Genomic DNA, 144,179 nt, shown 5'->3' with positions numbered 1-144,179 from the left:
ATTGTTCCTATTCTTTTAGAGATTGTTTGGTGGATAAGTGATCTTCTCATGTCTGGATTTCACTGTAGTTAAATCTTTTCTAGTTTTTATAATAATTATTCTCTGCAAATTTGAATGTAGTTGTTGATTTTATCTTAGGGTGGAAGTTATCTAAGTTAAGCTTACACTATAAAAATAAATTTTGTAATCTTTCTTAGGGTTGGACCTTCTTTGTTTCTCTAGTATTTCCCTAGCATACTACTATAAATTTCCTCTTTTGCCTTTGAATTATATGACATCTTGTCTTATCTCCTTCAGCCATTGATGTACTATGAAATCTTTCTTGCCTATCTTTGATGTATTATGGATATCTATAACCTACATTTTTGTATCTCTTTTGGGCTATGAATGATAAGAAGTGCAATTATTTTCCTTGTGTCATTCATTTTGGTTGTCTGATCTAGATGTGACTAATTGATTAAAGAAAGTCTAAATTCATATATCTTTGGATTATCATGATAGTTGTATTGTACATATATGGGTAGAGATTGGTCTAACCACCCTATTTTGGTACATCACCTCCTTAGAATAGATTAGGTAGTTCCTTTCATGTATTCCTTCTCCCTTTTCTCTTCAAGAATACTTTAAGTGCATCTTGATAGTAGACGAAGTCGACCTTCTCTGGAGACTAAACCTCATAGTTCAAGTCCCACAACTTGGAGGTTCTTTTCATGTTTCATAAGGTTGTCCTTAGGTAAAAAATTTGGACAAGGGTGCAAGCTTTTCTGACAATAGTTTTTTGCATGCCCAATGAGACCTCATATTAAAAATTTAAAGTTCACTGGCATTAAAGAGAGATTGCATGTTCATGCTAAGGAGATAGTACTACCTTCAGTATTAAAGCCTTCAAGAGGCTCATTTGTTCAAAGTACTTGGTGACTCCAACCTTTAAACACAATATGGTTTCCAGACCAAAGTTATTGTGATTCATGGCCAAGACACACACAAGGGCATCTTCTAAAGGTAATTTCCAATACCAGGAGATTTCTCTTTCTAATCCAAGAAGAAAGGATAGGGTATCTCTATCACCAACTAGGAGTGTAGTAGTAACACATACCCCTATAAGATCCATCTCCACTCCTCCTATTATTAGATCTTAGCCTAGAATGACATCTATTCATATCAATAGATCACTTTCTTACATGGCTAAATCTCATGCTTACACCACCTTTAATGGTGGAAGTCCCCTCTTATCATCCCAAAGGCATGACATACCAGTATTATCTCTTAAAAGTATACATGATTTTATTGGTGAAACCTTTATTTTCCCTATCGAGCATATTCAAGAGGTGTCTAATGTCTACAATATTCATAGCATCATCAAAGATGATCTAGCAATTAGGCTTCTAGCCTCATCCTTAAAATGGAAAGTATCATATAATGGTATAGAGGCTTGCCTCATAACTCTATTGTTGATTGGGATGGGTTAGGAGCAGCCCTATGCAAGCATTCTGAGGGCAAAAGTGATCACCTATCACTTTTAGAACAGCTGATGACTATCAAGATGGCACCCCATGAATGTATGACGAATTTGAATTTTAGATTTGAGAAGTCATGGGATAAAATATCTAATGAAGTGAAGCCCTCCCCTAGTAATGCATTCTTGTATTACCTCAAAGCCTTCAACAGTGACATTGCTACCACTCTGCAATCCATGGGAGGCAACACTCTACCAAATGCTTATGAGGTTGTCATAAGAGCATAAAATATCTTAATACATGGAGGGAAGCTAGTTCCAAGGCCCCCAATGCCTTTCTTCCCTAACATTCCCAATAATCAATCTGTTGTATCCCATATTCATACTTCCTCTACAAGTCATCCTCCTAGTGTGGTTGCAATAGCCTCCAGATCCTCTAATAGAGTTGATAGGATTGAGGCCATGATGCAAAAATTGATGTAGAATGTGGATAGAAGGATGCAAGATCAAGAAAAGAAGATGGAGGATAATAGTACAATAGTGTAAAAAATTGGCAATGAGTTGGTGACAATGAAGAGGCAACAAGCTCAAAATAATAGGCCTCTCCAACTTTAGATTCAAGGTCCCATTCATGGTATACCCCCAAACTAGAGTCATGTCCACTATAATCAAACTAGACCTATCAACCACCCCCAGACTACAAATACCAACATAAATAGGGCTTTAGTCCCTCAGAACAATCTTGCCCAATATCAAAAATTTTGCCCTTCTTGTAACTACTCCTATGGATATTGCATGTGTTAGAAGGCAGAATCTTACTTGGCATTAATTGTACTAGATCAAGAAATTTTCCAACAACACAACTAATCAACCTGATGACACTTTTTAGAAGGATGTTTTTTCTTTCATGAACAATTAAGTGAAAGAGCATTGTAATGTTAACCAAGATTCCTATGCTTACAATACTATGAGCAAGAGAAGATTTGTTGAAGATGTTACTCCTCCTCCTAGTTAGGCTTCAACATCAAGTGTAGTGCCTCATGTACAAGCAGTGCATCAACAACACAATGCTAAGCAGCTTGCTAATACTCCTCAGTAGCAAAGGCAAAACAATAATAGAGGAGATGTGAATGACCCTCAAACTATTCAATCTTAACCTTCTACACATATAACTCCTAAAGTTTCTAATAAAGCATCTAATGCATCTTTTAGTGTGGTAGATCAAATGAGGAATACCAATGTAATCATTTATATGTGAGATATTGTGGCTACCATTCCATCACAAAAGAGGTTATTGTAGTAGGAGTTGGAAAGCATTAAACTCGGAGATCAGCCACCTAGCATGGAGAATGTCATGAGTTTGGTACAACCATCAAAAGGGGTAGAAATAGGTAAAAAGGTTAGACCTCCTCCATTTTATGTTTCTCTGATTATAGGAGATAATCTAGTCCATAACTGCATGATCAATTCAGGGGCTAGTAGTTCAGTAATGCCCAAATATGTTGTTGATATCTTAGAAGTGAAATATAAACCCATTGTTAAGGATGTATTACAGTTAGATGGTAGTATTTTCAAGACTATGGGAATCCTTAGGAATGTTGAAATGGCCCTAAACACATGCCCTGGTTGTACTGTAGTTCAAGATACATCAATTGCTAAGCTTAAACCACACTTTGTCATTTGTCTTTCAAGAGATTTCACCACCCAAATAGGCAGTTACATATCCTCTGATTAATCATATATGTTTTTTAGAACAATGTATGGAACCAAAGCTTGGATCAGAGTACAACCATTATCCCTCCATCATATTGAGCCCTACACTCCTAATCTCATCAATATGAATTGCACCATCCTAGAGATAGATGAGACTGACAAAGCAAATGAGTTTACCACTTCTCTGGAAAAGATACCTAATTTCCTCTTGGATGAATGGTCTAATGCATATCAAATTGGTCCTATGTCAGAAACCTTGGAGACGATCCTTGACGCTTATTATATATCATAAAAGGATGCTCTTGTTCCCAACTTAATGAAAATCAAAGAAGACATTGGTGGGACATGGAGCATGTACTTTGATAGATCTAGAAATAAGAATGGATCAAGGGCTAGTGTGATGTTGGTTTCTCCTACACTAGAAAGGTACTACTTCTCATTTAGGCTTTAATTTAGTTGTACCAATAATATGGCCGAGTATGAGGCATTGATTCAAGGTCTTCTACTTGCTCAAAAAAAAGTAATTGAACAATTAAGTGTATATTGAGTGAGTTGGTGGTAAATCAAGTGAGAAATCATAATATCACCAAGAATGGTTTGCTCAAGTCTTATAAACATAGAGTATGGGATTTGCTTGAAAGTTTCAATTCCTTTAATTTTCAAAGAGTTCCTAGGAAAGGAAATGGACATGTTAATAGACTTGCAGTAGTGGGTGCATCTTATGATGTCCTAAGGAACATTGAAGATGAGAACAGATAGAAGATTAAAGTGGTGGTTAGACCAGCTATCCCTAATAACAACACCAATCGGCAAGTCTTTGAATCTAACATACAGATTGTAAGTTTCTTTTAGAATGAAGCAAAGTTCTTAGATAGAAATCAGTTCAGACTAAATGACTAGTATGGTGATCAAATCATCAACCTCAACTCCAATAAGTTTCCTAAGGGTTTGATTACCTTAGAGAGTGTCTTCAATCTTAATGATGAAGCAAGGGATAGAGGCATGAACCTTGTTGCAAACAAAGATGATCATATGCTAGTTGTAGTTACTGATGGAAGGATGCTAAACATGGGGAAGGTAAGTTCTAAAACTAAGAAAGAAATTTTTTTAACTATGTCAAGAATTTAATGATGTATTTCCTTGGACATATGATGATTTAAAGGGTTTTGATCCCAATCTATTTCAACATACCATAGATTTAGTTGATAATGTCAAACCTATTAGGAAAAAGAAGAGGCTATTGAATCCCAAGATTGAGCTATTAATGATAAAAGAGATATCCAAATTGATTGAGTCTAATATCATTTTCCCTATTAAGTATTCCTCTTGGGTGGTAAACCTTGTCCCTATTAAGAAGAAGAGTGGAGAAATTACACTATGTGTAGATTTTAGGGATCTTAACCAAGACTCCCTTAAAGGTCATCATCCTCTCCCTTCCATGGAGAAAATTATGTCTAAGGTTAGTGGTTCAAAGAGATTCTCTTTCTTGGATGTATTCTTGGGTTATAACCAAGTGTTAGTCAAAGAGGTTGATAGATATAAGACTGCTTTCACCACCAAATGGGGCACCTATGCCTATAGTAAAATGCCTTTTGGACTAACAAATGTAGGTGCCACATTTCAAAATGTGATGGAGATGGCCCTCAAAAACATGATTGAAAGGTTTGTGTTGGTCTACCTTGATGATATCACAATGTATTCAAAGAATGTAGTAGATAATTTTGGTCATCTCATATAAGTGTTTATAAGATGTAGAGAGTATGGATTATCTTTGAATCCAATCAAGTGTGTCTTTTCCAATAATCAAGGGAAATTATTAGGACACATTATATCTAAGGATAGTCTTACCATTGATCAAGAAAGAACAAAGGCAATACTTGTTATTTCCCTTCCTAGTCACAAGAAAGTTGTGCAAAGTTTTCTTGGTAGAATAAATTTTGTGAGGAGATTTATTCCTAACTTAGATACTATGGTGAAACCTCTTACAGCTATACTTAAAAAGAATATGGTATTTTCATGGACCAAGGAAGGGAAAGAAAGTTTTGAAGAGATCAAAGTATCCATAGCCTTATCCCCTACTCTCATCAATATGAATTTTGATAAGGATTTCATTCTTTACACCTTACAAGGTGAGTCAAGTATTTCTACTATTTTGACTCAATTGAATGATTAGAATGAAGAATAGCCTATTGCTTTGTTTAGTAAAGGACTAAAGGAGTATGAAGAAAAATATAGCTATGTGGAGAGGCAAGCCCTTGTAGTCATAAGATCTTTGAAGAAATTCAGACATCTTCTATCCCATAATAAGATCCACTTATTTCTCTCTCATGCTAGTGTTAAATATTTCTTGTTAAGTAGAGATATTAGTGAGAAAAGAGAAAGTTGGATCACTAAGGTAATGGAGTATGATGTGGACATCCAAATCGCTAGGTTTTAAGAGGGAATGGACTGTGCAACCATATGATCTCATCTCAAGAAGCAATAGATGAAGAAGTTGCCTTGGTGTTGATAGAACAGAAAGAGGTGAGAGATGACAATCCAAGGAGTTGGATAGATGATATGATGACCTTCTTATCAGGAAATGGATATCCTCAGGTATTGGATAGGGAAAAATGAAGATAGTTCATATTGCAATCCTTTCCTTATGCCATATTTGATGGTATTCTATTTAGGAAGGACTACAATGGAGCCTTGTTAAGATGTATTGGTGCAGATCAAGAAGAGAGAATGATTAAAGAGCTTCATGATGGTCCTAATGGTGGCTACTTTTCAGCAAGAAACACTGCAATGAAGATCATGAGAGCTGGTCACTATTTTCCATCCTTGTTCCATGACTGCCACAGACATGTAAGGAAGTGTGAAAAGTGTGCTTTATTCTCAGGTAAATAGAGACTTACAACCCTTCCACTTCATCCCATCCAGGTTGATTAGCCCTTTTCTTAGTGGGGATTAGATTTCATAGGTCCCATTAATCCACCTTCTAGCTCTGGAAACAGGTGGATTTTGGTTGCAACAAATTACTTAACAACATGGACAGACGCAGTAGCCTTGAAAGATTCTACAGAGACTTCAGTAGTGGAATTCCTTAATGGAATTGTTATCAGATTTAGTGCTCCTTCCACCATAATATCAGATAATACCAAGTCATTTATAGGAACTTAGATATGTGCATGGGTAGTAGATCATGGTATGAACTTGAGCACATCTTCCAATTACTACACTCAAGGTAATGGTTTGGTTGGGTCCTCCAAAAAAAATTGATTAGAATCATTAAGAGGACCATTTAGGATAATCAGAGGTGTTGGTAGCAAAAATTAAGGACAGACCTATGGGCTGATAGAATAATGCCTAAGAGGGCTATTGGAAATTCTCCATTCATGTTCGTGTAGGTCAAGGAAGTTAGACTTCCTATTTCATTGGAGTTTCCATCCCACGAGCTAGCTCATCAATTGGAACTAATTGAAATTGATGTTATGTCTATAAGAATGGTATATTTGATGAAGCTAGAGGAGAAAAGAAATCAAGTTGTGCAAACCTTGGAGACACATCAACAATAGATGAAGAATAATTTTTATAAGAAAGCTAAGGTAAGAATTTTTAAAGAAGGTGATCTTGTTCTCAAATGGGATGCAAACAGAGAAAAAGCAAGAAGACACTCAAAATTTGATGCCTTATGGAGTGTTCCCCATGTGATTATCAGTTGTAAACAAGCCAATGCTTTCCAGTTAAGAAAACCTAATGGTGAAATTTTGTTTATTCCAGTAAATGGAATATATCTTAAACCTTGTTTCTAAGAAAAGATGATGTTTCCTATACATAGGTAGAGTAGTTTCTTTTTGTTTGTTCCTATTTTCCAAGAAGTGCCAAGCATATATTTTGTTGCAGAGTGATCTATAAACTAGGATTTAAAAGTTTTATAAATTTAATTCAAATATAGATTTAATCCCTGATCTGGGTAGTAATTGTGTGGTATGTATTCTAAACCAGTGAAATTACAAGAAAATTTATGCTTTAAACACAACTAATCAACTATGTGTTTAATAACAATAAAAACTTAAAGAATTGAGAGAATAAGAAAGATAATAAAGAGACACAAGGAATTTGATATGGAGTTCATCTAGGTAGGACTATGTCTCTGAGTTCACTTCTCAATTAGGGGACTGCTCTCCTAATTCTACAAGCAAAACACTTTGTTATACAATCCAAGCTTTGAACATTCACAATCTCTTATATGCACTTGAAGGCACTAGAAAACACCTTTGTGCTTACAAATTCTCTCACAAGGAAAAATTATTCCTTCCTTTACAAAAACTCTCTTTGCAAAATTTCTCCAAGACTTTTTTTCTCAAGGACTAATTTCCCTCTCAAGAATTACAAAATTTCTCCTCAAGAATTTACACAAATTCTCTAATACTCATTGTCCTTACAAGAAATAAATAACCCCCTTTTATACAAGCTTATTTTCCGATTATGTTTAAAACCATAATATTTGACAAATCTACCATTTGTACATAACAATCCCTCCATTATAACAAATTCTTACAAAATAATATAGTTCCCAAAAATGAATGATCTATAATTTTAATATTATTTGGCTCTCCTTATAAATAGTGTTAGCATTTGCATCCTTAATTATAGGAAAGATACATTTTGAGAGATCTTTCTATTTAATAGGAGTTTATTCATAGGCCTTTAGTAACCGACATATGTTTTGATCTTTGTTTTTTTAACAATTTTGTGGCCATTTTGTTAGAAAACATAAACCTACAAAAATTGGGGTGCTTGAAAATAGGGAGCTCCTTTTTCTAAGGTAAAAGTAATTTTGCAATATCTTCCACATTTTATGTCAGATTTTGATGAAATAAACACCATTAGAAAGCTCTTAAAAAACTCTTTGCAATGATACCAATATTGACCCTTTTTCATCTCTTTTTTTTTTTACCTTTTTCTAAGCCCTCTAATTTGTCGATTTCACCAAACCTTTGACTGAGCATAACTTCTGCATGTGAGATCCTTTTAACCCCGTCCAAGTTATGTCAAGTCTAATTTTTTTAGATCTTTGGAATGATGTTGAATTTGAGAGATTTTGAGACTATGAAAATTTTAGTCTTTCTAGATCTACCTACATCACAAAGAGTTTTTTGTTCCAATTTTGCAAAGTTATAAAGGTAGAAGGGCATGTTTTATGGCTCAAAATGTGGCAAGAGTGATGAATTTCATGATTTTTTGTGGTTTTAGAGGCTCCATAGCCCAATGTATTTTAATGGTCATTGATCATATTCCAAGCAGGCTTGCATCCCCCTCAAGTCACTAGAAATGTTGGCCAAAGGTGCCCTCCCACCAAGGATTGAATTTAAAAATATTTAATCCCACCCAATGGTCACAAGATTCAATTTTATATTATATTTCAAGTCCCAGAGCCATGACAAAATGATATGGTCCCAATCTTATGATAGCTCATGTATCAGAAGATCGTTGGGTGAATCAAGAAGTGATAAGATGTTATAAGGCTCTTGTTGATCAAGTGGTTGAGTTGTCATGACATCACAGATAGTTGAGGGATCATAAGCCAAAGAAAGGTCTTGCCCAATGTTATGACAATAAATGATCATGAGATCGTAGGTGGTGCAAGGATGTCTTCCAAGGACATGAAGTAGAGGATTGGTGTAGTGTCAAGTTGTCATGATATCAGAGACTTTGTAGGATCACAAGCCAAAAGGATATGTATTCTGACGCCACAAAAGTCAATGATCATAGGATTGGAGGGTTGACTTCCCAAGTTGCTAAGGGTACAAAGGGGAAGGTTGGCCATATGATCTTATAGTCATAAGGCTGCAAGCACAATAAGGGATTCCTCCCAAGGTCATGACATAATATAGTTAAACTTCGTTCATAGGATCATAGGGGTTATTACCACAGCTACCGATATCATGATGGCCTGCAATCATAAGATCATGAAGGTCAAATCAACTGTGTCTATGACATCACAAGGAGAGAATAATTGTACTGCAACCTCATGCCAGGGGGTTGTTGTGCCATCATTCTATCATGAGATCATAGATCTTGTTGTTGTCAAAGGATCATAAAATCAATGAAGGATGGGCTCAATGCTATGAGGTATAGGTGATCATAAGATCATAGAAGTTAGGGTTATGAATAAAAGGTGACATGAATGGTTTTGACCACAGTTGACACTCGTAGGATTGTGAGTTTCATTGTCAACAAAATATATAAGGAGCTTGACCAACCAAGTGAAGAACTCCTGACCAATTACATAGCAAGGTATAGGGCAATAGTTGAATATAGTTGACCTATGCTTTTCTATCTAATTTGGTAAGTTGATACATAAGAAGCATCTCTTTGATGATATATTTGATCTCCTCCAATCACTTTCATCATTCCCTAGGCCTAATAAATGCAAAAGAACACTCCATTTCCACCTGTTGATCCATCTACTCAGTAAGAAGATTAATGGTTATCATTCTTGTCCTCTCAGAGATTGTTTGGTGGGTAAGTGATCTTCTCACGTCTTGATTTGCATTGTGATCAAATCTTTTCCAATTTTTGCAATAAGTATTCTTTGCAAATTTGAATGTGGTTGTTGAGTTTTATATTAGGGTGGAAGCTATCGAAGTTATGCTTACACTATAAAAGTAGATTTTGTAATCTTTCTTAATTTTTGACCTTCTCCATATCTTTGATATTTCCCTGGAATACTACTATAAATTTCCTCTTTTGCCTTTAAATTATATGACATCTTTTCTTGTCTCCTTTAGCCACCAATGTACTATGCAATCTTGTCTACCTCTCTTTGATGTACTATGGATATATATAACCTAAATTTATGTATCTCTTTTGGCCTATGAATGATAAGAAGTGAATTTATTTTTCTTTTATCACTCATTTGGTTGTCTTATATGTATGTGGCTAATAGATTAAAGTAAGTCTAATTCTATATATCTTTGGATTGTCATGATAGTTGTACTATGCATATATGGGCAAAGATTGATTTGACCACCCTATTTTGGTACATCACCTCCTTAGAATAGAATAGATGGTTAATTTCATGTATTCCTTCTCCCTTTTCTCTTCAAGAATAGTTTAAATGCATCATGATAGCAAAGGAAGGCGGCCTTCTCTAGAGACTCAACCTCAATTCAAGTCTCACAACTTGGAGGTTATTTCCATGCTTCACAAGTTTGTCCTTAAGTAAAAAAGTTGGACAAGGGTGCAATCTTTTGTGACAACAATTATGTAAACTAGGATTAATGTTCTTACAATACTAGGAGCAAGAGAAGAGTTGTTGAAGATGTTACTCCTCCTCTTCCCAATTAGGCTTCAACATCAAGCGCGACACCTCATGTACAAGTAGTGGATTAGAAACACAATGCTATACAACCTACTAATGCTCCCCAATAGCAAAGGAAAAATTATAGTAGAGGATATGTGAATGACCCTCAAGTTTTTCCATCTTAACTCCCTACACATGCAACTACCAATGTTTTTACCAAAGCAACTAATGCATCATTCAATGTGGTAGATCAAATGAAGAATAAAAATGTGAAATTTCCATGTGGGAAATTTTTGCTACTATACCATCATAGAAGAAGCTACTGCAACAAGAATTGGAGAGCATTGAATGAAAGGATCAACCACCTAGCACAGAGAGTGCCACAAGTTTTGTATAGTCACCGAAGGAGGTAGAAACAAGTAAAAAGGTTAGATCTCCTCCATTTGATGTTTCTCTAGTTATAGGAGATAAGCTAGTCCACAATTGCATGATTGATTCAGGGGCTAGTAGTTTAGTAATGCCCAAGTGTGTTATTGATATCTTAGAAATGAAATATGAACCCATTTTTAGGAATGTTTTGTAGTTATATGGTAGTACTATCAAAACTATAGGAATCCTTAGGAATGTTGAAATGGACCTACATGCACGCCCTGCTTGTATTTTAGTTCAAGATATATCAGTTATTGAGGTTAAACCACACTTTTCCATTTACCTCTCAAGAGATTTCACTACCCAAATGGGTGGTTACATATCCTCTAATTGGTTGTACATGTTTTTTAGAACAAGATATGGGACAATAGCTTCAATCAAAGCAAAGCCCTTAGCCTTCCATCATATTGAGCCTTACACTCCTAATCTCATCAATATGAACTGCACCATCCTAGAGATAGATAAAAATGACATAACAAATGAGCCTACCACTTATGTAATAGAGATACCTAATTTTCTCTTAGATGAATGGACTAATGCATACCAATTTGATCTTATATTAGAAACCCTAGAGACAAGCTTTTGTAGTTATTGTATATCAAAAAAGGATTCTCTTGTCCCTAACCTAATGAAGAACAAAGAGGACCTAAGTGGAGTATGGAGCATGTACTTTAATGGATCAAGAAATAAAAATGGATCGAGGGCTGGTGTGATGTTGGTTTCTCCTACACTAGAAAGGTATTAATTATCCTTTAGGCTCCAATTCAATTGTATCAATAATGTATCCAAGTATGAGGCACTAATCCAAGGTCTCCTACTTGCTCAAAAAAGATGAATTCAAGCCTTAAGTGTATATGGAGATAGTGAGTTGATTTTCAATCAGGTGAGAAATCAGAATGTCACTAAGAATGGCTTGCTCAAGTCTTATAAACATAGAGTATGGGATTTGCTTGAAAATCTCAAAGCATTTAATATTTAAAGCATCCCTAGAAAAGAAAATAAAAGTGTTGAAATACTTAAGGCAATGGGTGCATATTATGATGTGCCAAGGATCTTTGAAGATCAAAAGAAATAGAAGATTAGAGTGGTGGTTAGGCCTAATGTTCTTGATAATAATACCAATTGGCAAGTCTTTGAATCTGATGCACAAATTGTAAGTTTCTTGTAGAATGAAGCAGAATTCTTAGATAGAAATCAGTCAAGATTACATGACCAATATGGTGATCAAATCATCAACCTCAGCTCCAATAAGTTTCATAAGGATCTCATTACCTTAGATAACTTATTCAATCCTGATGACCAAGAAAGAGATAGAGGCATGAACCTTGCCACAAATAAAGATTATCATGTACCAATCGCAGTTGCTGATGGAAGGACGCTAAACATGGGGAAGGTATGCTTTGAAACTAAGAAAGAAATTTTTTTTTATCTATGTCAAGAATTTGATGATATAATTTCTTGGACATATGATGATTTAAAGTGTTTTAACCCAAGTTTTTTTCAACATACCATAGATTTAGTTGATAATGTCAAACCTATTAGGCAAAAGAAAAGGTCATTGAATCCCAAGATTGAGCCATTAATGAGAAAAGAGCTATCCAAATTGATCGAGGCCAATATCATTTTCCCTATTGAGAATTCCTCTTAGGAAGTAAACCTTGTCCTTGTTACAAAGAAGAGTGGAGAAATCAGACTATGTGCAAACTTCAGGGATCTTAACCAAGCCTCTCTTAAGGATCATCATCCCCTCCTTTCCATGGAAGAAATATTGTCTAAGGTTAGTGGTTCAGAGAGATTCTCTTTCCTTGACAGATTCTCTGGTTACAATCAAGTGTTAGTCAAAGAGGCTGAAAGATATAAGACTGCTTTCACCACCAAATGGGGCACCTATTCCTATAGTAAAATGCCTTTTGGACTAACAAATTTAGGTGCCACATTTCAAAAAGCAATGGACATGGCCTTCAAGAACATGATTGAAAGGTTTGTGTTGCTCTACCTTGATGATATTATAGTACTATGAATGTAGCAGATCATTTTGGCCATCTTAGAGAAGTATTCATAAGATGTAGAGAGTATGGAGTATCTTTGAATCCAAGAAAGTGTGTCTTTACCACTAATCAAGGGAAATTTTTAGGACACATTGTATCCAAGGATAGTCTAACTATTGATCCAAAAATAACCAAAGCCATTCTCTCTCTCTCTCTCTCTCTCTCTCTCTCTCTCTCTCTCTCTCTCTCTCTCTCTCTCTTCCTAACCACAAGAAAGGTCTAGAAAAGTTTTCTTGGTAGAATAAATTTTGTGAGGAGATTTATTCCTAATTTAGCTACCATGGTGAAACCTCTTATAGATATGCTTAAAAATAATATGGTTTTCTCAAGGATCAAGGAAGGGAAAGAAAGTTTTGAAGAGATCAAAGTAGCCATAGCCTCAGCTCCTACTCTCATCAATCCAAAGTTTGAGAGAGATTTATCCTTTGCACCTTGGGTGGTTAGTCAAGTAGTACTACTATTATGACTCAATTAAATGATAAGAATGAAGAACAGCATATTGCCTTCTTTAGTGAAGGGTTGAAGGAGTATGAAGATAAGTATAGTTATGTGGAGAGACAAACCCTTTCAGTTATTAGATCTATGAAGAAGTCCAGACATCTTCTATCCCACAATAAGATCCACTTATTGGTCCCTCATGCAAGTGTTAAAGATTTCATTTTGAGCAAGGATATTAATGAGAAAAGAGTAGGTTGGATCACCAAAGTGATGGAGTATGATATGGACATTCGGATCACCAAGTTGGCAAGAGGGAAAGGATTGTGCAAGTAGATGATCTCATCTCATGAATCAAATGAAGAAGTCACCTTGGTGTTGACAAAATAGTAGGAGGCAAGAGATGGTAACCCAAAGAATTGGATAGGTGACATGAAGACCTTCTTGTTAGGTAATGGATATCCTTAGGGATTGGATAGGGAAAAAAGAAGATAGTTCAAACTGCAATCTATTCCCTATGCCATTGTTGATAGTGTTCTTTTTAGGAAGGACTTCAATGGAGCTTTGCTAAGGTGTATTGACGTAGATCAAGTATAGAGAATGATTAAGGAGCTTCATGATGGTCCTAATGGTGGTCACTTCTTAGCAAGAATGACTACCGGGAAGATAATGAGAGCTAGTTACTATTGGCCATCCTTGTTCCATGATTGTCACAAATATGTAAGCAAGTGTGAAAAATGCACCTTCTTTCCAGGTAAGCAAAGACTTGCAGCCCTTCCACTCCATCTCATTCTAATGGATCAACCCTTTACTTAATGGGGATTAGATTTTATTGTCCCTATCAATCAGCCTTCCATCTCTGGTCACAAATGGATTCTAGCTACTACAAATTACTTTACTAGGTGGACAAAGGCAATTGCATTAAAAGATACTACCGAGAATTTAGTTGTTCAATTCTTAGATGGGCTTGTTACAAGGTTTGGCGCCCCTTCCACCATAATTTTAGACAATGAAATATCATTTGTAGGAGCTCAAATTTGTGTATGGGCAATTGATCATGGCATATACATGAGCACTTCATCCAATTACTACGCCCAAGGTAATGGCTTGGCTGAGTCCTCCAATAAGAATTTGATACGAATCATCAAGAGGACTATTGAAGATAATCAAAGTTGTTGGCACCAAAAATTGAGAAAAGCTCTATTGGCTGATAGAATAACACATAAGAGGCATAGGAAATTATCCTTTTATATTGGTTAATGGAAGAGAAGCTAGGATTCCTATTTCATTGGAGTTTCCTACTCTTGAATTGGCTCATCAACTTGAGTTAACTAAGAATGTTGTTATGTTTATAAGAATAGAAGAGTTAATGGAGCTAGAGGAAAAAAGAAATAAGGTCATGCAAACCTTGGAAGCACACCAATAGCAAATGAAGAAGTTTTTTGATAAGAAGGCTAAGTTCAGAATTTTCAAAGAGGGCAATCTTGTGTTAAAGTGGGATGTAGATAGAGAAAAACTAGGAAGGCACTCAAAATTTGATGTGCTATGGGGTGGTCCTTATGTGATTATTAGTTGCAAGTAGGATAATGTTGGAAGATTTTTTTCATTATGATATGTTACATTCATGACTGAGTTTGTCATTGAAGTCAACATAGCATGTTTGATGTCTTTTGTGGTATCTAACAGAAGAACAACAGAAAGATCAAGTTGATATAGATGGCTAATTGAGCATGATAACCACCCAAGGTTATGGGAGATACATCTAAGTATCTGGCATATATAGTTAACATTGGAAGCAGAAAGGATAAGTCTAGAAGAAGTTATGTAAGTTTTGGTGATAATTATTCTAAGATAAAGTTTACAGAGGCATGTTCTCGTAAACTTGTTATATCTGTTAGCAGAAATGATTTCTTGAGGATCGAGGTTGAGGACATGGAGAAGACATGTTGAGTATGATGTGGATAAGCTCACTCATCATAATATTATGTGTACAGAAATTTATTCAAATTGCAAGGTGGAAGATTTGTGTTATCACTAAGTGTAACATGTTCTTAATGTGGTCCTACAATAATTGATTGAGAATGACAAATAGCCAACTCAAGGAATTTTTTAATGGACTTGATATAAAGGAAGGATATTTTCCTTTATCATGGCATGGATATATGTGAAGTGTGAATGTTCATAATGCAAAAGAGAGTGTGGAATGTGAAGTTAAGAAAAATAGTATAGAAGTGAAGGAAACTTCATTGCCGAGGCTTTGCTGATTAATTCGAGGTCTAGTATTTGGATCCAAGGTTTGGTATTTGGATCCAAGGTTTATGACCTAGTCTAAAAGGTCTAATAGTGATTGGTCTAGTTGACAGGACAAGGGAAAGAACAAGGAAAAAAGGAAATAATAGTAAATTACTTGTTTGAGTAGTGAGCTCTTCTTGTAGTTGAAATTGCATGTTTGGGCAGTGGGCTCTTCTTCCATACATTGTACCACAACTCTTAATAGGTTGGAATCTCCAAACATGGATTCAAAGTCTCTTGACAGGGACTCATTGTACTAAATTTTGTAATAGACTCCTAACAAGGTCCATCCTCTAACAAGGAATACTTATATTAGTACATCATCTTGTGGGCATCATTTCCACCAAGGTTTTCCCTCTAATCAAGGGTTTCCCTAGTCAACATATATGGTGTAATAGTTTATGTGCATCTTTTTATGGTTGCTATTTACTTTGGTTGAATGGTTAAGTTTGTTTGAAGAAGATAAATGGTTTAATTGTTGGATAACTAATTCAACCACCCCCCTCCCCCCCACTCTCAATTATCTTGGTGGACTATTGTTTCTAATAGATAATGTTTTCCAATTGAGCAAGCCTAATGGTGAAATATTTCTTATTCCAGTCAATGGAATATACCTCAAGCCCTATTTTTGATAGAAATAAATGTTTCATGTATATATTTAGTTAGTTTTCTTCTTATTCTTTCATGTTTTCCAAGAAGTGCACGAGCACATGTTTTGTTGCAGAGAATTTGGTTCCTATTTTGCAGTTGTATAGAGCAGTCTTAAGGTTTTACTAGGCATATTTCTTGTGGTTTCTATGACTCTATTTCCCAATTATTGTGCAAGCTACTGGTCCATGCATAGCTAGCTTGCATCCCCTCTAAGTCTCCAAATTGTTAGCCATATTTGTCTGCCCACCAAAATTTGAGTTTTCCTGCCAAACATGTCCAATGGTCATACATTTTTGAATATTCAAATGATCAAATGTTACATAATTATTTATTTAAACCTTAGCTATATCTTTTATCCCAAGTTCGACAGCTTATTTCATGTTATGCCTTTGAAACATTTTAAGTTGTGATCGTGTGATCACCCTTTGATTTGCACGATTATGGTAGAGAAAATGCTAACTAGAGTTTAAGTGGCGAAGGCACGATTGCATTGTGTTCACATCATCATAGAGTTAGTTGGCTTAACCAAGGTTAGGGTCCCAACAGGGTGACTACATTATTTTCACTTAATCGCAAGTTTAGTTTGACAAACCATGGTTTAAGTTGTGATAATGCAGCAAGGAAAAAACCTTCAGTGTTTTAGAGATGCATTTCGCACCATTAGATCTTTCAAGTCTATGGCCAGTTCACTATCGCAACATGTTAAGAAGGAACTACAGTTAGAGCTGTGATCAAGTGATTTCCATTTTTTTATTAAGTCACAAGGTTAAGAGGTTGAATCAAGTTAAGATGACAACGGCATGAATGCGCAGCAGTTAATGAGAGGTGGAAAGGGTAGGCTACAAACTAGTGATAGATAGTTGGTCATGTTTTCACAAGCAATGACTATTAATAAAGAAAGGTGGTGGCAAATCTACAAGCATGAGAGGTCAAATGAGAAACATAAAGTTGAATGGTAGCAAAGTGGCAGAATGATAAAGAATGATTGGTCTACATGGTAAGGCCTGAAGGTTGACTCTAGTTGACTGATTATACTATTGATTTGGCATACTTACAATAGAGGAAGCAGCTCTTTGATGATTGATCCAATCTTTTTGATCTCCTACAACCTCTTTAATTTTTCTCTAGGTCTGGTAAATGCAAAAGAACACTCCATCACCACCTATTGATCCATCTCCTCAGCCAGAAGTTAATGGCCACCATTCTTGACCTTTCAGAGCTACATATGGTGGATAAGTGATTTTCTAGCATCCAGTTTTGTATGATATTAGATATTTTTTAGATTTTCCATAGTGGTTGGATGTAGTGGTTGTGAAGTAACTCTCTGTCAAAAATATCTTAGTTATGCTTAAGCTATAAAAGCACATTTGGTAACCCTTCTAGTTCTATCTATTCTTCTCCATTTTCCTTGGCATGTTTTGCATGCACATTGTAAATTCTCTTTGTCTCTTAGCTATTCATGATATTCTACCTTATCTCTTTCAGTCATTGATGTAATGTGCAAGATCTATTTGCCTCTCTTCAATGTATTATGGATATCTATAGTTTACATGATTGTATCTCTTTTCCCTATGAATGATATATAGTGAAACTCTTTTCCTTGTGTCACTCATTTGATTGTCTGATCTGCATGTGATTGATAGGTTAATCAAGTCTAAATTTGTATATCTTTTGGTGTCATAATAGTTAACTGTGCATGTATGGGTAAAGGTAGGATTGAACACTCTATTTCAGTATATCACCTCCTTGGAATAGATTAGGTAGTTTCTTTTATGCATCCTTCTCCCTTTTCCTCTCCAAGTGTAGTTTTGGTCCATCTTGATAGCAAAGGAAGTCAACCTTCTCTAGAGACTCAACCTCATAATTCAAGTCGCACAGCTTGGAGGTTATTTCCATGTTTCACAAGGTTGTCCTTAGGTAAAAAATTTGGACAAGGGTACAAGCTTTTGTGACAATAAGCACCAATAGCATATATTATTGTATGCAAATAATGGTCTGGAATACATGTTACATTCCTAAATTTATAAGAAATTATCTCCTCAATTTGTGTTGAGAGTGAGAGATCTCTTAATGCAAACATATGCTTCTAAACTAATCAAAAAAATCTAATTATATACAAACTAACTCTCCTAATAGAGTTAAGTAGGACTCCACCTTTGTCTATATCAATTAATCAGTGCATGAGCCTTTATATGACTTAAAAATAATGACAAAGGAAGTAGATAAGAAGAAGGAATCTATAAGAGGATCTGAGAGTACTAGAAGCTCTAAAAATGAAATCTTGGCCTTCTCTACATGTCTCTAGGAGTTGAACTGTTGTCAAAATGTGTTTCTAGTGTATGGAAAGCTCTAAATTAGTAATTGACAATTACCTATTGATGCACTTTCACTTCTTCAAAATTGTCGATGCACCTTTGGACTAGAACATTTTGTGCACCTTGCGCAACTTAGTGGCAGGTTCAGAAAATCCAAAATTTTCCCCAAGTGTCAAAACTAAAATTCTAGCTTTTGGGTTTTCTTCCCCTTTGTGCCAAAGCTATGTCTTGATGTTTTCTCTTGAATTTCTCTATAATCTCTATCACTTGGATAGCATCTAAAAAACCTAAAGCCTCATATTTATGCTTGACTATTTGCCAATAATTACTGACATCCATTCAAATCTCTACAAAATTGTCAAGTCTAGTGTCCAGTTCTAACAATACCTCTTCAATCTTAAATTCTTGCCTAATATCTTCACCAGATGAAGCATCCTTGGAAGTTCTTCAAAAAAAATTGACCACTGATTGCACAAACTTGAGCTTTATTTTTAACTCATCTTCAAAATTCTCAAGGGCAATAGCATCATAATACCTCTCTACTTCCAAAATTGTCTCTTGAGTCTGGTCTTTTAACTTTTAAATATCTTCATGAAGTCCTTCCATGACCTTATTTCTTGCATCTATCTTCTCAATCCAATCTTCCAATTTATCCCACGCTTTTATTGTATATACATCTATGAGAGTGCGATATCTTTGACCCTTTTTTGTTGTCAAAACTTTGAGGTCCTTAGCCCAAGTTTGCACTTCATCCATCAAACCAAAATCCTAGTACACTATACATACTAGCTTCTCCACACTAGACTAAATGTAATGTAACAGGTTCAAATTACCATGTATTATATGTACACCTTTTTTATCAAAACTATCACACTATTGCTGACATGCTCCTAAAAATGAATCAACTTATACATTCATTTTATCTTTCTTCTCCAAGGCTGCAAAGAGAGTAAGTTCTAGGTGATCTTGGTCCAAAGGGCCTACAATTTCATGTAGATAGCCTCTTAGAAGCTCATTTTGTTTGCATAGCATCACCAAATTAGACTCATTTCCATCTAACTACCTAAACACATCCTTGACGCCCGTAGTGATCATTACTTTTGTTGTGTATACCATGGGCTTTCCTAATTTGACTTCTTTAATCTGATAGTAATTAGGAGTCAAATATTTGGTATCAACATGTGGAGAAGGGATGGCTATATGGGCAAGTGAGTCCTGGTCTTTATCCAAAGGCCAATTGTTGTGGTTCACCTATAGGTGGCTCAGGCTTCTTGATTACTTTTACTAGCTCATCCATACTCTCCTCAAGAATCATACCCAATTGCCACTTTTTCCAAATCATAACCTCCCTCTTTAGCCATATTGGTGTAGTGCCCATGGGAGACATGTATTTGTTTGAAGAGGAGGTTTGAATTGTTGGCCCTTTACCCTTATCACCCCTTTCCAGAGTCTTCTCCTTCTAAGAGAGATCTTCATTGGGAGTCCCTATATCTGTTGTATCCAAAGTCCTTGCCTCTATATGCTGAGAAGTTTACTGAGGTTCTTCAAGTATCTAGCCCTCCTCTGATGCTTCATCAGTTGGCCTTTGTTCTGGCTCTTCTTGATGTACTGCTTATTCTTGTTCTTGAATGATAGGAGCAAGTGGAGTGACTAAACCTTTATCCAAGAAAGAAAAGTCTTGAAATGATGGTGGTGATGTACCCAAAGATCCTTGTGGTAGAGGTGGCACTTGGTTCCAATCCTCTCCCAAAGGTTGGTTCATGAGTATATCTCATATTTTGTCACCCACCATTTCAGTTCCCATGGGCATAAATTTGAAATTAGAAATGTTAAAAATATTTGTCTCTTGCCCTTCCTGAGCATCAATCCACTACAGTTACTCATCTTCAAAATTGGTAACCTAAATAGGTTCCTTAGGAATGGATAGTGGTATTATGGTTGAGCTTCTTCTTCTTTCTTCTAGAGTAGCCCTGGCTAAATGAGTCCTCTAAATCAAGGGGAGATTATCTTCTTCATCTTCTTCATCGTCTGCCTTAGGGATAGATTCAGAAACTGAAGGAATAGGAATAAATTTCTTTTGTAATCTCCCCATTCATGTTCTTTCCATAGTAGGCCCAACCTTAGTCTTCTTAGTAGCTGAAGGAGTAGCCTCTTCCTCTTGTGTAGGTGGTGAAACCTCTTGTGCTTCCTACTACTGTTCATGTTCCTGCGGGGGCACTTGTGCAGTATCTTGGGCTTGAGCCACCTTTTCATCTTGATGCTCTTCAACTTCGGGCTTAGCTTGCTTTGGGGAATATTTTTTCCTCTTATTCTTTCCTTTATATGTCTAAAGTATCCAACATCCATGTCATGTTGATATATGGTTTTCGGCCTAATTGTAGATTAAGCAGGGAATGTTGGTACTATAATTTTTGTACCTTTACCTTTAACTAGGCATGTTGTGGCTTTAAAGGTAATAGTTTTTGGAGCAGGGTCAAAGTTAAAAGGCTTCTTGATCCATTCCTTTGTCAACTAAATTATCTGCTTACCCCTATGGTTAATATTTGCATTCTCATCCCTATCAATCTCTATATCGATAATCGGCCTATCATATATCTTTCCTTTGTTATAAAAGGGATCCAAGACATCTTGAGTGTCTTTTTAAATAGCCTTGAGAAGGAACTTTATCTTTAAAGAACTTCCTGCCAGATATAGAGTCATTCTACAAGAATCCCTTATTCGGATATCGTAGTCATCTATTGCGTTTATCCAATGATCTTCAATGGCATCTTCATGCACAAATTGCTTCCCTACCAAATGTTGAACTCTACCAATATTATAAAAATAAGGGCGGGGGATTTGTAATCTTCCAAGGGATATTGATCCCACTCCAAGTCAAAGGTCATAATATCTTGCTTCTACTTTACCTCAAATGCACCTATAGTAATAGACCATACCCATGTCTTCTTATGTTATTTTCTCACTTTATCATATGCAGATGTGAGTTGTCTTGCAATCTCCAATAAGATGATCTTATACAATAGATATGTTGGGAGTTTCTTAGGATTCATAGTCTTACTAGCTACCCTTAGGTAAGTGAATGTTTTAAACTGGATGTAATAGGCGTCAATCTCTCTGATCCTTGTTGTTTCCTATGTTGACATCCTCTTAGCATAATCATCCTCTATGAATTGAATGATTGCAAATATGAAATAATCATTCACTATTTGGTATTCCTTACTCTGATATGAGAGCTTTTTCTTCACCACTTGGGGATATATGGCATAGGGCCAAGCATTGTCATCTTGTATGTTTCCTTTCTTGTATAGTCCTAGATAGTCAATTGTCCTTGCTACCAATAAGTATACCAAATATTATGTCATGTAGAAATTGGGATCGGCTTTAACTCCTACTAGTTTTTCATCTAAGTTTTAACTTAGTATTGTGGCCCAATCAATTGGCATTTTGGTTGTTCTGATGGTCTCTATGAAATGAACCATCCAGATGTGAAGATGCCCAGCTACCAATAGACCCATAATTCTTGCAAGGTCCCTTCCCTAGTACCCTATTATAAATCTTAATTAAAAAAATATGATTAGGGCTAGGAAGAGTATGGAGATAAGATGTCATGTTTATGTCTCTTTTGTATAGAATGTGAATTATATAATGTTACCATACACCTTATGATAGAATGATGGTAAGAAGGTTTTAGGATCTTAATATGTCATGATTGGTGTTTCCTTATAAATAATAAACCTAAGATCTTATTGAGAATGATATATATTTTAGTTATGGTTGTACCAAGTATCCTATTCAAAATTAGATTAGGTTGATAAGCTAAGACCCTATGGAATAAAGGTTTGATATTTCATAACTTAGAAACTATGCCGATGGGTTCATGGTATGTTATGATTTATTAGGATAATTGACTTAGGTGGCCATTTTGAAAAGATAATCAATACCCACTCTGGTGAGTACTACTAATAATTATAGACAAAAATTGTTATCAATTTGGATAAGGGCTTACTTGGTAGAACTTTCTATGATATAAATATAATAAGCCAATTATTGTGCAAGTAGTATTAGGTGGATATGTTACAATGGATGATAATTAGGATAAGGATATAATATATTCACTAACAAGCTATAATGTATTTATCTAATAACTGGTTTTGAGCCTATGTAGACAAGATTATGAAAGCATCCCGATTACCTAACATCAGTGATTTAAAGACATATATGCCTTATGATGTGTTATCTCATGATGATATCAGGATACTGTTAGAAATCTCATCATGCTTCATTGAAAGAAAGATACTAGTTGGGATGTTTACATTTGAGTGGATTTTACTTATGATACGTACTATGACCTAATTCATAGGCATGGTGATTTAAAAGCTATGGATTCAATACTTCATCACCATGATAGAAAATGGATTATGATGTGATTTAGGATATAAATTTGATCATGTTAGGGAAAGTTTAATGTTGATATGCAGACTTTGATATCTTCATGTTTTGAATTCTATTAATATGAAAATGAATAGAAAAAGAAAATTAATTATTTTAAAAAAATTGAATATGTTAATTTATGTGAATCATTCTATATTAAAATTGTCATGCACCTATATACTTGTATTTTTATATAATCTTCATTGGACTATTGATGCTCGAGTTTAGTGTGCAGGCAATTGAACCATGGAATTTAATTAGGGAAACAAGGTCTAAACTTATGTGGACACAGTTTAGCCAAGGCATATCTTTGCAAAATTCAAAAGCCTCATTGTGATGTGTTTATTTTGTAAATGTAATCTTGAATGTGCTTGGTAAATTTAATCTCATAAATACATTAGGGACATGTCATGGTGATGTGTAATGTGTTTTAAATGTGTCACTTGACACTTGCAATTCTTTGTGTGTTAATGACATGTCACCAAGGGTTGTTGGTCATGGTAGCACTTAACCTTAAACTAATTTCCTTTAAAAAGATTAAGTAAATCCACTTGGAGAAAGGATAGGATGGCTCACCCTCAAGGGAAATTCGAATTCAAACTTGACAAGGATTTTAGAGGGTCAATACGTGGTCCTAAAGAGTCATTTTTGTGAAAATAAGCCACCCATATGTTAGCGTAACATGTTAAGGGCCTAAATTTGACCATTTTAGTGCTTAACTGGCCTAGGGGACCCCTTAACCAGTGCATTCTTCCACCAATTTGAAATTTTGGGTTTTCCCATGAGTGTACCCTCACACTTCCACTTGGTCAAAGTTTCTTTTTATAAGGGACAACAATGTAAGAAATAGTGGGTTGGATGTTTCTACCAAAAATGGGATAGTAGAAAGTCTTTTTGGAGGATTGGTGGCAAACTAGTAGGGTGTTCACCCACTCTCTAAGTTTAGAGACAACTAAGGTTTTCGAAAGAGAAAGACTAAGGAGAAGGGAGCTCTTCATCAGCTATCCTTTTCCTTTAGCTTGAATCAAGGTTGGTACCCTTGTCATGGCCTTCATTGAACTTTCTTAATGGTGTTGAATTCTTGTTCATATAATGGTGGAAACATGTAATGTGTGTGGTGTTGAGTGCATTGTTATGTGTTATTGTTGTGATGGAATTATTTTGAATTTTTTCTTTGTTTTTGTATGTATGAAAGTTAATGAGTGTGAAAGCTCCACTCACCCTTGGGAGGGAAAAGAACATTGGGTAAAGGGGTTAGTTGGGCTCAACATTGAAGTTGAGAGATTTTCCTCTTGGAGAAGGTTTTGTCGTTCATGGAGTATGGGCTCCATTGAAACCATATGTCTTGTTTGTTAGTATGTGAGGTATAAGTGTATTGATGTGATGAGGAGGATGTATTTTGATAGCCTTGAAGAGGCATTTGTATTATGGGAGGTATAAGTGTATTTATGTGATGCGAAGGATGTATTTTGATAGCACTGAAGAGGCATTATGCAATTTCAAATGTATATGTGTATATGGATATGGAATTCTCCTCTTTGGAGAGCCCACCTTCACCCATTATTTCATGATTCCAATGGTGAATCATTGTGTTAAACCTAGGAGGGATTGTAAATGTACTGTGATATTGTGATTTCTTGCATTGTGACATGTTTGAGTGTAACCTCATTTGGGCCATTTTTCCCCAACTCGGTGGGTGGCTTCTTAGAAGCCTAGGATGGGAGGTGAGACTCCATGGTTCTTGTGCAGATTTCATGCTCTTCGATCCATGAAAAAGTTAGGGATTTTTCCTTGCATCGGTGGAGAAAAAGATGTAACAATATGTTGTGTTTTTGGAAGGAGCATTCTTCCTTCAAGCCATTATGTATTGAGTTGTGATAACCAAGCCCCGGTTGTTGTTTTGTGTATTGTATTTTGAAAGAAAGATCATCATGTCATGTACATTATTGCAAATAAAGATTTATGAAATATTTGGTTATTATCATTAGCATGGTAGGATTTAATGTTTTGTATTTGGATGCATAAATATGGGAAATAGATCTATCATAGTGGATTGTAAATGAGGTAAAAAGAGTTTCATGAAAAGGATTAACTATTATTATGAACTCCATAAAGAAGTTATTTAAATGAGTCATTTCTTCTTATGTTGACCTATAAATCAAACAGTAGAAATATTTCATTGTTGCTTGTGTGGAAGATTTTTATTGCAATAGCTGACTTGATTCAAAACTTAAATGATAGCATAGTAAGATTACATGTTATATTTTAATAGTTCATATGTATGCACGGAGATTGGTTTAATATGTTTCAAGAAATAAGCAATCCCATAGGTGAGACTAATATATATATATATATATATATGAGATCTTGTGCAATGTTAATTATTGTATTAAACCTTGAATTTTCAAGTACCAATAGATCCTTAGATGAGATAGATGCAATAATAATATCAACTTGCAATTAAAAGAAATAGGGAAGTCAAATTAGACCACTGGCAACCCATAGTCATGACCTCCTAACATGCAAAGGGAGAGAAATGCATAAAACTCATACTGAAAAACCCTCCTCTAGATACACTTTTACTCTCTGAATTGGTATGGGAGAGAGAATTAAGTCTCCTCCCAATTATAGTCCAATATAATAATCATAAAGGTATATTCTTTAGCATGTAAATCTACTAAATAAGTCCACAAAATAATAATAGTCCTATCACCTATTAACAATAACATTGCTAAGTCCAAAAAAAAGGAAGAAGAAAGCCACTTCATAAATGCCCCATAATCAAGACTTGAGTAGATGTCACTTTTAGACCTAAATAATAATAATAATAACAAGAGACACAATGCGTCAAAGTTCCTGCCAATAATTGGAAAATAAGGAAAATAGAGATTTATAGATAGAAAGGAATGATGTGAAGGAAGGATATGAAGAGAGAGCTAAAAGAGAGAGTGATATGTTATTATAAGGACAAGTAAAGGTAGAATGATAGAGAGAGTTGAAGGAAATTTTTAAAATATTAATAATTATATTATTTTAAGAAATATATAAATAGCAATAAAAATTATATTAATTAAAAGTTGAAATATTTAATTTTAAAATTTTGATTACTTAATTCAAACTATCAAAAGATCTAGTAAGTTTGAGGGGTAGTATTAGTTTTACAATTTGTAAAATGGTATAAAAAAACTAGAGCAAGATTGTTAAATGGTATAAAAAAAACTACAGCAAGATTGTAAAATAGTAGCTAGTAAAATATAGTGTAAACTTAAAGAAATAGCATTTTATAATTGTTAAAAATAAACATCAATGTAAAACTTATAAATATATTTAAAATAAGAAATATAAAATATTTAACTCTATATTTGAAGTTGGTAAGAAGAATAGATTGTGATAATATTGATTAGACATTATTTTTGTCCAACAAGTGGAAGATAAAAATATTACCTTTTTGAAAAATCTAATCAACTTGTCACAAATATGGAAAAGATAAAGTTGTAATAATGTATTCTTTAATGCATGATAGAGTTGTTAGAAAATATTTATCTTTTTTTTGAAGAAAATTGAATTTTCTCCCTACCAAAAATAGTATGGTCCAATAGAATGAATGAAAAATGTGATTTATTAAATAATGAAAAATTACAAAAAGATAAAAACATTTGATGTTTCTTTTAATCTTTTGAATTCTATGAGTTGATTGGTCTATTGAATTGAAAAATTAAATTTAATGAAAGCAATAGTATCCTGCCTTTGGTAGGAACTAATAATAATATGGTACCTCAAATAAAACTTTTACACTAAACCTATACTATTGATGCCATAACTTTGGAAAAGGAAACTTTGTGTGTGTGTGTGTGCGCGCGCCTAGCGAGGAGGCGATCCCTTGGGATGGTGACCACTCTCCTGTACCCGAGGTCATGACTCCCAACCACATCACATGCCATGTAAAACCACCACCCATGTCCTTTGGAAAGGTCGCCACCACTAAGGACGATGTACTTAGGGGTTTAGTGGTGGGTAGGTAAGGGTTAGAAATGTTAGGAATAGTGCATGAGCTTTAGCGCTAAGAAGTCTAGGGAAGGCTACATGGGGATGGGCCTTAGTGGGGTTGGCTATGAGGTGGAGTAGAGACAAATGGAACAAGTGAGTAGGGTTAGGATAATGTATGTATTGGGAGTCCATGGGATTTGTAAGAAGTTAAGGATCATGTGGGGAGTTAGGAGATTACAATAGGTAAATTAGTATAAATAGAATTAGTTAATAGGATTTCATTAGTAATATTAATTAATTAATTAAATTTAGAATAAAGGATAGTTAGTGATTAGAATTTAGGTTAGTTTACTATTTTCTTATGGATTAGAATTACAGATGGTATATAGTTTTTAGGATAGGTTAGTATAAAATAATTGAATAAAAAAATTATGGTTGGTAACAAGTTGATCGATTACTCGTGAGTAATAAATAGGTTTAAGGAGAGAAAAATAGTTGGTTATTAATAGAATTTTTTTAACTTGTAATCATTGTCAGTTTGTAAATTTTAGAATTAGTAGTTTGTGTAATTGGCATAACTATGGGTTAGTAATTATTTGTATTAACACAATTATAATGTGTTGTTATTATATAAATATATTATGAAATACATATTAACTCTATGCAATTTAATCATTCTATAATTTATGGTAAAGCATAGAATGAAACAAACATTATTATAGGAATGAAATAAAGAAAATATATATATTAAATGAGTACCCTATAAACATAATATTATTATATAATGCTAGTGATCTATTGTTAATAGTGACATAGTTTATGATAGTAAAGTTATTAGTCGATGATGGTAATTAGATTGAGAATTTTAGTTAGTATAGTTTTAATTTAGATTTTTATTACATATAGGTATATATATATTAGTTGTTGATTTATAAATGGGTAATTATTAGCTATAACTTGTAGTATGTTAACTAGATATCATTCAACATACTACTTTAACTAGAAACAAGTGGTTCTAGAATGGGTTTGATGAATAAGATAAGACCTTAGTATTGTAAGTAGGCACAACATCTTGGAAGTTAGAAATGTTAGTAACTACATCAACTACTTCATAACTTGAGGGAAGGTAAGCTACTCAAGATCATTATCTTGGTTCGGTGAATTAATTACGTCACTCATGGTGTATAGTATGGCTACCTACACACTTATGACAAGGATATAATCCATGGTAACCCTACCCTAGGTGTAGAATTCTAGTTCATGCCGAGTCAAATGCCCTGACATGACATTTATTAATCCCTAACATATAAATTAACATTGAAAAACTTGCAAGAATTGAGTTCTTCTTGTGGTTTTATCCACTAATCCCTAGTCAATTGGAGTAGAATCTTTCACTAACCTATTTAAGATCTTTTCGGTTAAGGTTTAAAAGAATGTTGCAAACCTCATAAGCTTAGTTAGGTATTCTGAACTCCTAATCATTTGATGACCTAGTTGATAATGTATACTTCCTTATGGAAATTTCTAAGCTATATCTTCAAAAAAAAAAATTGTTAGTTGTGTTTTACCCTAGAATCTTGGGCATGACAATTTTGCTCAAAAGTACAATGGCATATCTGATGTCATCCTTCATATATCCCCTAGTCATGTCTACCTTTACAGCTCTGTGTCTCATTCGTGTTCTATCAATCAAAAATGATGATTGTATGATCTTTGTGCCCTTCTTATCATTCTCTCTATACCATCTTTCTACTTGATGATAAGTTATTTTCACATACTGATCAGCTCTAGGGAGATGGAATACTTTCTCAATATTCCTAGGTCTAAGGTCCAGGACTATCTCCCCTATGACACTTTTGACAACTCTTTCTTTGGACACATAGTTCTCAACCAGAGTCATAATGAGCTCAAAAGACTACACGGATGTGGGATGTGATGCAGCATTCACCAACCCTAATCTAATAAGTGTCGACACCATTGGGGACCTCTCTTTAGGATTATTGCAAAGTATAAGGAATGTTTTCCAGTCTATGTGTCCCAACTCAGTATCTCTGATCTCCAAATGATTATCCTAAAAACGTGATTTCTTTGGTGCACCTTGAAACTTGAAGACAACAAGTTTCGGAGCAATATTTTCAAAAACTAAGGATGATGAGGAAGTCATTTTATCTGCACAAAACAAAATATCATTAGTTCGAAGAAGTGAAAATTAAACCCTAAACAAACCCTAATTGCCAAAAAAAATTAAACCCAAAACACCAAAACGGTAGAAAACCAACTCAATCCCCCTTTAAACCCTAAAATATAATTTAGCACACCTTCAACACCTTGAAAGGTGTGCTAGGTGCACTTTATGACCACTTATAGTCATTTTGTGCCCAGTTGCACACCTGCACCAGTGTGCACCCTGATGTGGTGCGTACATGCACATGTGCGCTACTGCGCACAAACATTTGCTTGTGCAATATGGGGTGGTGCTTTTCTTATTTTTCCTTATATTGTGCTAATGGTGTGCACATGCGCAACTTGATGGGGTGCACATGTGAGCACCCTTAATGTTTTGCTTAGGATACAAAAATGGTGCACAAATGGGCACCTTGACAAGGTGTGCATTTGCACACCATTATCTTTGTGTTCATTGTTTGTGTAGCAAGGTGTGCACCTTCCTAGGGTTGCATTAGGTTATTTTTAGGTTTTTTAGGTTTTAGGTGTGAGCAAAGGTGTGCACATGTGCACCTTGAATAGGTGTTCATGTGCGTACCTTTAATGACTTATGTCTTTTGTGTTGTATGCAGGTTTGGAGCACACCTCAATAAGTCTGGATGTGTGGTTCTAGAGGCGTTGAGGAAAATAATGAGAAAAGGGGAGGGGGGTCTCGAGCTTTTATAAGCCTGGGGCAATGCACACCCTTTGGAGGTGTGCAGGTGCGTATCTCCAAAGGGAGATAGATGTGCACCTATGGAGGTGTGCACATACGCTAGGTACACTAATGCACACTTAGCACAAAATTCACCTTTTCTTCTCAAATTCCCTAGTTCTAACACCTAGGTTTTCTCAATCTGAGCACAAGGGTTGGACCCTGACTCAAAGTGGAGTTCCAAAATGAATCAGGCCTCGAACTAGGGGTCTGGGAAAACAAAAAAATACTAGGGGGTCCCCATTTCTCTTTTGTGAAACCATAACACAACACAAGAAGAGCAACTTTTTAAAAGAGTAACCTTGTAATTCATCACATAACCTAAAGGATGAGTACGAAACTTTTAGAGACTAGATGTTGCCACTACTTCCCTTACCACCTTTAGATTTGAATCATGTATGGCAACTTCACTAGGCTTGATAAATCTTGTAGTCCAAGTATGATAACATCACAAAGAGGGAAAGACATATCCTCTAGTGATCATAGTCTGAAAAATGACACAAGGATTTGTGGATTGTCAATAAAATTTTACATATACTTAGTCTTCATTGGTGGTGACCTGAGTAATAATTTGTATATATGCCAACAATTAAAATGTGAAGAATATGTTAATCAAAAAGAAGGAAACAACAAATAGTCAAACACAACGTGAGTTCATAATGTTTTTGTGCATATAAAACACCACAAATTGAGCTTGTGATATGTTGATTACTATCAATGTTGGCTATATCTCCTCATGGGTTCAATTTAAGGAAGTCGCTCTAATAATCAAATAATTTGAATCAATAGGCGTGCAATCTAAAGGAGAGCAATAAACCATTGGTCAATAGCCAATTTAATTAAAGAGAATATCCTGATCAGTTGATCTATGTTTCTAAATCAAAGAAAGGGAAACAATTAAGAAAGATGAGCAGGGGATATGACATGAAGGTTATGAATTAGATATGGTGTATTATATTGTAACTACCCATCACATATCAAATACTCATTTTTGGAAGTTGGTGGCAGATAAATTAATGAATGGTATCGACTTACATTGTCGTTTGTAGTCAAATATATAGAATCTCTAAATACATGGCAGTCAGATCAATGAACCATGGTGAAAGGAATATGTAAAGAGTAGTGATTTTGAAAAGCCTCCCATGTAAATAAGGATCAATGGATATTGTGTACAGTACACCCCAAATTAAAGTATGCAATGTCGTAAAACTAGCATTAAGTATGACTGGGATAAAACTTAATTCCCTTTCAAACATAAGTGTACGCGATGGTAGATGTAGAGGGAATGACCCCACCTTTTATTAAATGCAACGTGATGGAATATCATCACTTGTAACCAATATAGTGCAGATCCATTGGAACGCAAATCCTTGAAAAGTAAATTGCACCTTTGAAATATTACAAACATAATTCTTGTAGGATAAGGTAAGTATACTGTACATATTCATTATTTTATTTTTATAATTTTATTTCAATATAAATGAAATATTATGTTTTGCATTTCTAGAGATACTACTCTAAAGGATATTAAGTATAACTTATAAGGAGATAATGATAAGTTATATTGAAAGTAATAATGTCATTACTAATTTCTATCGTGAACCTCTAGTTTGAAATTCTATACAAACAATAAGAATTATGTGCCTTGATCTTCTTCTTTGAGAATGTTATATTAGGGAAAGGAAGATTGAGATTCAAAGGGAGCCTAACATGTTATTAAAGGAAACCTTGAAAGAGAGGGAGTGAGATAGAGGATTTGATTCAGTCAACCTTCATTGATCTTGATCATATTGATACAAAGAGAGTAAACCACATTGTGATGGATTCTCATGTGATCAATAAGTTATAGGAGTCAAGAGGACTGTGATTCATGAATATACCTTATGACTATGTGATTTTGATGGGCCTACCCCTGTGTATATCATGAGGAAGTGACAACTTCCAAATGATCATCACTTGTATTTGGATAAGTTGTTGTAAGGTGATGATCTTACAATAACTTGTATTATGAGATCAAACAATGAGTATATGGTGAATGTCTTGCATCTCAACATTTTGGAAGGCCATTACTCAAAAAGTACTTGCTGAATATCTTTGATATTATGGGAGGCCAATACTCTTGATATCATATCTGATATCAAACCTTAGTTTGAGTAATTGGTGAACATCATATGATGTTCTGGGAGACCAATACTTCTGATGTCAAATGTGATATCACACCTTATTTGAGCACTTGGTGAATATCGGATGTTGATATTCTGGGAGGCCAATACTCTTCATATCAGATGTGATATCAAAACCTTTTGAGTACTTGGTGAATATCGTTGATATTTTGAGAGGCCAATACTCGTGATATGAAATGTGATATCTAAATGTTGGATATCTTCTTATCAAAGATATTCTTAATATATGTCTTGTGTTTATCCTCCCTAGCTAAGAGGAAGTGTTAATGTTTGGTATCTTCAGTTGGATAAATTTCTAGACTAAAATATATATATATATATATATATATATATATATATATATATATATATATATATATATATATATATATATATATATATATATGTTGTTACCAATTTTAATGAATAGACATGTCCCACAAAGAGACAGTCTCTTGTTTTATTATCAATATAAACAAGAGATTGTTGCAAAGTGGAAAACACATACTAGAAATAAAATGGCGGTGCTTTTTACATTTGCAGCAATCTAGAAAACTAACAACTTCTCTCTGAATCCTCACCATAGATCGCTTAACAAACTCAATTTGTGCATTAAATATGCTAGCTCATCAATCCTTATCTTTCACTCATTTTGACCAATTCAAGAATTCAACTATATCGGCCTCAAATCTTGATTCTTTCACAAATTTTTATTTTGTTGACACTTAGTCGTCACTATGTTCTTCTGGTTGGTCATTACTAGGTAGCTCAATCTCTAGTGTTCTATCTCACTTGGCTTACACTAGCTTGCTCAGTCTTTGCTAACACTCGGTCTTCACTAACACTCAGTCAGTACTACATTTCCTTCATCTTGCTCATCCATAACTATCACTCATTTGATATTATTTTTCTCAACTATCTTTTAAGTTCCTTAATCTTCTACTTCATGTCCTTCATTGACCTAGTAAAAGTGGTACTCAGTCAAGCTTAGTGTTTTATTCAACTTCTTGTCTTTCATCAAACATCTCTTCCACACTTCAACTCAACTGACTTCTTACTTCATATAATGATTAAACAACACATTATCTTGTCAAATACTAACTAATCAAATGCTCATTGTAATTCCAACAAACTTACTCCTCTTTATTCAACAATTTTACTAGTTCATCTAGTTATCTCTAGTTTCAAATCCTCTTCATCAATCAATTGATATGGCACTTTGCACTATTAGCAAACATCTTACCAATAAGTTTTGACATCAAGCCAACATAACAATTGTTCCAATTATAGTTTCCAATAGTGGGAGTCTTTCCACTTTCCCAATTATCTTCTTTGTCTTCTTGGGTGCATCACCCTTATCAATAGGGTTGCTAATAGGTTCATCATGTTTTGGCTATAAAGGCTCTAGTTGAATATTATCCTTCTCTGCCCCATGAATTGTGATCAAGGAAAGCTTTCCTTCATTTATCACCTCTCTTATCTAAACTTCTATCATAACATCATCTTTTTCTCACTTCTTCTCTTTCCCTTGCTCTACTTCTTCTTCATCCTCAACCATATATTGGGCCTCAAGTATAATCTCTCATATTTCTTCATTGGAAATGAAATTTCCCATGACAATACCCTTTTCCTAGTCATCATTGGATGGTTCTAAGGTAATTGGTACACTAGTAACAAAGAAATCAAGTTGTTGCATTGTACTAAGAAATTAGTTCACATCAGCAGTGTCATCCTTACTCTACTCTATAGAAGTCACAATTTGTTCTCTGATTGTAATTCCTTATGGCTTTGGTATGGATGCAAGTACACCCTTATAATCAATATCCATTAACATTTTAGATATTGCTCTTTCAATTTACCCACCAATATCATCATACATAGCTCCCATTAACTTTATCATTCTCATCTTGGATATCATTTAATCTTGTTCATTATTCAATATCCTATGCATCTCATCACATGTAATTAGAGCGCAAAGATCATGTAGAGTCCCATCTCTTATCCCTAGATCTTCTTCTAAAGCTCTATGTCTCCTTAAATCTAACATCTCAAAGAGATCATCACAAGTGCTTCCTTGAATCTATATAAGGTTTCTCTTGAAATTTAACAAGAGATAACAAAATATTCTAATAACTTTTGACCCTTGAGCTCATACATGTCATAGTACTTGTTTAGCTAATTGATAAGACATTATTTCTCTACTCTTTATGTGATCTTCATAAAGGTCTCCCATATTTTACTTATCTAACCTTCCTTCTCTTGAGTCTGCAATTTTTTTTTAGCTTGCTTCTACTTCTCGATCACCTTGTCTTCTTATGACTAAGTCCCTTAGCCTTAGCCTTGGGTCTAGGATTCCTAGAAGGCCTCACTGATGTATTTTTTACTTCCTCTACCTGAGCAGGTAGAGTTGTTCTTGTAGATTTCCTCATAGCTTGCTGAGGTGCAAGGGTTATTTTAGACTTTGTGACCACTTCCAATGGTGAATCTAACACCTCAAGTAGTTGCACATCAACTTGATCTTCTTCCTCTGGCCTTGTGGGGGTAGAGGGTTCAATCTTAGCCTATTTTTCTACTTTGCTCTCTTTTCTCAGAGTTTTCATTTGTTCATTTGTGATTCCTTCCTTTTCTAGAATCTTCTCAACCAACTTCTCTATTTTCCTCTTTCTTGTTTTTCTAGTGAATTCGTCTCTCACCTTACTATACTTCTCTTCATATGTTCCACATCACTCTGCATTGTGGTCTTTCTCATATGCAAGGACAACATCAACATGTTGAACAACTATAAAAGGATCTGCTTCATATCCCATAGTTTAGATCCAATGAGCTCTTGGTTCTACTACTTCCATCCAATTACTATCAACATCCCCCATGAAGAACATGGTCTCTACATACTTTTCAATGATTTCTTTAAGTATTTGTACCATGTGTTTCATCTACCTTTAAAATCCCTTGAATAGTCCAAATATAATCACTAACTATTTGGGTTTTATCTTGAATTCAATAAATACTTTATGATTTAAAGGGTAGTAGGAACACCTTTCTTCCATGCACTAGGATGCATTCTAGGGAATCTATAAATGATGATAAGCGATCCAAACCTAAATACTTGTGATCGATCATACTTGATTCTTTTGATGTTTCTCAATAGTTGTCACAGGCATCAAAATGCTTATGCTGCACAACCATTTTATAATTTGTGTGAATAATACTTGGCCATTATCTTAGAGATTAACCTCACATCCTTTTGTCTAGTATCTATGAGGGTCATGGATTTCTTATCACATTTAGATCCATTGTTCTTTTCAACTTCCTTCTTAATTAACTTCATTGTAGTGGGTATCATATACCTGTATCACCAAAACCAGTCACTAGATGAATGAGTTATTTCCTTATCTTGATAGGTTGATATCTCAACTAGAAGAATTGGTCATGAATCTTGTTGAGAACAATCTTTATCCATTCCAATTCCTGAAACTCCTCAAAATCCATAATCTGAACTATGTTTAATAGTTTTGAGTTGTTTGAATTCGAGCTCAAAGGTTCTATCCTCATATAAAGCATCCTTAAGATCACTCTAAATGCCAGCACTGCCTAGTGTTTCATACATGTAGTGTACATATGCTTTTATATCCTCAACATGCAATACTTTGTTAGGAGTTTGAGAAGATGCACCCTTAGGATCATCCTTCATGAACTTAAAGGGGTGTTTCTAAAGTGATACATATTCCTCTCTTCAATACCATAAAGCAATACCAACTAAAAAATAAAGCTCGTGAGACAAGATCAAATACCTTTTTGTCATTGAATTAGGGTTTGGTAAGTATGAGATATTTCCATAGCAAGTCAAGTTGTGAAATTGTTATCAAGATTCGATTGTGTAGTTTTTGAGTCAAATGCATCAACCCATGTTTCATGAGTAGTGGTTCACATGAATCCATCTCTCATGAGAATAAATAGAACACTTAGCACTCATTAGAGGTGAAGCATGTGACTTCCCCAAAGGTCACTTGTCCCAATACTACTCCATCTTGAGCGTGCTTAACTACAGAGTTTCCTTCATTGTTAAACTCACTCTACTTGCAACCCCATTTGCAAAACCTTCACCAAATGTTGTGCCTTATGAACCATTCATAAGAAATCCGTTAACCTCATCAATTAATCAGTAGGGGATATTTCCACAAGTCAAACTTTGATTTTTCTATTAGGATTCAATTGTGTAGTTTTTTAATCAAACTCATTGACCCATGTTTCATGAGTAGTGATTCACACGAATCCATCTCTCATGAGAATAAATGGAACACTTAGCATTCATTGGATCTAGGTGATGCTCATAGAGGTAAAGAAGTGGGACTTCCTAGAGTTCACAAATAAGGGTTTGTTTAAAATCTTTGAAAACCTTTGCTCAAATGCTTCAATTGTCTTTATTGCACTTTACTCGGGCTATAGATTCACAAATGGTGACAAATGATTCAAACTTAGCCAAAAAATCATCCAAATTTGTTCTGCAATTAATGTGTTTAGATCGCATTCTAGAAAAGTTGCTATAGAGATAGAAGACATGAAAATACATAGTGATGTCTCACATCAATTCATCAAGGGTTACGAGCAAAGACATCATGTCTTCCAACCTTGACAGATCTTTATCCATGCTCGCATCTCCTAACTCTGCTAATTTAGGACCAAGATATTTCCTGCATAATTGCCCCCCTAAGGCCACACTTGATCAGCTCAAGTTGATGTAGAAGGTTTAGTGCTTAGCCTAGAAGAGTGATATTGAAAGGCTCCTCTTTACCACATGAATAATCATGGTTCGCATGTATTATTCTTATAATTTGTCTAGTTAGATCCATTCCTTCTTCAATTGTAATTAGTCCTCCTAAAATTAGGTAGGTTCTCTTCTATTGTTCACAAAACCATTAAATTTACAATATCTAGTTGTAAGCCCTAGATTATTGCATTTGTAATATGCAACAACTAAACTTCCATGCCTTGGTCCTCCTTGATTCACTTGCAACCTGCAATCTCTTGCAATATGTCCAAACTTGTTGCACTTATAACATGCAACTCCAAAAGATATGATGTTATTACTGCCAATAGCTCTTCTAGCGTTAGATAGAGGATTGCATCTCTCATTCGTCTTTTGATTTCAGTTAGCTTTGTATTCATGTGACTTATGCCCATAAAGCCAACAATTGAAATAATAACTAGTAAAAATCTTAGTACCAATATCACCTTTGCAATCTTTCTTCATGTGTCCATACTTTTTGCATGCATAGCATCCACCTTTAGCCTTCTTGATTTGCTCTTTAAGCTCATCACTCTGAATAGGTGTATAAACAAGATCCTGCATTGGTCTTTCCTCGACTACCTTAGAACTTTTAGCATTGCAATAACCAAGTCAAGTCACATCGCCCTTAAGTTTCTACTTTGCAATTACTCATCAAGCTTGTCACAACTTGAATAGTGTTTCTCAAGATGTAACTTTGCTTCCACAAGTTTTCCCTTAACAATGTTAGCATGCTTTTCAAGCCTAATAAATGGATCTTGAATCTTCAAGCTCCAATTTCACTTGTCCGCGTTGAGTAGTTAAATAACAACATTCATTTTGCTTTCCACTTTAGATTTACTTCAAGTCTTTCCTTCTGCTTGTTTCCATCTTTAATTTGTTTTGTAATATGAAGAGTAGTAATCTCAAATCCATGTTGAAGTGCTTCTTCCTCCTCAAATTTCCCAATCAAATTTGATTCTATCTCATCTTGCGCTCATTAATTTTCTCAACCAACCCTTGAAATATATATCTATTCATATGAGATTGTTGATGTAATCTTGTGTATCTTTGAGCTTCAACTTCAACCTTTCCTTATATGCATTTGTTTTATCCAAATCCTCAACTGCTACATAAACCACGATGCATATAAGTAAAGCATACATCAAAGAAGTACTCATAACGCCGTGATTTGTTCTCGAGGAAACCATGGCCAAGGGTAAGCCTTAGTGGGAATTGAACCCACAAGATTATGGACTAATTGGAAAGTGTCTTTATTAACAGATTTGACCCTATTAGGAGTCATTACATAGCATTTAGCACAATAGCTCGTGTCAAAAGACAAGACCTTGTTAGAGGCCTACAACCCTATTAGGAGTTTAGAACAAAAGAAAGAGTGCCAACTCGAGAATGAAGGTTACATCCACCTACTTAAGTCATTGTCCAAATAGAAAGAAAGTATTGTATAAAAATGAACTATACATGATATCACAATGTTTGATTAGTTCCATTGTAGCTCGCATCTGTTCTGATGCAACATCAAGGCTCCCACATAGCATCATATAGCTCATACATATCTTCACATACCAAAAGATCTTTCCTTCATACCCTTATCAATTAATTTAGTCAGCTATACTGTCCCTTCACAAAATGTGTCTATTCAAATATCAAAATACAAAATTTGACCACGTTATCCAAGAGCAAGTCCCTGGATGTCATCCCTTTGTTTCTAATCAATTGAATTGACTAAACAGTTCAATTAGTTAAGCCAAATTACCCAAACTCATAAATTGTCCTAAAACTATGCCATATTGAACCTATTTTGCTTCGCATCACTAAAATACATGTTATTCGTCATATTAACACAAGCGACCATATCAATGGCTCATTTACACTACATATACAATGTTTCCAAAATTGTAACCACATCTAATAAACTCTACTAACATCTTTGACCAAAACTATCCAATTATATGATGTGTATACTTCCTAGACTTGGCATTTTTCACATACTCGTTACAAAAAAACTAATTAACCCAACGATCATGCAAAAGAGGTATGTCGTCATCAATGACACCATCTGACTACTCGCTTAACATTGACTACTCACATAACACTTGCCAACAGGGTACCCAAGGTAACTCAAGATTGTGAGATAAAGTGAAAGCTTCCTTCAAAACCGGATTGATATACAAAATTGTTGAATCTTCAAACATCTTTAGGGGAGGCAACTCTCACATTCAAGTAAATAATGTCAAAGAATATAATTATGGCCTATCAAACCAAGTAGCTCACTTTATATAGACACGCTCAAAACAAACTCGCAAGTCATCAAAACAACAAATCTCATTTATCTTGTTGGCAAATCCACTACAACAGCATGTACTATCCTATGACTTGGCACAAGGTTGTAACATAATAATAAAATGATCTTATTCAGAATCAAAAGATAACATATTTCTTGGATGTGATGATAGTTAGGGAGGACTCAATGTGTGCATTCATTCGCAAAGAGGCATTAAAAATACATGTTCAAATCTCCATTAAATGGAAATTTGGATATTCTTTGGAACACATTAGAATGGCTAACTCAATTATAAGCATTAGTGTTACGAAGTTATGTTTGAAAGTAAAATTGTATGTTTGAGTTTGAAATCAAGCTTAATATTCTACAATAAAGATCACCCCAAATGACACTAAAGTAGACAAATACAACTTCTCGTAACCATGCTAAAAGAAGTTTTTAAGGCACACTTAGAAATACCAAACAAGAGAGCTCAAACAAAGCTTCAACAGATACACAAATTCCAAAGAAAAAAAATCTCAATGCAATATTGCTGTGGCAATAAGAGTTCATTTGGTGGTTTGACTTAGGATCCTCCCTCCTTGAAATTTCACTCTACATCCTCCTACCTCCAACCATTGTGACCTTGCTTGCCATCCCTCCACTACCACTTCTCAACTTTATAATCAATTGACTACAATTTTAACTAGCAAACAATTGTCTAAAAACCCACTCAATATCTTGTCTTGAACGACAATAATCCTCCTCATATTGGACAAGGTCTGCTCAATTTTAATTTGTATATTTTATGGTTTTATTCTTGCATGTAATGGACCCTTTGCTGACTTGGCTTGTTTTCCGCCATTTAATCTCGGTGCTGCAATATCCTTCAGGGTTCGTAATAAGAATATCTCCAAAAAAAGATAAATTGGAAGTATTTCATTCCCTTTCAAGGTTCAAAAGGCCAAGAAAATATAATATGGCAAAATGTTTAAAAAAATATCTAACCAAAAGAGAATAGTACTGTAGCATTTATAAGATGAAAAGTTCCCTAGTCGATGTTTTAGGAGCAGTGTCTTTGAGAGAGAGATCATATATTTAGCTCAGATATGTTAGCATGTGTTTTATCGATCATACATTCTATTGAATGGGCATGAACAAAATTAACATGCCCAGACAACAAATTTTTTTCCAATTTCACCCTGCTGTCATCATTTTCCCAACACAATAACATAAGTGAATTCCCCACTCCTCAATACTATACCAAGCATGCAATTTCAACAAAAGAAATCTGAATTTTTCCTTCGGATGGGCAAACTGCTCAATTATTAAATTTATGATGCAATAACATGGCCAGCTATGTCTTTGTCATTTATCTTCCATTTGATTGAAGGTACAAACATTTAATGTCAAAAATATTACTAGTTCCAACATGCAAAGAGAAAAAATTGGTCTTCCTTCAAATTTTAAATATGAATGTCCTTCATCCGAGAAATGGTACACTCTTAACCCATTAATGATACAGCAAATCAATTAATTTGCAGTTTTGAACTGCAAATCTTATGGTTACCAAAAAGGGAATAAATATACTAAAACCGAAAGATTAATACAAACTTCAAAGGACAGATAAGAAATAAACCTAACAATTATGTGCCGTTAAAAATGGACCGACAAATACATGAAAAAGCCAGTGCAAAAGATGGCTTTTTGACCTAAAACAAAGATCCATAATCTGAGCTCTCTACCCCTATGAAACGTTGCAGAAAAATAACAAGAATCTTCTATGCAACTGAGAAAGGTAAGTAGCGGGGACAAGAAATATCATGCTGCCTTTGGCTTACGTGAAGGAGGACGACGAAAAATACTGATCAGATCATCCAAACCCTGTTTCAGGAATCCAAGATAATAGGAAAATTTAGCAATCCATCAACAGGTGTAAGCTTCACAAAAGACATGATTAGCCAGATGAAAAAGTCAAATTTCAAAACTTACCCTTGTTGTAACAACCAGGAAAATGAAAAGAACACTCAAATATGATGCCACCGCCAGCAAAATAAATAGGTCAAAGGTTACACTAGCTACCTGCAATCAAATAGATCTCAAAAATGTCAACTAATTACTATAGCACTTATTCAGATACTGACCACAAAAAGAGCTACTCTTCAGACTTCTTTGATTGAAGCATGGTTAGAAAGTTCAGTGAATTCTTGCTTAACTGAGACAAACTCGCAAGTTATTCTTGTAAGTACAGGCTAACAGGTTCAGCCTACAGACACATTATTTAGACCGCAGACTCACAAAAGTTCCTACACATAGACACACAAATTTTGAATCCAGTCTCAGCAGTGTGAAAAAGACGGGGTTTTAAAACCCAATTTATTTATGTTTTCCTTATTTTTGCGAAACCTCAGCAGGGCTAAGTGAGTATTGAGTGATCCAGTTCGAATATTGAACCAATAAATTGAGTGTACTCACAAGGTATTTACTTTTTCAAATTCTTCTATATAAAAGTTTTCCATGCTAATATGCTGCTAAAACACTCTAATTTTTTACCAACCACTGTTATGTTTGATTTTTGTGATTTTTCTAATGTTATTTTCTGTTCTTTTCTTTTCTTAAATTTGTTGTCCTATGAAGGAAAACCCTGCTGAAATTTATATTTTCTTAATGTCCATAAAATCAACAAGTGGAATGAAAGAGAATCATGGGAAGGACATGCATGTTAGTATGCCATACCAGGTGAGGCCAAAGACATAGTGACCTACATATTTTGTGGGCTGAGTGAGAGAGAAGTTAAGAATAGATTAAACCATCACCTCACTCAAATTGCTGGCTGGGATTTCAATTTGACTTTCAGTGCCGGAAAAAAAAGGTGAAAAATCAATGCCCTATTTTCCAGTTAGGACTAAAAGAAAACTGAGATGACAAGGAAAAGCAGTGCCATCAACGATGAATTCCATGACCAACCCTGAATAATCTGGGAATTATTTTTACTCATTCTCCATCTACATTCTTTGTCCATTTTTTTAGGGCATAAAATTTGCTTGAAGCTACTGCTTTGAACCATGAGGTTGCAATGGCAGGGTCAAATATTTTTGGTATTACCATAATACACCATTTAAAGTGGCTAACACTCCATACTGTGAAAGGTTGGTAAATGGATTTATCCAACTTCCAAGTATTTCATTGTGGCACAAATATGGCTGCAATATTTTTTCAAATGGCAAGAATACGACACCTGTAAAAACTTTAATGGTCTTGAATGACACATTGGTGTTCTTGAAGGTTGTACGTGCGTCACACGAAGTCCAGAATGCTAAGACTTGTGCATTGAGTTGGTGCAGATGATCCAAGAGGTTGGTGTGGAGAAATTTATCCAAATTTGTAATGTCCCCTATTGGGACTTAAGTCAAATATTTCACATTAAGTTACTTGCAGACCTAATTCATAAATTCTTCGTATTTCTGAATTTCTGAATCATGAACTCTCAATGTTAAAACTCTGTATATATAGTTTTTATTAATAGTAATGTCTTTTCATAAATATTATATTGTATTAATGATTTAATTATATCAATTATATTAATTATACATATAACATAATATATATTATGTTTTTTCTTTTCTTTTTTTCTTTTGATCGGTAAACGGTCTAAGCCTAGATTAATTATTGTTATTTATTATAATTTATTTATTTTTTTATGTGTTAAGCGAATTCAAACCCAAGACCTCCCACATAAAAGGCTCACAAATTACTGTTGTGTTGTAGGCTCTGGCCTATAATATATATTATGTTAATAATAATATAAAATATATTTCATATTAATATTTTATTATTATTAATATTAATAATATTATTTTAATACTATTGCATAGTATATTTACTTTATATATTATTAATAATAATATTTAAATTCTCATATTTCAAAAGTAATATATTATGCAATATTATAATAGGATTATAATAAATCATTATTATATTATTCTATAATTTATCTATATTATATGGTACTAATATTGGCGGGCATATCACAGTCCTCCGCTCTTAGATTTTGCTTATCCTCAAGCAAGTCATTTATACATGACCCTTTTTGTAGAACCATCATACGGAGTAAATAATTGGATGCACGAAGATTTAATATACATCATAATGCATGAAAACACAAAGCATACACTGAGCATACATATGAATGCATCAAGACATGAAGAAGACGCATGAAAACGCAAAGCAGACACATGAATGCATGAAAACAAGGAGCAGAAATGATGTAAACACATAATTATTAATACATGCATTCTTGATTAATGCTTTATAGTTCACTAGAGTTAAGAAGAAAATTTACTTTTTCAATAGAATCCTTCAACCAAAAGTGATCATTAGTACATGTATATATAGCTTCAAAAAAATGTGAGTCAAGATAATTTATTCCAAACTAATCCCATACTTCCGCATGAGGTGGCTTACTTAGGGAGATGCTTGTTTTGTTTTGCACTTATTATCATTCTTCAGTCAAGAAGAACACTTGGGATGTAAATAGATTGCTTAGGCACCAAACTAAACAGTCTTCCTCAAGGTTTCTATGGATCCAAGCCCACAATCCCATCTTGGAATGACCTCAAGGCAACATGAACCCATCTTGGTCAAACCTCAAAGCTGCTATAGGGATGCTGATCCTACTCATCTTGGAATAACCGATCGGTTGCATTAGCCTAAATAGACCTTTGTTCTCTCTTGAGGCTACCTTTTTAGGTAGGTAATAAACTATAAATGAATTAGAAAGGTCATATTATTCTATTATGACTCTAGTCTAGAAGGAAGGCTAAGATGCAATAGGTCGCTTCTACACCAAACTCAACAATCTTCCTCAAGATTTCTATGGATCCAAGCCCACAATCCCATCTTGGTATGACCTCAAGGCAACTTGATCCCATCTTGGTTGTAACATCCACTTTACCCTGGTCTTAATTAACAACTAGCATACTCAAAGAAATACAGTTATTACTTCACATTCATAGGAAGACAGTTAAATCAGTATTGTTCATATGAAAGAGATTGACGATTAAAGTTAGTTAAACAAAATTTCTTAGCTAAAAATTGAAATACCATAAATGAATTTTCTATGGAAATTAAAATCTACATACCACGAAATTCAAGACTAAAATCAATATAGGGATGCTTCTGCAACCACCCAGGCTAGTCCACAAATACCACTATAATAATATCAAATAACAACTACCATCCAATACCACTATGTCGAAATCAAATGACAATTACCACTATATAAAATTAGGGCATCACATACCACTGTATCCATTAGGGCATCTATTACCATTGGATCATTTAGGGCATCACATACCACTGCATCACTTAAGGCTTCAATTACCACTGGATCATTTAGGGCTTCAGATACCACTGAATCAATTAGAGCTTCAGATGCTGCTGTATCATTTAGGGCTTCAGATATCATTGTATCATTTCGGACTTCAGATACCACTAAATCAATTAGGGTTTCAAATACCACTATATCATTCATTTCCTTCCAATTGCTTAATTGTGGCAATAACATAAGATTAGAAGATATGCTCATATTTATTATTCATATAAACAAAAGATTGATCAGATAAATCTTTCTCTCGCAACTAAATCTAAAATAACTATAACAATGATATACCTTCATCTTGCATATACATCATAAAAGTAAAATACTTATCTCCAAAAACCAATTGAATGTATAGCTTATCTGTCTGTTGTACGTCCGACAACTTGGGGAGAGGTGAAACATTGTCAGGGGCTTAACCACCCAACCTTGGACCTTAACTTATTCCCCACACAATCTCTAACGAAAAAGGCCCTCCCTACCCAGAATTGGACTTGGAACATTGTCATCTACTGAGCATCTTAGTATTTAAACACACCATTCTACTTGACAACAGGAGGATAAACATGTTCATGCATGAGTTATTAAATGATATTATTCTAGATTTAATGTATCATATCTGACTTTTATTTTCTAAGTCATTGCAGACTCCATCTCACCTCTTCACCCTTTCCCATGACTATACAGCCGGTGAATCCTAGGTGCTCGAATCTCAGAGCAATCGGCTCTGTCTGTTGATTCCCAACAAATTCATGAATAACATATATGTTTTATCACAATTTGTGATTTGATAAAAATATTCTTAAAGATTGCAGAACTTATTGTTTAATTAATTAAGTTAATCATATCTGATTTCTCTTGTGCATTCTTGCAGATTTATTCCACCTCTTCACCATTTCATGGCTATCAGCCGGTGAATCCCAAGTGCATTAGAATTTATGAGCTCTCTACCCCTTTTTCACCTCTTCACCATTGTGGCTTTATTGTCGGTGATTCCCAGGTGCATTGGATGAGCGTACTACTCTTATAGCTTCTCATGGTTTGTGACAACATAAAACTTTGCTAATGATATCATTATTATTCATGATGGTTCTTACACGTTATGAGATTCTTAAATCAAAGTCACCACTCAACTTCTTTGATGTTGGTTCAGGATACAAAGAGAAATAAAGAAAATAAAAGGGAAATTCCATATAAATCGCAAGAGACTGTCAGCATGCTACCTATGATGATCACTATCTTAAGATATAAATGGACTTGTATACTTAGCCAGCAGCAGTGGAACTTACATTCAAACAAAGAAAAGAATAAATCGAAGGGAATACTTCATGACCTTATATGTATAAAGTTTGCAGCAACTTGGCTTATGTCCAGCACCCTTTGAACTCGGCAATCTAGCCGAAAGTCTTGCTCGGCTCAATTGCAACCCACAAACCGACCAGGGTTTAATTCGGAAATCTCAAGGTGCTAGCGGATGTATGAAAATTACTATGAACTTTGGAACTCGGCTTATTGCAAAAGGAATTTGGGAATGGTGGCAGAAAATATGGTAACAAAAATATGGTAAGGAAATGGGAATATTAAAAAGACTAGTCGTGCTTCTTGACTTCCTTCAGTAAAGGATTTAAAAACCATTCGGATTCCAAATATTAAATCAATTATGGAGAGAGAGGAAAGAATAAATAAATAAAAAAGAAAGTTGGAAAGAATAGGAAAGATTAAGATTTTCAAATGTTATTATAATATATATTTGTATATGTGCATGTAAGTATATAAATAGGGCCACATCACTTATTAAATTATTATAATATAATGGTGCCATTTCATTTTTATATCTATATGTACGTATATAGATATATCTATTATAATATTAGCGTAAAAGATCATATTAAATCCTTTGAAGTACGATTTATATTTTAACTCAATTATTTATGTTTCTCAAATTATTTATTTAAATAGCTCATGTGGGTCCACAAATGTATCTTGTTTTCAAGTCACTAGGTCCTCAACCCATTTGCCCAGTGATGATGATGCTCCAGTGTCTAATTCTTTTCTGACAATGCTTCCACCCCTTCGACGTGTTTCCTACAAGGAAATTCTCTATAATTAAATCATATTATCATAACAAGTTATAAATAATCATAACAACTAACCGCCCATTCAATTTCATGAATTCGTGATAAATAATGATAACAACTAACCATCTTATCATTTCACAGGATTATAACCAATTTAACTGTCAACTGACTTCACGTGAACCTCAACGGCTATATTTTAAATTAGGTCAAAAATTGGGATGTAACATTGGCAAACCTCAAGACAGCAAGAGGGACACTGATCCTTACCCATCTTGGAATAACCTGTTGGCTGGATTTATACAAGCCTTTCCCATATTGTATATCTATCTATCCCTTCTAACCTAGATTTTATAATTGTATTGAGCATGGATATTATTCAAATGAATTGATTAATAAATAACATACATCAAAGATGTGTAAGTCTTAACAGAATATCTTCCCTTCTGTGGTGGTCATGTGTTTAAGCCTGACTGTATCAGACATAGATTGCAGAACCCTTGCATAGAGATGCCTTTCTAATACCAGTCTTGAAAATATTTCATCAACAATCTGTTTGTATGATCTCTTGGTGTTTGCTTTCACACAATAATTTTGATTGAATATTTTCCTTTTATAGATTTTACCAATGATTAATCTTCAATTATCATACATGTCTTCAACTCATACTACCACTGACAGATATGAGAAATATGGTCTAACTTTATCAATTTAAAAATTTAATGTACTGGACCCATTTTCCCAACTTATTCAGATAGCTGCTCTTTCAAAATTGATGTGATGGGATCTTCAATTCCAATTGGTATTTGCAGAAAATTAGTTTCTTAAATTGCCCAATTATCAGTCCATAACCAGCAATCATGACATGTAGATATGAATCTTTCTGGCACACTGAATACCTCATAACAGTAAGATTCCCAACAATATTTATTCCAACATTTTCACTCTTCTATGATGATTTCAGTTTCCAGACATACTGTCAAACAGTTGGCTTGTAGGTATAAACATTTTATATTTTACCATAAATCATTTAGCTTCAGATCTAACCTGTTACAGAATCAATAACCAATAGAACGTTTGAATGACTTAGTTTGTTTGCACAGATTAACATTTGAATCCATTACACCACCACGGTTCATTTTGTTTAGTACAGCCAAGAGACAAATATATTCAATTCTACTCACAGACAGAACCTTCAGCACCTAATTCCTGTTCTCCAAGGTTTATCCATATATACTCTGATATGTATGTCACAACAATCCTCCTTCAAATATGATGAAACAACTTATGTGCCAGGTCAAATAAATATGTATTGTGTTGATGAAGTTCAGATTATGAAATATATTCCAAACTTGATAAAATACTCATTCACGGCATATTGTTAAACTTGCATTTTATTGTTAATACTCGGCCACATATAAAGTACTGGTCAATAGGAGCACCACTTTTTCAATTTTTTACTTTTTAGCCAAAGTACATACTATTGCCGCTAACAATTATTTCTGCCTCAGGACTATAGTTTTTGGAACTTAGGAGTTACCTGCAGAAAATCCACTTCAATTCCAAAATATCATCAAAGACAAGTTTAATTTTCACCAACTGCCGACTACCACATATCCAATATGTGTGTGTGTGTGTGTGTGTTTTCTCTCGATAACATTCAAATACAGCTTGGTCTCTATGTTGACAGAAGTGGCCTGAATAGGATTTAAACTGATGGATGCTGGGAGAAAAAAAAATGTGGGTCTTTTCCAAGTAAATTAAGCCTCAACGCTGACAATGGAACTGCAGCCCCACAAACAATTACGCTACCACTGGCCATGGCATCCACTGGCCAATATTGCTGACCCTTGATAGAGATACGACAACCACTCTTTTAATGGCACCACAACAGCCACTCTTGTTGACAGCCTCTGTTAATGCTATGGTCTGTTGTTTATTACCAATCACTGCCTACGTATAATTCATTGGTTGGAACACTCGTCATTTCACCAATTTTGGTGACAAACTCTACACAGGAATGACCAGTCACGATTCACTGATGTATTGCAACCAGTCCAACGTGCATATATGCTGAAGCATTTATAATTCTTTCACCACACAAACTCTCAAACTCTTGAATCTGATGAGTAACATGGGTCGTTTTCTGCAAATGTACTAACATTGCCAATGTAATTATGTCTTCCAAATGTAGATTTGAAGACTCATAAATATGAGAGGAGACATGTCTCTATAGTTAATCATCATTAGTTAATATATTAATTATATAAATAACCATATGTATAATATATATATAAATATATATATATAAAACACATATAATATAATATTAATATATAAGAATATTCATCCAATGATGATTTACCATCAACAATGTATCTCATGATTGAATCACCCTGACTGCAACTACAAACTTAATAGTCCCTCTTAGTTAGGGAGGATTGATATAGAACACATTATGCACTTAAGAAGATGAAGAGATATCATCTTAGTATGATATTCCTAGAATGGCATATTTAAGAATACTAACATAAATCCATCAACTTAGATGTTATCTTTTAATATAATCCGAAGTATGATTCAACAAGAAATACCAATCATATGATATTCATCATACGTATATTTTTTGGTATGTGCACTAGCATCAAATCCTTGATGCCTACCAAAAGAATATGTTATATCCTAGAAGGATATGAGTTATTTTATTTCCGACACTCCGGGACAACAATTTAATATAGTCTATCAAATAACAAGAAATCACAATGTCATGGTCTCTATCATGACAAGTATCATGATCTTCAACACTCCGGGACAATAACTTAACGAAGTCTGATCATAACATGTTTGTCATCATGACTTCCAACACTCTGGGACAACAACTTAATGAAGTCTATCATGATAACAAGTCTACCATTTATAAGATCGCCACCTTAAAATGGTTACCTTTTGTTTGATCATGATATGTTTGTTATCATGACTTTCGGCACTCTAGAACAACTTAATGAAGCCTATCATGATAACAGGTCTACCATTTATAAGATCGTCACCATTCAATGGTTACCTGATGTTTATATATGTCAATGAAAGATTGCCACCTTTCATTACATATCATATGTGAAATAGTAACCATCGTGAACCAAGCCAGAGGGTGGTACAAAAGCTTTCACCTAAATTCTCTCTCACATAGAGGAATGCATTACAAGGAATTTCACTTAGAATGTCTCATAGAGAAGACATCATTCACAAAGGATTGTACTTCAAAATTCTCCCTCAAAACAATGATCCTGGGAAGTTAGGTCCAATAGTTACTCCCTTAGAGGCTCTATTCCCCCAAGGGTTCTTGTCAAACTCACTATGAATCTGATATCAATCTTCTGATTTTCTACTGATAAGTTAATACTTCCTCATGATGCACTCGAGAGTAGGCCCATCAAAATCATCCAGTCACACACATGTACTTCTAGATTCCCTCTGAGTGTTAATCTTCTAAGCTCCTATGTTGCCTTCGAAGAAGTATCATACTCCCTCTTAATGTAGAAGGATACTCATAATCTTAATCATCAAAGATATTTACTTCAAGAGCCTCACTTTATCCAACCTGATCACAACTTCTTTAAAGCTATTGTCATAAGTTACCTAATGTGTCATTCTTCTTTTTCTACAAGATCAACTTCAGATACAAAGGAAAAGATCAAGGCAAATGACTTTTGTAATATGTAGAATTACAAATAAGAGAGAGACTACAATAAGCAAGTAAATATAATAATAAATACTTATCTATGCATTAATGTTCTTGATACAAGTTGCTCCAATGAAGGTCAGTGTGCATCAAATAAGATGATGTCTCTCTATAAACATCTATCAGCCAATGGGAATGAAACATTGGTTATTATTCCCCCCTACAATGTAAAATTCTCACTCGTTCCATCAACATTGTTGGGTGATAGTATCTATTTAGTGATACTTAGTTCTCATGAGCGATAATTTCGTTCTATGCAATTTGTTTCTTAAGGAATGTATTGAAGTTCTACTTCCATGAATTATCCATCATTGCTATTATTCCTCATATCATCATCTCCTTGGTGTGAGTATGTAAAGTTCCTTATATACAGTTGCTTTGATTCTGTCTGATTTCCCAATTTCAAGAGGGTCCTTGTAGTTTTCTTGTAGAATATTTCTCACCTTTCACTTTGATATGTAGTAGGGTTTGCCTTGGTTTTAAGATCATATATGTTTTACTCTTCGGAATACTCGTTTCCTCTATTTGCTCCCTCTCTATCATGGTTGCCTCTACTGAAATGTCTAGCTCCCTCAAAATCTCAAACTCCCTCAACATTCTCAGAAAAAAAAAAAAAAAAAAAAATCAAGGCACGTAGCTCTTATAATAAAAAATCACTTTTAATAATTTTTCTCAATAAAACTATTAATGTAGTTTGATTATAAGAACATTTAAAATTTTGATTCTATACTTAATATATTATAATCAATCCTCATTATAATTCTTGATATTCATTATTCCAATCTATAATCTTATATGCATTATAGATTTCTATTACAGACTAAATTCGTTAGTAATTGTTTATGAAATAATAAATGTACTTTATATACCTTTATAATTTCCATATACCTAATGTCATTTTAGGTATATGGGATCTATGAAAACATAACCCCTTTTAACATTGATAAGATGAAAACAATTATTAAAAAACATCCCACATACCTTGGTCGGTTGGTGACCGATCCTTATGATCTTCACGTGGTAAAATCATGTGTGACTGTTTGCAATGCCCGATCTGCACCTTATCATGGGCCCTTTGTAGTTGACCGCCCATTTTCCAAACCTCTTACTCGGTAATGTGGGCCCTTCTTTGGTATTTGAGCGCTTCTTTTCAAATCCTATTCACAATCTTCTTAAGTGTCTCAGATGCTTTTAGTCTTCTTGGATCTGGTTAGTGGCAACAATTGATGTCTTCTAAATAATTGTTATCACCAACCAAGGCTACCTTCCTCCCTATGATCGCATTTTCCCTAGCAATTATTATCTTCCTTTCATAATTATTAACTTCTGAAATGTTTATTGTCTAGCATATATGGGCCTTGTCTTTCTTCCTAAACAATATAGTAGTATATTTCCTTTGACTGCTCCTCTTGCTCAATGGTAGTAAGCAGATGTCATTCTTCATGCATCACAAGCCTCCACTCCATAATTATTAAATGGCAAACTCCTGTTACTACATTAGAATGATAATGAGCATAATATAGCGGCACACCTTAATATATTGATTGCTTATTTGTCATTATAATACCGGTGGCCCATATTACTTCCAAATTCTTCCTTAAGAAAGGGAGATTGCATTAATATAATTGCCACCGTTAATAGCTCGATGGCCAAGAAACCATCGCTGGTTGTGTACAGTTGTCTGTTTGCATATGTGATAGATAACTTAGAATTCTAAATGCATCGTTTCCTTTTTTATACTAAATGCATCTTTTGATTAGTAAATACAGATCTATGTTATTCCCACGTGCTACTTCTATTGGTCAAAGTTCAGCATTTCTTTTGTAAATTAAATAATTTATTCTCTAAAACTCATACACTTATATGCAAAATCAAACAATTCATGTTCACTCTAGATATTTTCATGAATGCTCATACACCCTCCTTCAAACCACCAAGTCATTCACTCATATAGCAAGGATATTTCAATGATAATGGCGTTTCCTTTTTGATACTAAATGCATCTTAATATATATCTCTACTCAGCTTAATGCCACTAGTAGTTTGACGTGGCAACATCCGATATCAAATAGTTTGAAATAGTAGAGGAGGTGTCGGTTCATATTCAACACCACTGTTTCATATAAATAAATAAATCGATTCTGCTCCTTGCTTGTTAGCCCGACCCAATACATATTAGAATAAAACAAAAACAATATCTACTCGACCTTTGTTTTCTATCTTCAACAATATCTACTACCGATGTCTCAGCCTGATAAACCATTTCTGATTCTATTTGTTCTTTGTCAAAATAAAGTTGCAAATGTGTCCCTACATGCCATAAAGATTTTGTATGATTAACACTTGTACATCCAGTAGATGCAGGACGAACTGGTAAGATGTTGAAGTCATGCGCATCGCACTTGTATAAAGAACTTGGTCAAGACTAGCTTTATACATTAACAAGGTTATATAATATTCCACTCGATATATATACCAGTTTGTTGTCTTCATTTCTTCGTACATACCAGTATTCAAAAAAGAATATCTCAAGTTGCACAAACTTTTAAAAGTAAAGAACAATGTTCCAATGTATGAAAGACCTCCTTATATACTTGGGTGGCTCGCAGTATCACTATAGAGCTTTGTTCCTTGACAACAAACATCCTTTGCAGACACACAACATCAACGGATCATCAAACACAACTCATTATGCGATACATATCACATATCGGAGAACACAGATTTCCTCCGTGTATCATACTTCTAGACTGGTATATATAGAGGTCGTATTCACAGGTATCCAGAGGTCATAGACAATTAAAATTGAGTGCACATACCAATTTGCAATTATTTCCCTCAAGCATGAGAAGTTATGTTGCAATATTCCTCATGAGCCGCTACTTATGCCACTAGGAATCTGATCCATACTGGCATTTAAGAGTATAGCCGCAAACTGAACATTCAAACAACATCCATGTATTTCATTATATGTTCATGGTGACAAGTGATAATTACAGGTATTTTTCCTTCATATGTGATTCATTCCTGCTTATATAATCTGATTGGATCTTCCTTAGATTGGTTCTAAAGATCTACCTTCAAATTGTTAGACTTTATAGAAGGAACCTAGCTCTAATACCATTTTGAGTAACATGGATCATTTTCTACAAATGTACTAACATTGCCAATGTAATTGATGTCTTCCAAATGCAGATTTGAAGACTCATAAATATGAGAGGAGACGTGTCTCATGAAGAGACATGTCTCTATAGTTAATCATCATTAATTAATATATTAATTATATAAATAATCATATGTATAATATGTATGTATTATTATATATATATTAGAATATATATATAATGATGATTTACAATCAACAATGTATCTCATGATCGAATCAATCTAACTGCAACTACAAACTTAACAGAATCTGCCTTTAATTTACCAATTCACAAATTCATCAAAAGAAAACATGCCAAAATTGGATGCCTACTCCAAATCGGCAGTTTTCTGATTACATGCTTAATTTAGATCAATAACTTTCTATGCTTGTTATTTTTCTCTTTTTATTCAATCCATCTCTTTGCTGTTCTTTTATGGAGTATAAAAGCAGTTCTTTCCATGAGACTATACTGCTCACAGGATGGCAGGAAAAGATACCAATTGTAATTCCCCTATTGGAACTTAAATATTTCCCAAAAAGCTACTTGCAGACCTAATTCGTATATTCTTCATATTTCTGAATTTCTGAATCATGAACTCTCAATGTTAAAACTCTATATATATAGTTTTTTATTAAGAGTCGTGTATTTTCATAAATATTATATTCTATTAAAAAATTAATTATATCAATTATATTAATTATACATATAACATAATATATATTATGTTAATAATAATATACAATATATTTCTTATTTATATTTTTTTTATTAATATTGTTTTAATACTATTGCATAATATATTTACTTTATATATTATTATTAATAATATTTAAATTCTTATATTTCAAAAGTAATATATTATGCAATATTATAATAGGATTATAATAAATCATAATTATATTATTATTCTATTATTTATCTATATTATATGGTACTAATATTGACGGGGATATCACAAAACTATCATAGATAATAAAATAGTAAAAAGACAAATAAAAAGGGGCATATGGAACCCTTGTGATGGAAATTGCCTACACTTAAACATTTTTAAATATTGGTTAAATTGGATGAGTAAAAAGTGTTGTTGAACAATACAACATCTCATTACCAAAACTATCTACAACCTAACATTTGAAAATATTGGTTAAATTGGATGAGTGAAAAGTGATGTTGAACAATACTACATCACATTACCAAAACTATCTACAACCATTTTTGGGTTCTTAGTTTGATAAGAGCGCACAAAAAGAAGGGAACTTGAAAATTCAATGGCAATGCAATTTCCCAAAAAAGATTGTCACTTTGCAGAGCATTATACGTTTGATGCCTTCTCCCACGGAAAAATTTGTAAGCAATGCCTAGATGGGCTCTCCATATTTCAAGAAAAACAAAGGGAGAAAGCCATGAAAACAAATTTACATGCGTACATCAAGAATGCAAAGGAGTCAAGAAACGATTACAAACTTAAGTTTCCTCGAAGCTTTATATTTACTTTTTTTGTTAATAGTCTATAATTTTCTTTTCAGTTTAAAATTTAAGTTTCAATTTTCCTGTGAGAGACTCTGATCAAGGTTCTATATATGACCAATGCAATGGGATGTCACTGGATTATCTCTGTGATGCAAAGAGGCTATTGTCCATTATTATGATGATAACAAGAGAAAATATAATAACAATTACCACATCATTAATTGTAGATGGACAAACCAACTCCAGCATCCAATGCATGACACGCATACTAAGTAAACCCCAAGTTTTCTTCTCTAATACATTTCAGGAGGACATCACAGACCTTAATACATGCATAGACAAAATGACACTAAACGAGAACCTCAGAAACACAATGAAGGATGAAAAAACAGTAACTGGATAAGTCTTCAAAATACACACGTGGCTGAAATACAATATTAAATCCTAGTCTAATGCTCAAAAAAAATTATTTTTTAACTTAACATTTATAGTTTTCTTAAGTTCTATTTGTAGATTTGTGGTATAAGATTTGTAAGATTTGCTAGCTATATGTGTTTTGTCTCAAAAAACACTTCTAGGAGTTAGTACAATTAGAGCCTATTTGAAAGCGCAGACTATAAAGAGAAATAGGTATCATCCAAAAGCGCCTTGATGACCTTGTTTATGTCCATTACAAAATTTGTCTTTGAACCAAAAAGGTGAAAGATCTTCACCTTCAATTGCCATCATCTTGGATAAAATTGATTGATTTTCAAATTGGATTGTCAGTGATGCACACATACAGTTCAATAATGCAGATCTCACAGAATTGGAGAGATGTGCCAATACAACAAAGGGATTGGAGAAAGCCAAGCTTGATAAGTCATTCACTCCTTGAGATAATTCAAATTTACATTTTGGGTTGAGGCCAGATAATGCTCATGCTAAGAGTGGGAAAACGATGTGGGAAGTGTTTAGCTACTCATGACATGTTATACAATATTATTAATTTATTTATAATTTGAAATTTAAAATTTTGAATTTGGAGTGTTAAGGGGTTTTATGATGTGTATTCTTTGAATAATGAAAAATTGTGAATCCAAATTGACCAGTGATCTCTAAATTCATTATTTGTGCATCTCATACACTAGTTAGTTTTTACTGTATGTAGTTTTTGTTTTTTCCGAGTCCTAATATGTGTCAAAATCTTGGCCTGCCAAGTCCAAGTTTTCCAACTATGGGATTCAAGTCAACAAATAGCTTGGGAATCTCTAGCAGGTTTTCATTGACAATTTCACTTTGGAGTTTAGAGCAAAACAAGTTGTGGTCAAGACATTTCTTATCAACTCAAAATGTCAAGCCAATCTTACAGGGGGGATCTTCCATGAGTTCTCTTATGAGGAAAAGATTGTTTCCTTAACAAAAGTTGAAAAGTTTCTATCTCATTTCATGATCACGAATGATTTGCAACAAAAGGAAAAAGAACCAAAAATCCAATAACCATAGTTCCTCACACCCCTCTCCTCTTTATTGCGATCCTCTAAACAATCACCATATTAATTCAGAAGCAAGCACCAAAATGTTTACTACTGGGGAAATTGAAAAAACAAATGCATACAAGAGAAGAGACCATACTTGATATATACTAAGTTTGGCCTGGGTAATGTCATAGAAAGTGAACATGCCATCCAGTGATTCATGTTGCGTAGTGACCTCCATGGTATGGTCCGACAATTCCTGTCATCAAAATCAGTTGCTGTTAAGACTACGGAATTATAATTCTTCAACTTTCAGTGACTTAAAAACTTGCCTCATTGGATTCCAAAATCAAAATCAGTCACAAGAATATACATCCAAGACACGATCACAGTACTGTCACAAACAAAGTTAGTGGCAGAAATCAAAATGGGAATTACAACAAGCCCTTAAATAAAGCTCCACATTTTACTCATAAAGGATATAAAAGGATCAATAGAGTACAAGAGAAGATATAAAGGATTTAAATGATATAGTAGAAACATATTTTAATGTAAAATTCCCACTTTGGTTATACAAGTGCTATAATGTGAGCTTCGATGAAGCCCCACCCAGCATTTTTCCTTGCTGCATTGCAAATTGGATATTTGCAGACAGACATTTCTTTGTGGAGTTCATGAGACATTCTATTGTCCAGATTAGGGGCACTTACAATGACACGCTCTTGAATTCCCTGGAGTAAAACACAAACAGGTCTAAAAAGTTGTGTAATCAGTAGGATCCTGGAGAAAGCAGATCCAAAATGATTAAATTCCTTGATTTGAATGTTTCTTAAATATGGATCATTCCCCAAAGTAGTGACAAAAATAACCACAGCCAACTTAGTATAAGAACTTGTTGATGGAAGAACACTAAAAGTAGTAAGACTGAAATTTATATCCTTATTCTGTGTGAAGTCACAAATTTATATCCTTATCTTCACTGCAACAATATTCAAGTCAAGTAGTCTGTACAGTGAGCCACTCCTATGGAGAAGAACAAAAAAAAGCAATTCCAATATAGCTGTTGCCCTTATAACCAGCGGAATTTATATTCAAGATGCCAAAGAAAGAAACTAATCATCAAATAAATGAAGTTTTGTCGCACATGCACAAAGTGTGAGCACAACACTACTATTAATGAATAAATCAAATGGAAAGTTTATCATGTTATTGTTGCATGCAAAAGATACTCAGCAAAATATGTAATAAACATATCACCAAATAAACTTCCCGTATTGAAAAGCAGCGCGCACCTTGTGTAGTTTCATATTATTGTTCTTGATTTTATGTTTAAGAGATACTCTGCCACATCATTGACATCAGACTTGTAGAACACTTGAAATGAAAGCTAGACATTCAGATTAATCAGGAAAAGATAAAATGATGTTCTGCAACGAAACAAAATGACAATGTGCAAGAAAACCTTTTCATGAATGAAAGCCGTCTCCAGTGTCACAACTCCATCCATGTGCAAGTTACGGAGTGCCGTATTTTCTTGATTTTTATGTTTAAGAGAATTACTTTGCCATATTTTTCACATCTAACATATATAACAGTCGAAACAAAAGACTAGGGACTCAGCTTAATTAGGAATAGGAAAAAAAAAACTTTACAAGCTTTAAAACTCAAAGTCAAATAATTTCAAATTACATAGATTGCTATCTTGGCATGCTTTACTAACAATTATAATGAATAAAGACAGTAAAATCACAACCCGAGGTTGTTAAAAAATGACCTTTTTCAAAGCAATGATTATGGGATCATTCTTTGTGAGGAAAGGTGCAACTCGAGGTGTTCGTGAGAGTAGATCCATCCAGAGCTTTACATAGGAAGGATTTACAGCCAAAGTACTTCCATCTGCAAAGATGTCAATCTCCTTTCCATTATGACCATAAATATGCCTCTGAAAAAATATCACATATTTTATGTCAGGACTCATAACAAAGTAATCTAAATGATATTAACGAATGAACAGAAAAAATAGTTAAAATTGATTTAGTTAAACATTTTATAACTCCCTCAGCTAAAAATATCACAGAAGGAATCACACAATCAAAAGGTGTTCACAACGAATGGTTGTTTGACCATTATAGGTAATTAATGGGCTCCAAATCAACTCTCAATAAAGCTTCACTGACATTAAGGAAGTCACTTTGCAAAGCAACTATGGAACAGGATACATGCAACAAGTGGCTTAAGGGATATGCCTGACACATCACCAACTACAAAAGAGAAGAATTACAAGCAAAAGATATTCTGGCTTAAAGATAAATGCAAATATAACCCTCCTTATAAATTTCAAGCCTCCATACAATAGGCTACTATTTATGGAATGTCTTAATATACAGCATTCAACAACTTTAGTATTCATCAATGGGAGAAAAAGGGATAGTGACTTATGTGCACATGAATCACAAATTCACAGTAATTTGTAAATTATTAAAAATATTCTGTTTGTAGGATCTCCCAGCTATTTGCGCAGATAAGGCTATTTTACTTTCTAACTTATACTACTGATCTAATATCATAGTTACACCGGCCTGGGGGCTGGGGGGGCAAAGGGGCCTCGATTTGGGGATGGGGGTATATGGTATATACTATACATATAATACTTAAAATGCTAATTATCAAAATATGTATACCAATATAAGACATAAATATGAAGTATAAATTCAACAAGACCGCTATTGCTAGTTTAGTTTTACATTGAATTGAACATTGAACAATGATTCATGAACAATAAAAGAGATCTAACTTCTAACTTCTATCAAATAAATTAAATAATTAAGCAAATTCAAAAATCATAGATATCTATTATCAATTTAGCAAAAGTACAAGTATCATTATCTCATCAATCATTCAATGGCATCATAAACTTAATTACATCAAGTAGCATCAACCATGATATGATCACAATGTTCAATGTTTCAACTTTCAAACTTCAAATATCCAAGTCTCAAGTACAAACTACAAAATCAAAAGACAAAATGTCAAGTACTAATGACCCAAGGGCTGTCAAAATGCAATGGAGGCTGCCTAAAGGCCTCTAATCATTCATGTCAACCTAAGGCTCAGACTCAACAAACTCATCCTCCGAACTCTCGGCCTCTTCAAGGGTAAAAGCCGCAAGAGGAATATCAACTAACCCTGCATTAGAAGTATCTCCATCCTCATCAACCTGTGAGGGCTCCTCTGGCTCTACATCCCAACATGTTGCAAGGCTCTCCTTGTACACAAGTGTCTTCAAATCTTTGATAGGCAAGGCACAATGCACAACCACTAGCTTCTCTGCTTTCTCCAAGGTAAGTTTGTTCCTCTTAAGAGAGTGGATGAAACTATAAGTAGACCAGTTCCTCTCAGAAGTTGAAGAACTAGATACCTAAGATAGCAATCAAATGACTAGTATGGGAATCAAAAATTTGAAATTAAAATTCATGACTGAAAGTAAAAGTGAAATTGAATGTGAAAAGTAAAGGTTCTAAAGTTGAAGGACAAGAAATCTAAGATAGGAAACGGATGGGTAATGTGGTAATTGTTGATTTGGGTCCATGACAATTCCACCATTAAATTCATAATAGATTACCTCATCATCATTTAGTGGTGTAACTCTCCCAGGCTTAGGCATGTACCACTTCGGATTCAATGCATAAGCAGCTATGTGTAAAGGAGTATTAGGTTGTCCCATCTACGTTGAATAATAGGCTGAATCTACTAAATGTAAAATGCTAAACTGGGGTTTCTCTCTTGCATAATTGCCCTCATCGAGCCAAGCATAGCATTAATGCACTTGTACACCTCTCCAAGAGAAGTTGCATCCCCATCTGCATATTTGATGACCTAGAAAATTGGAGCGATGAAAGAGACAATGTATTTTGCATCATTCCAAAATACATCACTCTTCACTATCTCCTTCACCCTCATCCCTTGCTCTATCCTTGACTCATCCCACCTATTCCACTCATTCATTATAACCATGAGTTGCAATGGCTCCTACAACTCAATCACTCTCCAAAAGAATGAAGTAGGATGCATATCGGGTATCAACTAGCTTTAGGAACTCCTTCCTTATGAAGCTCCTAAAAAGGGCATGTGATGTGTGGTGATTGCAAATAAACATCCACAAATCTCTAGCACCGCTCACTACTCCCTTAATCCATGGAATCTTCCCCATGTCCTCTAGTGCATTGTTCATGGCATGCACACAACGTGGAGTCCACCAAATATGTCTATAAGTTGTCTCAACAAGTCCCCCTATAGCTCTACACACAGGTGTTGCATCTGTCACTACTTGGACCACATTTTGTGGCCCAACCTCCTCAATAGCATGCTGACATATATTAAACTGGAAATCAACATCCTTTCGATGCCTTGAATAATCAATAGCCCTGAGAAAAAATGGCTCTTTTGTACATGTAATGGTGATATTGATGAGTGGAAGGTTCCTAATGTCTATCCACCCATCCATGATGATGTTGCAATCGTACTCCTCCCAACCAGGCCTCAAGTTCTCCTTCTTTAAAGCAATCTTGGCATACTCTTTATCGAAGACTATAGTGCACAATTTGTGCTCACCGAGTGGCACAAATGACGGTCCTCCTCCCCTTAACGCCAGCTGCATCATCTCCATATAATAAGGAGACCATCACATGAAGAGGTATGTCACTGGAAAAAAGAAATCTACCAATGGCCTTCTCTATCTCCTCTCTCAGGCGGGCATTAAATGAATCAGCAATGGGGTTACTTTTAGATGAAAACTTTCTTTTCCCCATGCTAGATTGTGCTTCAAGCATAGCACTAGATGTAGAAGGACCTGAGGCTGCCCCTATAAATGATGTAGTCGTAGGTCTTTGTTGTGGTCTACCCCTAAGCTTAGTTACCGGTTTGAGTTTGGTTCGAAATACGGGTTCAAGGAACCGGTTCGCTAGTACGACAAAATTTTGGAAAGGGTTTTGGATTCGTTCGTACAAAAACATGTAAAAATTATAAAAATTATAAAAATTATATATATATATATATATATATATGAAGCCTAGAAGCATAAAGTATCATAAAATCCTATGATGTAAACTGAGTCAATCATTTAAACAACAAAAATACCATATGCATAAACTTTAAACACATAAGTTGTAATCATAGCATTATGAATAAAGATCATACCATCATATATTTCAATTTTCAAGTTCAACATCAAAGATTCAAAATATTAATAGTAAATCATGATCCATGAATCATACAAGCAAGTTCAAGTATCAATGTTTCAACTTCAAGTCAACTAATCATAATGTTTAAAATTTTACTATTCTTCTTCTTCTTCTTCTTCTTCTCCTCGTAGTCCTTTCGCACTAGTTGACTTAGCAATAGAGCTAAGGCCAATGGGATCAGCACCATCAACAATAGTATGGCCATCAAAATCTTCAAAGTCTTCAACTGTAAGCCGAGAAGCAAAAATATCCATGTCTGCCAACTCTACATCTACATCCCACCTCTTTGTCTCCCCTTCTTTGTATTCTTTAGTCTTGTGCGAGAGGAGAAGCAAGTTGTAATGCACAAACACCAAGTTCTCCGCTCTTTTTTATTGCAACGTATTGTGCTTCACTGAATTGATGAAAGAATATGTGCTCCAATTCCTCTCTGAAGCGGATGAACTAGCAATCTATAAAGACATGACATGTAAACAATTATAATAAAATTTAAATTATGTAACTTGAATCTTAGAATTTCTAACAATTTATGAAGACAAAGGAAACTAATAACAACCTTTTAGACAAAAGAAACTAATAACAATTTTTTTTAAATTAAACTTACTTATGGTATCACGTTGATTGCAAGGGGCTGCAACATTTGAAATCTTTGACCATGGAGGTACCACCAACTATGAGCATCATTCCTAAACCGATGACAAAGAGCATCATTACTTAAATTTTTTGCATCCACAAACTATATGAACTCATCCGTAATCAAATCTTGCATTTCATCATCAAGAAAGAGTCTTTCAAATGCTGCCTTGTATCCATCAGACACTTTTATGTCTCTATAGGGTGGTAGCCTTCCTGGTAGATCAATACATAAGGTGCTATAGTATTTGGGCATCAATTCATAGGCAAGAAAATGTAGAGGAGTGGTCATTTTGTTCCATCTTTCTATAACAATTGCTCGCAATTGTTTCAAGAAGGTCTCTTGAGGATCTTTTTCCTTTTGATTTACAATTTTCTTGATCTTCTCAAGCATTGAGTCTATGCCATCATAGATCTCTCCAAGGCAAGGCCTATCCATGTTTGCATACCTAAGCATGATCATAATGGGTGTGGTGAGATTAATGAGATATTCCACATGTTCCCACCAATTTTCATCCAATATCCTCTGCCTTATTTTGGTTGCCCTCTTAGTATTGATTTGCCTCTATATGGCCCAATTGTTGCTAGTTACCTTATTGATAAGTGTCTCTTTCACTTGCATAAGTCGTCTCAAGACGATTACATTTGATGCAAACGTGTCTCAGCAACCTGTAAAATAAAATAGAGTAAAAACAATACAAATTGTTAGATACATACTTGATAAAAGAATACACATCATTACATAATCAAAAAATCAGAAATTGTAAGATACTTTTTTTTTAATTAACTAACTTGACTTCAAGTTTACTTACCTTCAGCAACTCCAAACGTGAGAACATTCTAAATATCCCTTCAATCATGCGGTGGTTTGTGATGAACATCTGGATGTCCTCAGCTTCAGCTTAAGTATGATCATAATGGGTGTGGTGAGATTAATGAGATATTCCACACGTTCCCACCAATTTTCATCCAATATCCTCTACCTTATTTTGGTTGCCTTCTCAGTATTGCTTTGCCTCTATATAGCCCAATTGTCGCTGGTTACCTTATTGATAAGTGCCTCTTTCACTTGCATAAGTTGTCTCAAGACGATTACATTTGATGCAAAACGTGTCTCAGAAACTTGTAACATAAAATAGAGTAAAAACAATACAAATTGTTAGATACATACTTGATAAAAGAATACACATTATTACATAATCAAAAAATCAGAAATTGTAAGATACCTTTTTTTTAATTAACTAACTTGACTTCAAGTTTACTTACCTTCAGCAACTCCAAACGTGAGAACATTCTAAATATCCCTTTAGTCATGCGGTGGTTTGTGATGAACATCTGGATGATACATCTCCTTGATCCACTGAATACTCTTCCCAATCTTTTGTAGCATAAGATTGAATGAATGAATTGCACAAGGTGTCCAAAAAATGTGTTGGTATCTCTTTCAACCAACAAACCAGCAGCTCTACAATTCTTTGCACTATCCGTTATGACTTGGATAACGTTTCTTGCACCCACTTGTTCAATGGCCTTAATTAGGATATTAGCAATGAATGGCCCATCTTTTACTTACCCCTCACAGTCCACTACTTTCAAAAACATTGCCCCTTTAGGGGACACCGCCAAAACATTGATCAAAGGATGATTTCTAGCATCTTTCCACCCATTTGAAACAATTGTTACCCTTGCCTCAATCCATGAATCCTTGATGGGCTTCAATTGCTTATCAATCAACTAGACCTCGTCATCCAACAAGGTGGTTCGTACTCTCTCAAAACTGGGACCTAAGTACCCTGCAAGTGCTTTATTAGCACTTCCCAACATCTGCTTGAAATATGGAGAGTGAACAAGATTATAAGACAGCCCATTTGCATACAATCATCTTGCCGCATCAATGTTGGCAATTTCCCTACTCTGATTTTGAATTGCAGTTTCAAGTGGTCCCTTTCTTTTGTGTCGAATGGGTACTTCATTTTGAGAATCAGAGGCAGGTGAGGTAGTATAGAAGGGGTGATTTTCTATCACAACATCCCGGGTGGATTTCATTCCTTTTGTTCTTTTCTTATTCTTATTTCCATCAATGGTATTTTGTCTAAGTTCATCTGTCTCTTTAGCTCGCTCATGCTCTTCAATATATTTTAATAATACTGAGTTTGGCACAGGTGCATTTTTTTTCCAGGACACTTCTTCACTCCTCTAACAAGATATCCACACAAATGACCCACCACACAATAATATGAACTATTTCTTTCTACATCACAACCCCAACATTTCCAATGGAAGCCACCACCTCCTGGAAGAGGTTCTAGAATATCCACATAGTTCCACAAAGGAGAATCAGATGGGGGTTCTATTCTTTGTTAGATCCCTTTGAAGTTCCTTTTCCTATGATAAGAAATTGTGTACATATTGACATATTGTTATTGAAAATAAAGTTTTAGCCTTTGTGAAACATTGAAACAAAAGCAAAATAGAACAAGAACTTAACTCTTCCTGCCATTATAAGCTTGCAAAGATGTAGCAATGAGACACAAACATTTCAATACAGCTAATAATCCGGTCTTCCAACTCCACCTTGCACAAACTTCTTTTGGTCAATCACAGGTTTGCACACCACAAATGATGTTAGAAGCCAAAATAACCTGCTTACATTCACTTTTTAGGGTAACCAAGACTCAAAAAATAAAAGAATTTGTTATAAAAAGCAACATGAAAGTTGTTTGTCCACATAAATTCACCCAAATTCGTCCCAAATTTGATCTGGCAGCTAAAATTCGCCCGAGTTCGAACTAGCCCAGGAAAAATCGAACCTTGATTGAACCTAGGTCGAACCAGACTAGTATTTTGAACCGGTTCAGACCCAAGCAGGGTTCTTAGGCCAAAACAACAAACCCAGGTAACTAATCGCCTAGGACTAGGAGAAGAAAAATGTAGCAACCCCTGCTCATAAGCCTGCTAAAGACTCTGAACTTGTTGCCTACCAGTCAAGGTGGTAGGTACTTCTACTCCCAAGTCATTTGGAACACCCCAAAACTTGATGAACTCAATTCTGTAATGAGAATTTTTGTTTCCGTCAAGAACTTGCATGGACCCACAGATTTTCCTATCCAAAAGAGGAAATGTGCATTCACTCTAGTGATGCTCCCAAAGCATTATGTCTTACAAATGTTACATTTCCACTTCCTTGTAACACCACCTGTAGTTGTCCGTGCAATATCCTTGCTGCAAACTATCTAAGAGGAGATTTAGGATCATAACTACGCCTAGCCCACTTTGTCAAAAGAGTGGAGGGGCGATCTATAGCCAGTGGATCGGGTGGCCAATTATCTATTGATTTGAAATATGTTTCTTCATTCTCTTCATCATGCTCAGCCTCAAAGTTATAATCTTCTTTGCTGCTATCACTATGAGAATGGGCTTCTAAATCCATCTCATCATCACTGACCCACTTTAGTCATGACGTTGGGAGATCATTTTGACACTGCATTTCACAAAATGAAAAAAATATAAAATCAATACATGCTTTCAGCCTATGACCTTCTTCAAAATCATAATTTTTTGACGTAAAATTAAAGCAACAAAAGTTTGGAAATGAAACATGAAACATCTACTAAAATCTAGAAATGAAATTCAACTAAGAACTAAAAGCTACAAACTAAAAACAAAATACAATGGTCTTGACTTGCACAATAAAAATAAAATAAAAAATCCATGAAAAGCCTACCTTTCGTTTCACAAATCTCTTGAACAAGCTGAAAATCTTTCTTCTCTTCTTCTTCTTGCTCCTTCTTACTCCTGTTTGCCTTCCACACAATCTCTTCACTCAAATAATCACCTTCTATGAGCTCTTCACTCTTCTTCTTGCTGCTGTTGCAAAAATTAGAAAACCATGAAATGAATAGAAATGAGAAATATAGAGATTTAATGGGCTTTCAAACTCTAAATGGGACCCACATACCCTAGGGTTAGCTAACAATAATAAACATAACAAAGCCCTTTAATTTATTTATTTTGCATTTTTTTTGTGCCGAAAAGGGGGACGGTCGGTCGTCCCTGGCTAGGTCGAAGGACGCGTCCCCGTTCCCAAGTCCCCAAATAGGGACGTAGGAATGTCCCCCTCCAAGCAGTGAGTTGGTGGCGGCGTTGGGGACGCGGGAATGTCAAATCCCTGTCCTGGGTGCGTCCCTGTCTCGGGTGCATCTCAAAAATGGTGAGGACGCATCCCAATGCTACTATGTCTAATATTCATAAAGAGTAAAAATTATCAAATATGCCCCTATGCAAATTATAGACTACACATTATATCAATAGCTTTGGCTGCTCGTGTATTATCTATAAATATTGGGCTAGTACAAAACACTCAACTACCCTATGTAGCACTGTAGGGCAAACTAGTGACATAATCAATCTTGCAGATTTATGAAGCCCTTGTGGTGCCCAACACCTCAAGATTACCACCTAATAAATGTAGACAAGGGGTTGCAGAACAATTAATTATCCTGAGTGGTTTGATTGAACATGCCATGTATGTAATCAGTCCCATAGGCTTTGGATACCACAAGATTATTGTTGGCACCATGCATATCTTCTATGCACAATGTGCCATACAATCATATATTTGTTGATTTTTTAGGATCGTTTCTGCAAATGTAGTAACATTGCCAATGTGATTGATGATTTCCAAATGCAGATTTGGATCTCATATAAATATGAGAAGAGGAGACATGTTTCTTCAAGATACATCTTCCTATATTTAATCATCTTTAGTTAACTATATGTATAACTCACCTTTAAGCATATATGTAATTTAATATATTAACCATATATGTAGTATATTATTATATAATGTATAATATATATAATATATATTATATTACATATTATTCTTATCAATAATATAAGACATATAACAATGTTCATATAAATCATGAATACAAATACTCAATGTAATGAGTATATCACTTTGAATGATGCTATACTTCAACATTCCATCTTAGCAAGGGAGAAGTGACAAAAACATTTTATGAGATATCAGTATCAACTACAATCACAATGTTATGAATACTATCATAACATATATTATGATTGTGATATTGCTATCAGGATTTAACTGTGTGATTTTGAGTCAAACTCAAAATCAATGAGTTTGACTCAAAATCACACAGTTAAATCCTGATAGCAATATCACAATTTGACTTGCTGTGGAAATTATCTCCTACTTATCAATTGATGAGCTTAAAGGGCTTTCTAATGAATGGTTCATAAGGCACAACACTTGGTGAAGGTTTTGCAAATGGGGTTGCAAGCTTTGGGTTTAACCATGGAGGAAACTCCGTAGTTAAGCGCGCTCAGGGTGGAGTAGTACTGGGATGGGTGACCTCCCAGGAAGTCTCGGTGCTTCACCCCTGTGAGCATCACCTAGATCCAATGAGTGCTAAGTGTTCCATTTATTCTCATGAGAGATGGATTCATGTTGAATCACTACTCATGAAACATGGGTCAATGAGTTTGACTCAAAATCACACAGTTAAATCCTGATAGCAATATCACAATTTGACTTGCTGTGGAAATTATCTCCTACTTATCAATTGATGAGCTTAAGGGGCTTTCTAATGAATGGTTCATAAGGCACAACACTTGGTGAAGGTTTTGCAAATGGGGTTGTAAGCTTTGGGTTTAACCATGAAGGAAACTCTGTAGTTAAGCGCGCTCAGGGTGGAGTAGTACTGGGATGGGTGACCTCCCAGGAAGTCTCGGTGCTTCACCCCTGTGAGCATCACCTAGATCCAATGAGTGCTAAGTATTCCATTTATTCTCATGAGAGATGGATTCATGTTGAATCACTACTCATGAAACATGGGTCAATGAGTTTGACTCAAAATCACGCAGTTAAATCCTGATAGCAATATCACAATTTGACTTGCTGTGGAAATTATCTCCTACTTATCAATTGATGAGCTTAAGGGGCTTTCTAATGAATGGTTCATAAGGCACAACACTTGGTGAAGGTTTTGCAAATGGGGTTGCAAGCTTTGGGTTTAACCATGGAGGAAACTCCGTAGTTAAGCGCGCTCAGGCTGGAGTAGTACTGGGATGGGTGACCTCCCCAGAAGTCCCGGTGCTTCACCCTTGTGAGCATCACCTAGATCCAATGAGTGCTAAGTGTTCCATTTATTCTCATGAGAGATGGATTCATGTTGAATCACTACTCATGAAACATGGGTTAATGAGTTTGACTAAAAATCACACAGTTAAATCTTGATAGCAATATCACAATTTGACTTGCTATGGAAATTATCTCCTACTCATCATATATTATGATCTCTAATTGTCCGAAACAATATCTAGAGTAATCATAATGCTTTCGTTATCAATGACTTCAGGCGTATCCGAAACAAAAACTATCATAATAACAAGCCTATCATTTGCAAGATCGTCATCTTACAAAGATTACCTCGTGTTTGTTCGTTATCATGGTGTCTAGCAAAATCCGGCCCAAAGAACCATGATAACAGGTCTACCATTTATAAGATCGTCATCTTATAATGGTTACCTTATGTTTATATATGTCAATGAAAGATCGTCACCTTTCATTACATATCATATGTGAAATAGTAACCACAATGAACCCAATAAAAGGGTGGTACAAAGGTTTTCACCTCAATTCTCTCTCACAAAGAAGAATGCATTTCAAGGAATTTCACACAGAACTTCTTCTCATAGAGAAGATATCATTCACAAAGGATTGCATCTCAAAATTTCTCCCTCTGAACATCGATCTTGGGAAGTCAAGTCCTCTAGTTACCTCCTCAAAAATTCCCTTCACCCAAGGATATACATAGGAGTAGGCCCATGATATACATAGGAGTAGGCCCATCACATAATGCAATCAACCACGTGTATTTCTAGACTCCCTCTGAATATCAATCTTCTAAGCTCTTGTGTTGCCTTCGAAGAAGTGTCATACTCCCTCTTAATGTAGAAAAATCTCATAATCTCAATCATTAAAGATACTTACTTCAAGAGCCTACACAATATTTGGTAGCATGTGTTAAGTACCAACTTTCTTTTCTTGTAAGAACGTCCTCAAAATAAAGGAAAAGATGAAGGCAAAATAATCCTTATAGTGCGTATAGAATTACAAATAAGAGAGACTACAATGAGTATATAAATGTAAAAGATAAGAATACTACTTATCTGCACATAAAGATTCAGAAATTGTCTTTTTAGAATATTTGAGAATGGAACATCTCCCCTCTAAATAAGGTTCAAGTGGAAATGAAATATTGACTATTATTCCCTTCACAATGTAAAATTTTCACTCGTTCTTATATTGTTGAACAATTTTGTATCAAATATGACAGCTCCTTTGTAAGTTCCAACTTGCTCTTTTCATCCATTGAAGCTCCAAACATTCATTAAGCTTAATAGTAGGAGCAAACACAAACTCATCCACAACTCACCAATATCTTGATTGAGTATGATTGTGCCACTTGAATGACTCTACAACTCATACGTCAAGTTTCATTTATCAAAGAGAGACTCGTAGATAGTTTAATTAAAGTCACAACTTTCTCATGATGTACACAAGGGGTAGGCCCATTTACATGGTTGCATGAATTTTAGTCCTCTTGACTGTTACAATTTATCGACCATTGAAGATTCCATCACAATATTGGTTTACTCCCTCTAAATCAATATGATCGATATCACTTTTATGGTTTGACGAAACCATATCCTTTATCTGCTTCCACTGACGGATGTATCAAAATCCTTCTGAACATAAATCTTCTACACTTCTAAAAATAAACTTCCCTTTAACAAAGTGTTAGACTCTCTAAATCTGATATTAATCCTCCTTTTCCTACAAGAACATTCTCGGGGGAAAAGATCAAGGCATATACTCATATAGAAAAACAAGAGAGATATTACAAAGATTAGATAAATAAAATACTCAAGGATAATAAATTCTCATTTGCACATAACTCTTTTACTAGATATTTCATTCTACTAGACATTAATCTAAAAATGATCCCAATTATTTCAATATAAAAATATCTAATTTAAGTATATACATTAACAATATATACATATATTCCATTTTCAATAGATATGCTTTAATCGATATTTTTTAACATATTATTATTTTCCTAAGGAATATAATATATCCTAGCTGTAACTTTGGATGTATGTATTGTCCATATACTCTTTATAAATTTCATGATTGATGTCATTATTCATAATGACTAGCTTTATTTATATACATTTTCATATAAAGAATTGATTATCACAAATATTCTTATTTTATTTCCATAAATAAAATCATTTATATTTGTATTCAACTTGATAATAAAATATCATTAAATGAATATCGAAGATAAACATAATATAACATTACCTTAAAATTATACCAAACAATAATCCATGACTTTGAATAATATACACATTCTAATCTATATTATTCCCATATCACTATTATATACATATTTAATAATCTATCAAATATTTACTTCACCTTATTTGATTATCCCATAATATAGTTATTACAAAATTACTAATATAATTCTTACTTAACTATATTATACATAACATTTTTCATTTCTTAAATATACCTTACTAATCAAAATTAATGAATAAGTATGTAACTCGCTTACCTAAGACTTAGTGGCAGCCTGTGATTGCTGACGTGACTCTACACTATCATATCTAATGATCATGAGTCAAAGGGTGCAATAAACGTCTTATTTCTAGTCAACACTCACCGCTTGGTGTACAGGGAATATGTGAATCTCTGATCCGTCCAATCTCCTATCCCCTTTCGATGCATTTTAGCTTCCACGCCACAATGAGATGTATTATTAGCTGTTAGGTATTCCAATTCTACTCCCTATATCACCATACTATTTCACCTTGTTGTACTCAGGTATGGGTTTATACATTCCTTTAAATATCCTTTATCAATGTCTATCATTATTATCATACTTTGTTCCTCTAATAATCATAATTCATTTATGATTTATTAACGCTTCTCTCAGCAATTCAGAATATGGGTCATTTATAAAGTGTCTAGTGGCACAAATTGAATTTAAACCGCTATTGTTATCATTCTTCCTTATCCAAACATTCCCAATCGCAATTTCGCTTATTGTAATGTACTCCCTACCATTCACAATTTGATACTGCGGTTGAAAATAGGGGTTTGATCTCTTTTATATTCGATTTAATATGCTCTTTCCACGTAATCCGCAGCAGACGATGGTCAATGTATTCAAATGCTTATGACGTGCCCGCTGACTTGTACAGACCAATTCATGATTGTCCTTTCTCCATTAACGGTAGTTATATCCATGTAGCATAGTTTACGACACGGTAGTTTCATAATTCTTTATCACCTTTGATGGCAACATAGGGTTCTCTCTTGTTGCATAGGCATTATCTTTCTTTCATATATTTTACGGGAGGGCCAAATAATGGTTCGATGATCCTTGTTAACAGTCGAGGAAATTGTATTTTATAGAAACATTGAATCCTCTAAATGATATTAATCACATGTCCTTGCAGCAGTAATATTTTATGGGAGGGCCAAATAATGGTTTGATGATCCTTGTTAACAGTCAAGGAAATTGTATTTTATAGAAACACCGAATCCTCTAAATGATATTAATCACATGTCCTTGCAGCAGTACGACTCACTACCAAACTGTAGGCTTTTTAAAGCTATATAAATTGAATCTCCACATCTCCTTTTGTTCATTTCAATGACTGACGTAAACTTCTATTGTGCAGATTGGGTGTCACATATAGATAATGCTGTAGTCATCATTGTCTGTGATTTGATCGTATAGGTTGCTGACTGGAACTGACTATTGTTTCCAAATTCCTAGGAGGAGTCGTATCTCCCTATTCAATGCCAGTTCTTGATTCCTTCATGAATTGCCCCTGATCGTCCCTCCATCTAAGCCTGATATAGAAACTATTGTGTTTGTCCTTCTGGTTAATCCTTATTTTACATTTGCAGTTCGGCTCTGATACCAGGTTGATGTTCTAGGATCGTTTCTCCAAATGTAGTAACATTGCCAATGTGATTGATGATTTCCAAATGCAGATATGAATCTCATATAAATATGAGAAGAGCCTATAGTTAATCATCTTTAGTTTATGTATAACTCACCTTTAAGCATATATGTAATTTAATATATTAACCATATATGTAATATATTATTATATAATGTATAATATATATAATATATATTATTATATAATGTATAATATATATAATATATATTATATATATATTATTCTTATCAATAATAAAAGACATAAAACAATGTTCATATAAATCATGAATACATATACCCAATGTAATGAGTATATCACTTCGACTGATGCTATACTTCAACAATATTCAGTGTGCACATACAGTTGCAGCCAACAAGAATATGCATGCACTTTACAACTTTAAGACTCAAAAGTTGCTATAACCTGGTGCTGTAGAAAACATGGTGATGATATTATAAAATTGAGTTGCCCCTCAACCTCTTTCCAACCATTATACCCCATTGTCCCAAAATCAAGGTCCTTGGTCCACCCTTCCCCCACAATTAAACACATTTCAATTTTTCCAATCTAACTCGTGCCTTCTATCACATAAGCAAGTCAAGTATAAGAGGTTGGTTAGGTATTGTTATTGTTTATATGTGAGTTGGATCTCTGTTGTTCAATCATGCTTTCCTTTTTGAGGTTCTCTAAAGCATGCAACAGTCAAGGGCTTCTTTCCAGCTATCATTTTTTGGGTTTTCCGAAGGTTGTCACTGGAAGCTTGACTTTAAATTGACTGATAAGTAGGAGATATTTTCCACAGCAAGTCAAATCTTGATATTGCTATCAGGATTCAACTATGTAGTTTTTTGTGTCAAACATGTCTACCCATATTTCATGAGTACTAGTTGAACCTGTCTCTCATGAGAATGAATGGAATACTTAGCTTACCTTGGTCATATGTTTTGTGGTCCCAAGTCATAAGATTAAGATACATATTATGATATGATCTTATCCTATCCTGTGGTTTCATCATTGTGCTTATAATCAGGGTTTCACTGTATATTCTTAATCATTTTGTACCAACTGAAATTTCAAGCTCCATAGAAAATCAGTTGCTTTTCTCGTGTAATTGAGTGTTTTAATTGCAAATGATCCTTGGAGCGCTACAGAAATTTGATCATCAACTCCATCGTGGTATTAGAGTTCCATATACATAATTCCCTGTCCCTTTTTGGAGAGGTTCAGCCTTGAACATGCAATGGTGCATCTTGCAGCAAATCAAACATCACTATTGCACTAGAAACACCCAAAAGCCATAAGATCAATTGCGAGATTGTATAAATCGAAATTCAAAGAAAAGTGCTTTTGTCCAAACCTATTGCAAAGAAAACCCATACAGCCATACAAATCCGTATGCCACAGTACGCTTTATATAAGCCGTCTTCAGCTTTCCCAACAAATTTTAGGATTTGTAGCAGTAAGAATTTCTTTGGTGGTGAGTTGTTTTCAACTGTGATTTTAAGTTTAAACAACAGTTCTGTTCTTGTTGTTTTTCAAATAAAGCAACATCTCCTCAAAGCATGCCACCCTTCAACCATGTCAAACAGCAACCTCAACAGCAATTTCAAATATGTCCACAATCACCACATCAGTGGCACTTCCATAAAAACTACAGTCATAACCGACCAACATCACCCATGTGTACAGAAAACAAACGCTTTGCTTTACAAAGCCAATCTTCTAGACCCTAGTGCTAAGTCACGGTCAACTTGGTGACCAAGGGTTATCCTCAAACACCAAAACCCCTAAACCCAACCACAATCCTATTGTTGACCAAGGGCCCAGTAAAGGCCCTTCTTTGTGCCCTAAGGCCCCTTTTAGAGAAATTTTAAGAAATCAAATATACCTTGGACACATGAAATCAGAATTTTGCAAACAATGATCATCACAAAACCTGATTTTGAGCAGTATGTAGTCATTCAATCCATTTTTCCATAGTTCTTACCAAGCATCCATTATTTAGATCAGAAATAAAGCTTTATTTTTGTCTTAATTTCTTGAAATATGCAATAAGTGAAAAATGAAATGAAGGGTTATTTTCTTGAAATGTGAGAGCTATATTGTATTTTCTCCTATCTTTTTGTATTTTTTGAGTAAAACATCATGTATTGAACCCAAATTGCTACGAAACTCAATCATCATGTATTAAATATCATGTATTGACACCATGGCTACAAAACTCAAACCAATACATAGCAACTACAAAAGAGAGAAAATGGTATGGTAGGTTTGATGAGGCATATGAAACTTTATGAATGTTCACTTCCCCTTATCCCATTCTTCACACTGAATCTTGCATTGCACCAAATCAGATACGGTCCCAGTTGGAGAGTTTTGGAAAGCAAAATACTTGGAGAGATTATCTTTTTGGAAAATAAATTTATTGTTTTCAAACCTACAATCTTTAATAGCACCCAAAATATTTTTACCAAACTCCAATCACTCAGATTGCAATTGAAATAATTGTAGTATTGAGAAATTGGGACCCCCAATTCATTCTTTCCATCCTTCCCAAACTTGGTCCTAACTAGTCACAATAATCTGCAAAAAAAGGAATTATATCCAATTAATTACAAATCAAGGAGCCAAAAGATTTTTTTTGGGGAAAAAATCATAGTTTGTGAAAAAATCATTGACCCCATTTTCCAATGATTTTTTGGGCTCGCATTAAAATCATGTTCTAATCCCCCAAAAAAAGACAAAAATGTATAAAAAAATCATTGAAAAAAACCCAAAAACCCTAGAATAACTCAAGAAATTACCCAAAAACTCAAAATAGAGAGATTTCTAGGACGGAATCAAAGTCAATATGGAAACAATCTGGAAACTATTATTTTATCTCTTAGTTTTCTTTCTGAAATCTGGAAAATTCTCAATAGTCAGAAGAGAAAGTAGGAATGACAATCATCAACTGAATTTGGAAGGGGCCCAATCATCCTAAATCATGAAAGGCATGTTCGAAAGTGACGAAGAAGCAGATGAATCTCCTCTTAATCGTGGCTTCAATATGACCCAAGCTCTCTACATGCTCCATCCCATGGTAGTGATGTGAACAAGCATATAATTAATATTATTAACTAATCTTAAAATTATAACTATAATGCATTATTGTAGATGGCACTTTAATAGGGAAGGAGCGAACCCCTATAGTTTATAATTAATATTATGCAGTTTTGAAATTTAAATTATTATTAACAATTAATTATATATGAAAAGTTATGCAAAAGTTTATAATGTATATATTTAATTTTTAATATATATTATTATATTCAATTTTATATGATTTTTAATTTATTATTTATTATATAATTTTATTATTAACATTTGTCTCCACTTAAAATAGTAGTTGCAAGCTGGGTATTGCCTAAACCAGTGGCTTGCTAACCTTTTACTCCAACTATACAAATGCCTTTTGTGGAATTCTACATCATATAAAGGACTTAACAATTGTCATTATGGAATATACAGCATTGCAATTATGCAGTATGGTTTGATTCACTTTCTACAAAACTCCTTGCCCCAATTGCAATAAGAGTCTTGGGTCACTTCAAAATGGCTTTCACCTTCATTACTTACAGTAGCTAGATCACAGTTTGATAAATTAATCTTAGTTACTTTGACTTACACTGAATATTTGCCTATGTAATAAATAATATGAATAAAAGTGACAACAATCTATTTTCTACAATTCGTGGGTTAAACTCTATTTTATTTGCTCTCTATATCTCTATATTGGCACTGGGGTACGCAGGGACACCAGGACAAGTTTCTAGGACAGGGGACAAAGGGCCTCAATTTTGAGATGGCAGGGGAATGGCTAGCGTAGGGCAGCAGGGGGTGTTGTATACCATACATCTAAAACTTGAAATGATGTTTTAGTATAACATTCCAAATTGAAATACTTGTACATAGAAAAATTGTAACATGAACAAAAAAACATTTAACATTATACACGGTAACAAAGTAAATACTACATACCCAACAGTAACATTCAAAACTCATATTTAAGTACCAGTCAAAGCAGTGGCATGGTTGTGGAATGGTAGAGGTGGGGGTACTTCGAGGCTTCTTTTTTATTTTATTTTTTTTGGGGGGAGGGGATGTGAGAAGGGAGTGGGGGTGGGGCATGAGTCCCCAAGTTTCATTGCTTTTTCAAAAATTTCTTGTCAAATGTTCATGCAAAGCAAAATTTATGTTCTACTTCACTACATCTTCTGCAGATGACTTTTTGACAACTGACAATGCTTTTCTTCTGCCATAAGTACTTAATGATATCCTTTACATTAAGAAATATATAATTAGAAGAAGAAAATTGAGATGAGAATTGATGTACATATAAACTTTTCGGCAATGCAAAAGTACTAAAAAATATTAAAGTAACACAAAAGCACATCAATGATTAATTCCATTATTTTAAAAGCTTCAAAGTGGTCTTTATTTGGTGCTAATCATGGATAATAAATGTAAAGGACATGAATACTGATTCCATTTAGCTTTTTAGTACCAGCAAATAATTAGAACGCATGTATATCAAAGCAAAGATAACAATATTTACAAGCATTTGTTAGAAAGCTTACAGCAAGACTTTCAGCGACCAACTTGATGCTCTTAATAACAGCATCATCTTTCACATTCTCCCTATTAGAATTAGCAAAAATAAGATAATCTACATTTGGAGAAGGCAAAATGCAATGGAAATTGTTAAGAACTAAAAAATGACCGACTCTGTCTACTGAATAGAAAATTTCATATTACTAATTATATATATTTACTCCTACCTTCCATCACATAAGCCTCCTGTGTGCTCCAAAAGTTCTGGAGGTGAGGAAAGTTCTGAAAGAGTGACAGCTGTAACTCTGTGTCTTGAGAACTGTTCATGCTCCCATGCCACCTGAACCATTTCCAAGCAGCATTAACACACAAATTGGTAAAGTAAAAGCTATAGAGCAGTGATCTTCAAAAAAGGAAAGGCAATTATATTTTTTAAAGAACCTAAAGTTCCTTTAAGAAGAATCAATAACCACTTCAATATGCTTCCATTGCAATAGTTTCATAGTTTAAATGTGGAGCTTTTGTTCTTGACAACAAGCTTTAAAGTTTAAAACCCGTTGGAGTCTTATTGTTGAATGTCTTGAGGTGAGATTCCCAATTTTTTACAACAACCAATATGCTACTATTGCAAAAGTTTTATACTTTAAATGTGGAGGTTTTGTTCTTGCCACCAAGCTTTAAAGTTTAAAACGCATTGGAGTCTTATTGTTGAATGTCTTCAGGTGACCACAAGGTCATGGCACTGGGTCAAAAATGTTTACCCCTCTTTAAAAAAATAACTGCTTCAATATATCAATTGATTACATAATAGTTCATAGCTACTCAAAAGTATTAGAATAATTTATTATTTATATATTAATTGTCAATATTGTAACTTAGTGTAGCTGTAAATATTAGATAGATTCTATTTTATGAATATTTCATTATAGAAACATTTGTTTTAGAAATTTTGACTGAAATTTTTTTTAAGTTTTGAAAATAAATTGTAATTTTCCTTCAAGGATTTTGAATCCTATCGAAAGGTTTTCCGTGTCTGAGTTTTCCGACTCCATTTTTGCACACATTTGATGGAATTATGAACCACACAAGTTCTTCTGTAGATTTGCCGCTCTACATTCACATTTGTTCATTCACAACTGTCATTTTTCCAAGCCAGAGTTTGTGTTTTTTGAACACTTTTGTGTGGCTTGTGTTTTATATTTTCCATGTGGGTTTTTATCTGTCCCGAAATAACCATCTCTATTCAAAACCTGCATTCCTCTTGTTTTTGGCAACAGCTCCTGGTTTTCCCGATTTTTTATGTGTTTTCGAAACCAAATACTCTAATTTTTAGGTCTAAAAAAGTTTTAACCTTTAGATTCTTGGATGGTGTTTTGCAAAGATTTTTGGGATTCTGTCGAAAAAAATTGGGTTTGCTAAAATCCATAGATTGAACTTTGTGTCAGACAAACTTCATACTTCTTGCAGTTTGTACTTGAATCTACCTTTATTTGTATTATAATATTATAATGTTTCTTTAAGAGTGATCTTCCTTTGTCTTCAGTTTATTAGCTAGTTCCTATTTTTGTCTTTTAGTTCATGATAGTTTCATAACAGAAACATTGTCTTTGTAAATCTATATAAGGAGCTTTCATCTCCTTTGTTTAGTAACAACATCAATTTATCAAAACATGGTATCAGAGCAAGACTATGGAATTTCATAAAATTTGGCAACTTTTTGAAGAAAAATTCGAGTCCCTTGTTTTGGATACTTTTCCAAAAACTTGTTTTTCAATTTTTTTAAATTAAAATTGCTACTGGTATTTTATGAAAATTTTGTGGTTTGACTTAAAGATTTTCGCTGAAAACCACAAGTCTATTCAAGGGTTTTTATAGCATGATTTCTTAGTTTGAGCAAAAGTCTATGATTTTCAACGGTTGCATGTACTTAAAATGTGTTTTTTGTGAGTTGCAATTTCTTGCATGTGTTGTTTTACTATGTGAAGTCTTGTGTTTTGTCGCATGAAGGTTTCTCTGATGGGTTTTTAATTTTTTCCTCAAAAAATATTTGTTTGGTTTTACCGGTTTTTCTCATAAATGGTACTTTGTATGCTGATTTGTGTCCCGAATTCCGTTGTCTAGTTTTGATCGATTTTCAATCTCAAAAGTCACGCATATATTTTCCTTATTTTCTCCTTCAAAAAAGTCATGGCCTTTTGCACTCTATTTTGGGACAAAGTGCTCATCTGCAAAAAGGGTTTCGCAATTTCCCTCAAAATCATGGTTTCAATTTCGTCTTGGTGTGTCTCTAGCTACAAGGAGTTATACCTTTTTTACCCAACATCATGGCTTCTTGGTCATTAACATTTTGCAGATCAGCAGTAGAATATTCTGAGGAATTTGGGACCAACAGAGAACAATTCCGTTAAGGGATTGTATTAGAATATTGTAACACCCTTCGTTAACGCTAATCGTCTAACTATTGTCTTGTGGTCATCTAGCACTAGTATCAGAGCAAAGTCATATGATTTCGTTTGGAAATTATTCATTTTCAGAAAATTTTCAAAACATTTCAGTAGCTTTATTCCTGGTCTACAACTAGTGGGTGCTTCTATTCAATCTAGGGTTTCATGTTTGTTCTTTTTGCTTTAATCATTGATTTTCTGCAAGCCTGGATGTTTATTCACAAGCTCGATCTAGAAGTTTTTCAACCATTTTTGTTTTTCTATAAACACAATGAAGACTGAGTTTTCATCCGCATCAATTTTGAGGACACCATTGTTTTTAGTGTTGGGTAAACATGTTTTATTTTCTTGCCACTTTCTTTGTCTGTGATTATTTCTACAACCCAAGCGACGAGCTTTTCTGCAATGACGAGATTTTTGGGGGGAAACCTTTATCGCTTGTGACCTCTGTTTGGTTTGACGATCCTTTAAGGCCCATTTCGATCGTGGATTTGAGCAGGACTTAGAATTTGGAATTCTTAAAAAAAAAATCCATTGTTTGGGTTGCAAAACAAAAATTGGAATTCGAGCAAATGTGGATTTGGTATCCCCATTTGACCCTCCAAACAAGAATTTTGTATTCCTCCAAAATACTGGTTATATGGGATTCCTATTTCAAATCCCAATTTTTTTGTAAATGATGATTACCGACGTGCGTGTCTGATGAATTGCTCCTACAAAGCCTTCACTTTTGTTGATTCTGGTCTACCAATTTGTAGACTCTGATTTGGAGATTTGTTAGGAATGACAACTCTATCATGGTCGTCATGTCATCCAGAAGTCGCTCCAGCTTTGTCGTTCTTAACCAGAGACACTACATCTTGTGCACGTTTCCCATTACCCCATCAGAAATCAATGAATCTTCTTTACTGTCAAAGATGCAGGCGCTTTAGGTTTATCAATCTCTTCAAATCACTCAGAATCATGTAAAATGGAGTAACACTGTTGCTGTCTTCCATTCACAGTTTAGTCTCATCGTCGAATTTGCAAAACGACCGGAGAGAAGAACAAAAATGGAGACAACAATAGGCATAAAACAGATAGAATTATGACATTTAATGTAGGCGAGGGTTTTTAAGAGTTTTATTTGCTTGCTATTTTACTTCCTTCTCTCACATCCATTTTAGGGCTCCTCTTGGCCGCATTTATTTTGCGGAAATGTTGAAAACTGTAGAAGAAAAGCATAGAAGAGGGCATGTCGATCATGCTCAAACCGTTCATCGTATAATTTTTCTATACCAGCTTGCTCTCTAGTCACAAAATGTAGTAAGGAAAGCACAGTAACTCAGAATTCTTAATTTGAACCAAACAGTCCCAACGTAAATCCGAAAACCGTAATTTAGATTTCAAGTTCTAGAATCCCAAATCAAGGGTTTCAGATTCTCACTCCTAAATTGTATTCCAACAACCAAACAGTCTAGTGATTTTTACAAAAAATGTTTTGGGTTCCTTTGCTCGCGACAGCTCTTTTTTACATAAACAGGGTCCTACACCTATCCACCATTATTTTGGTCACATGTGCACAAAGCGAAGGCATGTATCATCTACGGTTTCATCATGCCATTTTTTGACCATTTGTTTTGCAACTTTAAGTAAAATCGACTAGGGGTTTTTTAAAAACTTTAAAAATTCTTGTTGGATTCTAAATCAAGTTGTAGATATATGATGGGATTTTGAAAACCTCAACTAGGTTCATTTCAAATATTTTGGAGTCCTTCATGAATTGTACCTTGAATTATGTGTCAAGACAAATTTCATAATATTTTGCAAATTGTTGATGGGTTTTTGGAGAGCCCAATTGGTTCGCCTTCATAATTTTTTTGGCGTCTCAATTTTTGTGCCACTATTTTTGTGTTAAAGTATGTATTTGTACTTACCTTTAATTAGCACATTCCAATTCTATGCATTCAGCCATCTAGTCTTCTCATTTCTTGTGCTTCAAAAAAAACATGCAATGGCATTTCTTACCAGCATTCTATTGGAGAGCAATAAGAAATTCGATGGTAAGAACTACAATACCTAGAAGGAATGGATGGTGATGATTTTCTACATGTGTCTTGACACTATTATGTTAGGAACGACTAATAATCCTAAGGAAGTTGGCACAAAGCAAGATAAATTTGATAACAAGACTCGAGAAGCTGTACGCCGCTAATGATCAACTCCTGTAAGTTCGTTCCAATCAAACAGCTAAAGAAATTTGGAGACATTTGAAAGGTTTCCATGAAACCTTGAACAAAAACCATGCATTCTTTCTAAAGAACACACACTTCTCAATCATGATGCATGATCAAGTATCCCTACAAGAGCACCTCAATAAAATCAAGGATATTTGTGATCGATTTGAAAACATTGTATGCAAAATGGAAGAAGACATGGTGGTGATCACCCTAAAGAGTATCTTGTCTTCTTATGAGCACTTAGTTGAAACTTTCAACATTGCTTACACTCATTTTGATATTCCATTCTTTGATCTTGGTATCATGCTTCTACAACAAGATCACTAGAATCAACAATTCAACAGTGGTACAGACTCATCATCTAACACTCAAGCCTTTTCAGCTAAATCCACAAGCAACTATCAATTCTCTTAGTCTTCTTAGCAAAATCCTTATGCTTCATCATCAAAACACTCAAAGAAAAAAATTGTTCAATGCAACTACTACCATGAGTTTGGTCATATCAAGATGGAGTGTTGAAATCGCTTAACTGCCCAAGCCAAGCAATCCAGTTCACAACCTCAAGTGCATGCTATGGAGCACCTTGAGCTAGGTGAATAATTGCTAAATGACTTGCAAATAATGTCAAATTCTCTACCTAGTATATTGATTTAGGTGCCTCTCGCCACTTCACTCATCTACATTATTGATTCACAAATTTTTAGCCACTCTCAAGCTTAGCTATTTTTCACAACAAAGAAGAGTTCACCACTACCAAAAAAGGTAATATCTAGATTCATCCCAAAGGAATGGAACTAATTTCCTTGATGTGTACTATGCTTCATTCATGGAACTCAATATTCATCAATATTCTCCTCTACTTGACATGACCTTCACTCACATCAGTGAAGTATCATTGAGTGGGAAACTCAATCCACAACTGTTGTTAGTGTTGAAGATCATGGTCTTTCCAGACTTGTTGACTTTGGGAATTCTTAGGAGCTTTCTATGGTAGCCTATCGCTCCTAAGTACCCTTTGGCATCAATAGTATGGGCACTTGAATGCGCACTATCTTTCTCAACTTGCTCAAGAAGATCTTATCAAACTCTAGGCAATTCAAACCAAGAATCTTGGAGCTTATGGAGCATGTCAAGTTGGGAAACATTGCACTATTTTTCAAATGGTGACTCCTGGAGAGCCTCAAAGGTATTACAACTAGTCTATGTTGATGTTTGTGTACCTAGGGCTACTCCCTTTGTTAGTGAGTCCAAGTATTTTTTTTACTTTTAGCTTATGATTTCAGTCGTGATGTAGTCTTTGATGAGGAATAGGGTCATTTCAGCTCTCTCCACCAATTATGAATTGAAAGGATCAGTCTCTCCATGATGGAGACTTGGATATCGATCGCCAATTATGCCTACGTAACAGGAGGGCTTCAATTGAGAAGGCTCCAGTTGTTTCTATTTCTAGCTCTCCTTCAATTCCTTCAAGCTCCCCTAGAGATTCAGCCATTTGTTTTTGCTGACAATTCATCTAACTCATGCTTCATGATGATGATCTCCCTACACAATCTGCTTTGGCCATTAGCACTTCTACTCTCTGGTGTAAGTGGTGGACTAAGATGATTGGCGATCTTCATGATGATGTGCTCACCAAGGGTAGAACTACTCAAAAAAAGAGCAAATTGTCTAACTCAGACAATTTTGCTCTCATGGCCAACATTCAGTGTGTGTATAAACCTAAAAACATACACAGAGACAAGAGGATTACCTAAGTGGGAAGAAGCTATAAAAACTGAGCATCATAGCCTATTGAAAAATAACACTTGACTTTTATCTAATCATCCTTCAAGAAAGAAATCCATTGGATGCAAATGGGTCTACAAAGTCAAATACAAAGTTGATGGCACTTTAGATAAGTACAAGGCTCGTCTTGTTGCCAAAGGCTTTTCTCAACGAGAAGGGATTGATAATGAAGTGACCTTTGTACCCATTGCAAACATGAGCACCATCAAATTAGTCCTTGCCATGGCTACTCAATATGTTTGGAAGGTCCATCAAATGGGCGTTGAGAGTGGGTTCCTAAATGGTGACTTGCAAAAAGAAGTGTACATGACAAAACCTCTTAGATTCAAGGTTGACAATCAAAAACATCAAATAATCAAACTGGTAAGAGTGCTCTATGGCCTCAAATAGGCTCCTTGGGCATGGTGCAATGATAAGCACCTCACAGATCACGATTTCCAAAGGAGTCTTTACTCATAATCATCATTCAAGTCGTATATGTTGATGAGTTGGTTATAGCAAGTAGTTCCAAATTGTTGGTTCAAGAAATCAAACATAATCTCTGCCAATCTTTTGACATCACCGACCATGGACTTCTTCATTACTGCCTAGTCAAGGTTTGGCAACAATCACATAGCATCTTCATCTCCCAATCTAAGTATATGCATGGGCTCTACTAGACAAATTTAGAATGCAAGATTGCAAACCTGCATTTCCACCTATAAGGTTTGGTAAAATATCATCCAAATATGGTTCTCCTGTTGAAAATGAATCTACTTTCAAACAACTAGTGGGTAGGTTGATATATCTTGTTGCCACTAGAGTGGATCTCAGCTTTGCACTAAGTTACATATCCTGAGCCAAGCAGAGTTAATTTTTTTGAAAAAATTATGATTTCTTTTTAGGAAAAAAAAAGTTATGGTAAATCGATGTTGTTAGCAAATAGAGGAGATGAAAGCCACTTATATAGATTTACAAAGATGGTGTTTCTATTAATGAGCTAAAGACAAAAATACATAATACCTAATAAACTGAAGACAAACTAAGATGGTCATTAAAGAAACATTACAATAGTCTAACAGTTTGTGCATTAGCATACATACCTTGTATTTTGCAAACAAATTTTTGCCTCTTTGAAATCTCTCATTTTTGGTGTCTCAAAAAATGTGCACATTAGAATCTTTGACCAACATAATGTTGTAAGGCTGACAGCAATTCAATGGCAAAAATTACAATGCATGGCAACAACAAATGATAACTATCTTTAAATATCTTTATCTTGATGAGCTTGTTTTGGATAAAGAGACTCCTCAATAGAAGCTTAACAAGCACAACTGATAAGCAATCATGCTTATCAAAATTTCACTTCTTGATGATCGAGAAGCCACAAGTGCTAAGCAAGACAAGTGCAAAAAAATTGGACTATTTTAGAGAATCTCCATGAGACATTAGATAATAGTTGTGTGATCTTCCAAGAGAATCAGCTATTTTCTATCATGATGGATGAGTGGATGTCCTTACTAACAAAGATTAAGGACATTCAAAGTCAGGTAGAGGCTATTGGTCAACGAATGGAGGAAGAGGATGTGGTAGTAATAATCCTCAAAAGACTACCTAAATCCTATGACCACTTCATTGAAACACTCAACATTACTGCAATGACTGTTGACTTAAAAGTATTTAGACTTGTCCACCAGACTTTTATAATAAGACCATTGGAAACAACACTTCGGTAGCAATGCCACTTCAACCTCTTTAAACCAAGTCTTCCCAGCCAAATCCTTTTACAAGGATAAAGGAAAATCTCAATCAACTTGTCAAAATCTCAATCAACTTGTCAAAAAGACTCCAACTAGTCTCAGGGTAGCTCAAAGAAGGATGTTTAGTGTAACTATTGCAACAAATTTAGTCATTTGATAAAGGACTGTCAAAATTGGATTGCTTTTAAATAGTAGAAGCAAGAAAGGTCTCACCTTTCACGGATTTAGTGATTTTTGGAGAAGAAGGGTATTTTATAGTTATCGGCAAGGGCAATGTGTAGACACAATATGGTGGGAGGAATCGCATATTCCTCAATGTATACTATGTTCCTAGCATGGAACTAAATCTTTTCTCGCTGAGCCAAATTATGTGGCATTCCCCTCACCTTGATGGGGTATTCAGCTCACAAAAGTCTTCAATTCGTGATCATGCAGCTCACACTACTGTGGTTGTTGTCATCAAGAATCATGGTTTGTACAGACTAGAGGATATGAGTGATTCTCTTGAGCATGCCTTCGCAGCTAAAACATTTTCCATCAGCAGTCTCTGGCATCAGAAAAATTTCACTAAGTTGCTTAGTATGTTTGGAAGGATCTACGCCTTGGCTTACCTGAGATTCAGACTCAGGATCACCAAGTTTTTGGAGCTTGTCAGGCTAGGAAGCAGCACAAGAAACTATTCAAGGATGGTGACTCGCAGCGAGTGTCAAGGGTATTGATAGTTCGATTGATGTATATGGTCCAATGAATACCTCTTTGTTATTGCTCCAGGTATTTCTTGCTTTTGTTGATGGATTCAATTATAAAATGTGGGTGTATATTCTTAGACAAAAATTTGATGTATTAACTGTATTTCAAAAGTTATATGCCTTACTTAAAAAAGAGTAGGTTGTCCATAGTCCTTGTAGTTGTAGTTCTAGCTTTCTCCAAAAGTGATACAAATGGCATCAAACACAAATGAAAAAAACCTTATACTCCTCAACAGATGCAATATTCACTACAATCTGTATCTTTAATTGGTCTCCACTCAAGTTGTTAAAGGAACACTCCTGAGAAAACCTCGACCACTAGCTGATCAGTCATCTGAAAGTCTTTGACTCTTTAGCATATGTTTGGATTCCACACACTAGGTGCTCCAAGTTGGATTCCGGATGAGCTCATCAGTAGTAGATCTTCCAGAAACAGCAAGCAGCAAAATACAATCACCTTTGCTCTCATGGAAAACATTAATAGTATTATTGAGCTCTAAATGTATACTAAAGCTAAAAGGATTCTTGAGTAGGAAAAAACTATGGAAGTTGTGCATAGTCTTCAATAGAATAACACTTGGGTTCTTTATGATCTTCCTCTAGGGAAGAAGTCCGCTAGCTGCAAATGGGACCACAAAGTTAAGAACAAAATCTGACATAACCCTTGACAAGTAAAAAGATTGTCATGTAGCTAGAGGGTTGTCGCACAAACAAGGTATTGACTACGAGGAGAATTTAGATCTACAACCAAAATGAGTACCATATGGCTCATCCTTGCCTTACAACTCAATTTGGTTGGAGAATCCATCAGATGGTTAAGAGTGCCTTCCTCAATGGTGAGTTACGCAAGAAGTCTACATGATGCAACCTCTTGGTTTCAAGGTTGTAAGGAAACAACATCAAGTGTACAAACTAGTAGAAGAACTCTATAGCCTCAGGCTCAGTAAATCAAAATTGACATGAAATTTGCCAATAATGGTTTTCAGGAGTCTACCTGATTCTAATGTATATGTCAAAAACACTGGTGGGAATATTCTTGTTATCTATGTTGATGACCCGATTATCACTGGTAGTTAGGCACTTCTGATCGATAAGATCAAAAGGAATGTGTCAATCCTTTCACATGATAACAATGGACTCCTACACTATTATTTAGGTGTTCATGTTAGGCAGACTGAAGATAGTGTCTTATTATCTTAGTCTAACCATGCTCGCAGCCTGCTGGACAAGTTTCGGATGCAAGATTGCAACTTGCATCCACACCTATGGAGAAAGGGCTGAAGCTAACAACTAGATCAGATTCACCTGTGGTGATTGAATCAACATTCAGGCAATTGGTCTTAGTTTTAATGTGAGATACACTTCACGCTTCATGACAACCCCCAAGGTTTCACTATTTGTCACAGAAATGGCAACTTAAAATGCTCTCAAACTTGAAAAAGTTTGCAAAATGCATTTCCATATAAGGTCAACTAGACAGCAGCCCAAAATAAACCCTTCCAAAGAAACCTATTGCAATTCAAAAGGAGCTGTGAAATCAGTTTTGTCAGCCATTTTTAAGCACCCAGAATACAGTATTATTTGGTTGAAGTTTTCACCCACAAAGAGTTTCTCTGAGGCGTCAATGTCTCATTGTTGTTCAAATCTATTGTATCATTCTTATCTTTTATTAAATTTGTTTAATTATTTCACTCATTTTACTCATGACTTAAGCCAAATAGAACCATGCCACATGTTAAAAAATTATTCAAAAAAAGTATGTCTTTCTTTCATGGGTGAGGAAGCCTGTGGATACTCTCGGGTGCCCTGTGGGTGCTATCCAGATGCCACTCACTGGCCCCTGGATGCATCCGGATGCCTGAAAGAGGCATCTGTCCACATCCAGGCTGTGAGTGACATCCAGGTGGAGCACATCCAACCACCTCTAGCACCCATTTGTATCCGCTTCAGCATCTAGCCTCCAGGAGGCCAAATCGGTAACTTAGCTTATGATATAATTGAGCTTCCGCTTTGAAAAAGCATGGGTTATAGGATACAACTTATTAGCCTTTACTCATTAAACATGCTTTCCAGAATGCTAAACCATTTCATCTACAGCACCTACTTATATTTCAAAGAGAAATACACAAGGGTGAGGATGCCAATATAAAACAGCATTTATTATCCAGATTAAAAGTAGATATGGAAAATGTACAAACTTACACGTGAATTCGAAATATTTATCTTTTTGTGCTTAACACCTACAGTAATTCCTAACTCCTCTGCAACATCAGAAATGCCCTGCATTAGAAGATAAGTGCCAATCAGCTTAGAAACAAGTCAGCCTGCTAGTGGGATGCAAAAGAAAAAACAAAGAAATTTGCAAGGAATAATTGATGCAGGACACTCAAAACCTACATCAAAAATTTGTTTTATGTAAACATTCTCTGGAGGCTTGGAAACATGAAGCCAAAGTTCATTATTCCATGATCCAACACTGTTCAAGCAAATAGCATAATCAATGCTTTCCTTTAGTCGTTGATCAAAACTCCCAAGCCACTGTAAATAGAACCACAAAACTTAAGTTTATTATTGTCAATTTGGATGAACAAACATTACTTTTAAAAGGTCAGCACAATGCAGACTCCTGCATCACACAAATATTAGCCAACCTTGAATGTCCCATTGTAATTATAAGGTCCACCAGAGGTCAATCCAAACAATAAATTGTATCTTCCTCTTGTTTTTGGATTTCCATAGAGACGAGAAAACAATCTGGCCAGTTCTAAAATAGCTACAGTTCCACTACCATTGCTGTCGCTGCCAAAAGACAAAGCCTGCAGGCAAAATAAATTTTAAAAGAACTATAAAACATTAAGATGTAATGAAAGATTAAAATTTTATACAAAACATACTGGTGCTGCACCAAATGTATCATACGATGCCACAATAGCAATAGTAGGAAGTTGAGTTGGGTCTCCATCTCCTCGAAGTCCTGGCAACCATCCCTGCATTATAGATTTATAGATTGAAGTCCAGTTCGAGTTAAGATGTCCTAGAAACAAAGATGTAACTTTGAACAAGAACTAGCTAAATTGTCAAGCCAAACTATACAAAGAAATTCACATACAACAAAAAATTTAAAAGGCTTTAGAAATAAATCATAAAGTGATGTGTAAACTACAATTCATCTTAAAGGAATAACCACTAAAAAGAACTGTTATCTTGGACTAGAATCATCTTAAGAAACAACCCTTAAAAAGATCTGTTATCTTGGAATATAATGACCATGCAATGTCCACTTAGAATTCAATACAACTGCTTCACTAACACGCATGGTAGAACCAAAAGGTTAATAATTTAACCTGAATGTTTGTTAGTGTGGGAGATACCAACTTTCGAGGTTCATGAGTTGGCAATACAAGCTTGTACCTGCAATCAACATTCAAAGGATCAAAGTCATTCAGTCAGACACTAATGGTTAGGAACTTAGGATATATGTATGTCTTCCAAAGTCTAGGAAAGAGAGGAGAAATTATTTTAGCACTCTGACATGATGTGTTAATATTATAGATCTTTTCTAGAGAAAATCTAAATTCAGATTTATGAAATCTCAACAACTGATGTACAGTTATAAATATCTTATTTATATATATATTTGAAGTTCCTTTTGAGATCTCTGATATTCTTATCAAGGTGATCAGAGACTGTTATAATGCTGAGATAGACTTTTACCAATCTGAATATTGATGACTGCTTTACATACTACAATGCCACTGTTATTGATTGAATATGCAACAGTCACCAATTACCTTTATTTATATGCCATAGGGGGTCATGATTTCATGAGGAGGTGTGACTCCCTCATGGCAAATGCCACAGGGAGTCACAGCCTCTCATGAGCGTGACTTCTCAAAATCATCAGTGGAGTAACCTATATCACCGATAATCATATCGGTCCTGACTTTAAAACATATACAACGTTAGTTTGTTTATTACTCATTATTAGATTTAATATATTTTATTTATGAATATATTTTTTAAGTTTAATAATAATATGTACAAGTATATATATATATATATAACAATTGTATATATGTATATATATGTGTGTGTGTGTGTATATATTTGTCTTTATTATTATATCACCATCACAAATATATATATATATATATATATATATATATATAAACATATTAAATTCATAGCAGTAATAATAAGAATGCTTCAATCCAAATGAAGCTATATTCTTAACACTCCCTCTAGGACGAAAGAGGATTGAACGCATCCTATATAATAATACACTTGTATCAATTTGAGGTGATGAAGTCTATTCATCTTCACAAGTATGACACAACCGTTATCACTATTCCTGTCTATTACGGAACTGAATCCAGTGATAACATTTGTACCAAGATATTCCCCACATTCCGGGATTTCAACCCAATGTAGTCAATCTAGATACATCCGTCATCATGTGTTCTAACAAATTAGAGACACATGACAACAAATCAACCTATTGTTAAGATCGTCAACTTACAATAGTGACCTTATCCGCATGAAAGATCATCACCTTTCTTGCCACAACACATCCAGAACATTGCAATATTGATTTTAGTGGATATTCAATAACAAATTTACATAATATTGAATTACAGTTTAGTTATACCAAGTTTATTCCTGAAATACTCAAATTTCAACCTACCCAGAGGTTTGGTGAAGATGTCAGCCTTTTATTCTTCAGTGCTAATACATATCAGCTTGATAACATCACTGCCGACCATATCCCTTATATAATGGTAAGGAATCTCTATATGCTTGGACTTGTTAAAAAAATTGGGTAAACTGATATTTTTATGCAACTTTTATTGTCACAGTGAATTATAGTGGATTCCAGTGGCTTTCCAAATAGTCCATATAAAAGTTTCCTTAGCCACACTGCTTCACGTACTCCCATGGAGGCTGACATATTCTTTGCTTCCGAAGAGCTCTAAGCAATTGTTGACTATTTTGTACTGAACAAAGAGCTCTAAGCAAATGGGGTTGCAAGCTTTGGGTTTACCTAAGGAGGAAACTCCGTAGTTAAGCGCGCTCAGGCTGGAGTAGTACTGGGATGGGTGACCTCCCGGGAAGTCCCGGTGCTTCACCCCTGTGAGCATCACCTAGATCCAATGAGTGCTAAGTGTTCTATTTATTCTCATGAGAGATGGATTCATGTTGAATCACTACTCATGAAATATGGGTCATCGAGTTTGACTCAAAATCACACAGTTAAATCCTGATATTCATATCACAATTTGACTAGCTGTGGAAATTATCTCCTACTTATCAAAAGATATCATAGTCAATCCAAGGCTAAAACAGCATCCAGTTGTACTCTTACGGTCAATATAACTACCTGCCCAGTTTGAATCAATATACCCTTGAAGTTGTAGCTCAGGATTCTCATACTTCAACCCAAGTCCAACTGGTCCTCGTAGATACCATAGAATATGCTTGGCTGCCACTAGATGAATCTTCTTGAGTTCACACATGAAGTGACTTAACACATTTGTAGCATAGAAAATATCCCGCCAAGTGTTCACTAAGTACATAAGGGATCCAAAATTTTGTTGATAGTGAGTAGGATCTACATGTTTTGAATCTGTTGCTTCAATTTTAAGCTTATGAAGGTTAGTGTCCATTGGAGTAAATAATGGTTTACAATCCATCATTCCAAACCTGGTCAATATATCTGTAGTGTACTTTTCTTGGTTTAGGAAGATGTAATTTTCCTTTTGTCATACTTCTAGACCCAAAAAATAATGTAGAATGCCTAGATCCTTCATGTCAAATTCAGCTATGAAATCCTGTTTACACTTGGCTATAAGGTGATCTGCACCTCTTATCAACAAATAATCAACATAAAGAACGAATATCAACATGTCATTATTAGATATTTTGAAATATATGTTCGGATCAGCTTCATTCTTGGAGTATCCAAATTTCTAGAAATAGAGTTGTCTATCCTTTCATACCAAGCCCTAGGAGCTTGCTTCAACCTGTAGAGGGCTTTCTTTAGTTTGCATGCGTATAGCTTCTGGTCATGTGTCGTGAATCTTTCGGGTTGTTCTATATGTACTTCTTCTTCAATGATGTCATTCAAGAAAGTTGTCTTTACATCCATTTGATGTATTTTTCATCCTTTGGATGCAACAATGGCAATTATCGTTCTTACTAAAGTGTAACTTGCAACTGAAGCAAATGTTTCTTCATAATCAATTCCAATCTTTTGAGAAAAACCCCTTGCAACAAGTTTGGTTGTGTTTTTCAATGCTTCCGTCGGGTGCATACGTGATCTTAAACAACCATTTTGAAGATACAACTAATTTGTCTTCAAGTATAGGACCAATATCCCAAACATCATTTTTAGAATGGATTGATATTCCTCTACCATTGCATCTTTCCATGATTGACATTTTAAGGCCTCCTCAAAATTAGTTGATTCTATTTTTGTGAGTTATTAAGGCAACATAGCATTTTTTATTTCTTGTTTTCTTATTTCCTCTATAAACCTCATCTGGTTCCACATTGTTCTCTTCAATCATTTTCCTTGCCCGTAGTGGTCTTTTCTTGTGATTTAAAACTTCATCACTCTCGGCGTTAGATGTAGGTGTGTCTCTGTCTCCAGAAAGACTCTCCCTCAGATTCCCAGTTGAATTATCTTATATAGTGTTCTCCCTTTGATTCTCAGTATTATAATCATTTTCAATGAAAAACTCCCTCTGATTTTCAATTTTCTCATCTTTTTTGTTTAAGGATGTTTTGAAAGCGATATCCTCATCGATCTTAACATCCCTACTGATTTCAACAGACTTTTGTCCTGGAATATATACTTTGTATCCCTTACTTATTTCACTGTAGCCAATGAATATGCCTTTCTCTACGGAAGGTTCTAATTTAGACCTTTTCTCTTGGAAATGTGAATGTAGACTGGACAACCGAAAATTCTCAAATGACTAAGATCTGGTTTGTTCCTTGTGAAGGCTTCTTCTGGAGTTATATTTTCTAATGTTACAAAAGGGCTTCTATTTTGAATGTAAACTGTTTTACTTACTACTTCAGCCCAAAAGGACATAGGGAGATTTTGATCATGAATCATGGCTTTTGCTGCTTCTATAATAGTTCTATTTTTTCTTTCTGCAACCCCATGAGGATTATAAGGTATTGTAGTCTCCCTCTTAATCCCAACAGAAATACAGAATTCTGACAATGTCAGATGTGTATTCACCTCCATTATCTAACTTAATGTTTTTATTTTCTTTCCAATGTGATTTTCCACAAGGGCTTTAAATTCTTTGAATTTTTTTAAAACTTCATTAGATTCTTTAAGTTTTAGAAAGTATATCCAAGTTTTCCTAGAGTAATAATCATCAATGAATGTTACATAGTACAACAATCCCCCTAGAGAGGGTGTTGACATGGTTCCACACAAATCAATGTGAACAAGTTCTAGTACAATTTTTGACTTGTGTTTACTTAAAGGAAAATATCCTTTCTTATTTTTTCCTAGGGCATACCCTTTACAAATACTAATGTGATCAGATTTGAGATTAGGTAAGCCTGTAGTGATTTTCCCTATGGTAGGAAGAGCACTAAAGCCAAGGTGCCCTAATCTTCTATGTCAAAGTTCATTTGAGTTATGGAATTCATGATTTAGTGCTTCTTGTTTTGCTTTAATACTTGATTTGTATAGACTTCCATCTCTTGATCCTATACTGATGGCATTCTTTATGTTGGAGTTTTTAGGCCATAGTAACATTTTATCCTCATTAAAGGTGACCCGGAATCCTTGATCAGCTAGACACGAAATAGAAATTAGATTTCTTTTTATCCCTGGTACAAATAGCACATATTTTAATTGAAGGGTTTCTCGTGTTTTTATTTGTAAGGAGCAGGTCCCAATTCCTTTTACCAAATAAGGAGAATTGTCTCCAATGGTGACTTCTTTTGTGCAATACTCTCTAAATGTTTCAAACTGACTTCTAAATCCAATTATATGTCTTGAAGCTCCACTATCTATTATCCAAGTATTATTACTTGTGTTTAATTCACTTGACAAAGCTAAATATAGTAGAGGATTTTCAACTTCATGAGATACAGATATGGTAGCTTGAATTTTATTTCTTTCAGGACAAAATTTTCAGATGTGACCAAATTTATCACATCAATAGCATTGAACTTTGGATAGATCCCTTTCTTTGTGATATTGAGAATTATTTCCTCCTTTTGGTTTAACTTCCTCTTCTTCCCTTTGTTTCTGTTGTTGGTATGTAGGGCTTGAATCTCCCCTTCCTAATTTGTGCAGATTCCTCTTGAGATTAACCCGGATTCCTCTTGAATGCACTCATTCTTGAGTTAATCAAATTTTGGAAGTGAGGGACGACTTACACATTGAATGAAAGGTTCCCATGATATAGGTAAGCCATGTTACCATGTTAATATTATAGATCTTTTCTGGAGAAAATCTAAATTCAGATTTACAAAATCTCAATAACTGATGTACAGTTATAAATATCTTATTTAAATTTTATATATATATTTGAAGTTCCTTTTGAGATCTCTGATATTCTTATCAAGGTGAGCAGAGACTGTTATAATGCTGAGATAGGCTTTTACCAATCTGAATATTGATGACTTCTTTGCATACTACAATGCTGCTGTTATTGATTGAATATGAAACAGTCACCGATTACCTTTATTTATATGTCATAGGGGGTCACAATTTCAAGAGGACGTGTGACTCCCTCGGGGCAATTGCCATGGGGAGTCACATCCTCTCATGAGTGTGACTTCTCGTAATCATCGGTGGATTAATTTATATCACCGATAATCATATTGGTCCTGACTTTACAATATATACAATGTTAAACTTGTTTATTACTCCTTATCAGATTTAATATATTTACTATATGAATATATATTTAAGTTTAATAATAATATGTACAAGTATATATAATATATATGTATTCATAAACATATTAAATTCATAGTAGTAATAATAAGAGTGCTTCAATCCGAATGAAGCTGTATTCTTAACATGATGAACCGTCCATATTACTGTAAAATTATAAGTATGTTATATATGCAAAGACTACTGCATTTCCATTAAAAACTAGTGTAATACAAAAAAACACAAAGATGTCAAAAATTAACCTATCAGTAGCTAAGCCCAGACAATAGAATAGCGTGCAATCAGGAACATGAAGATTTTGAAGCTATAAAAAACTCAAAAAAACATTCCTACTCTATATTGACAGAAAAACTGATTTCATCCTTTCTAACTGAGGTGTGCTCTAAACTCATTTCTTGGTCTTAACATTATCTATTATACTATTGTCACTCATCCAACATTGTCCATATTGAAATAAGGACTAACAAGCCACAGAAAGCTCAATGATTCAGGCAAGGCTTTGCATGGACTCAAGATTGAGAGATCAAACAGACTGCACATAGTGAGTTTTTAAGCCAAGCCATAAGAGAGATTAGATAATATAATTAGATTGATTATGTGTCTCAACTGAGAAAGGCTGCTTTCAGAAATCAAGACTCGTATCCTGGAATTTGGATCATAAGTCTGAAGATTCTAACTCTAAGTCGCAAGCACATCAAGAGATATTTAAGGTACTTGTATCTCGTTTTCTTGACATGCCGCATGCAATTTGTTTTCAATGATTCCATTAAATGAAATCTTCAAACATTCAGTAGGCGAAATCAGTCAACCCTGGTAAATATTATTAGATTGCAAAAAAGTTTACAACTAATGTCATCACTTCCAATAAATACATGCCACAATTGCTAACCAAATAAATCCCTCCCTTAAGACCATACATCAAGATAAGCAGGTTACAAGCCCTACTTCTAAGCCACAAAATACAATAGCTCCAACCTTGAGAGCAGTTCTATTGGAAAACGATAAAAGTCCACTGAGGTAGAATTTGCATTTATGAATATGTGCTTCCAGACATGCCCAAGTTCAATATTTTTACAGAGATGAATATTAGTAATTAATGAACCAAGAAGCAAAGATTCTAAATAACCCACTACATAAGATCAATAGATTCAAAGCTCCCACACATAATGAAAGAAGTGGCTCCCAATATTAAGTGAGCTTAAATTCAAATAGAACTAATTCCATATCTAACTACTATAAAAGCAATATCAGAATGCATTGCACTCCACCCGAATGCCTTGTCCTGACCTAAATTGATAATGATTGGACATAAACAATGTATGTCTATGATTATAAACAATAAGACAAGTAAACAACTTACCCCCCAGTTGTTGCAGTTGCAACCTGACCAGTAGCATCATTCTGTTTGATATCAGCTAAAATGGCATCCAGCTTCTCCTCTTCGAATGCAAAATAAACAGGATACTGCAATTATTTTAACAATAGTATTAGTAAAACCCATCAGTCATCAAGACACCCATAAAAATAAGTAAAAATACCAACTGTTTAATGACAAAGAAGAATTTGGTAAAACATAATAATTTTCGAACACAACCAAAACACATGGACTGCAAAAAATACAATTGACTTTAACTTCTACTAAATTGCATAGCAGATATCCTGCACTGATTTATAACTTGAAAGAATGATTTGCATTCAACAATAAATAGTATACTCATAATATAAAGAAATAATCAAAAAATTAACTATGGATAGTTTGAAATACGAATTCTAATGGCAAGTGCCACTTGGAAATATTGTCCAACTCCAAATGGTCAATTACGCAGAAAGTTGGGGTTTTACACATTACATGTTTACAATATGAATAAGATTTATACCAGAGTCTCATAAACATCCTCAGCTGACTTACAAGTTCTATAAAATATTAAAAGGATAGTTATTGGATTTTAGGTTCATTTTTTTCATATCATAGCCCAATAGTGCATCTTTCTTGAGGAGTTTTCAAAATATTCAAATATATTATATTATAGGGAATACAAAAAAAGGTTTAGCAATGGAGATAGGCTATTAGGTTTATAATATTGGAAAATAAGGTACAGGTGAATATCTGTAATCTTGCACATTAAAGTAAAAGGATAACCCCTGATGTATTGCAAAAGGGCGTTATGTTATCAATTCATGTAATAAGATTAATAGTTCATCCTTGCTATTTTGACCTTACATGAAATGGGAGGCTTTTCATATGTACTATACACTATATCCAATTGAGTTAAATTGACCAGTGCCTAGCATATATATTATATTCACAAACATAAGATAATTCCCTTTCAAATTTTCAACATGGGGCAACACATATATACACATATATGGTCAATACATAGACATAAATATGTAAGTGTTCTCTTGCTTTGTTTTAAATTATGTATATGAATGTTCATTGCTTTGCTCACCACATGAGAACAACAACATTGTAAACAAGATAATCCCGATTCAAAGGAGAGCAAGACATTAACATAAGTGGTTGGGTGTGTGATTGTAACATTGTTCTAGAGATCGTTTCTGCTAGGTCATAATCTGATTCTAAGAGTTGCTAAGACTGTTTTGTACGAAACTTCTTACCATGGAAGTATCTGAAATTATATATTATGATTATTCAAGCAAAATATGTCTGTATTTAAGTGTTGGTAATATCTGAACTATATCTTGTGCCTATTCTGGTAAAATATGTGTTTTATTTGAGTGGGGAACCTTTCACAATTGCAAGTCATACATACTACAAAGGTAAGAGCCTGTATGTAAGTAAAGAATGTCAGACAGAAAGAAAAGGCAACCTTGCCACATACACGGACATGATGATTTGTCATTTCATGATTTTAAGCATGATGTTATTGGGTAGGTGACAACACAATTGGATTCCTTTCAAGAAAAGAAAACAAAGAATAGAGAAAAATCAACAAATAGCTGCATTCTTCGTTTCTGCAATGCCCAGTGTTCTAGCACTGGTATGCAATAAGCATTTGACCCAGGGTTCGTATTTGGGGAGTTGGACTGTGCCACACAGCCAACCGAGATAGGAAAGCATGAGTTGGAAGAGAGACAAAGACAAAGCAGCATGGAGTGTCATTGACGACTTTTGGTATTTCAACAATCCCTTCAACACGGTAAGATAAAAAAATTGGAATTTTAATCTCCTGTTTTTGTCAACAAAAAAAATTGTTTTCCCCATTAGAAGTCCTCAGATTTTTTGAATCCCTCTTGTGCGTGTGTATTAAGTCCCATTGTTACTCGGGAATTCAAAGCTCCTTCCATTGACGTACTTTGGAGGCCAATATTGACAAAGATGGTGGTTGATATAAAATCAGTCCCTTAGCGTGAAGCAGTGCCTATCCATATGAAAAAGGGCTACACTATCATGTCCGTAAAGGGGGTGATGCAAAAAATAAGAAGCTGTTGAATTTTTTATATCTTATTTGGCTAGCACAATATTATTGAAGCCAACTGATGATTAAAGTGAGATTTTAAAAAATGAAAATTATTTATATGGACATTTCGAAGAGGTTTTGGGGGAACTGACAGTGGAAATGTAGTAAATGTAGTACAAGCACCCTCCAATAACACAGCAAATTAAATGTTGTTGCACACAGAGTACTAATGGATAGACACCCCAACACTTTGGGGCTGCTGCAAAGGAAATTGTAGCTGCAAGGCTTTAAGAAAAATTATTTTCTTTTTGATTGTCTAAACACTAAATTTTTCCTCAAATACAAATTTAGCCTTAACAAATGTAGTACAAGCACCCTCCAATAACACAGCAAATTAAATGTTGTTGCACACAGAGTACTAATGGATAGACACCCCAACACTTTGGGGCTGCTACAAAGGAAATTGTAGCTGCAAGGTTTTAAGAAAAATTATTTTCTTTTTGATTGTCTAAACACTAAATTTTTCCTCAAATACAAATTTAGCCTTAACTTTAAAGGTAAATAGAAATAGTTTTTTTAACTATTTCAATTTTGACATTTTATCTATCTTTGGTATTGTCAATGGAGAAAAGCTTGTATTGGATACATCTATGAGGGAATTGACAGAGCAAAGGAGACTACAGACAGTTGTATAGCAGTATGGAGGAAAAATGGATCTATTTGTCATATCATTGACCAGCAGTGGATAAGATAATTTGATAAGCAACTTCATGCTTCTGTATAATTAGTAAAGTCACTCTTCCTACAAAGATAGTGAAGATTGTTAAAGAACTCTATATTGCCATATGAAGGCTATAGACCGAAGTCCACAAATAAAGTTAAGGATCCTGTCTAAGTTTAATATCTACACTAGCACTAGGTGGTCCCTTTTCTTAAGAAATATGTAAAATATCGAGGACAACTGCTAGGCCAAATTGAAACACTGATTCAAAAGTTGAAAACTTTTCTTCTTTATAATTAAATATTGAATTTTTATTATTTGTAAATCTTATACATTTTAATTTTGGTATTACAAATGCATGGTGCAAAATAAATTTACACTAGGGTGCCTGATATCCAAAGAATTATCACCAATGGTCTAAGCCAAGCATACAATGCTTTGAGTTGTGAGCACAATTTAAGTATGTTTGAGCACATTAACTCCAAAATGCATAATAAGTAATCATTGTAAAGGTTGAATGAACTTGTATTTGTAGTTATAACCTATGTGTTACTCCTACATGTTGAAAAGGGCATTCAATACAACTCTGGCAAAATAAATTATACCAACTTTAGAGCTAATTATATAGTATCTTTTTTAAACCCATATCAGCCTATGCTTAACATTTTTCCCTAGTCACCTATTCATGGGCCTTCAAGGGTTAATCCTTCTAATGGAATTTGTGACAAATAGGAGTGTAGGAAAACTAACGAAAGGTTTGATTAGAATGCAATTTGATAGGGCATCCAAAGGTAACCCGAGTCAATGTGGTGTGGGTTGTGCAATTTTAGATGCTGCAGACAACACCTTGACTCTAAGAGCAAAGACTTTGCCAGATGGGACTAATAATATAGCTGAATGTCTGGCAACAATCTTTGCTCCTCAATTAGCTAAGAAGGGTGGTGGAAGAACTCATTTGCAAGGTCATTCTCAAATAGTTATCAACGAAATAGTCAAAGGAAAGATGGACACCTATTTTTTGGATAAGCACATTAGGAGGATTAGAAGGCTTTTGGAGGGATTTGAAGAATTCTATGTCAGTCACACATTGAGAGAAGGGAATGTTATAGCCGACAAGATGGCCAATGTTGGGGTGAGACTACATGATCAAGCCGAGTTTGTGGAGGATATTATACATCTAAGTCCTACTCTTATTTAACCCAGGATCCTATTGTTTAAAAGGAATTTTTGTATATGTTGGCGTGACAAAGTAATGATGGTGCAGCCCGACTGGATGAAGTGGACCATAGAGAAGGTGACATTGGGAATGTGAGAAGCATTTAAGGCTACGAAAAGTATTTTAAACTATTTGGATGGTGTCATCCATTGTGATGCAAGGATTGAAGGCAAAACTTTCTAGACTTGGGAAGAGTTTAAAGTTGGCCCACATACCGCCAGTCATTTTCATTGTACAATTTCGAAGGTTTAAGTTGAGAAGAATATCAATGGAGGCCAGCTTTTACCTGTAGACGTCGAAGAAGAAGCAAATGTCGAGATTTTGAGGGGAAATATTCCCAAGGCGTCTAGCAGAGGTGTTTTGAGTGGATGAGTTCTTTCGAATTGTATGATGGCCGCTTCGGATGGAGTTTATCAGTGAGGACTTCCGACCAAGAACAAATTTGGATATCTCCTCGCTATTTTGTGAGTGGGCCTTCCTTTTGTCACAGAGCAAAGAGAAGGCGAAGATGATAGAAACTTGTGTGGAGCCAGTTTGGCATGGGGGAGTACAAAGATGGTTGGACATGGCTGAAATTGGTAATGGTTTCTGTGCAAAGACGGATCTGTCGAGGCGTGTCGAGGGAGTTGCTAAAGGGTTTCAGCCCTTCATGGTCTTTAGCACTGCGGTGCCTATTATTTAGAAAGTGGGAGAAGTGTGGAAAGCATTAAAGGAGTTGTTACATTGCATAGCACAGTGGGAGGATAATGGAAGATTGGCAAAAGAAAGGAAGAGGAAGTGAAAACATAATCCAAGTAAGGTTGGGGAACAAGCCGCAAGGGAGCCTTCCATGGTGGTGAATGTTGATGTTTTGGTAGCTTTAGGAGGATAAACTTATGAGATCAAAGAGGAATTAATATAATTACATATATATATATAGAGAGAGAGAGACACACACACACACACAACTATAATTAGGTTTGCCATTATATTAATTAAATTGATGAGTAGACATGTCTCATGAAGGGACATGTCTCTTGTCTTGGTTTATTCCTTATACAAATACAAGAGGATGCTGTCATTTGGAAAACACATACCAAATACTTGATAGTCCCTAGTACATTTGCAGCGATCCTGAAATTTAACATGGTATTAGAGCGAGGTAGTAAATGTAGAAAAGGAGATGAAAATGATAGAGATTATAATTCTTTTAGCGGTCTTAAGAAGTTCGTTTTTTGCCTACAAAATATCCTATGCATAGGAAAGCATAGCCATTAAAATTGATAAAAAGAGTGGCAAGCAGAGGCAGATACAAGAGTCAAACAAGAACCGACAGAAGACAAATATAGCAGAGACTTGTCTTGACATTGTTCAGTGGTAATACAGCGATCATGTTTGCACAATTGTGACTCAATGGAAATAGAGACCTAACACATAATAGGTATTGAATAGGATTTCAGAAATTACAGACTAAAGAACCATGTTTAAGCAGCTATCATATACATATATGCTTCACTGTGTGAAGATTAAGAGAAATCTACAAAGCAATAGTTCGGTAGTTATGAGTAATGAAGTGGACTGACTATTATGAAGAGCATACTGATAGCAGCAAGTTTATACACCAAAAATATTTCGTATGGATGAAACAGGAATCAAAATTGAAGATCTTGTTTGAAAGAATCAGCGACAAATGGATGTCGATTCCAGTGAGAGTATAAATACAACGATTATGTCTGAAATGGAAGTGCAGTGATAAAAATATTATTATTAATGTCTTGGAGTGATAGCGACTTGAATCTTGTAAGCAATAGTCGCTTTTACAGGTCAACAACAGCATACCAATTACTGTAGTAGTTGTCCATACAGAGATAGAAATAAGAAGATGAAGCCCGATATTCAAATTGAGTGGTTAGTACAAAGACAAAGCCATCGTCTGATATAGATAACAGGGAATAGGAGACAAGTCAAGCATCGGTGCTTACAAAAAGTCAAGGAGCCCGATAAGATAGGTACGCAGAGTCAATACCGGCAACAGAAATAAAGGACAGAAAAACAATTTGCAAGTACGTGATCAAAAGACACAGAGAGTATTAGTGACAAGGATAACAGTGTGGATAAAGAAAATCTAGTACTTTTCAGCTGTAAATACAAGAATTGGAGACATAGAGGAATTAGCGACATTAAATAATGACTGTCAGAAGACTGGTCATAATATATATGACAGTCCGTTATTCTGGTAAAATTAAATTCCAGACTTAAGAAAAAGCACTAAGGATGAATCGTGGGTATAAGCCAATTGGCAATTAATATTAGTACAAGCGAATAAAGGTTGGTCAATTACATAGTGCTCAATTGAACAAATTAAAAGGGAATAATCAAAAGGTATAAGGTATGCAAAACCAGGTCGGTACATACCACGTCAGTAATATGACCACTCATAGTCATTCACATGCCAGATAGGCAAGAGGGTCCCAAGACATTCCAAGCAAGAATTAAAATGAAGCGGGTGTAATACACAAATTGGGCCCCACATTTGATATAGAGTTCAAAGGTTGGGAATGAATACTAATTCAAAGTTGCTCAATTTAGTATAATAACTAGTCAATGGTTATAGATGTATAATCAATATTATAAGTGTTTATGGATGTAACTTTGGTCTGACATTACTGTGGTAAGCACATATGTATGTATATATGCACAACAGCATGATGCACATGCTGTCATACATATATGCATACATACATGCTGTTGTATCTTCCACAGTCTGAAACCGATAAGATATATATGTTCAGAGATCATTAAGGCATGATCGAGATTATTTTTGGTTCCTTTGATGTTTCGATCTTGAACGATCTATTCTTTATATTGGGCTGCAGATGTAACTAATCACTGTGTTTGAGACAGTAACTAATCATGAGCATTAGTTAACTATGAACGGGTGTGAGAATGAATGTCCATGTCTCCAATTGGAGACATGGCCATTCATCCCCACCCCTTCCGTTGATATTTATCCAATCTGCCCGATGTAATCTTGGCATCAAAATCTATTAATGCAAGCAATTCAATACTATTTCATCTCTGTTATTACTGCACTAACATTTGCAAATTCTGAAAACGATTCATTCCATTGGTATTATTGTTCAGACCTGCAACAAAATTCTGCAATCAATTAACTCTGGTAATAAACTTTACAATTAAGGTTAGTGGTTATATCATTACAACCAACAAACATGCAATGGATAAGGGAATCCTTGGCAATAGTGACTTATCTTAAAAAAAGACTTAATAGACGAAGTTGTTTGGAGGGTATTATCTTTTGACTACATGAGATAAGTGTTTTTTGAGTATTATTTCTCTATTGTATTCCTAATATAGCTCTTATTTGTATTTCTATACATACTATAAGAGCTATTTGCCTTGATCTTTTCCAAGAATGCTCTTGCAGAAAAAGGGAGATTGAGAATCAGAGGGAGCTTGGCATTTCATTAGAGGCAACCTTGAAATAGAAGAAGCAAATAGAGGATATGTTTCAGACAACCTTCGATAATCTCGATTATATTGAATTAGAGGGAGTATTGACTTCATGTAAACTTTTGGTATCCTGCGTGTGACTGCATGATTTAGTAGGACTACCCCTTGTGTACATCATGAGGAAGTGACAACTTCCAAATGATCATCACTTGTATTTGTAGAAGTTATTGAAAGGTGATAATAAATACTCAAATGTGATAACAAAATGGTGAATATTATATATTGATATTCTAGAGACCATTGCCTTATTAAGTACATGGTGAATATCAAGTATTGATATTTTGGAGACCATTACTCAGAGTTTTGGTGAATATCATTTGTTGATATTCTTAAGGCCAATACTCTTGATATCATATGTGATATCAAAATGGTGGATATCTTTTGAGCAAAGATATCTTTAAAATTTGTCATACCTAATATTACCAATGATGCAATACGTTCCTGTGTTTATCCTTCCTAGCTAAGAGGGAGTGTTGATGTTTTGGTAGCTTAAGGAGGATAGGCTGGTAAGATCAAAGAGAAATTAATATAATTACACACACACACACATATATAAAAGTTTGCCATTATATTAATTAGATTGATGAACAGACATGTCTCGTGAAGGGACATGTCTCTTCTCTTGGTTTATTCCTTATACAAATACAAGAGGACACTGCCAATTGGAAAACACATACCAAATACTTGGTAGTGCTTAGTATATTTGCAGCGATCCTGAAATTTAACAGTGACAAAGGCAATGTTGTGTCGCAAGCAAGGAAAGTTGGACACGAAAGGGGGGGAAACATAGTGAATGAGTTGAAAGAGGAGATGCTGAGTTGTTGGGGACACAATGTGTAAGTTTGTGCCATGGTCTGGTGCTTGTTTGTGTGCCCATTTTTTGTAGTAGGGTTTATTGGCTGATGTGCTTAGGCTAGGTGTTGTTTGTGTTGATAATGTCATCGGTCTCGGGGGGATGGTGTGATTGCTGCAATGTATGGGCAAAATGGTCAAATTAGGCTTTCAAGCCTTTTTTTGTACTGTAATTGAAAACTCTTCATAATTATTAAAAAAACTTATCACTTATTTTAAAAAAAACATTTTTCTCTAGTTCAAATGACAAGTGTTGTGTGTTGGTGTTGTTGGAGATTGTAGTTGCGACAGAGATCTTTTATCTCTACAAATATGGATGTTTTTATCGTTATGGTTACCTTCAGCTGAAAAGGACATTTATGGTAATAATTGTACTATTAAATATAAAGACGTGTCATACGGCATGCATTGAGGCATGAAAATGTAAAGAGTTGTGTATTTGAAATATGAAGAGTCGTGTTTTGGGAAATTCAAGAGACCTTCGATTGTAATGTGAAGAGTATCTCTATGTGTTATATATATCACATCAAGCAAAAGGCATTGTATATGTGAATTTAAATTATCAATAGAGTAATCTTGTGTTGCATGGTTGGGGCTTTCCCTTCATTTGGAAGGGTTTCCAAGGTAATTTCTGATGTTTATTCGTTCTGTTTTAGATCTTCCTTATTGTTGTTTATCTCTATTTTCTAGGCAAAACCTAATAGGTGTTACTGCTCATGTATTTGTTATGTCTTTGTAACTATCTTGTCTAATGTGAGCACTCTACAATGCTTTAAATATGACTAAAATGCAATCACACAACATTGATAATCAAGATTACATCCTATGATAATACAATCATATGAAATATGATTAACGACTAAGACAATGTCATTTCAACTTCCCTTTTGTTGTAGGTTATAACCATTGTCCACCTATCTTTTGTTGTGTTTTGAGCAATATTCCCTTGACCACTTTAGCCAATATAGCAATACATGATTTTTGGACTTCGAAAATTGGGATTTTACTTAGTTCTCTCTCTATTTGAATGCAGTTTGACTGATTAGGGTTTTGGTTTCTTCTACATTCTATAATTCTTGTGTAATGTGATATTCCTATAGCACTTTTGCTAGACTAATTCTCACTACTTTGATGTTCATCATTGTGAAGGCTTTTGGTGACATTAAGATTATGGTTTTCTAGATCTTTGGGGAGACATTGTCTAGAGTACTTTTATTCACCTATTTTAAAGTCATCTCTCACAAACTTCTTAAAGAAAGTGATATTGTCATTGTTACCCTTTGCGCAATCGTTTTTTTTTTCTAGTTCTATATGTATGATTTTGGCATGCTTCCTTCTAGCATGCCCAAAACAAATGACCTTATTGTACCCAAAACAAGTCACAAAACAAAGTTTTGCAATAAAGCTCAAAATGACTCTCAAAATGCCCTTGCATCATACCCCTCAAGGAAAAGAAATTTGAGTTCCATCTCAAATGATGGTGTGCTCTTTCTTTCTCTTCTTCCAGTTTTTCTGCATGCTTGGCTGTTCTCTAACCTCTTCTCAAACCTCCTCTCAGTCCTCTTCATGCTTAGCATTATCCTTTGCATCTTCTATTACTTATCTACTTCACTGCTTAATGACTCCAATATTCTATGGCTCTATCGTACACTTCATTGCTGCTGTCCATTTGATCCTCATCTTCATTTTCTCCTTGGTCTGCACTTTTACAAACATTATTGTGAATATGCATTAGATGAAAACCACGGGGACAACTTACCCATTCCTTGATCTCAGCTATACCGATATTCTTATCAACTGTCTGGTCATTGACAGCATGCTGGTTCCTTGGGTGTACCGATTGCCAATGGACCTTGGAACTGTGTCTACTTGAGAACACTGTACTTCCATGATTTCTATGCTTTCTTGAAAATGCTCTTGATCTCCCTTCATGTCCATGTCAATGAATGTCTCTTCTTCCTCTGTTTCATCATCTCTTTTCAAAGTAACGAACCTTTGCTTTCTACTTTTGTGAACAATTGTCCTTATGGACAATCCACTTTCTTTCTCATTGGCCAATGGCAAATATTTCCTCAGTATGCCTCCTCAAAACACCGGTATACTAGGGATATTGCTTATTTTCCGTACAAACTGTACCATTTTCCTACAAAGATCTTCTAATTTTGTCTTATGGACTTTCATTTTCTGCTGCATCTTGCTATCTCTTCTCTTTTCCTGAATGTTTCTTATGATACCTCCCCTAGGTTTCTTTTTTCTTCACTACCTGGTCTTTTGGCATCCAGGTTCTCTTCAACCAGCCAAAAAGGTTGGCTGTTACCATGCACAATTTGTTGCTACCACTTTCTCTATGCAACAACTCGTGCTTGTTTTGGCTCTTGTGACTACGTTTTATTCCTGCAATCAGAAACAACAGATTTTTTTATCTTAAGCCATTAATTGTCATCGATGTTCAGTGACTAAGCTTTGCCAGCTCAGCATGGGTAGGGTTTCAAGCATTGTTTCCTACCATCTGCTATGTGTCCAGCATCAATGGTTTTCTGATTTTTTGCCAGAATAAATCATGGGAGGGTTTTCCCAATTTTCCAAAAATATGGCATTTTCATCAGGGTTTTTTAAATAATTTTTAATTAGTCTGATCTTTATCATTTTTTGCATTATTCTTTCCCACAAAAATCGCTGGGTCTTTCTCTGAGAGAGGATTTTCTGTATTTTTCCACAAAAAAACATATCTAATGTTTCAAGGTTATGGGTTTTGATTGATTATTCTCCTCAAAAATTGTGTCAGGCTTTTTGATCATTTCTTCTCCTCAAAATTCATGTCTAGTTTTTTCACTCCTTGAAAACTGTTTCTAGCTTTTCTGATTTTTGCCAAAAAAACACAACTATTGTTGTTGGCCTAAAGGTTTTTAATTTGTCTGCAAAAGATCATTGCAGGATTTGCTTGGTTTTTTCCTTGAAAATTGGTAAGTTTTCCATGGGTGATCTTATAGCATCACATCCGAGGTTTGATGATTTTAATTTTTTTCCACAAAATTTGCAGTTTCTTCAAGTTAGCTTTTGGGTTCTATTGCTCATCTACTAAAATTTTTGCCAATTTTTTGAACAAAATCATAGCTATTTTTTTGAAGCAGTTCATTTTCAGCAGTTTTCTCTTCAAAGTCATGTTTCAATTTAAGAAAATGAACTTGGTGTGCCTGGCTACATAGACAGGCAATTTTTGTTTACCCAACATAAAATTGTGAGAATTTTGGTTATCTTGCTAATTTTCAGAGATTCAAATGCAGGGAGGATATCAGCAACAGATCTTAGCATTAGATTTGACGAATCTATTAATTATGAATTTGAGTGTATTTTCATTTTTGCAAATTATGAGGTGTTTAAATATATCTGTTAGCAATCATGAGTATCATTGTTTTGCATTATATAGCCTTACATATTTGATACATATATTACTTATGTACATTACGCGCCCCCCGCCTAAATTCTCCCATCCCGGATTTTAATAATTTTTGTGGGAACGTCTAGTAAACTTGGGGACGTCACCCAAAAAAAGGGGGATGGACTTTTGGCCATACCAGGGATGGCTGGGGATGCTGCAGCCATCCAATGACCAGATGAGGAACAGTCATACGTCCCTAGTTCTGATTTTTTATTTTTTTCTGTGATTCAGATTTTCGTGGTTTCTGGGTATTGATGTGCAATGCTAAAATTTTAATCAAATACTGAAACAACTTCTTCAAAAGCTAGACACTGAGAATGGTTGATAATTTTAAAAAACTGATAAAAATCTGATATTCTTGGAGACTGCAAATGGATGGAATAGAAACTAGACCTCCTGATTTTGTCTCACACAGTTGCTGAGTGCTGATGCAGGTCCTATCAAATTGATTAAAAAACTACCTGCAGCTGCTGTCAACTACCAATTTGGGCTGTACAAATCTAGTATATGGTGTTTTTTCTTGCTACAGCTGTCTGATATGAGTACTGGTGGCCTGTAGGAATATGCCAACATAAATCATGAAAGCCAGTACTCTAGGGTTCGACTCCTTGCTCAACGTCTGCGGCTGGGTGGATTTGGGTGAACCTAGGACTTTATGGCAGGTCTAGGTGCTTGACAAAGGATAAATCTGCCTTCCTCACACACTAATCTGCAACTCTGATCATTTTTTATGGCCTCATCAAACCTGATCTAAATGATTTCATTGAAACACTGATCCAATATGGAAAACCAACTGATTTTAAACTGGCAGCACTAAGCCTTTCAGTATTTTGGTTTTGTATGTTAAACTTATTTACATACGATATTTTTTTGTTATCACATGCTGATGCATATATAATTTTGAAACTGGACAATGAATTCCGCTTTCCAAATTTCGGATGCATATTGTGTTTTGAAACAATGAAATGTTGTAACTCGTATGTTAAGGTTCTATGATGTTTAAATGGCATGCTTTATCCATATTCTCATATGAATGTTATGTATATTTGCAACTTTCCCTATATATTTTAAAATTTCCCTACATTTTATACAGCAGTCCCTCATTGTCTAAAACCTTGCGAAAAAAATTTGCCATTCCGGAAACTCATCCGCCCATCCCCTGCCGTCCTCGTCCCAGAAACTCAGAGTAACCTTGATATATATAGATATTTCCATACATGTACCCAAGTTTTAAAAAATTAATTGGTATACTACTCACACTAATACTGAAACAGATAAAGGATATCAAATCAATTTTGCTTTTGAATTACATTTCAAGTATGAAGTTTGTGGCACTGTTTACTTATTTTGCTGTTTACAAGTGCATGGAAAATCTAACCAATTTTTTTTTTTTGTCTCCAAGTTAGTTTGATATGAGATGCAATACAAAAAGCATTTCCTTGAATTTCACTATTTAACAATTTTCTAGGCTTTGTCAAGTTTTAGCAACAAATCCAACTCCGAGGTATCTCAACACTATATATATATATATAGCGAGATAACGAGAGAGCGAGCGAGCGAGAGAGAGAGAGAGAGAGAGAGAGAGAGAGAGAGAGCATCTGGAAGAAACATGAAGTGAAAAGGTTCATTGGTTCCTTTTGTGCACACAAGAGACACCTTTGACCTATATATCATTTCAAACATTTATTCCAGTATATATCACAAAATAATTTTTTCAGAATTTTCTGTCTTGATGGTATCCCTGAGAGTTACACAGAATTTGAGAAAAAACACAACACATACAGGTAAGTTGTTATGAATCAGCCATTGCTCCAGCTCAGCCAGTCTGCTCTTTGCATTCTCATCTGAATCTTCTGCATCATCTCCCTCACTTTCTTTGGCTTTCATGTCTGCAGATTTCCGAGGAAGTAACAGCAGTAGACCTCCGAGAAGGTTCTTATTCACCAGATAGTCTGTTCAAGGAATAATCCAAAATGTGATTGACAATAACCACTCAGAACAATGCAATAGTTATAATATTCTAAGCAACAAAAAGATTCAAAGCTCCTAGCTCAACCACTCGAATAAATAAATAAAATTTGTTTGGCAAGCATTCTTAGGATGGGTGGACTCGAATCCCCCCACCCAAATCACAGCCTTCACAAAACTAAAATGTAGCCTAAAAAGGCAATTAAAGCTGCCCAGTAGCGAATAAATGAAAAGGGCCAACTAGCATTAAGGAAAAATTGGAAATTTGACAGAAAAGCATTCTTGGGGTGGGTGGGCTGTGATCCCCCCACCTAAATCACAGCCTACACAAACTAAATTGCAGCCTTAAATAGCAATTAAACCTGGCCGGTAGTGAATAAATGAAGACAGCCAAGTGCCATTGGGGAAAATTGAATATTTGAAAGAGGGCTGATTGGTATTAGTCAAAGGCAGTGACTACCAAACAAATTATAATTTAAATATAAGGCAGCACTTAGTTTTGAAAGATGAAACTCTTGTAAGAGTGTTGAGTTTTATGAAAAGATGCATCTCTATCTCCAACTCTATAGATACAAAAGGGAGAAGATGTCATTTGGGAAAGCCATCATCCAAGCTAAAATTGGAAAAGAAATGAAAGAATTAAGACACAAGACATCTAGTGGAAACAAAGTATTGTTTTCAGCAAGAATATTACTTGAAAACAAGTTTAGAAAAGTCTTGCAAATAGGAAGGATGACCAGCCTTCAGAATTCACCACAGATAAAGGACCAGTCATTCTTCATATCAAGTATGCCACCCCAAGATAAATGGACTGGATGTCATGTAATGCTTGTGGGCCATGATGCCAAATGGACTATAAATCCACTCAATTGTCTTAAGCTTGGTTGAAGAGGACAGCCTCCGAGTGTCTTATCAAGCATACCACATCAAAATGCTCATGTGCTGAGGCGGAATGGATCATAAACTCATTCCATGCTCTTGGGCTTGGTCAAGGAGGATGGCCAGCCTCCAAGATTGACTGACATGTGGGAAGGAAAGAATCTAAAATCGTTCCATGCTTTACTATACAAGGATAACCATTCTTGATATTGTGGTTTGCAAGAAGTTCCAGTGAGTTGCTAATATGGTTGACTATAGGAATATGTCTTGGAATAATTATTAATGACATAAAAGTATTCTAATTTAAATATGAATAATACTTATATGGATTTCAATTTAATCATGGATTCTTAATGGTTAATACTTTGCCAATTTAGATGATACCATGAATTCTTAATGATCTTCAATGTCAGTTTCTAGTGGTTAATATTGTTTGCAGGTCCTAAACTAGGAGTATCCCATAAAGGGCATTACAATTGGTATTTTTAATATAAGGTTTAAACTTATATTTGTAAATGTGTCACATTTCTCACCTTAGGTTAGAAAATTGTTGTTTTAGGGCAGAAATCAGGTATAACCCAAGAAGGGCCATTATAAAAGATGTGATGGCAATGACATAGGAGTGAGCTGCCTATCCACAGCTTTTCATTGGCCTCCAGAAACTCTAATTCTAGGTTAGGGCAATGAAATTTCGCATTCCATCTTTCTTTTCTCCATGCACTGACATACTTCTGTCATTATATGCTTCATTGTATATTTTGACCATCGCCCATATCTATATATGGATTTTGAGTTGTAAAGATGTGATAGTATTATCTGAGATGCATGGCATTGACATCACAATGAGTATAATTGAGTTTTCTAGAAATATCACCAAACTATCGTGTTTCTCTTAATGCAATTAAAAATCGTCCTACATGAATGATTAGGAATAATAAGTGACAGATAATTATTAATATAGTGGTTATCGCTTCTGGGTTAATTATTAATATAATCTGGATAATAATTAGATGTGTTTTGCTGCTAACTTTGCTAACTTTTTGAAGTATGCTGTGATATCACACTAAGATATACGAACAGATTAATTTAATATCATAGGATTTTTACACATGTACACTATCTTGCTTTATGGTGTCCCCTTTTCCAGAAAAGATTAAATAATCAAATAATATTATTTTATTTAATAAATTATAATAAAATTAAAATATGAAACAAACAAACAAATAAATAAATAATAATCAACGGTTCTATCCAAGTCTACCAACTCTCGGTGACTGGTTACTGTTAGATAAAGATTAAATATAAACTGTGCTAATAATTCATGGCTTAGAACAATCACGACAATACCGACAGAAGATAAGCACATATTAGTCACAATTATATAGCCTGCATCTTGTTACAAAGATGCATATTAATAGGATAAGCCCACATTAATATTTAATGCAGATTCACCGGAATCAATCAACAAATAAGTTACAGACTGCATGATTGATAGGGAAGATTATGGAAAGTGCAAATCAATTAGTTATATAAAGATATTGTAACATATGTGATTAATGAGAAAGGACTTAACACATTATGATTATTAATTATCAGCACTTACAATACCAACGTTAAAAGGCGAGATTCAAAGGGATATTCAACATAATTGAAATTAATAATATTAACTAGCAATTATGATGAAGGCTGTATTTGGTCACTACATCGAAAGGATGTGACTTCTTAGATCACAAGAAATATATTTGGAATCATTTGGGAGATGATAATATATCATGGAAGAAGACATTATATTGGCAGAGCGACTTATCTGTATTTATATAGATAGATAGATAGATGATTTGTTTTATACCATGTATTCTAGCTGTCAGACTTCTTATACACACACACACAAACACGTGTGTGTGTGTGTGTGTGTGAATGTGTGTGTGTGTGTGTGTGTATTATGAGGGAACATACATTAGATATAGAGAGAGAGAGAGAGAGAGAGCGGCATATGTTAATAATAATTAATCAGAATCATTTATTATATTAAATGTGTACAGATGCAGTACACATACACATATATACTAATAATAATCATCAGAACTAGATATATATTTATGTTATATTTCAAATGTGAATATAAATATAAAATACATAAGATATAGAGAGAGACACCCACACACTAAAAGGAATAAGGAGACTTTATATAGTCTATTAGATATTTTAACAAGGATGAAATCAGAATCATCTATATATAATGTATGTCTAAATGTTCGATAACATATATCTGAATAATCTTAATATATACATTCGTAATATATATAGTATACACTCATTAGTTTTCATAATCTCATATATCCAATCCATACACTAGCTAATCCAGATCCACACTATGGTAGAAACCTCCAAGATCTTAACTTGTGCTCGCAAGCCATCAAGCAACCTCCTTATTTCTAAACCGCAACCACTAGCTCTTCTCACAAACTCGCAACTCCACCACAATCCTACTTTAAACTGCCTCACATTCGGCGCTCTGTCCACGGGCTCAGGAAAACTCACTCCTCCGCTTCCTCCTTTTCTCCAAGCTTCTACTAAGAAGAGATCACACCTTGAAGCTTGACCTTCCAAAGCTTGATTAGAAATGCTCATATGCCTTACTTAAATAGACACTTACCACCCAATGATTTTATCCACAACCTTCTAGAATTCCTCCTACACAATATCCACAACCTTCTAGAATTCCACCTCCACACCTCGATAAATGGAATGACAATCGTTTTTATTTTATTTTTCTATTACCCCACCTATGCACCTCGGAAATAAAAATTCCTTTTTTTTTTTTTTTTCTTTTTAATTTTTCCTTCTATTTTCGTCACTTTCTCTCTCCTCCACAATTTTTTTTTTTTTTTAATAAATTTTCCCATGCAAGATGCTCCTGCATCAGTAGAGGTCAGCATCCCTTTAAAACCTTGAAGGTATCGTCCAAACACAGGATAAGGGTTTGGATCTCTAAACTTTGAGGGAGCCTATTGTGATTGATATCTAAGAAACTTGGTTACAGCCTAATTTTCTTCTTCTTGAACTGAAATGGTGTTAGAGGTAGTATCGACACTAAGGATCACAAATAGTAAGTTTGCTTAATATGGTTGGTGATTGTATAACTCTCCTTACTTTGAATAATCAAATAACATAGATTTGATTCAAGGGAACTTAGTCCATTCAGTTTAGGCCACAAGTATATTAGATAGGGCTTAATTCTGGTTATAACATGCCTAAGCATAGAAGGGAACATTACATGCTTGGACGTACTGCTGGGTACAATGAGTCTGCAGATTACAGGTGCAGCAAACTAATGGTGAGGAGATAAGGAGATCCTCAATTTTCACTTGTACTCTAAACCACTTCCATATTTATTCTTGAAAACCCTATCAGTGACTAGTCAACTACATGTTTTGTGATTAGGAACATAGTTGTTCGTTCAGATATAACATTGTAACCCATGTCTCAGAGAAATACAAGCATATAGAAGTGTAAAATGGGATCAACTTTATGTCCTTTTTGAGGCAGTATAAAGAGCATATAAGTGTTCCTAGTAAGGAAGATGAGTAAGGGTCAGGACCTTATAACCGTAGGTTAAGTTCCTAGGAGCCTGGTGAACCCAAAGTGACGAAAAAGCATCCAGGTACCCAGGCAATCTTGCATAGCTCAAAAACAGTGACCATTGAACTTTCCGTGTTTTTACTCTAATTTAGTATATGTTTTCAGGTTGTGTTTTGTCCATTTCTAGTTTCTAGATTACTGGTTGCGACAGTTTCCTTGTTATGGATCACATGCTGACTTGACCATTAGAATTCCTGTGGAAGTTCACTCTGGACAACAATTGGTGCTTCATGTGTTAGACTGGGGCCCTTGCCCTTCTCTGAAGTTGTCATTTTTTGCTTTAAACAGTGTCATCTTGTGTGGAACCACCACTAAGGATGTGACAGTTAGTTTGCCGTGTCCGCCGTGTCCTTAGATATCCCTAAGGCCTGCATCATGGATCTTTTGTTCATTACATGCTAGACTAGCTTACCCATTCACATGGAGATTTCAGACATTTCTATAATATTAGCTGGGGCCCACATGACTAGCCTTTCTTCTTTTTATACTGTGTATTTCAAGCGAGAAGCTGGACTTCATTGTCTGTGGATCTGACTAGCAGTTACCCATGAAAGACATTTACTTTGTTTGCTATTCCTCGTGGGATTATGGGTGGCGCCTTTGATAGCTATCAGTAGATTACTTTTTTTGGGTGGATGCCCGCTATAAAAATAAACATATTAAGATTGCAAGAGGTTAAGGGGGGTCAAAACACTTTCTTGCCTCAATTACAATCTTTCTTGATCCATTAATTATGAGTTAAATGTTATGTCCACACTGCATTTGTAATCTGTTTTCTAAGAAGCTGCTATGATTGGCTGCCATGCACTGGAAAGGAGGAAAAAGGTGACACATGTTCACCATCCATAAGAAAAAGAGAAGGCTCCTATAGGGTGAAACAATTTTTCACACTTTTAGACGGTTTTGGAAGATGAAAGAGGTAGAGGAGAAAGAAGCTCCAATAATGATAATGTATTTTGGGGTGCCAAAGTTAAGGTAGGCCTTTATATTCATGTAATTTGTTTTCTGCATTCTCTCACAAATCAATGTGATGTCCCCTGTTCAAACATATAACCCAGATGCTCTGCTCTCACCATAAGAACCATGTCTACAGCCTGGAAGCATGGGCGGACTGGATGTAGAAATATGAACAGTAGATGTTTTCTCCCACGCAGAAAATGCAATCAAATTTCATTTATGTAAATCATAAAATTAAATTAAATTATATAATAACAGATGGAAAAATTACTAACATAAAGTAAATTTTTAAATAAAGTTTATATCAAGCAAGAGGAATTTGGGTCTTTTGGACAAAAGACCTATTTAAGAGAGGCCAAACAAGGAGAAGGGGGTGAATGAAAAAATAATATAAACCTTTAATTATTACTCCGTCTGGAGCAAGAACTAAATGTCAAACAGCATGAGGATGAAACCCTCTAGGTTAGAAATTAGAGAAGGAAATCCCCCTAAACTTGTTGCAGAATTAGTAGACAGAAACCCCTGATTCTGTCAGATTTAGAAGGATTTCAAAGGCATTGTATTAAAGATAAATGAGGCTAGGGTCTGATGGAACGGGGCTTCATAAATGAAAGAACTGGAACTGCTCAAATTTTTAAGGAATATTTTATAGCTGATGGTCCCATGAATTTTGTAGTCCAGTTCTGCTAGTAATTTAAGCTAAAAAATTTAGGGAAGCTGGTGGTCCCATGAAACCATATCTTTGTCTTCTATAATATATGCATAATTAAAACATGTTAAGAAAATATTTTTAAAAACTCCATTTACATGTTTGACAAGTGGCACATAACATTCCTAAGCTGGTGGGGCAATTTCTAGCCCCACCCCATTTTCACCTACTTCAATATGCAAGCCTAAAATGTAGGAGGAGCTATTTTCGGGGAAAAGATACCAAATAATCCCTTAGCAAACCATTTTTTCCTCCATGGGACCAACTTTTCATAAAAAATAAAGATTAAGCCTCCCCCCCCAATAGGAACCCACCTAACAGCTGAAAAGCACTGTTTTACCGACTGCTAGAATATGACAATTTAGTAATTTTATTTTATTTTGAGTATAGAATCTGATTTACAGAACCAGATATTAGAAGAGATTTCTCAATCATGGGGATTTTATATCTATACTAGTTGCACAAGCTATTGTAATTGTGAACTAGGGTTTATTATACTTAATATTACGATAGAAAAAATAGAAAATAAAATAAGCAGGCTAATACAGTCATTTTGGGGGTTTGTCAAGATATCCTTGTTCTTCTTGTCTTCTTTATTATGATTAAGCTGGTTTTATCTTATATTTTTCTTCGGGTGTGTTTTAGCCTAGGGGGCTGGACTGCTTTAAAATATAGATCTGATTTGGGATGGAATGTTGATCTCTTGAAAATTGTAACAGTTTTTCTTTGAGTTCCTCCATTTTGAATTTCTATGGTTTTACCATTTTGGATTGTATGCAAGATAGATGGGGTGTATGGAAGCTGCTTGCTAATTTTATGGCGTTTAATACCCTATTACATTTGTGTTCTTGGGAGAGATGCCTGCTAGCCCTTATGAAGAAAATCAAACAGTAAGATTCACACATATTGAAGTATGCTGAGATGATTTTAAAAGACACAAATTATGTGATACAATCATCCTCTCCTTGCATTTTGAAATAACCCTAACAGGTTATTGCTTTCTCCAGCACCAAAAAAACTAAAACTTCAAAGGTTTGACATTTCGTCAAACAATTAGCAATCGACTCTTGAACTGCTGGAATGGCCTTTTGAGATAACCCGTGCTGTCTTTAGCAATTCGTCTAACACTAATCATTCAACCATATATGCAGGCAAATATAATGTTTGAACAATTTCCCAAATGTTTCAGAATAACATCGCCTAACACCTACGGACCTTCCAATTACAAGTACTATATTTTATTTGTAATCCAAAAGAGTAATTGAGTCTGAAAATTACAACTGGACGGCTGGGAGAGGAACCTGGTAAATTCTGGCAATAGGATCAGTCATGGGAACCTGAGATTAGCTTCCAAGATGAGGGCATTCGTTTTGATGGTAATCTTGCCAACAAATCTCGATCCTATGATTTACATCTTTTCCTTCTGCTATTACTTCAGTAGATCTGCACTTTATCCAGCTGCCAAGCATGAATCAGAATGATTGTCGTCTTCCTATTATTACTCCGGGTGCAGGGACAAGCGTAGAACACAGACATTTAGAAAGCCATAGGGTTTTGCCGCTCCAATAGACTTCGCTAGACCTTCACTGCTCCTTGTTACCGCTGGATATCAAAAACGAAATTCGCAACCTGTACTATCGAGAGTTAAAACCGTAGATGATAATGCTCGCTGTTTGTACTATCTAAACCGCAGGTTATAATGCTCGTTGTTCCTCCTGTTTCGATCTCCTCTGCGTGCTCCTCTTCAACCTTAGGCGAAAAGTCAGTGCTGGCATTTGCAATCGCTCTTCCTTTCGATACTCACCGGCCATGTTTCCTTGAAGTCAATCATCTTGATTGGTAGACAGCTCACGGTAATGGGCATCACCGGCTGTCCAAGGTGAATGAATCTAGCTTGATCAATATACAGAGGTGCTGGATGGTGACCCACGAACTCTTTAAACTAATCCTCCATGCTCCTTGAAATGACCTCAATGGTGTTCGGCAGCGCTGCTAGATGGAAAGATAACTCTAGTAATTCACTCTTCTGCCCTGGATCGATTCACTGCTGCAGGAGATGTTCCTTACTCTTCGATCTGCACTTGGTTAGCTGCGGGAGAGCAGTTTCTAAACAGAGTCAGGAACAGGGTCTGGACTTAGTTGCCGGCCCATACAAATGCACCCCGACCCCCTAGCTCTGGCCCGAAATCTCCTTTGATCCTCCGCAAGGAAACGATACATTCAATGACTGAAATGTATGAAAAGTAAGGCGCCTGAATTTTACATGGCAAGAATGCTCTTCTGCCCGTTTTCTCTCAATCCCGTGTGATGCAGATTGATGGATACGAGTTACCTCTATCTGTTACCTTTCCAAAGACCGCCCTCTAGCGTTGATACCTGCTGTAGTCAGAGCCGTCTAGGTTCAGGAATGACCTTGCAACAAATTGGCTGCCACTCCAGCCGGATATGGAAATTAGTGATCACCAACGTATTTTTAATCCCCTAATAGTTAGCTGCCTCCTCCAATGTCAACAAATCATATAATTCGGCTTAAAGCCACAGATCGCCCCGGATGAAATGACTGAATGTCACCTCCAATTTGCAATAATTCGGATGATATTTCACACCCTCAAAATTGCGTACCAATTGAGAGTTATCGTTCTCAATGGCCAACTGTGACAATTGCAGAAACCCTAGGTTCTACAATGCACCTGTGATTGAATCACAACCTGAAAACAAAGAGAGATAATCAACTGCATGATTCGAATGGAGCCCCAGGGTGCCTATTTATTCTTTTCTCTCCACCTTCTCCAGAGACTTCTAGAACAATTTTGATCTTATCTCATAAGTGACTTTATTAAATATTTTCCAAGTCACTTTATTAAATACAAGGTTATCTTTTAATATTTATTTATTTAATTAAAATAATTAATTAGTCGTCCTTGGACAACCAGTATTAATTAAATTAATTAAATCGAACAGTCACCAAAAAATTGGGGACATGACACATTTTTGAGACTTCTATTTTTTTCAGGTAAACTTTTTGTTGCAATTTCAAGACTTGAAGGACTACAGTAGAGGAAACAACTCAGTTTCCCCATTCAGGCGACATATAGGACTGATACAAAATGGTTCTTCCTTTATAACCATAGGGCTTAAACCAATAAGTACTTGGAAGGTGATGATCTTGCCCATGCTCAATTACAACCCCACCTCGAAAATCTGCATATTCAAATCTAAACTTGATTCTCCCAGTCTTGCTGCCGTATATGTGTTCTTTCTAATCTAAAGCCTGGAAAGCGCATTAGAAAATAATGGTGCCACATTCTCCTCTCCCTCAAAAGCCATTCTTGTTGTTAGGCCTAGAGTTTTATCTTTGCCTGAAAATGGTAAGAGCACCCCTCCTCACAGACTTGTTCCTACACACTACCAAACTGCATCAAGCAAAGACCAAATACCCTTCTGAGGTGATCAGTCAGAAAAAAAGTATCAAAGTTTACTTGATTTCTACCTCGAACCTCAAAAACACGAACGTCAATTCTCACAATCACTTGAGCTGCAAGCAGTTTCTGCCATCACATCCTGGTTTCTTCAAGGCTTCTTTTAAGTGAAATTCAAAGGTTCTAAAGATGAATAGATACTGGAAGTGAGGCTCTGATTTTAGAAAAATTCCGAATATTTCAGCTCTACAACTCAGATTTACACTGCCATGTCCTTTAAACTCCCTAAAACTTTCATTTAACAAAGGACAAAAATGAAGATTAATAGGAACCTCTTGAATAATTACTATTTGGTGCTTTCTCGAACAATTCATTAATGGTAAGAAAATTATATATACCGATCTATACCCAAATCTAAGCTTAAATGAATATGAACAAAGTCTGTTATGATTATAAATATTTGAATAAAGGGCAAACAAATGGCACCAGAAGCAACGTTGTCTGATGAAATGTTTGCATGATACTTGTATTCGCACAGTCAATTGTTGTAGCCCAAAAGAATTCCAAAACTATATCACCTACTCTGTACTACAAGGAAGAAGAAAACCTGACAAAGAATGCTCATCTTGGACATACTGAAATCATCTTCCCTTCACGACAAAAAACATAATTAGTCATTGTCAATCAGCACAGGAAGTTCTGACAAACAGAGATTTGTTCACACCAATAGAGTAGCCTTGTTTGCCTGTTGCCAAAGGGGCCGTCTTCAGTGTCTGCTAGTTAACTATAAAACTTCTACATCTTTTGCTGTAGTTGATGTGGCATGTAAATCTCTGATGGAAGCCAATCTTTCAGTAACTGATTCTTCTAACTCAGTTTGGAGGGAAAAAAGAAAACTTAAACTTGTAGTTCACCACAACATTCATCTTTCGGTACTTTAAAACTTTTTACTCCTAAATATTTACAGGACATTTGGTTGTTAAATGTTGTATGGGAAACAATTTTCCCTGGCTAATCTGTCTCCCCTTCTTTAAATGAAGGTCAATATGATTTTGCTTATTAAAAACAAAAGTGACTAGTTCTTTTAAGTCAGTTTGGGAGGAAAAAAGAACACTTAAGCTTGTAGTTCACCACAACATTCATCTTTGGGTAGTTTAAAGCATTTTACTCTTAAATTTTTACAGAACATTTGATTGTTACGTGTTGTATGGGAAACAAATTTGCCTAGTTAATCTGTCTCCCCTTCTTTAAATGAGGGTCAGCATTGATTTTGCTTATTAAAAACAAAAGCAGACAGCAACTTTTTCTCAAAACTTCAGAAGAGTAAAATATAAAATCCTTTAGGCTTGAAAGTACTACCACAGTATCAAGTATCAACATTGGATAAACTCTAAGTTGCTGGTTTAAGTAAAGTTTCAGGGTTTGGTTTCACCAGCAAGGCAATTTTTTCCCTACGTTCAGTATGATTGAGTCAATCCGTACAATATATAAATATATTAAAAAAATAATAATTAAAATAGTAAAATATATTAATGATAGACCTATCATATAAATATTAAAACAAAATAACAAAAAAATAATAATTTATAATAACTTTAATAATATTAATATGCTATATAAATATATGAATTAATCAATATACAATTTTTTTTTAGATTTTAGTTCTTTAGTCCTAACAATCCCTTGTTACCATCGTCCTCCGTCCCATTCAAATCATTGGCTTGACTAAAACACGCCATCGGGTGCATTTTTCCAGAAAATGGTAAAGACAACTTGAAGTCAATAATGTCCAAACATTTATGCAAATTTACCAACCATAACCATGCATTAGCAGGAATCTTCTTAGCAGAATGCTGCCTAGAGGGCCTCCTGTGAGCTGAACAGACAATAGACCTCCTTGGGCCTGTCAGGAGTTCATTGAAATGGTCAAGCAAAGAAAAACAGAACAAAAAAGCCAGTAAGGAATGAAGAGGAAGAGAACCTAGTCACTCGATCACTTTTTTATGTTTTAGTATTGGATGACTTTTTAAGGGTGTTTTTAAATCATTTTTCGACGCAGTTAACTGGGTTCACCCCAGGGAACGTACAGAAAAACAGAGTATCCAATAGTTACATCTCAGAAAGAGGAACAAGTTTTTCATGTTTCAGGGTTTTGTGGGTTTTTTAATATCATTTTTTCAAGCTGTTGATGGGCATGTACCCTGTGAATTCACCTCCAACACAGTCAGACAACCCCAAGTACCTTGCAAATATGTTAAGTCAATAAACTATGCCCGGAACAGATTTAATTCAGCCCAGGACAGGCAAACTCAAATAATACAAAACGAATAAGACAGATCATTTCTGCTTGAATACTCTATTTATGTGACATGATGCAAATAATCTTATTTACTAGCTTCTTGATGTGACTCTGCTGTGTGTTTTCATCATTTCTAACACTCCAAACATGGAACCTCATAAACCAATAACAGACAATTCTGGCAAATATTTTAAGACTCAAATTGCAAAAGCTGATCGAATGCTTGTAGAGATTGAGTGGTAACAATCAAATTGTAAATAAAAATGAAGTAAACACAAAAACGACAAGAAACGGTAAAAGCAACACAATTTCCTATAAAAAGAAAGGATGTCTTTGCAACTACACTGATCTACAAGTTTTAACAAATCTAAAGTGATCGATAAGAAAGCATTCATGTCCACTTGCAGTTACATCTTACTTTATGGGATCTCCTTGTTGGAACTTGCACATCACCCTTGACAGACATCTGAAATATTTTTTTGACTCGTTCACACCTCTTATGCAGTGTTTTGTAGACAAGTTTATTTAATATTGGACTGTCTCTAAGCACATTTTCAATGTTTTTAGATGGAAGAAGAATCATTTAATAGGTAGATTAGTACTTATTTTCCAATTAATCTTTTATTCAATCCAAACTTCTTTTATATGTATTTTTTTGAGTTAACTACTTGAGAGCTATGATGTTATCAAGTGCATAACTATTTACCTTTTGTAAGTGTATAACATACAGCACAGCAGTTCATGTGTTTCGAGTACATCAGGACTAGACAATTTGGACAAAGATCTGCAGGTGCACTTCATCATCTTCTTTTCCCATTGTAAACCTGAGTCTAGTTTTAGTCTTTTAAAAGCATTTACACGAGTCTATAGCAAGGCTGCACTCTCTAATAGCTTATTCATCGTAGCTTATTCATCGTGGTCCTTGGCAGCTGAGAATCTGGAAAGGGTCATATGTGAAAAAAAATATCACTCTAATGATTGCCCTACTTGCTCCCAGATAATATTGGCCCAACTTACCTGAATGAACAATAGTCAATCTTCCATATCATCTCATTCACTACATCAACCTCCAGATAGCTCGTCTGTTTTTTATCTTCATACAAGTTAGCACCATTTTGAAATTTTCCACTCTAGTTTCCAGCCTTTTCCATATCCCATTATCTGACAATTAGTTCTAATAAACACCAATACTGACTCATAATTAAATATGACAGCAGCTCGTAGAATAAACAATGCAAGAGCTTTATAATCAACAGTCGGGATCACAATCTCAGATCTAACATCGAAATGAAATGGATAAGTCTCTCTTCTCCATGGATCTTTACGCTCCCTATTATCTCGTACTATTCAAGCCAGTTAGAAATCTAAAAACAATCGTGTTAATTTCGTAGCAATCAAGCAGCAGCAAACAATAATACAAGGGCTCAAGGTTAGTAAAGCTTGATTTCGAATCCTCTACCACCGCACAGTAGGTCATAACTCCAGTTGACACCTAACAAAGTTAAGGAATTCAAGCTTCTGCGATGGTTTAAAGAATATAACTTCCCCAAATTGTGAACAAAATAATTTTAAAAATCTCTTTTTGGACCCGCGAATTGTTGTTCATTATCCGGAAAATTATACCAAAGTAGTTGTATAAAAATCGTGGAGTATATTTCAGGGTAACCTAAGTTTACAAATATTTAGGAAGTGCTCCAAAGGGTAAATTCCACAGGGACCCAAATGTGTAATAATGGGATCAAGGGATTAAAAACACTGGCCTCGCCAAAATACGCATAAAGAAATATATTAAAAATCTCTTCTTTTTAATAGGATACAGTTGGGTAAGAGAGGAGCTGACCATTGAGAAAAGTGAGGTTGAGTTCTCTAAGAGGCATTATGACCACAGTGCGCGAGAGATCCGTCCCGGGAGCAAACAGCATCGATCCAGCGTGGTGATTAACACCGGCACGACGAGAGCCGAAAGGAATCCCTCCCAGATCGTACTGTATTATTCTGTACACGTCCACCACAGCCGCAGCATCCCCCAACTCAACACAAGCTGCCATCACAAACACAAACGCCAACACGAACTGTATCGACTCCACCATTACTCTTACTCCACTCTTCTGCAAAGCCATCCTTGAATAACCCTCCTCTCCCTACTGCATACGGTTCAATATAAATAAACTGTCACTTTCTTCTATCGAAAACTAACTTTCTCAGTTCTTCTGCTGCATAGTTTCGACTATCCAAAAAAGATAACCAAAATCGATCAAATTTCACCCAAAGTTTGCGTATGGAAAAAAAAACCGACAACTACGATAGACTAGCGAGAGCGAATGATTGGAAAAAACAGAACTCAAATTTGCGTAAATCTGAATTCTTGAATAGTTGCTCTGCTCTAAAACCCTCCGGCTATTGGTGAACTCCTACTGTGAAAATATTATTGCGGACTTGAAATGGATATGAAAGACTGTTTGGTTTGGTCGATTCTCAGGTTTGTCTGCTGCATTAAATTTTATCATTTGCTGTAGATTTGGGTCCGTTGTACGAAAGGTTTGGAAGTTCGGGCGAGTTTTATATGCTTCGGCGTCCCTCGCTCCTTCAAATGACAACAATTTCGGGGTTTTGGAAATCTTTTTAGAGCTGTCTAAAGTGGCGCAATTTTCCTCTCAAAAAATTGTTTGGGACGGTGAGAACACATGCCAAGCTCTCTACAATGCATTCCAAGATCACTGGGATGAATCGGCGTCTTACACGTTCGCAAATCTGTTCCACTTTGGCTAACGCCGTGAAAGCTGCTTTTGCTTAATTATTTTTTCACAATAGTTTGGAAAATTCAATTTTCTATTAGGCCGGCCAGGGTCCTTTTGAAGTACGGAGGGAGCGTACAATAACATAGAACCAAACTATGTACTTCAAGAATTTGCAACTAACGAAAAATTGGCTACTTTGCATGGAGGGCACTAGTGAAAGGGGTCTATCAGTTGACCATTCTCTAACTAGAGTTCACTTTTTCTTTACTTTTTATTCACTTGGCCTTTCAATTATTAACTTTAAATGAACTCTATACCAATTTTTTTATGTTGGTTCTTTTGTTATAGATTTTCTAGAAGAAATTATCTAATTTTGTGGAGTATTGTCTCTTCAAAAAATTCATTTCAGATGTCTAAAAGTTGTTTCTAGTTAGTTGTATCTTCATAGCACAATATTTGATGAAATGTCATTACATTTCCACCATCCCCTTCTTACACTAAATGTTAAGACATTTATTTCCATTCTTTTGTGGGCCCCTTCCATTTACTAGTGTCACATCTCAAATGATGAGAGCTAGTCCTAAATTATGCAAATAAAATTTTAACCATTCCCTGAATCATTGATCTTAAATATGTTTTTGTTATCATGTTGCCATCTAAGGTTAAATTCTTTGACGAATGTTTTTTTTTCCTATCTAGCTATTTTCTTTGCATGGTATTCTTGAAATTTTCTACCACCCACTTTTTATCTCTTCTTAATGTTAGGGAAATCTGCATATTTATTTCCCACTTGTTCATCTACTTGCTATTTTGTTTCTTCTTAGACTTTTTCTTATGACTTAGCTCCTCTTCAGCAATCATTTTGGGCCAATGGTGCTTATCCGTACTTTCAACTCTTTGCAATTAGCATAACACCCAAATGATCATTGAAGCCTTAATTGGGAACATGTACCAGCCTCAGCTATAAGAATCTCATATGATATTATTGATTTGACTCTATGGTAGATAGTGACTGGATGTTTATGAATTCTTTTTATTTGTTGTCATTTGTAGTTTGACATGATAATCCCTAAAACCTAACACCCATAATGGATAATTGACACCACTAAAAAATTGATTAGGTTTATTTTAGACTTCTAATCTGACAACTCTACTTTACTACACGTGTCGAAGGAAGGTATAAATATCTCCACCCTCCTTGGATCTTATTTGATCTACATGTCTTACAAATGAGCCTATTATGAAGATCGGTTCCTAAGCACTTGTTTCATCACTTCCTCCAAGGGATCGCCCTCAAAGATTAAAATAACTTGTTGCTTCTTAGTTTTCAAAGAGAAGATCATGACTTTAGCCTTGTTAGTATTCACTTGCATCTCAACCTCCTGGCAAAAAGATCAAGAGATTTCAAATGTTCTCTAGAACCTTGTGCATATATAGCAATTAGAATAAGTCCATTTGCATATCAAAGTAACTTCACCATGTATCTTGATAATTGGATACCTTCTTTAATGGCATTTTTTAACTACTCTTTAAGTTTGTCAATATATAAACAAAACAATGTTGGGAATAAAAGGACACCCTTGTTTGACCCTAATGTTGCTACCAAAGTACTTTTAGCTCTGACTTTCTCAAAGAATTTATGTACAACATCTCTAAACTCCTTTGAAGCCCCAAGTTCTTCGATTTTATGTCATTTTTTATCTTGAGGAATAGTGTCAAGAGCTTTGTTAAATTCAATGAAGTAGCAAAAATTGTATCCACCTTTATTTTCCTAGAAAATATCACTGAAATGTTATAGAGTGATGCAATGGTTACTAGTAGAGTGTCTAGGCATGAACCTACACCTATTCTATTTCCCTCATTTTTTGCCCATCTACAAATGTTTACTTTCTAGAATGCTCCCAAAATGCTTTTCAAGAAGAGGATTGACCATAAAAACACTAGTTGTTTGTATAGTCGAAAATACATTCTGGATAACTTTGTTAAAGATCTTTTTGTTATGTGGAGCTAAATATCGTCTCCCAACTTTAAAAACTCAACTTGAAAACTATTAATATATTGTGATTTACCAATTTTTAAATTATTTATACCTTATTTGACATTTACCACTGAAAAGAGATTAGCCAAAGTGTCAATAATGAGTGGGTTACTTTCTCTCAGTTGTCAATGTTAGAGTGGGGTTGTCATTGCACCAAAAGATCGATCTATCAATGCCCGATACAACCACTCAACTTATAGTACACATGAGGGTGGTTAAGCCCTTGTCAGGAATCCCAAGGGGAGAGCTAAACAAATTTCTAACAATCTCCCCCTCAACGTTACCCGAGGGTCTGAGGATTTGAACATGTGACCAAGCTCTAATATCACTGGTTAGAGTGGGGTTGACGTTGCACCAAAAGATTGATTTTTCAATGCCCGATTCAACCACTCAACTTATAGTATACAGGAGGCTGTTAAGCCCTTGTCACGAATATTGAGGGAGTGTTAAACGAATTTCTAACAGTCCATTCATATAGGAGTTTTGTATTATATAGCCATTAGACTCTTGTGTTGGAAATAGGAAATACTGAGAGGGGGGGGTGAATCAGTATTTCACAAACTTTTGCCCAACTATGGAGATCTTTAACAATCTTTAAACATGCATATATAATCAAACTGAAAAGTAAACATAACAATAGCACAATATAACCCATAACACTATTATTTGTTAACTAGGGAAACCCTAGCCAAGTGAAAACCTCGGTGGGGATGGTACCCACAAAATGATCCGCTAATCAAAAGTATCTTGTGAAAGATATTGGCCCTGTTAGGAGTTCATATCATATGTATAGTTTATTTGTCCTTGTTAGAGAACTAGAACTTTTTAGAAGCCTCAACCCTTTTAGGGGTTGGTATTACAAGATTACAAAAGTAGCAAGATGAGCCCATTGCTCAAACGTGTATATAAAATGGTTTATTTTGTGCATAAAAAGTTTAGATACAAAAACCTCATTGACAGTGTTGATATCTTCAATATTTGATTTGTCCGTTGTAGCTCTCATAACAAAACTTTGCATATACTAACTTTGCTCTACTATGACATAAAGTTTGCATCATATAATTATTACAATACAATGACATAGTCATCACGTAATTCCATGTATATTGCCTTTTCTATACTATAACATAAAGTTTGCATCATATAATTGTTACAATACAATGACATAGTCATCACATAACTTCGCATCCAAAACTATTTTCTTTGTACCCATATGTTTTGTCTTATTTGCCTTCGAGTCTTCACATGTGTCCCAAAACACAAAATTGGTCTTTGCTAAGTTACGGTTAATATCTAGGATGTCGTCCCATAATAGCTAAGTGGTTATTTTGGTGAACCAAAATAATTCCTTAACTCAATTTACCATTTCCTTGCCTCTGTCATGTTCTCTCGGTACACAACTGTAACTAGTAAATCGTTGATATCTCTATTTGTACAAGTCATTATGAGATGTGATCTAAGATATATTATCCTTGTGCTTTGTACTATCTTCCCTTGAGTTTGTAGGGTCCAATTCACTCTTTGTGAAGCCTGTCAATCAAAAAGGGGTATTTGCTAATAGTTAACCTTTACAACACTCAGACAATTTTTTGAGTTATCTCCTCCAAGACATAACTCCAAAATATGCTCACTAAATATAGTATTTGTGTTTCCATAAATGAAAACCTCATAGTATCTCTGTACTCTTTTCTTAGCCAAATTTCCAACAATCTCCCCCTTTGGCATTGATGGCAACATGTGAGAAAATTGGCCAAGTCCCAAAATTTGTGAAGTTCTTCACATAGCCATACAAAAAAATTAAAACGTCGATCATTTCTATTTCTATACCATCTTTTACATTATACATACTCCCCCTTACATTATACCTTATATCACCTTTTACAATGTATACTACTCCCCCTTACATTATACATTGTACAATTTTTCATGCTACTACTCCCCCTTTGACATCAATGACAAAGGTGAGCATCAAAAACTATTTACAAATCAAAATTTTGGAATTCTACCTTCTTGACTTCAAGTTGACTAGATGGATAGGCATGAGATATGATCAACAAAGTTTATCTTTGAATTTTTAAGATCTTTATTCTATGAATCTTGAACTTCCTCAGATACACTGATTAAAAGCATAGTCCATAGGATGTTATATGTTGCATTCAAATCTAAATATACTAGTATGATGCATTGGCTTTAAGGCATTCATCCAATTACTTATGAATATGACTTATTTTAAGAGTGAGGTGTTCCCTCAACAATGAAAACCTCTTCATTATCTTGTCCTTGTTCAGCTCTAACAAGTTGATATCATTATTCACTTTCCCAAATCTGCTTTCTAAATCTTCAATCTACACATTAGGTAGTTGTAGTTCATTCACAATGTTCTACAACTGTTATTATTTTTATTTTATTGCCCTAGTGATGTCTCTGATAAAATTATGTGACAAGGCACATTTTCTGTACAAAGTTTCCCCTTATGTCAAACATCTTCTTAACTATTTGATAAAAGAGTCAAGAGTCACTAAGTCTCCTCAAATGTCGTTGCATATTGTGCCAAATAACTGTGCATCATGACTAAGTTGTGCTTTTGCTTATGCAACTTCCAAGAGAGTGGTAAACTAAATATTAAATGCATTTATTACTTCTTGAGCTCTCATCTCTGGATTATATTCACTAACCTTGACTGGAATGATGTTTTGCAACTTATTAGTTATTTTCTCAATAATTTATTGAGTCCTTTTGGTGCCTTTAGTCTTCTCGATGATCTTGTTTGTGGCAAATGTTGATATTTGACTAAACATCACAATCTTTGGATCTCTTGTGGTTGCCAAGACTGTGTTTCTCATCATGCTTGCTAAAAATGATTCCAACGGGGATTTGGATGAGCTTGGAGTCTATTTTCTTGGCTCCTTGGTAGGTGTGACCAGTTGGAGTTTTAAACTCTGAATGTCATTTATGTCCATGATCTATGCTCCTTCCTTTGTCTTTGTCTTCTCATTATTTTTCTCTTTTTATTTTTATTTTTCTTTGTCTACTTGTTGAGTACCGATTTGTTGGTTGCCCTTTGAAATAGGTATGTACTATTGAGGTTCTGCAATCTCTTAATTTATTGTAGATTCCTCTATTACTTCCTCTACTTCTCCTTCTTCCATTTCTTTAGTTTGATCCTTTTGTAACACCCCACCAGGAAACCCAAAAGAAATTAACATATTAAGTCACTAAGTTTGCCAAACATTTTTTTAAGATTAAAATAACAAGAGATAATATAGCGGAAGCAATAACTCACATACATACAAAGCCATACATCAACAGTTACATCTCTTAAGGGTCCCATGACGTTAAATCACATACACAAGTTTTATTAAGATTAAATCTGATACAACAAAATCCACATCATAAAATAACCATAAGTATGAATCAAATGAATAATATGCAAGTACATAAGATGCCACATGGCATAACCAGAATGCATAATCATCCTCTATACAAGTCACAAGGTATGAAATGCCAAAAGAATATACATCATAAAAAGATACCACATCTAATAAGATCTCCAATAATCAAGTATAATACATCAATAAATGACCATCAAACATAAACATGAGATCAAAAGAATGGAACAACTGCACAATGGCATCTAGTTGTCAGATCTCAATGGTATAATAAACACTACCACCCAAACTCGTGGAACCTAAATGGTCCACTCCCACCATCTGAGGAGATAATCTCAAGTCACATATGGATAACAATCCAAAAATTGTGACAAGAATCTTGGTCAAGGAATCCTGTTAGCAATCTATCTCAAAGGTGCCAAGTACACAAATAACATCTAATCCTAGAGGCAACAAAGACACATAAGAAACCATATATGTAAGTGGACAAGTTTCATCACAAGAGTCAACTCTATTGTTACCCTGATAGTCTCTCTGGACTTTGGCCCCTTAGTGACTCTATGTGGCATCATTCTCCTTTCTTATAGACAAGGCATACTAACGAGGTAAGGTCACAACCAAGCATCCTCTCTATTGTTAGAGCAATTAGATATTTCCTAATTAACTCTAATCTTCTTAAGCTAAACTTTAGGCATATAACAATTTGGGTTCATCACTTCGTGATGTCAGTGCCATGTCAGCACTGCATCAACATTTTTGTCATCTCTTTAGACTCTATTTGAATCTAACTTTGCATTTTTGCTCATATCTCGAGCATATGGACTCTATTTTTCAAAAATGAGATATCACCGGAAAGCTAGCTCTGAGCCTGTCAAAGTGGTACAGTTAGTTTTTAGTTTTAATGGCTTTTTCTGCTATCAAAGTCAGGGGTATTATTTTGCACTCCAAGGGACATATCTTGAGCATCCGATCTCCAATTTGGGATTTCTTTATATCATTGGAAAGCTCTTTCTAAGATATTTCTAGTGATTCTAGTTGTTTTTCCAAATTCTGCTCCACACACATTCTATTCAGTCTTTTGCATTTTTCATTATGGTGGATATCTTGGTTATTTTAGGTCTGGGGATCAATCTCGTTGCTTCAGATGATTCTTCATGACTTGTGCTATCCTTGGTATGGAAGCTGCTTCCTTGGTTCGATTGATCAACTCTTCAGGCTTTGGTGTTTCATGTCATGTGTATCTTCAAGTCTAGTTGTTTGCCTTTATGTGCCTCCATATTCGATGCAGATTATAGGCTTCTCTACCTGGTTAGGTTATATTTCATTAGAGGTTCTTCAGATCAACAGTTACTTTTGACAGAGTTTTGCAGCTTCTACATGCTTCAATGGTGTTCTTCATGAACATCTTTTGTTCCTATCTTCTAGGACACTCCCTAGTTTGGAGGCTTCTTCAGTTCTTCACTAGTTTCTTTTCAACATTATTTCCATCTCTTTTTGGAGTAGAGTTTTCCCGTGTGGTTTTCTTTATTTCTCTTCTTTTTGGAGATTTGGTTGTGGTTGGGTACCTCATCAGGCCTTATTTGTCGGGACCCAAATCTACTTTTTGTAGTAGTTTCTAGGTTTTTAGCTACTCCCTAAGTTTATCTTAAGGGGAGTGTTAGAGTAATTAGATATTTCCTAATTAACTCTAGTCTACGTAAGCTAAACTTTAGGCATATAATAATCAATTTTTTTATTAATTATTATGATGCAACCTAGGTTAGACCTTTTTAGGGTTTTGATAACCTTTATAAGGATGATCTCTCTTTGTAATTATCTAATTCACTTTTGATAATAGCAATTTCTCTTTTTACTCATCGTGAATGTCTCATCTATGGATCTAGGAATACCAACCTCTATAACTTTTGTTTCTCTCATTCTGTGATAGGTGTTTACATGTAGGTGATTCTTGGGAGTTGTGGGGTTGATATTTCATCAACTTCAACACCTACTCCCATCTTAGCCTGTATTAGCACTCGAGGCATGGGCAAGGTAAAACACTGACTCTTGTTAATTCATTTTAACCCATTTAATGAATTGTTATCACTTATTAATACAACTTACAATGGATTATCCAAGCAACCTCTTTAGGGCTCTGACCTCCATTGCAAGCCGCTTCCTAGCATATACATACATAGCCTACCCTAAGCCCATAAAAGTATATCTCATTAAATCACAATATTCATCTTAGTCCTATATAAGCAACTGGAAAGCTAATAGAAACCTCATAGGTTACACCAAGAAAATCACACTATTCACCTCAATCCTATACAAGTAAATGAAAAGCACTAGCAAATTACTAATCAAAACTCAACACATAATTACATAAATGCATCACAATGGTTGGGAATAAAAAGATTGTGACCAATCATCATAGATCAAACACCTCCCAGGCTTCTGGTATACATACCTAATTGGTCATAACTAGGTTTAACCCAAACCCCAACATGAAATAAAACATACATCTCATCAAATAATTTAAAACAAGTGTAGTTACATAGTTTCATTTGGTTTGTATTCATAATTTCATAAAGATCGATTCACAACATGGGTTCAAGCTTTCATTTTTAAAGTGTAACATTTACTAACGTTTCTCGAGTTCACAAGTATTTCAAAATACCCAACAATCCATTAAAAAGAACCTTAGTACATAATACCATTTTCATATAAAATGAAACAATTTTAAAAGCAATTATCAAATATATAAAATAAAATAATTTCTCTTAATTCAAATGGTTTTTTTTAACAACTCTTTAAAAGAACAAATTATTAAATATTAAACGATATAACAAAAAAAATTAATTAAATATTATTAAAAGTAATAATAATTATTAAACTAATTATTATTATTATTAAAATAATATATATTAATCTGTCAATAATCATAATTATAAAATTAAATAATATAATAATAATAATTAATAATATTTATAATTAATATAATTTTTTATTTTAAATTAAAAAATATGTGATTAAAAATATACCACAGCCCCAAACTATGGGGTGCAACCGAAGCCGCACTACCTTGGTAGCGTACCTGTCCTTCAGACGATCGTTGTCAATGGTTGATGGGGGTGGGGGATGGGATCCCCCTCCCTGGCCCAAAAAAATAAAAATAAAAATAAAATTAAGAAAATTACACACACACACACACACACACACACATATCTCCTCCAAACACAAGCACAAATTCTGAGAAAATATCAATATTAATTACCACTGTAATAATTTAATAATTTTATTACTATGGTATTGATACATTTTAAAAAAAATCATTTTCAATATAGATTTAATAGGGAAACATAATTGAAATAGTCAAATTGTTAAATTAAATTTGGTTTACATTTTCAAACCCTATACCAATCTTAGTTTTCTAAAATTCCAATTTTCCAATAACAGTTTTCAATTGATCTCTCTCACAGACATTTCAGTAACGAAAAACAATAATTTCTCAAATAATGGTTTCAACCAAAATTAGTCTCTAAAACAAGATCCACAACAAACACGAAGAAGATAGAGGAAAACTTCAAAGCAATTAACTATGATAATTCAACAAAGTTTCTACCTTGATCTGATGCTAACTAGACAAACACTCAGAAGTTGCAAGAATTCCTCTCTCTCGAAACCTTTTCAGGAAATTTGCTCCTCCAAACCTGTGTATGGAGAAATGAGCTCTAATTTCTTAATAAAGAGCTTTCTCCTTTAGGGTTTCAGTTTTATGAACATACAAAGCCTTTTTTAAAAAAAATATTTTAATTTTGTGTGCAACTTTTTGCGTTTTAATTAAAATGAGCTTTATTTAATTTATTTTCTCTTGATTTTATTAAATAATAAAATGTATTTAAAACTTTATTTATTAATTTAAATAACAATAATATTTAGAGTTCATTATTAAAATGAAACTCTTAAATTAATTATTATTAAATTAAATAAATATAATCACACCAAAATTGGAACTTTAGTTAAATCTTTTAAATTTAATTCTTCTATATAATTAAATTTCTTAATTAATTAAATATAATTAAAAATTAAATTTTCTTTATAAAATTTTTGATAAATTAAATCATTTAATATTCTCTTAATTTGATTTAATTATCACTGAAAATCACAACAAACTTACAAACCTAAATAAGAAAACCCATTTTAAAGATAAAGTACTAAATCAAGCTCAAGGGTCAACATCTTGAGTTCATGTCACTTTGACAAACCCGGAAGGGTGAATAACAAAGATACTTGTCCTGTATTTTACGACAATTGGTTTAGGGTTAGGATTTGGACTCAAGAACTATCTCCCCTCTTTACCATTGAGATACTGTGATAGGGCACACTCATCCTAGCAATTTAGGGAAGTCGATGCCTAGTACCTATAATCTGCATAAAAGCCAAACATGTACATATACATATAAATCTAAACTAAATAGGCAATGACGAGGAGTGGTGCATCGTGTAGATCCCGACTAGTAGGTGACTATGACTCCCTCCCTCAACCACATCACAAACATCAAACATAAAGTAAAACATACATGTACACCACACACATGCAAGTACGAGGTAAGTAACCATAGAAAACCGTATATAAATCATCCATCTAACTATCATCATGAAACAACTGAAATCACTATATGAATATACGAAGCATCATCGTCAAAAGAATAAACATGAACACGTGAAATAACTGAGTATCAAGTAGCTCATCAAATATATAAGCTAAACTTACAAAATAACATCCAATCAAATCAAGTAATCGAGTACCACTAAATCATAACACATAACCATAAAGCTAGCCTAAAATAATCTGACAATACAACATGAAAAGTAAACTAGGGGTAGGCACTACACCTTCTCTTCATCTGAGATAGGATAATTGACTAGGTTCTCAGTAGCCAAATCATCAATATTATTTTCTTAATCCTTGAATGGATCCTTTATTTCATCAACAGTGACATGTGTTTTGTCAATGTTCATAATATTATCATCAATGGTGATTTGTGGTGGCTCAAAAATTGTCCCTTTAACATTCTTTTTCTTTCTTGTTGGCCTCTTCTTTACTCATCATAGTGATCTTTTCTATTTTTTTTTTTGAAGTGTTGGGAGTTGGAGTCTCTGTTGTTGTTGTTGTTGTTGTAGATGAAGGTGTGATCACTTCATTTCTAGCCTCTTCAATGTAAGCTCTTCTCATAGGTTCACTCAATACTTGGTTAACAAGTTCTTTTGTGTCTCTTCTGACCTATTCCTTTGGACCTCCGATGAGTCTTATTACTCTCATCTTGTATCACACAAGTGGGTTAAGTCTATATATGATCCTTTCCATTTGAGAATTATTCTTTACATCATAACATCTTCTAATAACCTCACCTCTCAAATTTTCCTCTTCCTTCTTTGTCTTCAACCAAACTTCATTTAATCTTTCATATAATTCTTTTGGTAGTTCTCCATGAATGGAAAGTAAGGACTTCTTGAAATTGATCATATATTGGACAATAGTTACATCCAAATTTCTTTTTTCATAGACTGGGTATTTTTCATAATATCATATCAATTTCTTAATATTACCTCTTCAATATTACATCATTCATGTTCTCAATCTTGGGCTTCCAACTTAATATGGGAGTGTCTTGGGTTGCCCTGCTATCCTACTTGTCTTTGCAATTTTGACCGAGTTCGAGTCTAGCATTGGTTGAGTTCCAGTGTGTGCTAAGTGCTAGTATTTGGTGAGTGATATTTTGGTCAAGCCTGTTCGGTGGTCATTTTTCCTTATGCTCGGTCATGTTCAAGTCTTTCTTTGGCCCAATTTCTTTGTACTTGGTTCTTTTGTGAGTCAACTTGTTCCTTTATATTAAGTTGTGCATTTAATGTAAGGATCATGCATTGGGATGTGTGTCAACCATTATGTGTTTGACCTTCTCTGATGTAAAGATCTAGAACTTTTTGTAAGTCATTTTGGCAAGTATAAATCGAGATGTCTAGGCTTAGGTTAGGCAATATCTTTGAAGGGGAAGCTAAAAGGAGGAGGAGCATAGAGAGTTAGATCAACAATGAGATCGTGGATCCCAATTTGTAATTTGTAAATCATTTTTTTGGCTAGAATTTGAGGCCTCACAATCGGGCATGTTTGTGGATCATTTGATGAATATATAAGATATTGCTCTCTCTCTCTCTCTCTCTCTCTCTCTCTCTCTCTCTCTCTCTCTCTCTCCTTGGTGTTGTTCTTTGTGTTTTCTTATGTCGTGTTTACTCAACAATGTGGTTTGGTAGTTAGGCATGTACTTGGCCCTAATTACAAACCTTTTCCCTTGTGTTAGGTGGTATCAAAGCCTAGTTCGTCCTTGTGGAGAGTGGACCATGTAGAACTCTAGTTGATCTTGGTTGTAGGGTGGTAGATCTAAATTTGACCTATAAATTGCATTGGGTTATGATCTTGCAAGAGCCTATTCAAGATGGTTCGAGGTGTATGAAATGTTGATAATTCTATTATGGACATGTTGAGACAAATTGTAGCTAGATTAAATGTTGTTGAGATAGCCCAAAGGAGAGGAGTACATCTTAATGATATTAGTGATGATGAAGGAGCACCTAGAGCACCAAATCCCAATCCTAAACTTGAGGTGGAATTTTATGAGGAAAGATTATTCCGAGTCTTGTCTAGGGCATATTCAAAGCCTATTGTTGAAGTAAAAAGTTATGATGGAAGATTAGACACCAATGCTTTTTTGGATTGGATCTCTAAGATGGAGAAATTCTTTAAATTTGAAGGCACTTCTAATAATAGGAAGGTGAAGATAGTTGTTACTAAATTGAAAGCTTGCACCTAACTTTAGTGGGAGAATTTGCAAATTTTTAGATAAAGGGAAAAGAAAAGATATGAACCTAGCTGAAGATGGTGAATAAATTGAAGAAGAAGTTTCTCCCTTTTAATCATTAAGTGAATTTGTTGAGGAAGATGTAAAATTTGAGATAAAAGGACATGACTGTGAAGGAGTACACTAAGGAATTCTATACATTGGACATCAGATCTAGACATGTTGATGATGAGGTTGAGAAAGTTGTAAGGTACCCAAATGGTTTGAGATCTCTAATTCAAGATGAGATTAGTTTTGTGAAATTGGATAGTGTGGAAGAAGCATACCAATATGCCTTGAAAACTAAGGAGATCTTAAAATAGAGGCATGAGAAAAGACAAAGAGATAGAGGTGGCAGATTCCATAGAGGCAGAGGCAAATCTTATGAGAAAAGTGGAAAATCTAACAATTATGTGCAAGATAAGGGCAAAATTGAGTGGAAAAATGAAGACAAAGGCAAGGCTGAGTAGAAAGGTGGTAGTTCTTACTAAGGAAGAGGTATTTCTTACTGAGATAGGTATGAAAGAAGAGGATTTAGTTGTACCTATTTTAAATGTGGCAAATAAGGGCATAGATCCTTCAAATGTAAAAATAATGGAAGGAAGAATGAAGGTAATAATGGCCAAAATGTTGTGGTTCAAGGAGATCTTGAGGGTTCACCAAGTGGACAAAAGGTTGGAGAAAACTTTATGGTAAGAAGAACTTTGTCTAGTGACAAAGTTGATGAAGAACTTATCTTGAGGAGAAGCCTTTTCAAAACCATATGTAAGATAGCTGGGAAATATTGGAAAGTGATCATTGATAGTGGTAGTTCAACAAATTTGGCATCTGAGGAGATGGTTACAAAGTTGCAATTGTAGAGGTTAAGACACTGTAAACCTTATCATGTTTCATGGATCAAGGATGAGCATAAGTTATTGGTAAGCGAGCAATGCGTTGTGAAATTTTGAGTTGAATGTGATGCAAGTGGTAGTAAAATAGGAGTTGTGTTGAGTCAAGAAAGGAAAACCTATTGCTTTCTTTAGTGAGAAGTTGAATAAGGCTACAAGAAAATATTCCATGTATGATCAAGTGTTCTATGTTATTGGTCAAGCCTTGATGAAGTGGAAACATTATTTTCTTCCTAAATGACTTGTGTTGTATACTGATCATAAGGCTCTACAATACTTGGGAATTCAACATAATTTGAATCAAAGACATGTGAAGTAGGTTGAGTACTTATAGAGTTTCACATTGTGATAAAGCATAAAAGTGGAGTCACTAACCATGTTGCAAATGCATTGAGAAGAAGACATTCTTTGTTGATCAAGATAAAGGTTGAAGTTCTTGGCTTTTGATGAGATGAAGGAGTTGTATGATACTGACCCTAATTTTTCTAAGGTGTGAGGGAGTGTAGAGCACTGAATCTATCAATTCAACTGAGTAAGTATGATGTGTATTTTATTCAAGAAGGTATGTTGTTCAAAGGAATTCAATTGTGTATACCAAGAAGTTCTATGAGAGTTAATTTGATTAAGTAAAAGCATTGTGGTGGATTGGCTAGACACTTTGGTATTGATAAGTTATTGAGTTTGCTTAAAGACAAGTATTATTAGCCACAAATGTATAAGGATGCTTAGAATTTTGTAAAGAGTTGTAGATTTTGACAAGTTACAAAAGGAGCAAGTCAAAATATTGGATTGTATACACCTATTTCTGTTCCAAAGAAACCTTGTAGTGACATTAGTATGGATATTTTTCTTGGCTTACCTAGGACAACAAGAGGGTATGATTCCATATTTGTTGTTGTGGATAGATTTCTAAGTTGGCACATTTCATAACCTGTAAGAAGACATCTGATGCAATGCATGTTGCTGTTGGAAATGATTGAAATGATCATAAGAAAAGTTGTTGGAATAATTTATGGAACTGGTAAAGAATGTCCTCAATCATTGTTTTGTCATTGATGTCAAACTTGCTACTTGCAGGGATGACAATTGCTTTAGTGATCCAAATACTATCAATTAGTTGATTGTCAAGGTGGAGGCAATCAATAAGATGTAACTAGAACACCTAGAGAAAGGTTGAAGTTATGATGTTGTAATGAAGTACAAGGATCAGTTAAGCCATTGATGAAACAGTGTATTGGATGACATACTAAAAGATACAAAGAATGAGCACACTGAAACATATAAAAAATCTAAGGTTTTAGCTAAGTCTTTTGTAAAGCTCAAACTAAGTTCAAGTGCCGAGCAAGCTAGTAAGAGCCGAGCAAGTTCAAGTGTCGAGCAAGTTCAAGTGCCGAGCAAGTTCAAGTGCCGAGTAAGTTCAAGTGCCGAGAAAGTTCAAGTGTCGAGCAGAATCAAGTGCCAAGCAGAACCAAGTGCCGAGCAGGTATAGGTGCCGAGTAACACAGAGGTGTCAAGCACCAGTAACTCAATAATGCCAAGTTGCTGCATTATTTTGGAAATCAAAGATTCGTCAGATCTAAGCCGAAAAAGTTGTTATCTAGAAATCTGTGAATTAAAAAGAAGATAAGAATGACGAGTTGGTGGCAGAGAACACTATGTAGAATGTTTTTAAGATACAACTGGCGAAGTTTCAAGAAGAGAACAAGATATGGGGTAGATACATTGTATCCTACCTAATCCATTTTGAAATCCTAAAATTGGAGAGGGAGAATTGAGCAGCAAAGGCAAATCAGACTTGTATATAAGAAGACATAAGTTAATGAAGAAATAGAGTGGAATAGAGGGGATAGTGAGAAAAAGAGCAGTGGTCAAGCATAAAAGCATGAAATGTTGAAGAATGTGCTAAGGAGAAGATTACACAGGAACTATGTTTGAATTGACGACCACAAGGATGATTGCATTGGCAGAATGAGTAAGAAGACTTAAGGAGACGAAGCTTGAGAGGGAAACAAGCAGTCAGAGCTGAAGTAATTGAAGCCAAGCATGAGGATTGAACTGAAAGAGTGATCTGAAATCTGCAAAGTATGTTGTAAGTTATATCAGATCAAAAGACCATTATCGTTACTTTCTAGCAATTGTAACAGTAAGATAAATCCTATGGACTTAGGTTGGTTTAACAACCATTAGATAAATCCTTTAACGGGGTGGCATTCCAAGTGAATGTTCTAAAAGACCTTTAAACAGGCCCATTCCTAACAGTTTGGTGAAATCCTCTAACAAGGTCACATTTAACAGTGTGTTGTAAGCCTTTAACAGGGCAGGCTTTTAACAGGGCATCACTTCAGAAGAGTGAAAATCAAGTAGCATGTTACTGGTGGTTTTTCCCAAATTGGGTTTCCACGTAAATCATTGTGTCATGTGTTGATCTTGAATGTTTTATCTTTGCATGTTGATTTACAGTAATTTGCTTATATGACTGATTTAAGTTTAAACAGATGAAAAGAGTATGGATTCATTATTAAAAGTATTAATAGGGCATTTGGACCTTGAATAACTGATTCACCCCCCCTCTCAGTTATTTTAAAGAATTCTAACAATTGGTATCAGAGCCTGACTGCTGATTCAGTTTAAAGGGACTACTAGCAGAAAAGATCAAGATGCCAAAGAGAGAAGTTCCCAAGCTCAACAAAGACAACTTTGTTGCATGGCAAAGTTTGATGAAGCTACATCTTAGATCCATAGGAGATTATGCCCAAAATTCAATTGTCACTGAACATGTAGATCCAACAGGTGCTCCTACTACCGAAGACATGAAAAACAAACAAGAACACAACCAGACAATGCTGGAAATTGCTTTGCACTCAACTATGCTGAATTTGATGATATTAAAGGATGTGATACTGCATTCAAAATGTGGAAAGCCCTACCAGACATCTATGGAGGAGATCAGAATGTACAAAGAGCAAAAAGAGAAAGTCTCAGAGGAAAATTTGATGACATGAAAATGGAAGAAAATGAGAATGTTGCTCAGTATGGTGCAAGAATAAAGGAAGTGGTAAGTGCAATAATATGCTTGAATGGTCAACTGGATGAAGACACTGTTAATAGTAAGTTCTTAAGGACCTTGCTCCCTATCTATGTTATTAGAGTATCAACAATAAAAGAGCTAAGATGCATACCAGGAAATAATCTAAGCTTTGAAGGTATAATAGGTAGACTCACTGCATTTGAGTTATCTAACTTTGATAACTACAAACCTGAAAATGTTGAATCTGCTTTTAAGGCCAAGTTATCACTGAAAGATGCCAAACAGGTGAAATCAAGGAAAGGAAGAAAAATGAAGTATGTATCTAGTGACAGTAGCACTGATGAGGAAGATGTGGAACAATTGGAAGCACTGCTCGCTAGAAGATTTCACAGGGACAAAGGAAAATTCAAAGGTAAGATGCCTATCATTTGTTTCAATTGCAATGAAGTAGGTCATATTGCTGCAAGATGTCCACAGAAAAAGGATTCCAAGGAAGGCAACAAATACAAGAATAGAAAAGATGATGACAAGAGAGATTATAAAGAAAAAGGTAAGAAGTGTTATATTGTTGAAGAAAATTCTAATGACAATGATGATGAAGTTGTTTATGTAGCCATGAAGGACCAATCTAATGAAGAAGAAGCCACAACACTGATAACATGTATAAACAAAAATGACAGATGGATCATAGACAGTGGATGCTCACATCACATGACAGGAGACAAAAGTAAGTTTGTTAACTTTACTCAGTATGATGGAAATAATGTTAGATTTGGTAATGATGCTCCATGTCAAATCAAAGGAAAAGGTTCCATTAATCTCACAGACCAAATTTCATGTGACAATGCATATTATGTTGAAGGATTAAACTACAATTTACTGAGTGTCTCGCAATTAGGCAATATAGGTTGCAAAGTGGAGTTTGAAAACAAAACTGTAAAAATCTATGATAATGATGGTAAACTGATAGGAAAAGGAGATCAACAAACGAGTAATTTGTTTTACCTTGATATGGATGATATTTCTTGTCTACTTGCAAAATTTGATGATGAATGGTTATGGCATAGAAGATTATGTCATGTCAACTTTGACAATCTAGTCAAAATCAGTAAAATGAAGAAAGTCAAAGGTCTACCAAAATTGAAGAAGCCTGATAATATCATGTGTAAACAATGTCAGCTAAGAAAGATGACAAAGTCAAGTCTCAAAAGCAAAAACTATACATCTAAAGAGATACTTAAGTTAGTTCACACTGACTTATGCGGTCCAATGGAAATACAAAGCTATAAAGGAGATAAATACATAATGTTATTTGTTGATGACTATTCTAGGATGATGACTGTTATGTTCTTAAAACAAAAATCTAATGCTTTTCAAATGTTTAAGTGGTATGTGGCTAGAGTTGAAAAGGAAACTGGAAAAAGCTTGAAATGTCTAAGATCAGATAGAGGTGGTGAATTTACATCAAATGAATTCGAGATATTCTGCAATGACAATGGAATCAAAAGACAAACGTCAGCTCCTAGAACTCCCCCACAGAATGGAATTGCTGAAAGAAGAAACAGATCTGTAATTGACTGTGCCAAAACATTAATGATGGAAAAGAATGTTGCTCTAAAATACTGGAGAGAAGCTATAAGTGTAGCTGTTCATACACTGAACCGAGTACAAGTCAAGAAAGAAGTCCAAGCTGAAATACCAAAGAAAATGGAAGAATACAGAACCTTTGTATATTCTTATGAAGGAATGACTGCTGATGAGGATGATGTCAATCAAATTGAAAATCAACAACAAGTGTCAGTTTCAGCCGATTCACAACCAGTGAATGCCGAGTTGCATTCAGAAGCCGAGTTACAGAATGAAGATAATGCACAATCCGATTCTGAAGATAGCATACATGATGAAGAACAACCTGACAATGAAGAGCATAGTGATCCTGAATCCGAAAGATCAAACATAGAAACAAGGACAGAGCCAAGATTATCCAAATATGTAAAAAGACATCACCCTGCTAAACAAATAGTTGGTGACAAAGATGCAAGACCAATGACAAGGAACAGACTAAGACATGAATCATGTCTGATTAGCCAATCTGAACCCAAGACAATACATGGCGCATTACAAGATGATGACTGGCATAAAGCTATGGAAGAAGAAATTCATCAAATAAAAAAAAAAAAAACCCTGGAGTTTGGTTCCCAGACCAAAAGACAAAAATGTGATTGGCACCAAATGGGTATTCAGAAACAAACTAGATGAAAATGGTGAGATTACCAGAAACAAAGCCAGATTAGTATGCAAGGGTTATGCTCAAGAAGAAGGAATAGACTATGGAGAAACATTCGCTCCTGTTGCTAGAATGGAAGGAGTAAGAAATTTACTTGCATATGCTGCCTACAAAGATTTCAAAGTCTATCAGATGAATGTAAAATCTGCCTTCTTAAATGGTATACTAGAAGAAGAAGTCTACATTGAACAACCAGAAGGATTTGTTGATGAAAACAACAGGGATATGGTGTGTAAGTTACATAAAGCACTCTATGGTTTGAAACAAGCACCTAGAGCATGGTATGAGAGACTTCACAAGTATCTAGTGCAAATTGGATTTGAAAGAACTGATGATAATAGCAACATGTACATCAAAGCTGAAGAAGGTAAAGACATTATTGTATCTGAAATTTTTGTGGATGACATAGTATTTGGTGGTAAGGAAGTACTTTACAAAGGCTTTGCTGACAAAATGAAACATGAATTTGAGATGTCTATGTTTGGAGAAATCAATTTTTTTGTTGGATTGCAAGTACATCAACTCAAACATGGAATATTTATTACACAATCAAAATACATCAAAGAAATTCTTAAAACATTTGGATTGGAGGAATCCAAACCAGTCAGCACACCAATGGCCATAGGAAATAAGCTATCCAAAAATGATGAGTCAGCTGAAGTCAATCAAACAATGTACAGATCCATGATTGGCAAACTACAATATGTTGTACATAGTAGACCAGACATAGCGTTAGTAGTTGGAATAGTGGCTAGGTTCTCTACTAATCCTAAAGAAAATCATCTCATAGAAGTAAAAAGAATAATGAGATATCTCAAAGGGACTGATGACTTTGGTCTATACTACAAAAAGAATGGAAAATTTGAACTCAATGCATATACAGATGCAGACTGGGGAGGAAACATTGATGACGGAAAAAGCACAAGTGGAGGTGCATTATTTTTAGGCAAAAGGTTGGTTACCTGGACTAGCAAGAAACAAACATGTATATCCCAGTCCACTGCAGAATCAGAATCTGTGGCAGCTGCAGTCAATTGTACAAACATTGTATGGCTCACACAT

The 144,179-nt window shown here is 34.8% G+C and overlaps 1 protein-coding gene and 1 long non-coding RNA gene across 2 annotated transcripts; both read right to left on the bottom strand.

The window, feature by feature from the left end:
- Positions 1–40,609: 40,609 nt before the first annotated feature.
- On the bottom strand, positions 40,610–124,464 carry LOC149531335 (M28 Zn-peptidase nicastrin). Its single transcript, XM_089811539.1, has 14 exons — positions 123,710–124,464; positions 109,779–109,948; positions 96,197–96,300; positions 89,249–89,315; positions 88,799–88,891; positions 88,556–88,720; positions 88,302–88,442; positions 88,107–88,184; positions 77,196–77,308; positions 76,995–77,055; positions 58,218–58,385; positions 56,601–56,702; positions 41,169–41,258; positions 40,610–41,060 (listed from the first exon to the last, which is right to left on the bottom strand). Exons 1-14 carry the CDS (start codon positions 123,987–123,989, stop codon positions 40,998–41,000), a joined length of 1,695 nt encoding a protein of 564 aa, XP_089667665.1. The 5' UTR covers positions 123,990–124,464; the 3' UTR covers positions 40,610–40,997.
- On the bottom strand, positions 61,810–66,731 carry LOC149531336 (uncharacterized). Its single transcript, XR_016358869.1, has 3 exons — positions 63,129–66,731; positions 62,288–62,985; positions 61,810–62,135 (listed from the first exon to the last, which is right to left on the bottom strand). It is a non-coding gene; the product is annotated as an uncharacterized LOC149531336 (long non-coding RNA).
- Positions 124,465–144,179: the final 19,715 nt, after the last annotated feature.

Source organism: Cupressus sempervirens, chromosome 11 (assembly GCF_028749045.1).
Source record: "Cupressus sempervirens isolate cs-2001-9-10 chromosome 11, ASM2874904v1, whole genome shotgun sequence".
Taxonomy (NCBI): Eukaryota; Viridiplantae; Streptophyta; class Pinopsida; order Cupressales; family Cupressaceae; genus Cupressus; species Cupressus sempervirens.
This window is presented reverse-complemented; position numbering and strand designations above follow the sequence as displayed.

What these genes read in the sequence shown, in the direction of transcription:
- LOC149531335 (XM_089811539.1), bottom strand. Translation starts at nt 123,989, where the DNA reads ATGGCTTTGCAGAAGAGTGGAGTAAGAGTAATGGTGGAGTCGATACAG. An exon ending in ATTACAATGGGACATTCAAG is followed by an intron (nt 88,443 to 88,555) that starts GTTGGCTAATAT and finishes TTCTATTTACAG; the next exon opens with TGGCTTGGGAGTTTTGATCA. An exon ending in TAATCATTGCTTTGAAAAAG is followed by an intron (nt 56,703 to 58,217) that starts GTCATTTTTTAA and finishes TTTTGATGACAG; the next exon opens with GAATTGTCGGACCATACCAT.